Genomic DNA, 144,179 nt, shown 5'->3' with positions numbered 1-144,179 from the left:
TTATAAGCAAAAACTGATGATTATAGCTCAGTGCTATCAAAACGCTAAGCAGTCTTTCGACAGCGGTAGGCCAATAAGTTTGTCTCGTCAGCAGCGTTTAAAAATAAGTATCTGTCTCATTCTAACAAACATGAAGATTAAAAGGTTAAATGCCAAAGCTAATGAATCTAGCGCCATCAAGAACGTAGCGTTATTCAAACTCTCAGCGCACTTTCAGATATATGCAGGTGCTACAAGAATAGGTGATGGTGGCCAAGGTATTAACTTCAAGACTAGCAATATTCAGGATGGCAGTTAGATCTTTCATTAATTAAAAGTATTATTGCAGCAAAATACATAGTTTCTTAGCAGTAAGTATTTAATCTCATGAATATTATTCTTCCTTACTTATGAAATACTATTGAAATATTAATTTTATAAAAGATATCATTAAAACCCACCAACCTGCATTGGAGCAGGGTCTGTACTCTATCATCCTGTATCATATATAATATAAAATAACTGGACCGACTCTAATACTGTATATTAAGCTTCTCTATAACTCATATCACAAGTTACATTGTCATGTGTTATATCGCTAGGTCCTTTGATACAAAACATATAGGTCAAACATAACTTCTTATCACTTAGAACACGAGGACTTTTGGAACAAGCTGTTTGTATAAAGCAAACTCTGCTACATATATTGACTGTATACAATAATGCTAGGCCTCCATATATGACAAATAAATAACCAAGAGGATATTAGAGATATACTTATGCAACATCAGGTACCATCATAGTACCAACAACTTTTAACAATTCCAGTAATAACATTTCCTTTTAATAACACCAGTAAATACGACTCTTGTTGCGCCACAACAATATTTCGTTAAGTATATCGTTCATTCCCTATTTTTAACGTCCAATCACCATACTTTACCTAATCTCTTTTTCTCAATTAATTAATTCAAATCCGTGTTAACTTTTCTCTCCCGCCAATCGATCTTGTCAAACACGCGTCACCGCCATAGATCATATACTATTCTTTGACAGTAAAGGAAAGTATTCTATTTTCAAAACACGAAAAATACTATCAATGAGTATACAAACTATAGTTTGTTGATATATATAAAATATAATCATCAGGTTTATCATAGATAAAGTGCTGTAATTCCCTATTTCCTAACATAGGCAACAAATTTTTTCCTCTTGTAAAAAATTATACAAAGTAGCATTTGAAATTAGTATTATCTCATCCTAACTTACAAGAGGATCAAGAGTGCATCGCTATCTATTACTCTTTTAACAAAGGTAGACTACTAAGTTTTGTGACGTCAACCTAGTCTATACTCACCTTATCCTAATAACTACAGCGCCAGCCTGCAGCGCTATCGGAACGCTCAGCAAACTCTTTCAATAGTGGTAGGCCACCAAGTTTTGTCTCGTCAACTGAATGTATACAAAGCAGCGTTTGAAATTAGTATCTGTCTTGAGTCACAATAGGGCTCATTGTGTGCATACAAAAGAAAATTCTACCCTACTATAACGCAATTTCTACCAGTCTCGTTCGCGACAACGGCATTTACTCATCTTTGTAGTTCGTGCGTCCTATTGTAACAGGTTCCTTTTACTAAATACGAATCGTTTTAGACGGATTTGCGTTCTTAGTACAGACGTGTTGGAATTTATTTATATTTCGTGGGTAGTTGAAAATATAATTTCTACTACGAGTACTTTTGATCTGAAAAATCTATTATTTATTTTTTAGTTATCACTAAGGTATATAAGTATATGAAATTTTAGAAAGTTATCTTACTTATATCGATTCAAATAAATTAATTTAAAGTATCCGTCTGTGATTTCGAAATACTCTTACCAAGCTCAAATTACGATTATTTGAATTAAACCAAAAAAAACTTTTTAACCTTTGTCTTTCTGTCTCGACTTATCTTCGAGACGGGTAAAACAATTACATAATTGGCATATTCAGAGGAACCAAGCAAATTATACGGAGAGTTACATTGTTACCTTTTGTTCCGGTTGTTTATGATTAAAAATATCAAAGGGGTTTAAAATAGTGATGGGAAATTTTATAAAAGTGTTTACACTTTTATAAAATTTAGAATAATAAATAAATAAAATTTAGTAAGATAAATCATTTATTTTAATTCAATTTGAAATACAAATACCTCTTACTATTTTGCAAACCGTACCGTGTAGTATAGGGGATTGAAAGTTGTAATTCGTTACGAAATTATAAGCAGTTGAAGTAAAAAAATTTAGAAATGATTATGACGACTAAGATAAGGAGGTAGGTATCTTTGCATCGTTGGAGTCCATGTAGGACTGAAGTATATCGAAAATACACTCGTATTTATATCAAAATTCCCACCGGCACAATGGCATGAACATTGGCTGTGAATCAAGTATAATTATTTCTTCAAAACGATTTATTAAATGAATAATTATTAATAGCAAATTTGTAAAAATCCTGATCAATTAAATAAAATATCTGGACAATATGAATTTATTTTAATCAAAAGGTTAAATTTATACCTACTTTATAAAATTACTGTACCTAACAGAAGTTTGTATGTCTGTTTTAAAACAAATTTCAAATTTTACCTACAAATCACGACACTCAAAACATAGATACATTATAAGGATATAAAAGTATAGTCATATTAGTTTAATATATTTAAGTTTGTGGTTTAATCCGTTAATAACTATGCAGACGTAAAAATGAAAGCGCGCTTTTTAGAAAGGTGTATGATAAATTAAACTTAGAATCCCTTAGCGATTTTCTATACCAAGTTTAGTGTGGCAACTTTTCAGACCGATTTGAAAATACCTTGAATCGGATAGACTAAAAGGACCGACCGACCGGACTAAAAGGACATCCCATTTTAAGGCCAACGCGCTCAGCGTGTCAAGTAAGACTTAGCTCTCCAAAGTTTTATGTTCTTTTCTATTTTTGTCGTGTTGTCACAGGACTGGATATAAAAGTATAGTCATGGTCCTGGGAACAATCGCTTTTCACTAGGATTAAAAGAAATCAGCACCATCTCTTACAAATTGCATGAACTACCACGGACCTCGGTAGAACGATCGTCGGATGTAGGTACATCATTTAATTAAATTACTCAACATAACCTTGTCAGAACGACTATTTACGAGTATAAGTTAGCCCTTGACTGCAATGTCACCTGGTGGTAAGTAATACCCATAATCGGTTTCTACGCGAAAACGGAACATTAAATCGCTTAGTGGCACGTCTTGGTCGGTCACGGCCAAAGCCACCAGACCAGAGAATTCAAAAATTAAAAATTACTTAGTACTTAAATTTACGGCGGCTTACCGTACCAGTAAGATTGTACCGTATAAGTGAGCGCCAGGGAGATCGTCAAATATAATTTCGTATAACAGCCCACAGCTGGTCTAAAGGCCTCTTCCAACGGGAGTGTTTGTCCATAACCACGCAAGGCAGAAAGCACGCTACTGCCTTATATCGCCTCGTACCGCACTTGCAGTGAGTGGAGGAGTGATAGCAATTGTATTCTGAACCGCCATTGACACACGGCAAATGTGTACGGGATAGCTTGTAGAATTCGGTTAAATGCTCTTGTCACGTCTGCTGTACAAAGTTACTTTATGCGCCCACTTGGTTAGTTTTTAGGGTTTAGCTCCATTAAGTTGGTGCAATTTTGTTAGTTCAATGGACGGTAGAAGAAGATGTGCCTGTTATCAGCAACTACGTGTTTTAGACCGGAACACAGCAATGCTGCCAATGAACGTGGCGGTAGTACTTCCCCGTACGAGCTGTGCCTTAAAAATTCTCTACTATTAGCCAATATAAAAATTCTATGCATAAGAAAATTTTGCTTAAATACACATACATAGGTAACGAACTAAAATAACGATTAAAATTTTCTCATGAACTGCGTAACACTAAAAATAAACTTCACATAATCAACAGGCAAAAATACCTAGTCAAATTACAACAGATAATGGAATTCCTGATACGGGAAAAGTCTTTGTAGGAAATTGATGTTAAAACTCTCATAATACATCACTTTTGAAACTTTACTTTGAAGAATGTTTCGCTTTAAAAGTTAACTTTCCAGATATCCGCTTTGTGTCTGGTTAATATTGAATTCCTTTTCCTTTAATTCAAATTAATTGTACACATTTTTTTGTGTTCTAAATAAAAGCATTCTCGTATAGACATAGCCTGTGCCAGTTTTATTTATATTACACTCGATTCGTCTAGGGAAATCAATATGTTTTGAAACGTAACTAATAATGAAATATTGGTTTTGCCAATAGGCACACTTTTCTAACTTTAGGATGGATGAGTCAATGTGATGGATTTATAGAAATATCAGTCCCAAATGCCTACTGAGCGAACGCGTCATAAAATATAACTGACCGAGTGAAAGTCCTATTAGCACATTAGTCAAATCACATGGGAAAATCTGGAAACTGGGAAAATCTTATCTGAAATCCAATCCAGTTAATAATAAAAATAGCTATTGCTCGTGTTTTCCCCCCTCCCTTCCCTAGATCCCTTTATTTTCCCGGGATTATATTATGTATCCTATGACTCTCTCCAGGATTCAAACTACTTACACACTACTACTTATACACTTTTAAATTGAGAAGCTGTACGATGCTTTCTTGGTTTAAGAAATATAAAGATACAAGACATATTTAAGAAATGTTGATAAACCACGACAATCTTAGTTTAATATATTTAAGTTTGTGGTTTAATCCGTTAATAACTATGCAGACGTAATTAAGTTTAAAATGAAAGCGCGCTTTTTAGAAAGGTGTATGATAAATTAAACTTAGAATCCCTTAGCGATTTTCTATACCAAGTTTAGTGTGGCAACTTTTCAGACCGATTTGAAAATACCTTGAATTGGATAGACTAAAAGGACCGACCGACCGGACTAAAAGGACATCCCATTTTAAGGCCAACGCGCTCAGCGTGTCAAGTAAGACTTAGCTCTCCAAAGTTTTATGTTCTTTTCTATTTTTGTCGTGTTGTCGCAGGACTGAGCAAAAGCCTTTCTCTGTCTTTTTGACTCCCGGTTTGGTACTCCACGATTCCAGGGACATATAAAATGAATGTAACACATCGCGCTACCAACGTTTTGGCCTAACAGATCGACACTAAAGTTTAGGACCCTAAAAGATAAAAGCTCACACCTTCTATATTATATACTCGTATATAAAAGAGAAAGTGTGTGGGTATGTTAGGTATAGGCTCCGAAACGGCTGGACCGATTTCAATAAAACTTTCAGGGAATCTCCGGATTGACCTGACAAGTAATCCTGTAAAGTTTGGTGACGATCGGAGCACTCCTATTTTTGAACTGTCAAAAACAGCTTTTATTTACTATGATGATATTCTATTGTTGGGTGTACATGGGTGTTGATAATGATCTTCACCCGCTCGAGAAGAAAATAGAAGAGAATGAATACGGAGAGAAATAAATGATTTAATATATTATGAGACTTAAATTAAAAATTTAATTATGTAAGTTTATTGGTTCAATAAAATAAAGCAAAATCTAGCCCGGCGAAGCGGGCTGGGTACGCTAGTTTTTTATAAATGCTTACTCGATTCGAGATGAGAAGCGCACGTTCCTTTTTATACTATTAGCAAATTTATAGTCCACTACAATCAGTTTACTGAAATAGCTCGAGTACCTAATAAAATTTAAGAAGCAATTACTGCGTCTCTAATGTTGCAGTGTTGAAACATTGAGGGCAACTTCATACTAACGTAATAACAAGTTATGTATCAACAAACCTCGTGATAGAAGAGTCCTTTATTTTTATCGCCAATAAAACATTTGATTAGTCTAGAATTTAATTATCTTACTTGGTGTCATTTTAAAAATGAAGGTGCGTAGACCAATTACGCAGGAACTACTGAGATATCTTTATATCTGTGTGTATTTTGATTTGAGCCCTAATCCGATGAACTTGGACCCTTTTGGAAAAATATATATAGACTTCAAATGTATGTCTAAACTAGCTGACTTCGTCTGCACCGAATCGGTTATTAGAGGTTTTAATATGTTAAAAAAACCTACCAGGTCCAGTTTTGTTTCCAAACTATGTTATTCGCGGCCGCCAATAACATTTAGCTTGCTTTTTGCGTTTCTATACCCGTCGCAACTTCTAAGCGATAGGTGCAATTTGAATAATTTAAAAAGGAATTTGCAGGAATATAATCAAACTTAATAGTTATAAAACTATTTATTTGGATAAGGATTAATATCATGATAGGAATGTCAACATATTACAATTATACCAGTGTTTTGAAAGAAAAATTATAAAACAGTAGTTATTGTGACTAAATAATAATAACAGTTTGACATAAAGCCTAGCGGATTTTTTTGTAGATAATCACGTTTACTTTAAACATGTAGTTTTATTAGTTTATTTTTGCGGCGTACGCCAGTAAAACTAAGTTTTTCAGCCAGTTTACAGAAAACCATAGTAAAATATACACTAAAACCATCAATCCATACTTAGATCCATCCATCCATACATCAATCCTCACAAACTTTCGCATTTTTAATATCAGTACACATGCATTCGATCGTTGTACCATATGCCTTGCGACTTGCTAGTGTCTGTGAAGAGTTATGTCCTTTATCTCCGACAATATTTATCAGATCTTCGTTAAAATTAGACAATACGTGCTTGTAAGTATACCCTTTCAAATAAAAAAATAATTATTAAAATCGGTTCAAGTTTAACGGAGGTATGAAGTGAAATTATAAAACTTTTATCCCATTTCCCGGAGGAAACTTTTTATTTATCGGGATAAAAGTAGCCTATATGTTGACCCGGAATATCAGCTAACACTATACCAAATTGTATTTAAATCCGTTCAGTAGTTTTCACGTGATGCCCCGACAGACAGTCAGACAGACAAAAATTAAACAAAAATTAGTTTTGGAGTCGGTATCAAAATTTTCAAAATATATTAAATGTACAGAAATCTTCCAGTTACAGTTTTATTATAAGTAGTAGCATTCTTCTCGTTTTCCAAGATTGACTATTACCAAAATATCATTTAATTTCCAGACAGTCATTCCCATTCACAAAATAAATGATTAAGAGATATATATAGACTTAAAATGTATCTCTAAATATCATTTTCAGTCTAAGATCTTAGTTGCATTCTTCTCGTTTTCCCAGATTGACTATTACCAAAATATCAATTAGTTTCCAGACAGCCATTCGCATTCACAAAATAAATGCTTCGGAGAAAATGCATAATTACTAAGTAAGTAAAAAAGTTTTAGCAAATGTACAGACAACGTTTCCTGAAGATTCTTCGGCATCTAAGTAAAACGTGCTTAGAGAGTGTATTTTTGAAGATCTGTATAGTGTCGTGTAAAATAATTTAAGAAATTTTAAATTGCACCGTGAAAATTTGCTTAATTTTCCCGGGGTATAGAAAATTAAGATTATATATTTTTTTTACTAGGACGGTCTAAGCAGATAATGAACATGGTAATAAGGGGAGAACCATGGCTTGTACTCAAACAACGCAATCCTTTTAGGGCATACAATACATCCCATGAAGTGCCGCCCTGAGTATATTAATCTGATCTGCATTTATTCAATATACTACGGTGGAATACCACAAAGGAATGCCAGCGTTTGTACAACATTCATCAATATAAAACTTACTGTGTACAGCTGTTTTACATTGCGGATACGGAACTGCTAAGAAAACGCGCTAGGATAATGGTAACTGGTTGGTTTTCGTCGGCAAATAGAAAAATAGTGGGCATCCTCTTGTTTACTTTGTCCGTTCCCTAGATTGAATTTAAAGCTTGGATTTAAAAGTTGCGGCGTAAAAATTTAAGACCGTGAAAGCTAATGCAAATTCAAGATTCTACTGAAACTCTTTTGTTCCTTGTTGAAAATGTATTGTAGGAGGATAGCTAGTGGAGGTTTTTTTTATTTGCGAAACAAATAACGAAATAATGATATTGATATATTTATTTATTTTACATGTAACCTCATGAGTCTTTTGCGATCACGTCGAGTTTGCACAGGCGTGTTTTGCGATTCTGTGAGCAAAACACACTTAATTAACAGTATTAAATGCCGAAAGATTTTTTTTTCAATGGTAAACCATCGCCCATCAACAAAACAAAATTTCCCAGGTCATGCATGGGACACATCTTGCCAAGTGATGCCTTATGTCCATCAATGTAGGGCTTAGGTGTTTTTTTTATTTTTTTAATGTGTTCCTTCCTATTTTCCTCCGACATGACGGTCGGAGACTTTTCTAGGTCGGTACTTACACCCTATTTCACTCAGTTATTGTATTTGTTCTGTTTTTTGTATTCTCATTAACATTGAGGTGCAGATTTGTCATTTGGTGTACAGTCTTATCTATCACGCTGATTATACGTACCTATATACTACTTTTACATGACATCAATTTATTTATACCTACATATTAGTCTTACTTATTTTATAGAGCTTACCTACAAGCTAATAATATTTAACCATTATATTTTTTTCTTCTTTTACAGTTATAATTTTTTTTTCTTTTTTTTTATAATTTATTATTCTGTTTATTTTTTTTTTCAGGTGTTAAGCCTCATGTGCATGTAATAACACCGGCAACCTAAACCTCCAGACCGGAACACAGCATCGCGACAATGCTGCTTAGCGGCAGAAATAAGCATGGTGGTAGAACTACTTAAAAATATACTACTACTACTACTACTGCTACTACTTAAATATAATATTAAAGTTTATATGCAGGACTGTTGTAGAAAAGCTAGCACTCATATAAGTAAAAATACTGAAAATCCACTACTAAATAATAACACAGTATATCGTCTAGGTAAGATTATAAACTCTCGGTGTATTTCTAACTCACGGTTAAATATTCTTTATCTTCTCCTGACACTATAAAATGTGGTGCAAGTGTTATAAGTTTACAATGTTGTATTGCGACTGCAAATTCATTTTTCACAAACCTCGGTTATCGCGCCGATTTAGGGGCAATAAGCTTGTGAACGTGCATCCCGATGATTTATAGCTCGCATCTTGGCTCAGCATGAAGTATGTTGTGCATACAGTACTTAAGCTGAGACTGAAAAGTTGAGATTATCTATATTCCTTTTTTTCTGACAATCGCAGACAATTCAGAACACCCTACTTATGTATGGGGCATACGATTACATAATATATAATTAAAGCTTTGCGGCTCCTATCGGAGTGGTGGGCTATAAACCGGTTAGTTTGTCCGCATTATTCTAAAGAAATAAGATATTTTTATATCAATTACTTAATACTCACTCTTTCCTCTATTTGGACGGCCGATTGGCGCAGTGGGCAGCGACCCTGCTTTCTGAGTCCAAGGCCGTCGGTTCGATTCCCACAACTGGACAATATTTGTGTGATGAACATGAATGTTTTTCAGTGTCTGGGTGTTTATCTATATTTTATAAGTATTTATGTATACTATTCATAAAAAATATTCATCAGTTATCTTAGTACCCATAACACAAGCTTTGCTTACTTTGGGACTAGATGGCTATCTGTGTATTGTCGTAGTATGTTTTATTATTATTTTATTATGAATAATGTTGTTTTAATAAATTTAAAAAAAAAACCAACTTCAACATACGCCCAGTAACTAAAAAGCAAAAAATACTTATTTCTACCGGCGATCTAATGAAATTTTAGAACACAAACGCTACTATTGTGACCTAAATATGATAGTTATATATATTTCCTCGCAGACTTATCTGTAGGTAATAATGATTACTTTAATCATGTAAGTAGCAGGTACATATTTTTTATGTATCACCAATAATTTTTTAGCGCACGCCAAATAATGAACTTTATAGACAAAAATTTGCTACTTTGGGTTACATTATTGTTGATTTCTTAATAACAGCTTGACCGATTTCAATAAAATTTAAATGGAACCACCTGGAAAGTATGCCCTTAAAAATAAAAAAATATTTTTTAAATCGGTTCAGGCATCTTCGAGTAACATACACAAAAAAAAAATATTCCGAATATAGAAAACCTCCTCCTTTTTGAAGTCGGTTAATGAATAATAAAAGTAGCTTTCTGAGAATTTAAGCTCTCTTTATGCGCCTAAATTAAATACATATTTGATAAATACAACCAATAAGATAAAGTTGTAACTTATCTTTAAAGACTATGCTCCGCAATAAACTCTGCGTTTACCACTCGTAACAGAAACGTATAAATTTTAACGTTTCTAGATATCGTTTCCACAAAGCGTATTTTATGAGCTCCAAGAATTGCAACAATCGAAGGAAGTGGGGAACTATAGAATTTATTGCAACGTATCTCGTATGTACTTTATGTACCATAAAATGGATATTTGTTTGGAAATTTCACATAAAATATTTATGTGATTTTTATTTAGCTGTGTAATTATTGTTGAGAAGAAGACTGTCTAGTCTCTATAATTAAATAATACACAACGTCGTTTGTAAGAATGTCTAACATTATTTATATTCTAGACACCATAAAATTAGTAATTTCTTTGCAGAAAGTTGCATACAATTTTACAATAAACTACTGCATGACGTCTTGGAGATGTCACTTAAAAATTTTAAAGTGTTCCATGAAACGTTTAGCTTATAGAAAAGTCCTATCAATTCCTATAACACTATAAAGGATAACGTAAACGATAAAAAAGCTTGGGTAGGAATTATTCTTATATAATTTTAAATGACAATGTTAGATGGTGATTACAAAAAAATACAGGCTAAGTTTGTTGTGGGCTTAACTTTGACTTATGACGAGAAGAATGTTAAGGTTACACCAAGCGTTGAGGTCAATTGAAACACAGCATTTAGATGCTTTACTGTAACTGTACCCATCTAATTTATTATATACACACCTCTATGAAGTTTCTACAGAATACAATCTTGGTCTGAGTTTAAGTACTAAAATTTCAAGTGATTTTATAGGTAACATAAATAAGGTTTATTGTGGTATCTCACAATAAACCTTTGCAATATTTACATTAGGTGATTGCAATTACGAGCATATTGCGCAATTAACCCTCGGCCCATAGTAAAATTTTATATTGAAATCGTTCGATAAAAATTTTCAATATAAAATTTTCAATAATACGACAGCGTCATATTAACATTTCTGCAATAAGATATCTGTCACGTCGTTATACCGTCTCCCACCTGTTACTTTCATTAAAATTCAGATAAGTATTGTAAGTAGCTCGTACTTGTGTATATAAGCGATAGCGTAAGCGCCAGCGACTATCTTCGCTGGCGCTGACTTTTGCCTAAAAAACTAAATGACTATATACCTTTGTTGACGTTGGGGCAATGGTAAGTGCTAAATGACCTTATAAGTAAGAGGCCCCAGGTCTAAAGCAGATGGAAGGAGTTTTGTAATTTTTACTTTCACCACCCTACCGAAAAAGACGAACCGTCAAACAATTAAGCGCCAAACAACTTAATATGGGTACAGGTTCAATACATCTGCCATACCCCTAACAGGTTAGCCCGCATTACATTGAGTTGGTCATCATTTACCAAATGAAATTGCAGTCAACTTGTAGTGATATAAAAATAGATATGTTTTGATAACAAAACCTATTCTACCTTAAATTACCAGCCCACGTATTGCTTTGGTACCGTGTTGTGATATCTGATTAGAATACAATTATTGTCATCACCCTACCTCTTCCTGCAGGTGACGTTCGAGGGGACTGAGGGAATATAACAGAGCACAGACAGCAGCGTCCATTGAGCTACTACTACCACCTGCTGTGATAACCAACGTGGTGATTATAAGCAAGCCCTCCCGTTGGGAGAGGCCTTTAGTCCTTTAGTGGACTGTTGAAGGATATTAAAGAAGAACGAAAAAGTATTGCTCTATTCGGTGCAAGCGTGGTGATTTACCGCTGTCGCTTCATTACTAAAGCATACCTGCAAGCGTTATCTGTATGAGAAATGAGGGTAGTCACTAATGAAATATGAAACAGGTGGGTAGGTGAGATGGTTCGTATAATTCATCTAATTAAGCGCATGGGCTGCGCCGCGATGATAAACGACCCGTGTAAAAGATGTCCAAAATACGTGCCTTTATTTAATTTTCATTCGTTAAAAATGTGTGGGGAATTTATACACGCGCCTCCTGAAAATACGTGAGGCTTTTTAGTTCCGACGCCGCGCCGACTTCCAAAATGATACATTGAATTGTTCTTAAATTAAATGTAACTTTTAAGATTTCTTACCGGAATGTATGTCCATATTTTATTTGCGCTAATATATTATTACTATGATTGAAATTCAAAAAAGGCATCTTTTTTCTTAACAATAAGATGCTTTATTTACTTGCGGCCCGGCTGAGGTTTCGATCATTTTATTACCAAAAAATTAAGAATACATTGAAAAAGTGGCTATCGAGCAACGTATTTTATTCAGTTGATGAATTTCTGCAATTAAGGCCTAGATTATTTAAGTTATGTCAAGTAAATTGACCAAATTTTGTATATTGGGGTTGCCTGACTTTTTATTTTGCTAAGAACTTATTATCACATATTCATTCAAATGAATACATTTTATTTCCAATACATTCATTGCGACATACGTAAATTAGTTACATTGTTCACAATATGGTTAAAATAGCTAGAACCAAGCGACTTGAAACAAGTTATTAAAAAAGTGAGATTACTTATTGGTTAAAAAAATATTTAGGTAAAAACTGATACTCAGGAGAATTTGACTCCACCTCGTGGATTACCCCCACAAATAATTTTTTGCCTTGAAATTATGTAAAGTTTACTAATTTAATCAATAATTGTTTGGCTTTATATAAACTGCAGTAGGTATATTGCAGTTTAAATAAAGTACAGGACTTTGTATATTAAAATTCACCTCTAAAGCAATTCAAATTTTAGTAAATGACGTTTTCTTAATTAAAATGCAAATACAATAAAAAGTGAGTTTCGTAATGGCAAAGAAGCAACTGGCTCCGCTTTAATTTTAACACAAGACAGAATAAAGATGGTAAAAAATTTAAATAGTGCAAATAAAAAAATAAACAGCTCTGATTTTTGCTGGTTTCTTTTCACTAGAATCTGCATATCGAACCAATGATAGAGTCATTAGAGACTGACTTAACTTTATAAAAATGCCTTAGATGTAGGCCTATTTGAAATAAATAGTATTTAATATTTTCTATATTTAGTTTGGAGTATTGATAATGTAAACTTCTAAATATGTATTATCTCTTTTTTTTTTCTAATCTCGATGCACATATGGGAAGACACTGACCCCCAAGACACGTGATATCCTAGCTTGGGAATCCAGGGTAATTTAAAAAAAAAACATTGTACTTTTAAGCAAATAAATACTATTATTATTATTAACCGTGTGTCATGTTTTGAACAGATTGTAAATAATGAAAATACATGCTTCAATTTCTTTTAAACGATTTATCTTTGGGGAAAGTGAAAAAAAACTTTCAATCCGGAAAATATTCATATTTCAGTGATGACATCGTTGGAAACTCAAATGGATAATTCATTCTTCGGATATATTTTATCGCTATTTTATATAACAATAAAAACAATCACATAACTTTATTTATTTTTATTTATTTTTTATTTATTTATTCAATAAAAAGGTTGTAGTACTTGAATAATGCTGAAAAATATCTTACATGGGTTACCTAAATTAATTTTCGTCTTTTAAGAGTACAAATTTTCAGCTTCGCATCTACGTTTTTACAAGCATTTATTTTGCCGCCAAGTTATTTAGCGTTCCCGCAGAACAGATTAGACTAGAGGTATGGGTTAAATGTAAGTGCATAATAGGTTAGCCCGCTACCATCTCAAACTGTATTATTTTTTACCGTTGGGTGAGATTTCAGACAGAATAGTAGACTATAGCTCTGTTGTATTTTAATCGAAGTCGAAGCTTCGAATAATTATCATAGGTAAGGAATGCATTGTGGCTTTGTGTACCAAATAATATTCTCATCATAATCGGGGTTCGGCACCGTTGCTAGATTAATGAGTAAACGACCTTTGTCGATGCGAACTTTCAAAGAGCTTGTAATGCATATTTAAATAAAGCAAATTCTGGATTAGAATTCAATATCGTATCATTTACAGCTCAGCTTATACACATTTTTATCTAGTTACTTTTATTAAAGAAGTTCAAAAACGATGGAGGTTTTAAAATGGGTTCGTTTGTAAACATTGATTAATCTTGGTCCATAATAACGTGACCATATCTATTTGTCACAGCTCATGTTATAGAGCTAATTTCTCATGCTATCAATAAAATTGGGATCGGTTATAAATTATTAATAAAACAATACTCAGTTCTGTGGCCAAAAATGCAAATAACGGATTCATCTTCTCATACCGACAATATATCAGACGCATAGACAAATTTTGATAAACAAATTTGACTGACAGATAACAAATCTCATTTTAGAACCCGCTCAATTCTTAGTTACCTAAAAAATACAATTTAAGTATCGGTTGATTATATTGCTTATGTTATGATATTATAAAAAGAAAGCGTGTTCATATTAGAAATGACTGAAATGTAAAATAATTTAATTAAAAATCATCACTTTTACAGTATAATTAATTATTCTGTCTAGCGATGAGATGAAACTGAAGCGCTGAGCTTTAAAACTAACAAATATATGCACAGTTATCGTACAGTTACAGTTTTATAATAAGTACCTATCTATTGATGAGGTTTGTTCGTTTAGAACTCCATTTTTCCTCTAAATTGACGTCGTAGACATCAATTATTAACAAAATAAGATACATATTGAGTATTGTCATTTTATTTGAGATTATGTTCTTACCCCTGTCGTATCGTGTGAAAAGGGTCCACGGGTATTTGGTACCTTATTTACTGAATAGACCAAGTTAACGTTCCGTGTAAATGGATATAGAAAATATATATTTTTTGTATATCGAATTATTTCAAAGCTAGCCACACATCCATACCTACTTAAGTACAGATATTATAAATGCGATTAGAAGTCTGTTTTATATGTGTTTTATGTGGATCTTTATTTGCTTTAAAAGTCAGTTTCTACACAGTATGTCAGTGTACCAGACCGGTGTGCTAATCTCCGTATCGTGAGAGTTTTGCGTAGTTTGAAGACGTTGTAACTGATCAATGGATGACGTAGTCGTGCTTAAAAATTACCTATAGAAGCACAGCCTATCTTGAAAGTACAGAATGTTCGAATCCTGAAGCCGGACATAGGATATAAAAAAGTCCTATCCTATATCTAAGTCTTCAGGAAAAAAAACGGTTTAAGCATAATTTAAATAAAAACGGTAACTTACGGTATGGATTAGTGACCCGTGCGAACCGGCTTTCCCGAACTCTTTCCTGGACTCATAAAAGATGATCATTATCAACTAATTATAGGCCCACTACGAAGTACGGGCGTAGTACGTCCGTACGTAGTCCACCACTCTAGCCAATTGCGTATTGGTACATTTAATATGACTTTGATAATATTATGAAGAATTCTTAGGCATGCAGGTTTCCTATCGATATTATTCTTCACTAAAAGTAAGTGTTGATTGCTTGGAAAGCACGTAACTCTTAAAATAAAGGTGCAGAGGATATAACTCGGTACCCCAAAAGGGAGGCCGAAGCTTTTACCACTAGTCTATCACAGTTATAGAACTGGATTTGTACATTTTAATTTTTAAATCGCTGTTTAAAATTATAATGTAAAGAGTTACTTATATTCAGTCTGCATTGTTTGAGTTTTTTACATTCACTTGTGTGAACTCAAACAATGCGGACGGATAAACGTCTTTCACGCATAAAGAATGAACTTTTGACGATCTCCCAGACGCAGCGGTGAACGATGCAGTTTTAAATGGAAGGTACCGGGTTCGACAATCTATGATTTTAGAATTTAATCTGGTCTGGTCTGGTGTGAGACTTTGACCACCCTCCAAAAAAGACATGTCCCTGAGTTAAATATGACTGTCATAAACCTAACAGGTTAGCCCAATACTATCTTAGATTGCATCATAACTTACCAACAGGTGAGATGCAATCTCACCTGTCAAGGATTGTGAAAAAAAAAAGAACCAAACCCGTAGACTTACTACAACTAAATAGATTGAATCAAGTGCTTACCATATGAAATACAAACAAAGGACATCTTACCCCTAAAAATCCTATAAAAGAAATATAAATATAATATTATATTTGATATGACAATTCCTGACACGCAAAGTTATAGGATTGTTGATCTTACCTCTGTCGTGCCGCGTGAAGAGGGTCGTCACTTATTAGGGGCAATATTTACTGAAGTGGACAGCTTACCGTACGTAACGTCCAGCCTAGATATACTTTTACAAAACTAATTACGTTTAAAAGGAGACGTAAAAGTCCATAAGACCAGTTTACATATTATTATTAGAAAGCATGTCTGCTTAAACTTCTTTGAAGGTTAAAAGCATATAAGCAACTATAATTTAATGGATATTATAGAGTAGACCGAATTAATACAAAAATTATTGAATTTTACTGAATTAATTTGTTTTTTTAGAGTTTAAAATTGAAGTTTTAGCCATGGATAAGCATAACGCAGAAGCGGAACTACCGGCATAAAAACCGTTGACTTTACCTGTGACATGTGTCACAAATTCCATAAAAAAGACTTATCGCTTCATAAAGCGATAAGGACGCCCAATTGTATAAGCTGTTCTGTTTTGCTTTTCTGTTTTATATCCTTTTTGTTGTGTACAATAAAAGTATCTATATTCATTTATTTATTTATTGATTTGTTCGACTAAGAAATTCAACAAACTTCTTGTACTTAGATTTTTGATACGAATATAATTATTATATAGATTATTATAAGACAACCCTGATTCGATTTAAAATGAAAAACAATAATTAAAATAAGCTCCTTTCATAGAAACGACAGTCACTATTCAATGAAACAATCAGAATATAGTAATCAAAAATATTTCACTTATAAAAAAGGTAGCACTTTATCATTTCATTGTAATATTGATGAATGACATTACGATGATTATTTGGGTATTTTATGAAATATTTCACCCCGGTTCGTGCGATATGCCTTTCTGACGGGTGATTTGTTAGTCAAATACCGAAGATGGGTCCGCTTCATCTGAAATAGGCTTGAATTATTACGTATTTAGTTCATCGCACACAGCTGCATGAATTGGATAGAGACAGAATTGGACAGCATCTTTTTTCGGAAGTCCATAATCCGAAAGATGAAATTCGTGTCAACCAGAGAAATCTGTGCTGTATAAATTCAATGTTATTTATTTTTAACAATACCATGCGGAATTTTCAAATATGCTATGAGATGTTGACCTTACGACATAAATCAATTATTGCAAATTACGTTATAAATTCAAGTACTGCGTAGTGTTAAATACAAAATGTAACAAGTACGAAATTAAAAAAATAAATTCTTTCGAACATTGCTCGATTATTCTCATTTGTAAACGGCGGCTACTTTGACTTAAAAAACAAAGTATTATCTTCACATTTGAAAATTCTCAGAAATGCAGGTTGCATAACAATAGTGTTCTTCATTGTTAAAACAAGTAATATTTAGTTGCTGAAAACGCTTATAAATTCAAAAATTTAGAAGTGAACAAACGAGGTGGTAGAATGTATTTAAACGAATTAGATTCCAAGAAAAAAATATGGTTTTAAAAAATACTTAGAGTTATTACTCACTCAGTGGCGTGCATAGAGGGCATGCACAGGGTATGCTTGATATAAAATGATAAAAATCTCCAGTATGAGTTACAAAAAACTTAGGGTAGGCTTTTTATAACTCTTACAATGCCTATCCTTAAGTTTTTATGTGCATACCCTCTATGCTCTATGTCCCACTTGTAGCTGTGTGAGATTAACTAAATACGAAATAATTCAAGCCTATTTCAGATAAAACAAGCCCTGTCTTCGGTATTCTACTAACAAACTGCCCGTCAGAAAGGCATGACGAATTTTCCATATGCCTACTTTCTGTAATATTACTGACTTGTTAATAAAACCAAAATGTTGATGTTTCGTCTATTCATTGCCTTTGATTGATTACTAAAGGTGAATTGTTGAACTGAGTCTCATATGAGAAAATGACAAGCGAGCTTCACAATAGCGTTCTCTTGGGTTAGATTCTCCGGTCGTGACATTAGTCTATATTTTTAGGCAGGCCAAATATTATAATTATTATGAAATTATTAACAGGAAGAGCCAATAACCAACAATTTTTGAGCTATCTGGTACTGAACTCAGAACCTCGTTATCCAAAGTCAGATAACTTCCCACTAGACCAACGAGGCTGCAAAAATATAATATAAATATTAATTTTTATTGTAGGCTCTGAATACATGTTATTTATTTTTATTAATTTCCTATGTAAATTGAAGAAAGTTTTGCGTCAAATCCGTTTTCCGAACACGTACAGCGTTCGATTCCTCTCAAAGACGAAGGAGCGCCGATAACGCTTCATGAATAAAAAAATATATATTATGTTTTTCACTATGAACCTCATTTTCACACCTTTTATATAAAACGAGGGCCAAGAGAGTTTATATCTTGATGGATTGATTACTTCGACCCTCTCAACAAACACGGTTATTTATATTCTCTCCTCATTATTTATAATAAATAGCTAAGACGTAGTCATATTTAAACTTACAACTTAATTAAAATATAATTAAATCGTGCCCGCGTGGAATGTTGTAGAAAATGATGGCTGCATTTTTACGATCCGTAACGTGTCTGATCTTTAGAGCAAAAAATGTAACTAGATGAGATAACCAACCACCAATGTATTATCTCTAAGTAAATCTATTGACCACTTACGACTCACTCCTCTGCCCCAGTGCTGCACCGGCAAACGAAAAAAATTTACCGCTGTGTAAGAAAACTTATGAACTAGGTAAAACGGTAATAATGTTATTTTATTTTACATTAATTTAATTTGCCTGAAAAAAGATAGGTCGAGCTGTATTGAAAATTCAATTATTAAATACATATTTTTTGATAATACTTCAAGTTGTCTAGCCTTGACCCTTTAATATAGCCTTGTGAAATTTCAACGACTTAATAACCTTAATTTCCAACTTTACCTAAATATATATTGCTTGTATATCAAAATTACCCACTTCAGCAAAGACAGGATTATAACCAAACATTAATCATTCGCTTACTTTATATTTTTTCATTTGTCACTCATTTTCCCTCTACCCTAAAAGACTGACATCCTGAGAAATGAAGATCCATTTAGGTCGAGGAAAACTTTCAATACTTTGTAATAATACAAAATTATTCTTTGTTTCAGATGAAAACCATAGTAAAGAGATAATGTCGTCACCAAACAAAGTTGGCGAATAATAGCCGAAAATGGATATTAACCATGTAGTATTGGATAGAGAGGCAATCAACCGATTCGAACAGTACACATTAGCGAAGCCATCTCTCAATGGGGGAATCCCTTTGGATAAATGCCAAGATGCTGATTCGATGGCATCTAATAGCAAAAAGAGAATACAAACAACGCGACAGAAAGTTGTATGCTGCTTTTGTTTCAAAACAACTAAGTACAGGCGAAAACAATTCATTATCGGCTGTCTGACGAATAGCATTATATTTTCTATATTACTAGCGTATACATTTCTCGGTTCTGTTATATTTCTTGCGATAGAAGGCGGTGCGGAAGTGCCCGCACGACCTAGAATATTACCGGATAAACAAAAGATAACTCACAAAGAAGACGGCAGTAAAGACACGAACAAAAAGGACATAGAAGACGAGTACGATAATGGAAACTTAACACTTTCAGCAAACTATTTCTGGGATGCGAGAAGTAAAGCAGTAGAAAATATCTGGGAAATAACAGTATCATTAAACATTTTGTACAGGGAAAATTGGACCCGGTTAGCTGCGCAGGAAATTCTAAAGTTTCAAAATGAGTTGATGCAGAGGGTCACAACAGAAATGGCATCGCAGTATGGTGTTAGTTACAGAGAAATGGCTCTCGGCGAATTCGCCGGGAATGACATTAGTAACCACTACGAGGAACATGACTGGAATTTGGCACTGGCATTCTTTTACTCGTTAACCGTTCTAACGACAATTGGTAAGTGTTATCGCACATAATATCCTTGTACTTTTGTTTGTTGATAGTAAATTGTTAAACACAAGTAAAAAACGCCGATGGTTAGTTTTAGACATATTTCTTTTCATATCGATTACGAGGGAAATAGGTAGGCAAGGTGTGATAAATTAAATAAAAATAACAATAGAAAATCTACAACATTTTTGCTAATGTTATTTATGTAGAGTTTTACCGGTATACTTCCTATAATTGTAGGACGTTAGGGCAGTCGTTATTTCAGTATAAAAACAATAGCATGTCAAAAACTTTCTATTTCAGTATTCAAACGCTTTCTGTATTTCCGAAACGGATCTTTCGGAAAAATAGATTTTGGGAATTTCCGGACTTTAATTCCAGTCAAACTTCCTTTAATTTTATAGGCTTTGGCTGGAAGCGAAATAACTGCTGGCAGAATACTTACTTGTTAGTGATAACTTTTTTTAGGTTCTCAATTAATTTTCTTTAAATGTGTTCATATTTTAATCAATTTACGTTTTTAATTTGATGATTTCACTTCAAAACTTCTTTTTACAGAATATATCATGCAATGCTTTCTCTTTTGAGTCGTTCATAAAAAGTCGTTGGCATTGTCATAAAAACCGTTTTAAACTGTATTTTTGAATTTGTTATTATAGCAGCAACTGAAATACATGTGTGTTCATGAGATACGGCTCGGTTACAGATGGGCAGAGAGACACAGACACACAGACACAGACAGACAGACAGACGGAGGGACCGGCGGATACCGGAGCCTTAGTAATAGGGTCCCGTTTCACCCTTAGGGTACGAACCCCTTATAAAAAGCTATGAGCTTTTCGAACCAATTCCATTCGTTTGAATGCTTAAAATTTATATGAAATTATATACGTTCATTGAAATACTCATGAAAAATTGCTTACAAAAAAAAACTATATAATATTACCTCACGATATAAGGTTACAAGTCATAAAGATATTTTATTTACACTACAAATGTAAGTGTTTTACATAACTTTGAGGTATCTCCATATTATATCATTGCAACAATGTTCTTGAAAGAGAAATGTTTGTTTAAATATGATAAATGTGGTCGCAGCTAAGCTAGGAGTTTGTGCTAGAAATAAGCAACATATTAATCCTGCAAGTGATATTCTCGTAAGTAAGATTAACACATGAACTTTAAGAGTCTTACAAATAAACGTGGTATAATGCGCAACGTCGGATTTAGTGTTTTATCCCTCTCTGACATTTGAAAGGTGCTTTTATTTAAAGTGGGACAGAACACTGCATTTCTACTTACCACGTTTATTTGCAGGGCCCCAAGGGATCAGTCTGCTTATTGATTTTTTTTTTTAAACTATAAAAATTGGTGATGCAGTCTAAGATGGTAGCTAAAAAGTGTATAGCAGTTACATTAAAAACCTGACCGGTCACGCGACATCGTACCGGAACGCTAATTTTAATCGTTCAGCCACGGCTGAAGCTTCTTCCCAGACCTGACCAGAGAAAAAGTTTCCCGTGGCAAAAACTCCGTGTATTTAATATAATGAAGTATATACATAGTTTTTTTTTTTTTTTATTTACAGGTTATGGCAATATTGCACCAAGAACCATATTGGGAAAAGGTGTTACCATCGCGTATGCTCTTGTTGGAATCCCGCTTACTCTCGTTTATCTGTCAAGTGTTGGATCTCTGCTATCAAAAATGGCGAGAAGTGTCTTCAGCAGAGCATTGTGTTGCTGTCTTTGCTCAAATTGTGGGTACTGCTGCTACGATGAACGAAGAATGGCTGAAAAAGAAAGAAGAATGAAATTGAAACGGCAACAAGAAGAAACCCTTAACAGTCAGGACACAAGTAAAACCCCTACAGAAGAATGCTATGTTCTAAAAACAGATAGTCAAAGAGATTCGTCACTATCAGAGAGGCCAACAACCAGTACAGTAAAAGATGATGTAATTAGCTGGCCAGACACAGATTCCAAATTGTCAATGCATGGTCTGAGTATACTAGCTCCTGTATTTCTATGTTTAGCCGCAATTTTCATTTATATATCATTTGGAGCTATCGTACTCTACAATTTAGATAATATGAGTATTGTAGATGGTTTTTATTTTTGTTTCATGGCATTAAGTACGATTGGATTTGGTAATATTATTCCTGGAATGAGCTACACCACAATCAACGGTGTCAGGTATTACACTATTAATTCAACCGTTTTGTGGTTTTGTTCCGCGTATACTTTAATGGGATTAGCTTTGACTGCAATGTGTTTTGGTGTGATACATGATGAAATAATTTATAGGATAAAGCATCAGCAGAAAGAGTGGTCTCAAAAAAGTAATACTGTCAACGATGAGGTTAACATTAGTGAAGCATTTTACATGAGTTCTTGACAAATGTATAATAAAGGTAAATCCGAAAATTTGTATAGCATAATGGAGGATAGTTCTACAGTTATAGAACGTAATAGAATTGATATTGATAATAGGGAAGTAGTTTTAAGTGTAGATGAGATGTCACTGGCGATAGAATCAACTTCGGATTTTCCACCACCACCGCTAGAAGAAGAAATCATAGCCATTGTAACTAAAAAAGAACCAAAAGGATCTTTAGTAGATATGGTTGCATATAATGCCCTTCCAGAAATGCTTGAGCATGTAAATACGTAACTTGGTAATTTTATGTGTACATATTCATTTTTTGCAAAACAGTTTTGTATTTTATATTAATTTACTGGCTGTGACTCCATTATTAACACTAAAAAGCGAATTAATTTTAGTTAATGTTGGAAAATCGTGTTGTACAAGCAAAAATTAAATAAATTTATTAATAGGTTTATTCTATTTCCATTACATTGAAATTGGTAACAATCTTTGTTAAAAAGATGAAATTATTTACTGAGTACATCTTAAAGGAACATAAATACCTGAAAAAATACCTAATGTCGCATTTCTGCTTGAAAATTGTCGTAAAAGTTTTCCAACGTTAACTATTTTCATTGCTGCACACACGATGTCTAATTTATTAACTAACCACTATCAACAATGTACATATTTGTATATATTATATTTAATGTAAATTCTAGACTAACATTAGTATGATGTGTGACATCTTTTACCTAAGTTTAGTCACGTCTACTTGTCAACTGTTAAATATCAAAGATATAGATGTAACAATTTTCATGTGAATAGTACCTTTGTAAAAATATCAATTTATTAAAAAAAATGATTGAATTACTTGGCTATATTTTATTTTGTGTTCATAATCCATTTAATTACAAGCGCTACTTTGCGGAATTAAATGATAAGTTATAATAATAAAACTCATGAATAATTGTAAAGAGATGTTAACTTACAGTTATTCATTACAAATGCTGCTCCTGCGTAGTGTGGAGTATAGAGATTGAAGAAATTATAACTATCACGATACAGATTCTCCCGGTTATCGCGGAGTATAGCAAATTATTATAATAATAAAAATCAATTAAGTATTTTATGTTTGTTTATCAATTATATCAAATTCAATGCTTGGAATCTGAAATAATTTAACAAATTAAAAAAAACATTGAGTTTCAATCATCCTAAATTTAATTGTAGTTTTGTCGGAGATGGATGTTACTAAGATTGATTATTGCCTATTGAATATAATAATAATCTTGGAATTGAAATATATAAATATATATATTATATATATATATATACTAGCGGTAGACGTCGTCATATCTAGAGAAGTAGCGCCACCTACCGGGTCCAATTTTGTTTTTAAACTAGGAACCTATCGAAATATACACACAAAATTTCATTAAAATCGGTCCAACTGTTTAGGGGGAGTTTGGTGACAAAGTACTGAAGAATTGCATATTTTAGTATTTTTCTTACCGTTAAAAGAAACCTCAATTTTAACGAATTTTCAAAAACCTATTTTAACCAAATCGATCCAGCCGTTCTCGAGAGTTTAGGTGACGAGATGCAATTCATATATATATATATGCCATGAGATGGGTACGTATTATAAATAAACTAAATATGGCTAGTAAACGTACTCGCTATCAAGAAAGGGTTGAATAATCCAAGGAAAGTGAGTAGATAAATAGTGACGTATAATGCTGCGTTGCATTCATTTTCTGTTGATTCATCCCGTTTATTACTTTGGGCTGACAAGATAAGGAAAAAATAATTTTATCATTCATTCCACTGGTACATGTAACACTTAATATTAATGTATATACTAATGTATTAATGAAGTGGACTTCACTAAGGATTTTTTGGATATCTATGCCATCGGTCTTCTGGTTATCTTGTTCGATTATAAATTGCTATGTCTTGAATTTGATTTCCGGGTCAAGTCAAACTTTTATAGACTAGGTCTCTAGGTCTATCATCCCGGATATTGCATGCATTGCAATTGCATGTCTCAAATTCAGAATTCAAAAAATCTTTATTCAAGTAAGCCTTTCACAGGCACTTATGAGTGATCATACATATATATTTGCATAATTGTAAGAGGATGGTGATAACTTCGTTTCCAACTTAAACCTAAAACTACGAGGGTTCCAAACGCGCCCTGGTCTGAGAAGAGCCCACAAACAAACTTAGCCGGGTATTTTTTTCTGTTATCACCATCTTACAGTAAATTAATATTAAGAGAGCACTATAAATCATTCTGACTATTCCGATGAAATGTCATAATCTGTCAGTCAGACCACCTACTTGAAAGCAGCATGGAGAGTCTAAAACCTAAATCGGTTTCTGATATGAGAAAGAAGTGTGGAACATTACCTAATGGGCTGATGAAGACGATGATGATATCGTAAGTACTTCGTGAAATCTAAAACCAAGTTGTATTGAATTCTTGAAACGTTTCGTATTAAAATCAATTGCGTATAACGTATTGACTGTTCAAATGAATGGTTCTTACATCAAAAAAATTCTTAATATTATATAAAATAAATGGCCCTAGAATGTCCTACTTTCCATATAAACACCGCTTTTATTCCTCAATGACCGCTTATTATTTCAACCCTCAACATTTTACGAGATCAAAATGGCCAAAAAGGCAGTAAAATTCAATATAATAACAGCATAAATTTTTCATAAAGAAAGGAGTTTTTTATGTTACCGTAAAAATGTGAAATTGATTATCAAATCGTAATAGTCTCAGGAACTGCTATAATAATATGAATATGGAAAATATGAATATGGAAAATATGAAGATGACAGAAAAAACTAAGATAACCTTTTATTATAACAGAAATGATTTTCAGATTTAATGTCTAATATTTTTTTTTCTATCATCAATTTAGCGAAAACTTTGTAATAAACGAAGTCGCGGATCGATTTGGTGGTGAAACCAAAATTTTCTCTTCGTAATGGATATTCCAGCAAGAAATTCTGAGTGCCTGCCTCGAGTCAGGGAAATTGGCTTTGTCTACCCTTATTCATCGGAGGGCGCGTTTAGCCTTCTTTTGAAGTTAATTATTTAACATAATATGTAAATGTTAATGTAATTTAACATATGTAAACCTTTCAACCCGCCGACCTGTATTAGAAGAACATGGTGGCTCTAAACCCTATATGCCTCTCTTCTATTAGAGGCTATGCGCAGCAGCGAGACATTAACTTACTGAAGAATCATAATGATAATTATAGCAACAATACTTCAGCTTCATATCCCTATCCCTATCCCTACTAATATTATAAATGTCAATGTAAGTTTGTTTGTTACGCTTTCACGCAAAAACTACTTAACCCATCCTCAAGAAACTTTGTACACATAATCTTGGAAGTGTTAGAAGTACTATAGGATACTTTCTATCCCGACATTAAGCTCGGTTCCTTTGGGAGAGGAGATGAAAGTGTTTGACGATTTTACACCATAACTTCGACAAATTATAGCCGATTTAAATAATTATTTTTGTACTGTAGAGGTTGTAATATGTGTTTAATTTAGCCCAATCTTTGTGTAGATCTGAGGAATGTTGTTGGAGATAGAGGACAGAACTCCTCTGCGGACAGCAGCAAACCCCTCATTTAAGGCTTAGCGATACTGAATACTTTAAATTTTTTTAGAACTATAACTAAATCGAATGCATGTGGCATTCGATTTATTACAAAAACCAAAATCAAACGTAGACGAAGTCGCGGGCAAAAGCTAGTATGATATAAACGAAGAAAATTATATGGCCGATTGACGCAGTGGGCAGTGACCCTGATTATTGAGTCCAAAGCCATGGGTTCGATTCCCACAGCTGGAAAATGTTTGTCCGTGATAAACATGATCGTTTTTCCGTGTCCGGGTGTTTGTATGTATTTTATAAGTACTTATGTATATTATTCATAAAAATATTATCTTAGTACCCATAACACAAGCTGCGTTTATTTTGCGGCTAGATGAAGATGTGCGTATTGTCATAGTATATTTACTTGTTTGTTAACTAAACCAACCGTAAAAAAATCCTTAATCCTGCAGAAACTGAACAGAGAAAACAATAACCTGTTCTCTTAGTTCTGAAATAATGTCACAAAGTTAATCATACGTCGATCCTTTTGTAGTTGAGTGAGCGTGAAGGTCTATCAAGACATATCGAGGTCAGGGCCCCGTCAACTTTCCGTCAGGGACGAAGAAAATATCGAGCTATCAGACAATTTTTATATTACTTAGTGTTACAGTGATTTTGTAAAGTGGTCATATAATTAAACTTATGATAACAACAAATTGACAAATATTTTTTATTAAATTTATTAGTGTTCATACAAATGTGCTAATAATTATTATTCAAATGTATTGAATAGTTTCAAGAAATAGTAAAAAAAAAAAAAAAAAATAATCAAATTATAATTAAAAATTAAAATGTAATATTAAATTATCAGATATGAAACAAAAAAAAAAAAAAAAAAGAAATAATTACAATTATATTCGATAATTTATTATATTATGTAAAGTGACGTTGGGTATTTTAAAATGAATACGGGAGCATTAGTGATACATTTCAGTCTTATTTCAGACTCAAACGGCGCAATGATACCTCCTGGTGTCTTAGTCGCTATCATCAGGTATTATTTTTCACATGTCCTATCACCCATAGAAAATAGATCAATACTCAAACCTCTGATTCTTTATGACATTAATACCTCCAAAGTTCGTTTGCATTTTTAAACTTGCGTCATGTCAAACGTGACTTGGCTCAATGTATTTAATATATAATTTAGTTCAATACTACAATATTTACCTCAATATAAACGTCTTATTACATTTTAGATATTTTAGTAGCCATTTACCACCTACCCTACTGACAAAGACGTGCAGCTGATTTAGCGTTCCGGTACGATGTCGTGTTAAAATCGATTAGAGGTAATCCCCTTTAGAGGTAGTTTTTCTATTCATATTAAATGGCAAGAATGCTCAAACAGTATTCTGTCAGAATTTGCCATCCAGCCAATTGGACTGTAGCTCCTCGGTAAGACAATCAGGACCAAGTCTTTAGTAGTAAGGTAATTTGAGGGATTTGAGTATAACATAATGCCTATACATTGTCAATTCAATAGCCTACTATTCAATGCCACATCACAATAATTTGAAGCTGAATTGTGCATAGTTAATCACACCATTGTATCAGCAAACCTAATTAATCCGCACTCTGGGAATTGCATAAACAAAAAAGCTCCAGGGAAATTATCCTAACGTTTGCGTTCTACTTATCTGAAATATACTAATAATCTCGTTTCTTCACTGCCCTAATTTCATGTATATGTAACGTATAGTGTTTCTACACATAGACTCCTCGAGGACATTAAGGGACTTGAGCGAAACATTAAAATTTTGTATATCACGTTCTAAGTTCAAAAATTATTAGATAAATAGATATGCTTCCTCCTTAATCTCTTGTTCTCCTCGCATTGTGTTGTTTTTAAGTATAAATCCAATATATAGTTGGTTGGTAGGTATATATTATTTTACATTTTCTCCAGAGGTTGATTCTAGAGTAGGTACTTGATGAGTGATTTAATTATCTGGTAAATAGGTATTACATTAGTACGAACTTATGGCTGAAGGGAATTCTTTGCGGCCAAACTATCTCTCAGTCTCAAATTTTTGTTAAGTTTGACCATTTAAAAATTCGTAGAAAGTAAAACTTTAAAAAAAAAGCTAAAGCTTTATAAAGATATTAGCATTGAGACGTGTTCATAAGGCACAAGACCGATAGCCGTGAAAATTATTCTTAGGAGATATTTCAGTACTGTCGACGATACAACGATGCTAGCTTATTTTTAAAAGGAGTTAGTAATACATGATATATGAACGTACAATTTAGTAACCAGAAGGCGTAAGTTGTGGGAGGCAAAAAGGCAACCAATAAATAACGCTATCTTATCCGAAGTGCCCAAAGAACCTTCATAAATTGATAACGGTTTCAGCTGAAGTTTCTAATCAAACTTTACAGACTTGAATATCCAACATTTTGTTAATGGATATTCGAAGTAATATGAAATTGGCCACGTGTCTTATGTTTGAAACGCAACTGTGTTTGGTTTACTAATTTTGTTTAGAGTCCTTACTACCTATAAGTATTGTAAAATTGCACGTTTACAGATCACAAAATCTAACTTCGCTGAAAGTTGGTCAACGGAAACGTTTCCGCATGCAAAATGTTACCATTAAATCAAAACTTATAAAAGTGAAAGAATATCTTATAAAAGTGTCATTCGTGACTCATTTAAGTCCAGTGAAATTATATATCACAAACTGTATGGATTAATAAACTCACCCAAACAGCTGGTACAGTTTTTACTAATATTGTAAATGAAATAGGTGTTCGTTTGAAGTAAGGCTTCAGGCCCTAATTGAGAGACTATTAGTTCTAATCTATTTACTTTTTGGCTAAGAGTTAGTTTAGAGGACGGAGAGTAGCATAGGCTACTTTTTATCTCAGGAAAACAAACGGTTTCCGCGGGATTTGTAAAAAAGCGCAATAAGCGCGTACGATGAACGCGGGCAACAACTATTATATAATAATTAAAAGAAGCAGAAAGTAGCGAGTAAGATAATAAATCAATGTTGTGTAACGTCTTAAAGTGGCAGTAGGGGAGGCCGGGGCTGAAAGTTCCGATTTTCAAATAACATGTAATTTTATGATAAAAAAATAAGATTTCAATTTTTAATATTTGATTTTATTAAAAAGTCTTAATCGGTCTCTGTAATAGTGAAGTCATTTCTGCTAGTTTCTCAATATATTTTTTTGTACAGGCATATTTTTGCATAATTTTGGAAAGGAACAATTAACCCCACTTTGGGGCGAGTTGTTCCATGTGTGGGGCAAATTGTTCCACTTGGATAATTTAAATAAAGTAAACGGATAATATAAGGTTTCTTTGAAATAAAACAATAATTTCTATACTTACGTTTATTACGTTGTTATGAAATAGTATAAACTTTAAAAAAACAATAAAAAAAAATTACTAGGTACATCTAGATTAACATTTTGAAATGTTGACACTTCCATAACTGAACTTAAAAAAAGATAACAGAATATAACTGGCAATCTTCAGATAAATATTTCTTTTAATTCCACTGTAGTAGAGATTCATCAAGTTAAAAACCTTACAAACATAACTGCACTTATTTTAACTACATAACAAAATAGGTAAACTTCTTGCAAACGCTTCAATAATAAATTTAATGGAAAGTGAGATCAAAACTTACAATTATAATAACAAAACAAATAACGTCAAATTATTTATCACCTTGAGGTTATCAAATTATTTTTATTAAGTGAAATAAAATTACAATGAAGACGTAAGAAGTCATCAGTCTTGTTTTAATCAGTCGTAATCAACTTTGGTAACTTTTATTCTTATTCATCGTTAAATTCTTCATCTGACTCACAGTTGGGACACACATAAGTAATGTTATCAGTTTCATTTATACATTTAACATGTGCCCAATTTTTACACAAGCTACATTCTATCCACTTTTCTCTTGGTAGTGAATTTGAATATGAATCACAACAAATTATGCAGTACCATTCCAGAACCTCATCATCTCTATCACTCTCGCTTTCTTGTAATACTCTTCGTTTAGCTTTTTTTGAGCTTTTCCCTTGCCTTTACCTTTTTCTTTATTATTGTTGTTTTCTTTCCCCTTGTTTCTAATTGCTTCGTCTTTCCTTGATTTCTTCTTTACCTGTTCTTCAGCTAATGCATTTTTTCTGGCGTGTCGGTCAAAACAGCTGTCTTTCTAATACGGCGTTTTGTAGCCATCTGAAATCTTGGGGATGCCTTTGGTAAAGGCTTTACAATTTCAGGATTAAACACAGCTGAAGCATTCATCTTTACTGGTGTAAATTGAAGTTCTTGGGCACTATTAATGGTTAAATCGATTTAATGTCATGTGGCAAATTTCCAGTTACCTTTTTACTTTTCTTCCATCTTGTATGACAGCATTGGCAGCTTGACGTAATAACGTTTCGGATATTTTCCCTCTCTCAGTTTTCCGTTTGTAGGTACGTACCATCCTAAAAAAATGAAAAATATACTGTAAAAATGTATAGAAAATTTAAAGATCGATTGGGGTAAGTTGTTCCGGGGAACAACCAGCCCCTTTGGGAGGGAACTTGTAGCCCCAAATTATATTTTTGGATAAAAACTGTCATGCTAGCAAATTAACAAATTCAATTGAAAAAACATTCAAGCTATAAAATACCTGACAAATGCCACTCTAAAATTGGAAAGATGCACATAAATCGGTCAATAATAAAGAAAAATAGACCAAAAAGTTTAATTACGAAAAAATTTACTCACGTGGTGTTCTAATAGCACAGTGCACACAGCCACTCTTTCGCCGCCGTCGAAGCAACTAAGATGGCCGCCAAAGTGGCGCGCCGCCTGATGCTTCAACGACGCACTTCACGTGTATTGCTATCTCTTTTCTTTACAAACTTATTACTGTCGGAACAACGTGCCCCGGGAACTTCCAGCCCCGGCCTCCCCTACCTTTCAGACGTCAGAAGGGCTAAACACTGTGACAACTTCACACTGCTCCAACGCTACACACTTTTTAACGACGAAAAACGACGGCGTGTTAATATGAGGATAAGACTATGTGTGTGTGTGTGTGTGTCTGTGACATCATATAACCCGAACGGATAAACCGATTTTTATGTTCTGACCTATTTTTCTATGTTTGATGAAGATCGGTCCAAGGTGGCCGCCGCCACAAAATGGCGGATTAAATATTTTTTCACAACTCCCTCGATAAGGGTATCAAACGAAAGGACTTGACTAGTAGAATACTGTACACTATGATTTTTTTTAATGCAAGATGGCCGCCCACCACAAAATCAGGAAATATATATTTTTTTGGACAACTCCCTCAACAATGTTAAAACACTATATTAAAAGTTTGGGGTTTTCAAAAGTTTAATTTATATATTTTTTTTTATTGAATAACTAAGCAGGGTTATATTACTATTAATAAGTGGTTGGAGAAGTGAAATGCAAAGTAAGAGGGCTTTTTTGGAAGTCCTATAACTTGAAAGTTAGAAACACCAAAATCGTTCAAACAGTTTGGCTTTCTTAATATGAGTGTGGAATAGGAGAATTATTATTTAGAAATATTACTTGGACAAAGTCGTGGGCAACCACTAATAGGAATACTCTTAAGCGATGTAATTATATGAATCGCAAATTAATTGACCCCAGCTCTGTCTTGCAATAAATCTCTTCTGAGAGTAATAGGAACATCAATTTCATTGCCTCCGTTTTAATAAAAGCCGTCGGCTACGATTTATCATGGTGGATAGGATGGTGCAATGATTTTTCTTGGTAAGTACACTTATTCCGTTTTATCTTCACAACAAAATATTATAAGCAAAGAGTGATTATTATACGATTTGTTCTATGATTGTCTTGCTTTCTCAAGGCTATAGAGTAAAGATGGATTCACGCGGCGCGGCTAATTCAAACGCATATAACTTGTGTTATTTGTGTTATTATAAATCTCTATGGATTGTTATATTATATCATGCACTGAACCGTGCCTTATCCCACGGTACGTAATACCACGTACGATGACTGTTTGAGCTAGCCCTTGTAATGCCCAAGGCCCTAATAAAGATGTACCGAATGATAACATATATAATTTGTTGAGAGTTTTTATATGTACGAAGTTTTTTGAAAATTATGTCCTAAGTATGTTATTACTGCCATAGCGTAGGGGTTTTTTTTTTTGAAAAATATTGAAATTTTTTGGTTTATGTAATTTGTTTTTATAATTTTGTCAATAATTATTGGTATGGCTTTTCTGGGAGGCTTTGGCCGTGACTAACCTGTAGTGGAATTAAAAATAAATTTAAAAAAATAATTAAAATTAAATTAATTATTTGAATTTTTAATTAATTATAGTTATTTTAATATTGTAGCAGAAATAAATTTTAAATTGGATTTATATTATATTAAAGGAGATTCCAACTCGACCTTTAAAAAGAGAAGATCTTCGAACAGTAGACTAGCATCCACACCCCGAGACCTTTATCTCTTACGTTACTCGTATTTCTTTTATAGAGAATGAGGAGATAGTTGCTAGACATTCGACCAACTTGTGGCGCACATGATTAACTAAACTAGGTATCGTAACTTTTTTCGGTTGTGATATCATTGGCACGAAGAGGAGCGGAGGTTTGGAATATCCTACCAAATAAAACCCTCGGTTGTCCTATTCATTATGTGACTTGCCTTCAGCAAAAAATACAAATACATGACGCAGTTTCGACCTTCTATTAAGGCTATAAATTCTGCCCTAGAAGTAGTGCACAATTAACCTTACGCTTGGGTCAAAAATATTTTTTTTCCTTATTTGTCTTGAGTTGGTTGACGTCAACTCAACTAGATTCTCGCGTGAATATAAATCTTGAATTATAAATAAATACTTAATTTAATCGGAACTAACTGCAATTTAGACTCGATGACAGGACATCTCGCCATTTTTTGACGGCCGCTTGGCGCAGATGGCGGCGACCCTGCTTTATGCGCCCAAGGCCGTGGGTTCGATTGCCACAACTGGAAAAATGTTTGTGTGATGAACATGAATGTTTTTCAGTGTCTGGGTATTTATCTGTATAAAATAAGTATTTATGTGTATAATATTCATAAAAATATTCATCTGCTATCTTTGTACTCACAACACAAGCTACGCATACTTTGGGGCTAGATGCCGACGTGTGTATGGTCGTAGTAGGTATATTAGTATTATTTTCGTTTTGATTCTTGATTTCAATACAAAAACATATATTTTTGGCCGGTTGTTTCTCAAATTAGCGCGGATATACAAAATAACATCATCATCAAATACCGGGTCACTACAGAACATAGGTCTCTTGCCTCAATGAGAAGGGGATAAGGCTGTATTCCACCATGCTGGCCTAGTGCGGCTTGGTGGACTCCACACACTTTTAAGAACATTATGTAGAACTCTCCGACATGCAGGTTTTGTCGCGATTTGTTCCATCACCGATGAAGCAAGTGATTTACATGGCAACTTAGAAAAGTTGGAGGTGCGTGCTGGGATTCGAACTTGGCCCCCCGAAAGTAAGGTCGAGCTCCTACCCAACGCGCTATCACCGCAAACATACTGGTTGCCAAACCCCTAACAGGCTAGCCCGCTATTTTCGACTGCATTATTACTTACCACCATAGGAAATTGCAGCGAAAGGCTAACTTGTATAAAAAAAAAGTAGTACCATCAAGATAAAAGAAATACTAATTCAGTATTCTTTTATTCTTTCTGCCCGATAAACATACGTGTGAAATATTTAGGGACAGAAAAAGCCTTCCGAACTCTCAAATTGTATCAACAAGTACAACCAATAGCGCCAGCGAAACGGCCGCAATAATAAACAACAACAGAAAAAAACTTTCAATAAAGGAGGATCGTGGAACATAAAAACATCCGAATCCCGCCTATAAGCTGACGTACCAACGTTTCTTATAATAGAATACAAAGGACACCTACAATAATACATATTGGATATGTCAGCAGGTTCCCTTGATATTGGCACTCAGTCCAAGTGATGAGACTTTTTTAGAATGAAGCATAAGAATGAAGCACTATTTAATCTTAATAAAATTATAATAGTAGGGTTAGCAAACAATTTAAATATTTCATGAATTTTATTGCTTAATTGGGTTGTAGCTACCAACTAGTAAAAGTCCGTCGATTCATTATTCTAAATTAGAAATGTTTTTGGTATTATAAAATAAATAATACTTTTTTGACTCGTGTGCTTTAGTCCATCAACCTTAGGATATAACCGACTAAAAAAATGGATAAGCTCAGAATCATGATTATCAAAGACAATCGTGAACATTTATAGAGTTTTAGTGTTTTTTCTTTATTCTATCGCAAGTTCTTGACTACTGTCACACCTAAGTTGCCCAAAAACATTAGTTTTTTTCAAACACTTCACGTTAGCACTTGTATGCAATATCACCTGGTGCTAAGTGATGATGCAATCTAAGATATTGGTAACTATTATGATAAGGTAACTTGATATGGAAATTATTCATTTTACGCGACAACTACAATTTCCCAAGTTGCCCGTGCCTGGAAGCGAACCCGGGACTTCCTTATTTTAAACCCCACTGATGCGCCAGAGAGCCAGGGTAAAAATCGGCGTTGTTCCTTTATTTTATTTATTTTGAATTTGATTTGTATTTTTATATTTAATCTTTTAAACATGCTGACATAACCACTAGAGTAGGTTTACATTTATTTTTGTTTAGCTCGTATGTAATAGTTTTGATTTATTTTTTGTAAACTGTTGGTGATTTTATTAAATAAATAAATAACGTCCTAAAGACAAAAGTATGCAATGCAATGTACTGCAAAATGATCCGTCCCCGACTGCGCAAACCATTATACTTCAATATGGTTACTTAGCATAATGTACATCACTAACGACTATAAACTAAATTCTTTGTAAAAGCATTTCTCAGCTGTGCCTGACATGTTCTCCTCGAACCTCCACAAACTGTCTTCAAGAAGCCAAGTTTTATTAAATAACAAAGTTTCGTGTTTCAAGTCTGCAAGCTCATAATATATAGGTAATATTGTTAGCAACTTTGTATCAAAATGTTTAATGTTATTAATATATATTTTGGAGGTCTTCGAGCGGGTTGGATTTCCAGTTAGTTTCATTAATGGAAATGATTTATTATGAATTGACTCGGGTCAGCGGTTGCTTAGCATTTTTCAGAGAGTACTCAGAAATTATCAGACCTTTAACGAAAACTTCTAAATTCTCGGAAACTTGAGATCAGTTTACTATGATGACACGATAAGAAGACAATTTCTTATGGATCACTGACATGGTGAGTCCATTACGTCCAAAAAAAAAACAATATGAGCAAAAATCGTAACGTCTCGCGTTCTGTGCCGTTGCGTTAAAATCATCAACATACTCGTAAATATAACAGAATGATTCTCACCACTATTACCAATATTCTTAAAATCATAAACGTAACTGTAGCAGTATGTTTGATTTTCACTTTTATTATGAATGTTTGCTGCGTAAAAATCATAAACGTAAATGTAGCAGTATGATTCTCACAACTAGATATGAAAAATGCCAAAGTTTGTTATAACGCAAAAAGCAATAAGCATTATGTCAGGGAGGAAATATAAATAAATAAATATATTACCACAATACCCACATCGCCATCCAGCCCCAAAGTAAGCGCAGCTTATGTTATGGCTATTAAGATGACTGATGAATATTTTTTATGAATACAATTTTACATAAATACTTATCATGTACAGATAAACGTTTTCCAGTCGTGGGATTGAACCCACGGTGGTGCACAGCTATTCTTTGAAAAAAACATATAATTGTTATGGTCACTGTTAATAAAACATGACATAAATAAAAAAAAAACCACAAAGTTTGTCACTGCATTAATATTCACAGGGTATCCAGCCATGTAATTGTAGCTTTCAACTATCTTTTCAATAAACGTCCACAATTTGGTTGCGGTAACACAATTTATTCCCAAAATTGCCACTCTATTAATATGCGGCGCTCGGCGCATTTAATTTTCATTTCTTACTTGATGCCGAGACAAGCAACTTACAAAGTGTGAAATTAATAAAGGAGTAACTGATAACTTAGACGGAGCTTCTGCCAGCGAAAGCAACTTGTCTTTTTTTTTAAAGAAAGAGGACGAGAAAATTATAGACAATATTCCTCTCGTAGTGCGCATATTTTCGCCTGTCAATTTATACACCTTTATAAAAATTAAAACCCCTTAAACAAATTTAATAAACGCGATAAAGTAAAGTGTTCAACAAGAAATTTGCAAATTAAACCAATAATAAACTTTTATTTTAGGCCATAACCAATTTTTGATGTCAGGAACACTGATTTTGAATATAAAGAGGGTAAAATTTTTGACGTTAACTTTACAATGAAAATTAAATGCTTGTTGTTAGGGTTCCACAGCCGAATTGTAGAGTTTCGAACAAAGGTTGTATATTATTTTTTTGTAATATAGAACCCAAGCAGCATGATGACGTTCATCACTATGAGAAAAGAAACCAGTGTTCAGCAGGAGCATAAGATAATGATTTAATAGCAATGGGTGGCTCTGACGATTAGTGTTTCAGCATATATAACTACAACCAGAGAAATAATCGCATAGTGCCGCCGTGTGTCTAAAGAGCTGAGACGTTGGTGCTATGCCTCATGTGGCTGTAATTACCCCGGCAACCACGCACTCCGAACCGGAATACAGCAATGTTGCCTGGTAGCAGAAACAATGAGTATATGAGTATATCATCACGCTTAGAGTTTATCACCAATAAAAAAGGTTTTAAAATCGGGGTTTTTTTCCTTTTCAGAGTTTCCGCTGCTAGCGCTGCGTAAACGGTTAAAGTTTCTATAAAACCATGTGTGAAAAGGTTTTTAATATCCTCAGACCGATTATGATTTATGGCCGAGTCTGCAGTACTACAATGGGCAACATTTGTTTCTAACGACGATCTAGTTAAATTTTAGAACACAAAAGCTGATATTGCGACTTAACTATGATATTTGGACATATTCCCTCGCGGACTTCTTGTAGGTAATGAGTGCTTTAATCATATAATACATAAATTTACGTATCATCAATAGATTTCTCAGCACACGTCATGCTATTAATTATATAGGCAACATTTTTCTACTTTGGGTTATATTATTGCATTTTTTTAAGGATCGACTATTTTATTCAAAATAAATTATAGACTATGTTACTTTGTAATGATTTAGCTTTCTTTTGGCGAGGAAACGGTTAAAATCGATCCAATACTTTCTAAGCCGATTCGTTACAAACACACAAACTAACAAACATACAAAAAAATCTTTTGTATTTATAGTATAAGTAAAGATTACCTTATAATATTATTAGTAATACAATTTAATAAGACAGCAAAATATCTACGGAACTCATGATAATAATCAGTTTCTTACTTAACGAGTTTTTGTATTCTTTGAAATGGTGTAAAGTATAATAAAAGTCAGTCTGAAGAGAGTGGAGTACAGTTGAGTTTTGTTATAAGTTTATCTTCACCTTATTTTAAAATAGGGGAGAAAAGAATCACCAATCGGTGAAAATGTTTCGTGTTTTTATCTTACCTTATAATTAATATCTACATTAGTAAACATAAAACTTAAGTTAGGAGAGACTGTGCCCGTAGTTTAACTTATCAAGTTAGTAAATGTAACTTTTGCAGTAAGTTTATGTGTAAAATTCATGATATGAGTAACTAAAAATTTGACGTTTTTCCTCCATATGAAAAGATGGATGCGTGGATTTGCTAGGTTAGTTGACATCTGTTTACAACATTGGGTATTTTAAGTTTTTTCCGGTATCAAAAGGAGCCTATGTTACTCTCCGTCCTTTCAACTAACTCTATGCCAAAAATCTAGTTGATTGGTGGCTTAGGTAGGGCGTGAAGGGTAAACAAATAAACACATTTTCGTATATATATTTTTAGGATGTCTAACGTGTAAAAAATTAAAAAATTCAAAATTCCTTCATTTCAAGTAGGCCTAATAATAAGCACTTTTGAAACGTCAAGTATGTCTGTTTGTAGTGACTCTGCCACCGGTTCGGAAGGCAGATTCTACCGAGAAGAAGCAAGAAACTCAGCAGTTGCTATTTTCTGTAGTGATTTATCTTATATGTAGATATGTACGCGAAATAAACCCACATTAGTAGCAATCTACGGTCTTGAACGGCACAAGTAAACTTATCAATCCATACTAATATTATAAAGCGGAAATATTTTTGTGTTTGTTTGTTTGGACCTAATATGCTCCGAAAGTACTGGAACGATTTTAACCATAGCTTTGCCAAAAAAAAAATTAGGCTATCACGAAGTATGTGTTACTTTTTATGGCTATGATTTATTTAAAAAAATATATTAATAAATAAGTTATGTTATTGCATAACATAACTTATTTATTATTTAATTGCATGTTAGACGAATCGATGATGCTTGCCGCGTTTTTGGGTCTTTTACTTGGTCAAAAGGGTGATTAGCAAATTGTGCATCTATCTCACTTCGTCAAAAGCGTAGTGAGGTAGCAATCTATCTGCCTATATTTCCTGACAAAGTCCATGGTGCAATAGTAAGCGTTGTGGTTTTAAATTGGAGGTTCCGGGTTCGATTCCCGGCGGGGGAAATTTGAGAATTAAGATTTCTTAATTTTCACTGGTCAGGCGGAAGGCTCTGGCAGGAAGGATAGCTACAGTGGCCACTTGTATAGATAAAATATAGCTGCCACTAAGGAGTACCTAAAAGATTAGCCCGCTACCATCTTAGACTGCATTATCACTTATTACCAGGTAAGATTTCAGTCAGGAGCTAAGTTGTGGGGATTATTAATAATCGGTTTCCAGTTTGAAATATTTTTGAAATATTATTTGTACTAGCTGACCCGTGCAACTTCGTCTGCACCAAATCGGTTATTACCGGAAAACACAAATAAAATGACATTTTCTAAAAATGAATCCTAGCTAGATCGTTGATACTAAATTTCATGAAAATCCTTGGAGCCGATTCCGAGGATCAAATTATATATATACAAGAATTGCTCGTTTAAAGATATAAGAATTTGATAAATTAGACGTTGTCATCACAATACAGTTACTACACATCACAGGTATCACATACTACGATAATATGACGTCATATCAAATATGGTGGATGTGACATAAAACGCTACGAAATAGTAAAAAAGCCGAACTAAGTAATTTTATTTCAATTCTTCCTCAATGCACGGGCGCAGTTTTTTAAACTTCCTTAGGTTGGGATTCCACTAAGTTAGCGAACCTTTTAGAATCCCGGTTGTCTGCGAAAATAATCACTATCCTACATAATGATTATTTTCGCAGACTGACTGAACCTTCTACACCGAATTCTTACTTCGTACGTTATCGGTATTCGTACGTTTACAAAATGGCGTTATGTAACGCTGGTTCACATAATCGACATACAAGATGTCGCCGTGTCTGTGTGACATTGACAAAACAACCTAATGACCTAAAACCTTATGAATACGAACATAAAACAAAGAAAACAATTTCTTTTCTTTTTGGTTTAAAAAAATTCAAAATTCCAAGTACTACTTGAGGAGGAGGAGTCCACCAACCCGCACTCAAAGTCTGATTAACGTCGAACCCCCCGATGTCGACGAGCTCTGCTCATGGCGAGCTAATGCGATAGCCCCCTCTCCTCGGTGACGCCGTAGCAACCCCTCAGGTGGTGTCAACTGTCCATCAAAACAAAAAACAACCCGCACTGGGCTTCATTGTGAGAGGAGACCCGTGCCCTGTTGATGGACACCGGGCGGCACGTGCAGGACCTTTCCTTGCATGTTCTGCGAGGTGCTGCAAAAAATTCTAAATTCAAATTTCATTTATACCAAGTATGCCTACTTTATAAGCACTTCGGAAACGTCAAGTCAGTCTGTTTTTAGTGACTCTACCACATGTTGATGGACACCGGGCGGCAGGTGCAGGACCTTTCCTTGCATGTTCTCCGACGTGCTGCAAACAATTCTAAATTCAAATTTCACTTATACCAAGTATGCCTACTTTATAAGCACTTCGGAAACGTCAAGTCAGTTTGTTTTTAGTGACTCTACCACAGGTTCGGAACGCATATTCCGCGGAGAAGAGCTCTATTCCAACATCATTTTATAGTTTAACAATCTTTAGAATCTGTTTTGTGAGAGATGAGAGCGAAGTGGCTTGCTTCCAAGCAGCCTTTCCGTTAAACAAGTTGTTGTGTTGCTGTGTTTAGTCGATGGTTTTCCACTAATCATCAGGTGTGCCATATGCTTGGTCAATTAAAACTATAAAAAAAAGTAAAGTAATATGCAAATATTGCACGCTACGTAGTTGATAGTGGATTTCCAGCTTAATATAAATGACTGTATTATTATCCTTGCCAGCACTCAGTTATATGTTATGTGTAATTGGAGACCTTAGTTTAAGTCTAGTTTTACCGTCAACCGGTCACCTTGCAGGTAATGTAACCTAGTCTGTAAGTTACCTATATTAATTAAATTAAACAAAACTGTACAAACAAACAAACATCTCAGTAAAATATTATTTGAAGTGTTTCTTAGTTTTTTAATCAAAGATACTTTTAACTATAATAATTTGTGGGGTAAATGTATCATAACTATTTTTATACAAAACCGACACTTATGCCCGTTTTTACTAAACTACTAGGCAATGCTTAAGTAAGCAACCCCTTATCTTCATCTACTTCTCTCTCTCTCTATGGTCGTTCCTTCATTACTGAAGATCGTGGTCCTGGTGAGATCTCAACTTCGCGTTGGTAAACTGTCTCCATCGACTTCTGTTGGAGGCTATTTTTGCGATTTGATAGAAGCGGTCTGAATTTGATTTTTTCAGCTGGTCTGCCCATCTTGTTGGGGACCGGCCTCTAGGTCTTTTGCCTTCGGTGTTGCCCGTAACTATAATTTTTTCCAGGCTATCATTCCCCCGCCGCATTATGTGCCCGAAATAGGAAAGCAAACGTTGGTAACTACTTAGTGGCTTATAAATTTCCAAATTACTCCTGCCAAGAATCGAATCCGGGTCCCCCAACTTAAAACCACAGCGCTCACCGCTGCTCCAGGGAGAGAATTTGCAGATAATAACATCGAAGTTTCCCATCTACATTGTAATAACAAATAACACTTATTTTTAATCCGCTTGGTTTCAGTATTGTATAACAACAATTAAAATAATAACCTGTCAAAGGTGATACCTCTTTAACAACAATAATAATTGTTAACTTGCTTGTTTCGAAGAACTTGTAACGAAGTTAATTGCTGTGACATTATAATATAAGAGGTAATGTTATATTCGTTTTCTTTGTATTCAAATAGATAAAACACGCGGCCATTACGAATCCTTCTTAGACAACTGACGCCTTTGAGAAGAAGACATCGGATACCGAGAGGAACAAGTAAGTTAACGTAAAACATTAATAAGTTGATGATCAGCTTATTAATGTTTGGCACAGGTCGTATAAGAGAGAAAGGTTTATAGCAAAAACCCACAAGTCAGCTCTAATGCGGGTTTGTGGGTTTCAACGGTTATTCACATTTAGCCGTCAACTTGGGTTGATATAACCGAGATAGGGCTAAGCGTGTTCTTTAGAACCAATAGGTTAATATAGATAGATTCAATGACTTCTTAGCTCTCATGGTGGACAATACAAATTCCAGGCTAATACTGCGGATTACTTATAAGAAAACCAAATCCTTACAATGTTTGGCACGAGCCGGGAATCGAACTCAGGTCCTTATTATCTCATTATCCTACGAACGAAGGAGTGTTTATGCAAATTCACATATATACAAGAGCTCAACTAAAATGGCAGTTTTTTTTATACGCGTGGCCTAAAATTCCTGAATGCAGAAGCGTTATTGTCGGTACCAATAAATGCTTGGGTGTGAATTATTGCTCTAACACGGTTACTTCTTTAAAAAAACCGGCTAAGTATGTTTTTGGGCTTGGGCAGAGCGCAGGTCTTCCAAAATGCATGCAATTTATATAAATAAATAAATAAATCAATATACTACGATAATACACACATCGCCATCTCCATCTAGCCCCAAAGTAATCGTAGCTTGTGCTATCGGTACTAAGATGACTGATGAATATTTATATGAATAATATACATAAATACTTAGAATGTACAATATACATACAAACGCCCAGGCACTGAAAAACATTCATGCTTATGGGAATCGAACCCACGGCTTTGGATTTAGAAATCAGGCCGTCATAAATGTATATGTATAAAGACTGAAGATCTTTTAAAATGCATCGTGCAGTTTTCAACCAATTTTGGCATATCATAGCGAAATACGCTTATTATTCATTGCACGAGTATTATATTGGTGTACCCATTTTTTGTAGAAACTGTTTTCCTCAATTTGCCTGCAAAGAATTCTGGTATATTAGATGGTCGAGAATGTTATCTATCCATATCTATCTGTTGTAAATAAACCGCTAAACTAAATAGGCAGGTCTTAAAAAAGTGTTTGCTGTTTTTAGACCTGCCTTTGTAGACTTCCGCTCTTAATACACCAATATCCTATTCTCTCTGATATATTAAAAAAATAGAATCGTAATGGATAAACTAAACTAAACTAAATTGATAAAACTAAAAGGACCTAAAGGAATTGTGTTCTTTGCGGAAAAGGATGGCACCATTTTAAGATCTGTAAATTTAGTTAAACTTTGTGTGTACAAAAAAGGCACCACTGTTTAGCTTTGGATTTGTGTTCAACCTGATTAATAAGAGGTGTGAATATTATGATTACTTATGATTTAGGCCCATGGTATGGTATGGTATGGTATGGAATTCTACCTCCTTTTAGGTATAATTCATAACCTCTTACTTCTTACTCAGAGCATTTAAATTTGTGCAATTAAATATCAGTTTTAACGGTGAAGGACAACAGCCTAAGAAAACCTAAACGCCTAGAGCTCTCTAGAAGTCTAAAAATCCGCTTTAGGCTATTGTGGTGGACTACGGCCTAGACCCTTCTCATTCTGACAGGAGATCCCTGTAGTGAACCGATAATACATTGATAATGATTATAAAATTATTTGGTCTAATCATTCATAGAATATGGATACCTTACAATATCATCCACTGTTGCTAATAACTGAAGATGACATAAAAAAGGCGCGACAATTTTATAACGTCGAAGATGAAACTAGGATAAAGGACAGTCTTAAAGCAATTGAGTCGTGGTGCAAGAAACAAGATCATCTAGTAGAAGCGTATCAATACTTACGTAAGTATAATTAAATCTGATTGTAATAATATTATGGCAGCGTGGAGGATCTAAGTACTTTTGATAAAACAAGAGCTGAACTTCACAGCTTACCGAGTTCTGAATTTTAACCCAGTCAAGCAGACTAACTGAAGACGTAGAGTGTATAGACGACCTTTATTTTTCTAATTATATCCATCTTACTACAGATATTAAAATTATATTTATCGGTAAAGATAAAAGATTTGAATTCAAACATCTGATCACTATTTGTGCTAAGTGGACAAAAGTGGACAGTTCAAATATGAAGAGTAGACAAAATAACGTCACAAATGCCTATCAATATCGTCGAGAATGTTCGAGAGCCTTTAAGTCAAATATAAGATTCGCTATTTATAACCTTTTACATAAAACGGTATAAATAGCGAAACTATTGTACTTGAAAAACTTAAAATCAAACTTAGGACAGAAAGCCAAACAATAAAAATAATAATTTATCAAAGGCCTTGATACGTATATCCGTATGGTAACCGAAATATGCTAATAAAATTTTCCTTTTCCTACAAAGAAATATTGATTTTGGGCAGAAATACTAATATTCGAGTTGTTTTTATTTTACATTTTTAGATCCGAACATGTTGGAACGTATGTTTTTATTGGCACGAGGATCAGTTGAAATGACAAAAATAAAATTTGATAAACTCTTCACTATGAGGGGAATGATGCCGGACATATGTTTAAATAAGTCATTGCAAGAGTTTGATGAACTATCTGAATGCCTGTATGTATTTCTTTAAAATGTAAATAAGAAACTTTTATTGGACAGAAATACTAAATAATGATCTACAGTCATAAATGCTAACAAGTAGACAAACAAAGCAGATGAATAAACATGTTTAATACTTTGTAAAATGTTACTGTTAATAATAGATTTATTTTGAGGCTGACCACTGTGATGTTTGTTAGTTTATGTTTGCCGTTTTTAATAAATAATGTTATGAGTTTTTAATGCAGTTTAATATTTTTGGGTGTTGTTTGCCAAAGTTTATACAATTTCAAATCTTTAAGTTATCTAAATTGCTTGTAATTTTAAAGGCGATGAAAAGGATAAGAGCTTTCCTAACAATCATAAACTAATCATGCAAATAGACCCAGAAATTGGAAAAAAAATTGTGTAGGACAAAAATCTGAATCTAATTTCCTCGTTTTCAATAGTCAGTTAAACCTTAACATAAAACAGATAGTATAAGGGTTTTAATCAGAATCTTGATTAAGTTTAACCAAACTATTAGTATTTATAAAAAAGGGCTGTAAATAAAACCGCGTATAAATCTAAAATAAATTCTGTATCATTGCCCTGTTTTTCAGACGTTACGTTCCATTACCAAAACTAAATCCTGGCGATCAATCACGAGTGATGGTGACACAAGTGATAAGTGGAAAATGGGAGAAGTTCAATTTGTTATCCTATATGAGATATTGTTTTCTGGTAAGTTTTCTGAATAACAAATACATAATAGGATGCAGTTAAAGAGAAATACAACGTTGTAAATAACACAGTTCGTACCACAATACGTATGTGTACGTACAAACAAAGAATATGTCTTATATATATTTGTATGAAAAATAATAAAAGTGATTTAATGATCAAACTAGAAACTGTGTTAGATTCAAATGAAAAATTTAAATCAACACATTCTTTAAATCTATCAAACTTCTGTGTATCGTTTATTTTATATTGGATTCATTTTATATTTTGTCGTTTGATTAAAGTTTAGAGCCTTAATTTTAAATATTTTGATTATATTATGTATTGGATATTACGGGTCATAAGGGAAGGGATAATGCTAAATATCTACCATTGCCCTAAAACTGTAACGAGTGATACTCTCCGTCCTTTCCACTAAAACCCTAACTAAAAAACTAATAGCGTGAATAAAGAAGTGAATGAAGGACAAAGCAACAAACACACTTTCGCAATAACAATACGTATAATAAATTAAGTAAGAATTTCCGAAACAAGAAATATCGTTTAAGCGTAAACATTACCTAGATCTTTATAAAACAACCATAGATATTTAGTTTACGTTTATTGAAGTAGAATTAATTAGTACAGCTGAGCTTTTGTGGGTAATTTTTGATACCACCTTCTCTAGCTTCTAACAAACGTTAACTTCGATCATGATGTTGAACTTCCTCGAAACTTCCATTAGTGTAACTTTCAAAATCAATTACTTTTTCAGGTCCTTTCAACATACATGATATTGAAGAAAGTAAAGTAAGATTGATTTTCGGTTTTTTGTTCTAGATCGGGGAATACAGACTACACTACGATTACAGTTTAAGTGACAGATATATCATAGACCTTAAAGATATAAATATCAGTATTTTAGCCAAATTAAACCCAATTATTTTGAAAAGGGGCGAAATCTTATGCACGGTAAGTATCTCGCTTAACAAAGAAAATTGGAATAATATTTCAGTTAATGTTTAATTGGTTGAGAAACCAAATAATAATAAGAGAAATATTATGTTTTACGAAAACGCAGCGCGGTTAAAACAGGTCGCGAATGCTTTTCCTTTTGGCTTGGTATACAAATATTATTATTTCAGAGTAAAATTATATTGTCACTCAAATTAAATACTTCTAGGATACTACTGGATGAGAAAGCTTTCTAATGGTTAAATGATTATTAAAATCGCAGTTTCAAAGATTACAAACAAACAACTCCTTCTACTTTTAAATATTAGAACTATAGATATATAACTATATATAGTTTAGTGTGTAGGTAGGCATCAGTATCTACGCTAGTGCATGAGGAAATTTCTGTAAACTAGTCGTAATCTGGAAATAAATAAATAAATATTTATTATTACAGGAAGGTTTTGGTACAAAAATTAAAGGCATTCACATACTAAACGCCCCATCGTTTGTTGACAAATTTGTGTCACTAATCAAGCAAGGTTTAAAAGAAAAGGTTGCCAACCGACTTCACGTGCACAACACGTATGAGGATCTTCATAAAGAAATATCCAAAGAAATTCTTCCCAAGGAATACGGTGGCGAAAGTCTTACTTGTGAAAAATTGGCAGGTATGTATTTATTGCTTTATTTTGTTGTAAACGAAGGTTCAAAATAGAGGACTAAGATACAGAAAGGTTTAGGTTTTTTTAATTTTGTAACTGTTACTTCTCATTATTTTAGGAGATAGTTAATCGATCTAATTATATTTTTTTAATAATTATTTATATAAAATTTTATAACATATTAACAAAATACCATATGTATATGGTATAATCGGCCAAGTGTTTACGGCAAATCAGAATACAGTTATCACCAACCTCCACTTCCCGCGCGTGTCGTTCGACTAAGGGAATATAACTGAGGATAGGTAGCAGCATCGTCCTTGCTATCACTACCATGTACTGCGCTCACCGACCCTTCGTCTAGCTTGTTGATTATTGCCAAATTCTCTCGTTGGGAGCGGCTTTTAGTCCAATATAAGCCAAGTTTTCGTATAAAAAGGGCAATGGTAAGAAAAGTAAAGGCTTTCATAATCATCATTGTTTACTAAGTTACCTTAACAGCTTGGAGAACCGACGGACGTTGGGGTCCCAAGGTTCTGGAAAAGCGACCCTGCGTTTATAAACGTAGTGTTGGTCGGTCAAATACGAGCAGTGGCGTGCACAGGGCTTTTGACCAGGGCATGCATAAAGAAGGTAGATGCCATGAAATAGAAACATCCTTCGCATTTATGAGTTATACGCAAATTTTAGGGTAGGCAATGTTTTTGTGCATGTGTGAAGTGCACGCCACTCCCTACGAGGTGGACAGACGACATCCAACGATGATGGTAATGATGCACATAAAATTACTTTATACACATTAAGAAATCCGAAAATCTAAATTTATAGGGATCCGTTACCAAAGTTTGTTTATGAAGCTTGTTCAACTTAATTGCAACTTATTGAAAACATTTTGTATTAATAAAATAAAAATAAGTAGTGTCAAGTGGGACAGATCTCGTCCGGGTAAGTTATAACTGCGGCCAAGAATAGTTGTTGCAGAACTGTGTTTAAGTCTGAAGGGCGATTGTCCCCGTTGTAAATATAGGACATAAAGCTAAAAAAATACGCATCAGATTTATGGACACAGGCCGGCACTTTGCAAGACGCGTTTTTTGCATGCCTTGCGAAATGCTGCTTGGTTTATACGTGATGGTTTTCCTCGTAGCCCAAGGTGGCCAACTTGTCTTAGTCCGACAGTTATTAATAACACACACAACAGACGGTCGGACAAAGTGGCATGATGAAGGTTATATTTTTACAGCTTATTATGGAATCATAGTACAACCAAGCAACTAATAACTTGAAACACTGGATAGAAGCAAACGTTACTTTGCGGAAATCGATAATATATTATGAAAATGAAGCTTAATTTGCTATACTACGCGAGCAGCAGGAAAATCTGTATGGTGTAATTTATAATTTCTTCAATCTGTATACTCCACACGAAACAGGTCCCCGGAAATGTATCCTCTTCGCACGATTCGCTCCGAAACCGGGGCACCCTCAGAAGATTCAACATCTTTACAATAAATAATTGTTAAGACACTTAAAAATATTATTACTTGAAACACCACAGAAACAAAGATAATTAGTTCAGTGTAAGTTGAAATTTCCGAGAATCTTCATAGAACTTTGGTGTTTTATTTTTTATAAACATAAATTGTTTTTGTATGGCTTCAAAAAAATTATCATATTTGGTTTTTATTGATATCCGTTTTCCAAAAAATCTGGTGTTTCCATTTTTTATACAACTGTGAAAATAGTCTACGTAAATGGACTAAGATTAGTTATGAGAAACAAGGCCTCCTTGGTTTACAATATCAATAAATTTTGACTACATAAAACGTAATTTATGTGATCATATCAACCATTATCTTATTTATAAGTGATTGGGAAGAGTTCTTATCTCCAATTTCGGTAGTAATGTTAAAAAAAAACTATGGATGTTAAGCTAACTTCCACAGTTTTTTTTTTAACATTAGTTCGTTAAGTAATCTAAAAATTTTATTGTTTGAGCTGGGAGCTAGGAGCTAGTTACTACCATCGCTTGAAGTCACTGATACTGTTGTTTCAGATTAATAATCAAAACTTTAACCCGCGTAACAAACATCCATTCATACGTTATCATTAATAATATTAGTTTAAATAATATGGACTACAATAAAATAATATCAGCGTACAATAAATACTGTTTAAAGGGAGCTTAATAAGACTACTTATTAGCCTGTTTAAAAATATTGGGCAAATTACAAACCAAGCGAAATTGCTTGAAGTATTTGATTGCTTGAAGATTGCGAATTGGGAGATACCAATTGATTTAACAAAAATGGACACACGTCAATGATATTTTCAACATCATCCTCATCATCAGCCCATTACTGGCACGATACAGAGCACGGGTCTCCTGTCACAATGAAAAGAGTTTAGGCCGTATACTACAAAGCTGGCCATGTGCGAATTGGTAGACCACAAGCCGTTGAGAACATTATGGAGAACTCTCAGTCTTGCAAGTTTCCTCACGATGTTTTCCTTCGCCGTTTAAAGCAGGAGATATTTAATTTTTTTTTAATTGTTAGTGGTGCGTGCCGGGGCTCGAACTCGGTCTCCACGATAGGAAATTCGAATCCTTACCCACTAAGCTAGGCTAGACTACACCGCTTCGATATTAAGATATTTTCATAATTTGGCAATATTATAATATTAAGTTCATAATCCCCATAGTCTTCAGGTGTAGGATTATTCATTATTAACGACGTATTTAAAGGTACCTATTTATAGATTGCCGATTACAACAAATTTACTTTTAATTCGTTTTTTACCAGTAAATTATTAATGATGAGCCGAATGCGCGGAAGCTCTAAGAAAATTTTGAAAATATTAAACAGTAAATGGGAAAATCCCTTTATGGAGCACTGGGTTGGTACACACTCACACACCAAGTGCTCAAGAGGGTTCTTAACTTAGAAGATTCCTAATTATTTATTATTTATAGGTTTGGCCAATTTTAGTTTATAATATAGTAAAGTATTATCATATATAATTAGTATTATTATCTTGGTTTAATTTTCAGAACGTTGGAAAGATACTCTGAAAACGAAAGAGGCAGAAAAAATAATTTACGACAGCAACAAACTCATAACCGACGAAACGAAACGAACAACAGCAAAATTCAATGAGGAATACTTAGGAATGCCTGGATCTTTTAGGAGTTTGACTGTCGATTGATTTTTTATTACAAATAAATTTTAATTTATCACTATGCCCGCATAACAGGCTAAATATATTGTTGTAAAAATAACATAAGCGTATTTTAAATTAAATAAATATTGCTTTCAATAACTACGAATAAAAGAAATTGTTTTTACGTAGTTTGTAGTAAATAAGAAATACGTAGTTTGTTTATAATAATAAAAAAAAAATATATTTAATTTGAGTATAATTCAAAATGTTCGTAATAACATCATTTTAATGCCACTGAATATTTACATTAAAAAAAACATTATCACGTATCTATTTTATTTTTTAATATTTACCTTCTAACACTGCTGTTGCCCCCGATTTTGGCCGCATACAATTTAGATTTTTAAGATTTACACATACAAACTTTTATCCACTGTATTGCATCTGGGATGTTTTCTAGAAAGTTATCTGTCTTTTTTTTCAGATTTTAATGTCTCTATCTTAAAAACATGTCTCTACCTAAAACAATTATTGCTTTCAATAGGAACCTACAGCCAGATTCTAAAGATACAATAAATATAATTAAATATTGTTACCAGGCATGGACCCAGGCCTCACTTCCGAGGGTATGGCGGTCTTGGAATTCGACAAACTTCAAGTGTTTCGCTGCCAGCTTTTCTTTCCTCTGTGTACAGTACACACACTCTTTTTCAAAAAATTATATCCAATTCTTTGGGTTCCATAGAAGTGTCATACTTGGCAGAGGCAAGAAATAGTTGGTCTGCTCTTAGTCCCAGTATTTTGCCGGTTTCTTTTTCTTCACAGAGACAGTGGGACGACATTATTTGCAAAAAAACTTTTGACACACTTTTAGACCAAATGCCATCTAAAAGAGACCGTGCTCGTCTTCTCGCTCTCTCTGCTAAAGAGTCCGGCTACTGGCTACATGCTCTCCCTTCAGCTAACCTGGGCACTATGTTAGACCACACCACTCTATCGGTGGTGATTGGTCTTAGGCTTGGCGCCTCTATAATTCAGCCTCATCGATGCCACTGCGGTGACAGCGTTGACACCTACGGTCACCATGGACTCTCCTGTTCAAGAAGCGCTGGTCGCTTCTCTCGCCATAGCACCATCAACGACATCATCCGACGTTCTCTAGCTACCGCTCACGTACCAGCTGTATTAGAACCTATTGGTTTGGCGCGGAGCGGTGGAAGCGGAGGCAAGAGCCCTTTTCAAAGAATTATCGAAAAGGGTTATCGAGTCTACCGGTGATCCTAGAGCGGGCAGTTACCTTGGCCAACGAATTAGTTTGGCCATCCAAAGGGGCAATGCTGCCAGCATCTTAGGAACTGTGCCTCGCTGCGGTGGTTTCGAGGACGTTTTAGATTTTATTTAGTTTTTAAATAGTTTATTTTAGGTTATAGTTATGTATTAATAAAAATTATATTTTAGAGTTACCTATTGTACCTTTTCTAATTTATTTTAATTGTTTATTTTTTTTAATGCTTTTTTTTTAATTTGGTGTACAATAAAGTGTATTTGATTGATTGATATACTACGGCAATATACACATCGCCATCTAGCCCCAAAGTAGATGGCGATTTTTTGGGTATTTAGTTACTCATGAATATTTTTATGAATATAATACTCATAAATACTTATAATATTCAGATAAACACCCAGACTGAAAAACATTCATGTTCATCACACAAATATTTTTTCAGTTGTGGGAATCGAGCCTTAGATTTTGATTCTGAACCGTTTTTTGTATGTACTATCAAATGCATACCGTTTTTTGTATGTATTTGATAGTAAATACAAAAAACGGTAAAAGTTAAAAGTATTGGTGAGTGTTTTTTTTTAAATATTCAGGAACAGTCTTACGTATTCTAAGAAAAAAGTTGTCCTAAAAATTGTTTTATGTGCAGCTAAAGTTCTGTATTAAATTAAAACATTTAATAAAAAATCTATTACATAAGATGTGGTTTCAAAATCAAAACTCCCATTTAAAATATTTGTTACAAAGCCCTTTCTAAATTGATGCCTAATCCCTAAAAGTTAACTACCCTATAAGTAATATATCCGTTAGGTAAATTGCCTATCTTCTAACAAATAAACAGACGGACGGACTGCCAAATGCAATCGCTCGCTTGTTTAAGTAAAAAATTACTTAGTGAGAAAAATCTTGTTTACTAGCGCCTAGAGTATCGCAGACAGAGACGAGAGCGTGACGTTTCCTTATCATAACCAGACATCAGTATCCGTTAAACCTTGCATCCGACTGGTAATGGAGTCGTTACCAAAAGACTCTCTAATTGAGTTCAATCCAGAAACACTTCAGGATTTAAGGAAACAGTATGATTTGGACAAACCCGGGAGGATCGAAGAAGCTATCCATATATTGGAGGAATGGGTAAAGAAGCAGAATCACTTCGTGGTTAAAAGTTTCCGTAAGTTTTTTTATTTATTTTATCAAGGTTTTACAGAATCTAAGAACAAAAGTGTAAAAAATTATTATTTTTTAACTATAGTTCAGTATTAGAACATTTAGTATAAAATATATTATAATATGTGGTTTGTTTTGAATTAAAATAGATAGAGATATTCTGTCTTTTTTTTTGCCATTTGAAGTTAATGCAAAATACTTACGTTGGTTTTAGGCAACAGAAAATAGCTTTCCAAATCGTGTGTAAAAGTTTTTTTTCTCACTTTTTGACGACTGACAGATACTTAAATAAATAAATATACTACGACAATACACACATCGCTATATAGCCCCAAAGTAAGCATAGCTTGTATTATGGTTACTAAGATGACTGATGAATAATTTTAATATACATAAATAATTATAAAATACAAATAAACATCCAGACACTGAAAAACATTCATGTTCATCACAGAAACATTTTCCAGTTGAACTCACGGCCTTGGACTCAGAAAGCAGGGTCGCTGCCCACTGCGCCAATCGACCGAAACTTATATTATAAATGTATTCTTTTCCGTCTATTCGTCACAGCACTTGATAAAAATAGCTTGCAACCTGGACTTGCGCTTATGATACGGAAGAGTGAAGGACTAGGGTTTAGTTTTCGTGGGATTAGAAAATATCCTTTGTTACATATCAAGCTAAACTAATCTTAGTTAAATGCATAGCGGTAACTTGCAAACTTTTAATACTTTTCATCCCAGGAACACTAGAAGATCCTTTAAGTTATTTTTAAAAACCGGGTCCTTCTACACTAGTATACTAATCTATTTATTGTTTGGTATTAATAGCACTTTTAATCCAACATCATTCTTAATCTATGTATGTCTTGCTGCTGGGCATTCGTCCACTCTCTTATGAGAGAAAAGGGTTTTAAACTTCCGTCCATGCTGCTCAAATGCTCGGCTAAGAATTAGATCAAAGTCAAAGTCAAAGTCAAATATTTCTTTATTCAAATAGGCTATGTGCCTGACACTTTTGATGCGTACATTACATGTAAAATATGACATAGGAGTGAGTTGATGGCGATAAATAAATTCGTAAAAAACTTAAGCTACGAGGGTTCCAAACGCGCCCTGGTCTAAGAAGAAGCCCACAACAAACTTAGCCGGTTGTTATTTTTTTTTTTTTATCACCACCTCACATTGTCAATTAAAAACTATTAAATTAGATCAGAAAATGTAAGTTACAGTTATAATACCTAAGTTGCCTGGTATGTCTGTTCATTTAAGTAAAGTAAGGGCAACGTCATAGTACACTCTATAGATCTTAGTACCTAATCATACCCAAGATTAATAGATTAACCTTCAGGTTATTATAAATAATTATTAAATTAATCATTATAATGGGATTTTCCACGTAGTTTTTTATTTGAAAAAGAATATAACCTATAACTTTATAGTCTGTAGTTACATTTCCTCGTGGTCTTGTAGCTGGCATCGACTGTGAATCAAGATGTCCTGTATTTGATTACCGGCGGACGGGTATTCAATTCTTAATGGTGATAACAAAAAAAAACACCCGGCTAAGTTTGTTGTGGGCTTCTTCTTAGACCAGGACGCGTTTGGAACCCTCGTAGCTTTAGTTTTAAGTTTACGAATGTGGTTATCGCCATCATTTCACTACCGTGTAATTCTTATGTACGCATCAAAAGTGCCACCTATCGGCCTTCTTGAATAAATATATTTTTGACTTTTTTTTTTTACTTCAATGCCAGCACTGAGAAATCCACGTGGGTAAACAATACTATTTAATTCGTTCGGGTGTTGACGATAACGATGGGTTTTCGCCTTAATTAGACCTGATCAGTTAACCTACTTCTAAACAAAAGGGTTTACCTTTCACAAGTCCAACTGATTTAAAAGGTGTCTAGTTACTTCGTTGATATTTTCGAGATATGGTAACCTTGAGCTGCTGCATAGCATCGCGTAGCCTGCGGAATACCAAATTCCTCAACCTACAGCATGTGGGTTTTTTCTTATTGGAATGGTCCCAATGAATTACGTGATGATGAAGATAACCAATTTGGTCTCATGTAGGAGCAAAAATAGGAGTTATCTAGGGTCATATCTTTTGAAGTTATACTTCTTTAGCGGCGTTAGGAAAAATCAATCATTTTTTTTAATAAATAAATATACTACGACAATACACACATCGCCATCTACTTACAAAGTAAGCGTAGCTTGTTTTACAGGTACTAAGATAACTGATTAATAATATACATAAATACTTATAATATATAGATTATAGATAAACACCCAGCACAGATATGTTCACATTTTCCAGTTGTGGAAATCAAACCCACGGCCTTGCATTCAGAAAGCAGGGTCGCTGCACAATGAACCAATCGGCAGTCAAAATTATACGATGGAACGAAATGCGCGCACACATGGTTACAAGATTTTAGCAGGATGAAGGTAGTCGCGAAACCGAGTGAGAGAGTAATACATCGTCCGACACAAAAAACCGACACCCTGAAGTTAGCTATAGTCGATATTTTAGTTTTTCAAAAAAAGGTTTAACAGTTTACACTTTCAATTGTCAAAGACCGAGAGCTCAGTGTTTTAATTCATTCAATTGTACAAACATCTCAAATTGTAATGTTCAGTGAAACTAATGAATTATAATTATAACTTTCAATGTATTTAATACATTTTTAACATGTTACGCCAAAGAAGTATAACTTCGAACTCGTGTACTTACATAAGTACACACACGTTATTTTTGTGTGTCGGGGTACACTTATATTTTTGGTTCATAGTTTCCTTACAAGACTTTTAATTTAGAGTTTTGAAAACCCTGACGACATTTGTAAACATTACGAACAAAAATGTATTGAAAAATTATGATGTGTTTGCTAAATTCGTTTTGCATGGTAATCGGTGGCCGTGACTAAAGTATTTCGTTCGGTCTCTTCGTGTACTCCTTATGAGTCGATTTAAGAGTACGATTTTGTAAGTGACTTTGGCTCACGTAGGTACTAAAATTATTTAGGAACATAGCAAACTAGCTGTTGCACGCGGCTTCGTCCGCGTTTGATTTTGTTTTTTGATGTGGCATTCAATTTAGTTGTAGTTCTAAAAAAAAGAATTCATTATCGCAAAGTCTTAAATGAGGGGTTCGCTGAGGAGTTCTGTCCTCTATCTCCAACCACATTCATCAGATCTTCACAAAGTTTGGGCAAAATTAAACACATATTATAACCTCTATAGTACAAAAATAATTATTTAAATCGGTTATAATTGGTCGGAGTTATGGTGTAAAATCGTCAAACACTTTCATCCCCTCTCCCAAAGGAACCGAGCTTAATGTCGGGATAAAAAATATCCTATAACACTTCCAAGAATATGTTTACAAAGTTTCATGAAGATCGGTTAAGTAGTTTTTGCGTGAAAGCGTAACAAACAAACTTACACTTGACATTTATAATATTAGTAGGGATAGGGATAGTAAACAGAAATGGGATTACAAATTAAGTATGTAAGGTAAATACTAATTATACTTAAGGTAATTATTACTGCTTTGCTAGTCGATTCGTTAGCAAGTTTGACGATAGATCGGTAAGTCCTGTATTCAATTCCCAACTCGCAAACAATTGCTAGGCTATTGAGTTTTTCTTATAAGTATTTTTCAGTACCAGCCTGGAGATAATTGACGTTTGTCTAACCCCATGCCTCGAAGATTAGTGGCCTTTGCGTCCCGGTAATTAGGTACACAAAACATAATATATTAAACGTTAAAGCCCGCCAATCCACATTCCTGTCTACTATGACAGAGAGGGCCTGTGCGGTGCCTCCTCGCGGTAAGCAGAGGTTGATAAAAGTAATAATTACGTAAATGGGTTCGAAATTTAAAATAAACGAAGTACTGACCTAATTACTCTTATTGTTATTTCAGCACGGGATTATTTAGAGAGGTCCATCATTATAAGCAAAGGGTCCGTGGAACGGGCTAAGAAAAAGTTGGATAAAATATGCACTTTCAGAACAATATTTCCTGATTTCTTTGAAATATTTGATGTGAAAAAATCCCCGCTGTTGGATGATCTGTAAGAACAATCTATATCTTAATCTTATTTATATTCCTTCTTTGTTTGTCAACTATTTGCTCTAAACGGCTGGATTAACTTTCTCTATATTTCACTGGGATCTCTGGATAGTTTAAAAATACATTAAATAGGTGGCACTGCTATCGGTATGTCACCAACTAAAATATGATATTTAATATGGCGCTGCTTTTACGGACGATGCCTGCCGAGTACACTAGTATAGTATAAAAGTCGCTCTGGTTCGCAAAAACTTGATATATAAATATATACATATATATTTAAAGTTTTTGCCATCGATAATATAGTTAGGATTATTATATACACTCAAGAAAAACCAAGAAAATAAAAAGTAAGTAGGTACCAAAAGTTGCAGCCGCAAAATTGGTAAAATCAAAATCGGTAATTTTGTATGAGAATTGCTACTTTGGATTACTTTCAATAGATGGCGTTCTTTAGGTGGAACCCATACTTAAGTAAGAGTGGGGCTCAAAATTAGGCGCGTATGTGTCCACGCTACATGCTACACGCCACGTACACGTCGCGTATTTTCAGTAGCTTTATTTGGATTCACTAACAATCTGCTGCGTTGCCTGACGAATATTACGAAAAATTCAATAAATAAATAAATATACTACGCCAATACACACATCGCCATCTAGTCCCAAAGTAAGCGTAGCTTTTGTTATGGGTACTTAGATAACTGATGAATAATTTCATGGTCATCACACAAACATTGTCCAGTTGTGGGAATCGCATCCACGACCTTGGATTCAGAAAGCAAGACCGCTGCACACTGCGCCAATCGGCCGAAAAATTGGTAGAGACAAATTCAAAATCATTTGTGGGCTGACTGCCATGCAGTTAAAGCAGTATTTATGTTGTAATTGTAGTTAAATATGATATAAGTACTTACCTGAATATCACATAAATATTATAATATTCTAATTTAGAGAGTTTTTTTTTGCTAGGTATATAAAAAGAAAGTTACAAAAACACACAACAATAATTGTGTAACTTTTTTGATAATTTCAGATATGGAGTTTTTCTACCTAAACTTACGAAGGATCATTACAGAGTTTTTTTCTTAATAAACAGGGCAAAGACATTTCAGACGGGATTTCTTGATTTTTATCGTTATTTCTTTATGGTAATGATATTTATGATTTTATGTCAAACTATATTTTCCTCCATACATAAAATAAATCAGTTACTAAAATAATTTTGTATTTCACCATTATCACATTAACTGATCAACTTGCATTATTAGGCGCCGATTACACCTGTAAGCTAGCCGTTATATCTGTGAGTTATACTTACGGACTTATGAAAGATTTTAATGAGAATATTTTGTCAAAGACACCGGGAAATGGTCATGTAAATTGGTTCGTAAGCACTTACGTAAACTTCTTACGTAATTTCCGTCTCAATTACTCGTACATAATTTTGTCTTACGATAAGTTGCGTTTAGGAATTTTATGTCACTCATGTAAATCTAACATAGTCCATAAGTAAAACTCTCAGATGTATCATATGTAGCCTAAGCCTCTCCTGAATTCAGTTCGAAAATTCACTGTCCTATGCCGCTTACTACTAGTGAACAATATAAATTAATATTTCAGCAATGTGACTACATTCAAGCTTATGACTACTGCAACGGAATAATCATGGTGTTAGATTATACAGAAGCAAATGTTATGGAGACCGTCAAATGGTTCAATTTGACTCATCTTCGGGAATCTATCACGATTATTAGGGTAATTATATTTATCTGTATTATTTTATTGGACTTTACACCGTCTTAAAACCGCTGATAAGTAGAATTTTCCGGTACTATTCTAAATAAAAACGCTAACATGGGTATTTTATTTCAAAGTATGAATCAGTGCGCTTTACAATACAATACTATTGTACTTAAAATAGTATCAATACTTTGTAATATAGAGATAACAGTCTTCCAAATGACAAATGTGATTGTGATGTCACAGAATAAAATGTCGGTTAATTATGTTTTGATGTATTGCTTTCCATATCACATAATATTACTTTATTCGTACAAATTGTTTATTAAAATCTGAGCACTTTGTACGTAGACATTTTGGATTACAGATACTTATATTAGCAAACAAAACTCCGTAATTAAATTACCTACTCTCCTGATCAGAGCCCTGGCCAGGTTTCAAACACGTTATCACTTAAAGTATTGAAGAGTAAAATACTAAATGATATTATTTCAGGAAGGATACGGTATGCGGATCAAAGGCATACATTTCGTGACAGGATCAAAGGCGATTGACGCAATTGTCACGATTTTCAAACAAGTGCTAAGCGATAAGATTGTTGGACGTATATATGTCCACAAAACTGTAGAAGAAATTGGAGAATTTTTAGACAAAGATATTATTCCAGTGGAATATGGTGGTAACGGTAAACCTTTGCTTGAATTGCAAAGTAAGTACAGTATCTATACCTACTAAATAGTTTATAGGCATCGATATAAATACAGAAGTCGTTGTTTAGGAGCAATTGGTTATACCGTAGTGGTTAGAGCTCGCGCCTTCGGAGGGCCTTTGATTCTAGGCCATACCTGTAACCTCTCTGAGTTATGTGAGTTTTTAATTTAAGCAATTTATATATAAAATTTATATTTATATTTATATATAAAAATTATATATATAGCTTGCTTGCGTAAACGAAAACGTCGTGAGAGTTCACTATCATGGTGAACGAAATCATGATATTTGGTTCCAAAGGCTAGATAATTTATCTTGTCCGAAATTATTATATTACGCATGCCACCCCCATGTACCCCAAAGATGGTGTTACAGACAGACATTCCATTTCTAAATTAATATAGGACTGTTTGTAGCACTTAACATGAATATATGCATCTTCTTTCATACCTCTTTTCATTCTATCTTCGATATTTGTTAAATATCGCACATAGAAAGAAAAGCATAATACCTACCTTGACGTATTATATATTTCGGGCATTAGTAAAGTATGTGATAGTTCAATTAAATATCTAGATAGCTTTGTCTGCGTTCAATAAGCGTGATGTCGCGTGGGAGTTAGTAGCGTGTTAGATACGTGCCATACCATACATTATTCCTTTATTTTTCCAGAAACAAACCTAGAGATATTAACTTCAAAAAGTGTTATAGCACATATAAGTGAAATGAGGAAAGCACGCACCAACGAAACTTTAAGAAAAATGCAAGATAATCACGAAAATCAATATTCGGGACTGCCAGGATCATTTAGAGCACTGGCCGTTGATTAAATTAGAATTAAGTTATTTAAGACTTGATGCGGTTGAGGTTATTAACAATATTGCAAGGCGCATGGAATAAAATCTAGATACAACTACTAATAAAAACAATAAAAGTATTATTCACAATACTTAGGAATACCTACCTTACCTACCCTTTGCTTAATTAGGAATACCTACTCGTCATCTTAACAAGCCTGTTTTTTTTGACACTACAAGTTAACTCCTTAATGCAATCTCACCAGGTGGTAAGTAAGAGGATCCAATAAGCATACGACAGTCAAGGTCACTTGACATATTAAAAAATGCTGTTAAAGCCCATTATCTTGAGCAATAAAGACGACAGTGTTTAACTCTTACTCATATTTAAGTATGTTTTAGTATAAGTATCTAATATACTTTATTATTTTTTATATTTATTATTATTAGTATTTTATGTGTGTAATCTTGATAAGTATTAGTGTGTAATTGTTCGTAAGTATGTATATAATAATAATACACCCCACCAATCGGTTTCCCTTGGTTTTCCTAATCCTAAGGTTGCCTGGAAGAGATCGCTACTAAGCGAAGGCCGCCCTTTGTATTCTTCTTTTTATGTTTATTTTTGTTGTGTCCATTGTTCTTTTTTACTATTTGTGGTGTAAAAATAAAGTGTATAAATAAATAAAAATAAATGATCTAAGATGGCAGCGGGTATAACCTGTTAGGGAGTATGGCAATTATATTCAACCTATAAACCTCGGTTTCTACGCGACATCGCATCGAAACGCTAAATCGCTTGGCAACACGTCTTGTCGGTAGGGTGATAACTACCCACTGCTGAAGCCTCCCAACTCCCAAACCAGACCGGACCAGAGAAATTTCAGAAGGCATAAATTTACAAATTGCCACTGCCTGGAATCGATACCAGGACCCCCGACTTTAAACCGCAGCGGTCACCGCTTCGCTTAGGAGGTCGTCAAAGGGGAAGGGGTCATCTTACTTAAAATTCTTAATTTACAACAAGTAGTTAATTCTCAGTCGTGGCATCTGCTTTTATTTTAATAATTATGTAAACTTATATCCTAATATTACTATCAAGTACTCTCTTATTTTGAATTGCTATCATAAATATCAGCTATAAACTTCTCCGATAACAATAAAACGGTACGAAATGGAAACCTGATTGTATCGTAAAACTTTACACATCCTTGCCAACTTTTCTTGATGACATAGAATTTCGTCGTATGTTTATGATTGAAAGGTCCTTAGTCATCACAGCTTTTCCGGTACGGTTCTCTTACCTCAATCGGTAATGAAAATAATATGGCGAATACAGTATTCTATTTCTTCTTTCTTTTTACGTCTTAATAAACATATACAAACCCAAAATTAGGCCAAAGTGTTCCACTACAAGATAGCCCTTGACTGCAATCTCAGCTAGTTATAAGTGATGATGCAGTCTAAGATGGAAGCAGGCTAACCTAGAAGGGGTACGGCTGTTATATTAAACCCATACGCCAGAAGTTTTTACGCGACATCGTACCGGCACTAAATCGCGTGACGGCACGTCTTTCATGATAGGGTGGTAACTAGACACGGCCGACGACTCCCTCTAGACCAGACCAGAGGACATTTAAATTTTCGAAATGCCTCAGCTGGGATTGAACACGGGACTTTGCTCTAAAGCACTCCTGTAATAGAGCAGGCTTATGCCCATGCGCCTTTAACACCACAGTAATAAAAGTATTGGGTAAGTATTGGAATCAGCACAAATTTTGCATTGGCATCTGAAGGTTTAGAAGCTTTGTTCTTGAGCGATACCACAACTCTCAACAATTTGTGGTTTCCTGTTAAACTATAACGGAATGCCATTTAATATAGAATGTTTGATTGATAATGATGGTGAGTATTATGATGAATTTCTTACTATAATTATCATATCAACCCATTACCGGCCCTCTACAGGGCACAGATCTTCTCCCACAATGAGAAGGGTTTAGGCCGTAGTCCACCACGCTGGCCCAGTGCAGATTGGTGGACTAATATAAGCTTAACCAAAAATTATATTATTTAATTAATGGAATTACGTTTGTGGCAGCTAGAGAATGAATCACAACAACAGAAAACAAGTCTTGAGTCTAACGTAATGCACATATTTTTTCATCTGAATTAGTAATCATACGATATAGCTGTATATACAACGTGTAACCGAATAACGAAATAATGTTAAAGGATGACTTAGTATATTTCACAAGGACTAACCCTTAAAAAATATTAAATCAATGAAGCATATAAATATATATAATATATATAGCAAAACTATAGTTGAGTTTATGCTATATATAAATATATATAGCAAAAACTCAAGTGGCTTCCTATTCGTCGTCGCCGGGATATGCATGTACTTTCACTTCTGTACTGTGTGTTATTTCATCTAAAAACTCCCTCGTATTTAAAAGAGAAGTTCACTTTTCTTGGTGAGCAATCTGATTTAAGATCGTGCCGTGCGCTGACGCTGTGTATGCCTTATCATAGGACAAAATTTTATAAGCGTTCGTTTAGCGTACGAGCTGTGGAATTGTGGAATGCGCTTCCATTGAGCATACGACGATCCAATTCACTGGCGATATTTAAAAGAGCAGTTAAGGCCTTTTATATTGTTAACGACTTTTAATAGTATGTATATACTTACTCATTTATTGTGTGTTAAAGTATTTAATTATGTAAGTGTTGGTATTATATATATTAGTTTATTTTTATATTTATTTATTTATTATATTATTTACTTTTTATCTATTTGTGTACACTAGTTTATGTATTAGCATGTAGTTATTCGCATGTATGTATTTTAATATTTGTACCACCAGCAGTCTATTCTCCTCTTCTTTTTTTTCCTAATTCTAAGGTTGCCTGGCAGAGATCGCTATTAAGCGATAAGGCCGCCTTTTGTATTACTACTTCTTTCGATGTTTCTGTTTTTGTTATATTTTAAATATGTTAATGTTGTGGTATACAAATAAAGAGTTTAATAATAATAATAATAATATATTTTTTCCATTTAAACGAAGTTTTTACTTATGACAACCCTATTGCAGATAATAGTACAACACGCGCATAGTATCTAGTCTCCGTGATACCTAATAAAGTGACAGGAGTCACATGATTTTAATTTGCATGTGATGTTAAGGTTGTATCTGAATCATTGAGTAAAATGGTAAAGTTTACTCATAAATTATTAGCGTTTCTGTTTCACAGATAAGTTTCAGAGAGAGGAAATAATGTACCTCTAAAGTATTATTTGAGTTTTCATTTACTCGTTGTATCTATCTATATATTTAAAAGAGAAAGTGTGTGGGTATGTTCCGTATTGGCTACGAACGGCTGAACCGATATCACTGAAACTTTCAGGGAATCTCCGGATTGACCTGGCGAGTAATCCTGTAAAGTTTGGTAACGATCGAAGCACTCCTATTTTTGAACTGTCAAACTGTCTAATACAGCTTTTATTTACTATGATGATATTCTATGGTTGGGTGTACATGGGTGTACGCTACGCTAGTAATATATATATAAGCTTGATTATTATCATCAGCAATAGAAATGCGGGGCAAGGAATGGATCCTTATTCGCCTCAGTAGTAAGAGAGCTACATAACCTATACACTGACACGACGATGTCTACTCGATGTTGGCATTTACCTCGAGATTAAAGGCGATCAACTACTCTTTATATTTTGCTCATAGGGAGTCCTCGTGGAATTTAGGGCTTAGATCCTCCTTGCTGTTCTCTTATAAAGCGGCGGGCATTTAGCAATTATTATAATCACTTGTTATCATGCTCTCTGTTGTATGAGAACCAGTGATTGTTAGCAAATTCTTGACTAAGTTATAAGAATTTCTTCACTCAATTCGTTCCAACTATATATATAGTACCTAGGCCCTTGTGATCCCTTAAAAATTACTTAAAATATTCCGAAAATCGATAAGTTACTATCAATCATAGACTACCTGTGAGTACGATAGATAATTTTCTTCGTCGTAAGTAATACAGAATGACGTTAAATAAAATGCTGAAACTTAATTTAAGAGTAAATTAATCTCATGAATTTTAATTTATTTTTATAAGCATCACAAAGTCAGAGCATTAAAATTACGCGCGCACTGTTAAAGAAAATAAACACCAACATTTGTTTGCTTGTAAATTGAGCGCGAATCTTCGCTGCTCGCAATAAAAGTCACTTAAACGAAATTCTTGTTCTAAATTAAGGTGAAAGGCTCCACACAGGCAAGATTGAAGAGGGTTTCATTGCGAGATGTGGCTGAGGGACCATTAATTAATTCCACATTCCAGAGAAATAGATACAAGGTTTCTGGATGTGACTACAGCATAAAGTAAGTACACTTTGGAACTGTATGAGTTCTTCTCATAGAATGCGCCACGCGAAAAAGGGCTGCGACGGTGATAATCCCACTGATCGGGGTCAATTTAAATGAATTTAATTAATATGACATTTTTGCCTATTGTTGAATTTAAATTGCGTAAAATTAAAAGAACTGCAAATGTGCGCGATCATATCATGTTGGTAATGCGAATCCGACAAAAAATCACTCAATGCTAAAAAATGTTTACACTTTAAAAATGTATGTAAAGAAAAGACATAAAATAACAAACACAATCTTTTTATTGCCTCTTCATCAATAGACTGTAATAAACCACTCGTTTTTTATAAATTTTTAATAGTATTGTTTTTATTAGATATAATATAATAAAGCATTATTAAGAATTAAAAAAAAAAATATGATAGAAAAATAATAATAATAATCTTTATGGACAGGTATAAACCCAGTTATTAAAATGCAAAGAGATAAATTTAAATTTCAATACCAATAAAATGATAATAATAAATAAAAATAAAAATATTGCAAATGCATGTCCGTCATAATAATTACTCGTTTTTATAGCAAACATTATACTTTATGGGTTGTTTAATATTTAGCCATCCCAATTACCTTGCACTGAAAGCCAGTGCTTGAAAATCAAACAGTCTAGACCCTTTTCCCACGTGCTTAGGATCGTTCGGATGTATTGTGATAGGATGTTGCGATGCTCGATGTCATGATCGCAAAGGAATCCGGTGCTCTGGCCCTAGCGAACATGTCCGACGCATTGCAGTATCTTGGCAGCTTCGTCAAGATACGATAACACCAACAACAAGACCAGAAAACTATCGTAACTGTATTCTTTGCTGTAGTATAATGCTCACAGATCCTTTTTTGTTTACGAAGTCTTCTAATTGAGGGGCTGAGAAGAACGTAATTGTCCGCGTAGCTAAAGTTGTTCATGGAAGTGGACCCTATATGACAACCGATCTTGGTGCTTCTCAGTTCCTCAATCAGTCATTAACGTATAGGCTAAAGAGGTCAGGAGAGGTCAATCCTCCCTGACGAACACAACATTCTTGCTTATATTCACTAGAAGTCCGTCGTCTCATTTTACACTGCTGCTTTGGTTACCATACCAATATTACAACAGATTAATCGTTTTGAAACGGACTTGAGAGGCGTGTAATTTCTTCCAAAGTAAATTATATACGAGTAATTTAGAAGATACCAAACTGTGCACATTCAGCTTAATGTTAATCTTTAAGCTCAGATTTATTAACCTTTCTAGTATTTTTCCTAACACTGTGCCTAGCAAAATCGTCTGCAGTTTTTATGGCTGGAAACGTCACCTAATTTTAGGGTTTTGGAACTACCAAGGTTTCCATAAGCTGTTTTGGTAAATAGACAAAGTTTATACGAGTACAGCAGTAGTATAGTATAGTATAGTATTGTACAGGGTGGCCAAAACTCTGAATATTGATTCCCCAGCGTACGTCATGTGATCAAGACCATTGAATTCAGGAGACTTTCCCTTACTCATCTGACCTGATCTGACCTGTAACACAATTGCCACAGCAGCAAAACAGCAGATTTACATTTTACTACTAGTGCTAAGCTCGCACACTCTCAATCTTAGAACCGATTTTGAGTATGGAAACCTAATGACGTCTAAGTAAAATGGACCTAATGTTACTCGTTTTAAAGTTTAGATTTATACAATAGTGATTTTAACTTTACAAACGTTCTGCCAAGACCTTGCTGAAGGTTCAATGAGGGATCAAGGAACAAATAATTTGAGCCAAAACCAAGGTTTATAGGTTCTATTTTACTCTTATATTACAGGTTTTCGGTACTACAGAAGATCACTATACTAACTTAGAAATTTTATGCTTATTATACAAATTCAGCGTCGTTCATGTGACCTTAATTAATAAAATTAAATATGACCCAATAAATTATTGAAAACAAGCAATTAAACTGATACATATTTGACACGTGTATGAGATTAGACTTGTCTATTGTTTTTGTTTTATTTAGAACACTCTCTAGCTGCCGCAAGCGTAAGTCCACCCACAATTACTATAAAGTTTCATTTTTAACCCCGACGTAAAAATTACGGGTTGTTATAAGTTTGGCGTGTATGTGTGTGTGTGTGTGCATGTGTCATTGTCTGTTTGTTGCATCGTAACGAACTGACAAACCAATTTTACTTTTGTTTTTTTTTTGTTAGTTATGTTTGATTGATTGAGTAAACAAATGGCGGTTTAAATATTTTTTCACACTCCCTCAGTGCAGGAATCAAATGAAAGGGCTCGAGGTGTACAATACTATAAACTATGATACATTTCAATTCCAAGACTCCCTCAATAATAAATAAATAAAAATAAAAAAAAGACTCCCTCAATATGGGTATCAAATGAAAGGTAGAAATATATACACGACTAGCTGACCCGGAAAACTGCGTCTGCACCAAATCGTTTTAATATCTTTAAAAAACCTAGAAACTTATTCCAGCGCTACCTATCAGGTCCAGTTTTATTTTCTTGTCGGTATTCTATACCCGTCGCAACTTCTAAGCGATAGGTTCAATTTGAATAATTTAAAAATGAATTTTCAGATATATAATTAAACTTAATATTTATATTATTTTATTTCTTTACAATTCATAATATTAGTAAGATGGTCCACATGCATTCGATCGTTGTCCGACAATATTTATCAGATCACCATTTAAATTAGACAATATATTGCATGCACTTTCAAATAAAAAAATAAATATTAAAATCAGTCCAAATTTAACGGAGCTATGAAGTAAAACTGATAAAAATTTCCATCCCGCTTCCCGGAGGAAACTTATTGCTTATCGGGATAAAAAGTATCCTATATGTTGACCCGGAATATCAGCTACCACTATGCCAAATTTTATTTAAATCCGTTCAGTTTTTCCCACGTGATGCCCGGCCAGTCAGACAGACAAACACAAAAATTAAATAGAAAATCTGATTTGGACTCAGTATCGATTATAAAGCATCCCCCGGTTAAAATTTTTAAAATATATGAAATGTACAGAAATCTTCTCATTACAGTTTTATTATAAGTATAGATATTAAAAGTCGGGGGGTTTTTTAAGTCCTAAATTTAATAAGTTTCAACTTAGTTTTAATTTAATTCAGTCATCTTCGTGCATACACCCTTGGTTAAAATGTTATTGCTTTATAGTAAGATTTTCATAACTAGACGTCCTATTTCTCAAAAAGGAGAACACGGCTCGCATAGAGATTGGCGGGCTCGGGTACTGAAATTCTTGGTAAAAGATATTCTTAAGTGTTGAATGACCTTAAAAAAGAAATTTATATTTTTTTGTATAGAGACAAGGGAAAGGTCAAACCTAGGTTTATATTTCTTAGTATAGAGCGTACAACGACAAGGGAAAGGTCAACCTTTGATTCATATTTCTTCGAAATTTAGCTGTTCGAATCTCTAAAGTTCAAGATCAGTCGTTGTAGGCTAGTTATGATCAACACCTTTATTATTTATTGCTGTTTTAGTTAAGTAACACTGCTTGCAATTGTTCTACTATTACTACTACTGCGTATATATTAGGTACATTTTTGAGAAACTTTTGTCTCTTTTCTTCCTGCCCTTATCCCATGCTCGGTACAACATGACTTTTTTTTAACTTGAAGACATGTTGTTGTGGGCTCAGCTTATTATTTTATGACCGGCTACTCGCCTGACGTTAATTCTCTCTGGGATTTTTTTTGTGGAATGACAGCCATATTTCGGTTTAGAGGCGTAAAGGTGTAATCAAATTGTGTCATGTATCAAGTAATACAATAGTGGTAAACAACGATTTGTTCATTGTTATACTATTGCCCACCTTGTATTTTATAGCTTCTTTAGACTATTCCAAATAATTCAGTCTTTTAGTATCACATATCAGTGGTATTTTAGAAACAACGTTGTATTTATTTTTAAATTTTGTCCACAGAACTACGTCAATTAACATCGGATTGTGTTTCTTATTTTTGCTGTTTCTTACATTCCGATTTTTTTTTGCGAAGTGTTATTCTTTTTATAGGCAATGGTTTTCTACTGGCCATTAGGCGGGTTATCTGTTAGGTCCGTCAATTATTACTATAGGAAAAAAATATGTATACACGTGTGTGCTATATGTCCTTTTGGCAGCCTTGGGGAAGACTAGTACCTAGTCAAGTTAGTGCAAACCGTAGGGCACTGCTATTATTATCATATTAAGCCGCGATGCTCTATCTATAATTTCTTTACATCCATGATTTCATCTGTTGGCGGGACAAAACACAAATTTCATTTAATTATTAACAAATCACCTAGGCTTATTAGGGCGACACCAACACGGCCCGTATTAGATTGTTAATAAATTGAGAGGTGCTTGTTATAGCAATTAATTGGACCTAAGCAGTCAACCTTAGGCTATTAAGAGAGTGACATCCCCCAAATCGATTTCAGTACGCGACGTTGCAAGTTGCAAATATTAATACTTATATACTAATACTTCCCAGGCTTTAAAGGTACATTATGTACTATCTCTGAGACTTATCTGTAAACCAAAAACCTAATAGTTTTTGAGTAAACCACTGCTATAGTTTATACTTACTGAAAGAAGTCCGATGCAGCCCTAACATCACATGCAAAATTAAAAATCATGTCCCTGTATGTGCGCGTCGCATAGTATGCGCGTGTCGTCTTTTTATCTTTAATAGGGTTGTCAAACGTAAACACTTAGAATGTTTTATATTCGTTTGTATGGTAAAATTAATATACTTTTTTGATTTATATTATAATATTTTTATCTGTATTTTATAAGTATTTATGTATATTATTCATAAATTTATTCAATAGTCATCTTAGTACCCATAGCACAAGCTACGCTTACTTTGGGGCTAGATGGCGATGTGTGCATTGTCGTAGTAGATTTATTTATTATTTTATTTATTTATAAATTTCGTAGCACTCAGTAGGTACCTTAATGCCTCATGGTTGGGCAAAGGCCTCTTTTCTAGAGAGAGATTTAAAGTCTACACGTTACATACGGTTGCAATGAGATACTATAATAATATATTATCCTATAAAAAGTAAGAGTGATTCCACTCCTTAGCATTTTCACGGGGTTCTATGTTTAAATTCCGGGTCGGGACATTAATAATTCGGTATTGGATATTTCTGTTAAAAGATCTAAATTACTAGCCTAAAGTTAGGAATTTGGTGATATGTGTTGGTTGCAGTTAGTTCCGGTAGTCATTACCGCATATAATAATCGTAATGCATATAATAAACTCTGGCCTTTCCTGGGGGCTTTGGTCGTGGCTGGTTACGACCCTACCATCCGCGTAAGAAGAAAGCCTGTCTGCTGGTATTGAAATATTTTTCCAAGTTTCCAAGCGAAACTATCTGGACGGTAACTCTTTCACTAAACGCCTTAATGTTCTCACGGAGCAATTTCGTAGTTCTTGCGTTTGCCCTCACAATCGGTAATTCAGTGGATTATAAGTAAAAAACGACAGACAAAAATCTACTTTTTCATTTTGATTGTGTGAGTGAATTTCTAAAGAATATTTTTGAAAAACTTTCCGATGAAAATGTTTTAATTATGTGTATTTTACCATACAAATTCAGCAATAAAGATATTTCACTTTTATACACTACGTTAATACAACTTAACCACATCATGCTAGGGCTAAATTTATTAAGTAAGTGAGTAATAATGAGAATTCTCTTTCCGCGTAGAAATAAAAAGTATAAAAACACTCTCTTAAATATTGTAATATAGTTTTATAAAAATATTTAACTTAATCCTTAATTGATTACTTTGCGAGTTTTGCGAAACCATACGGAAGCTGATTTCTTATAAATAAACAGGTATTTATTTTATGAAAGACTCAAGTGACGTGGTGCAAGTGACCCTTTTTCTAGTTATTACATTAAATATCATTAATTTTATATTACTGTTACAATAAAATTTTTAAAGTTCCTTATAACACGCTCCCATGCATTAAATTTGAAGGTTAACTTCAATAGCCTCTTAAATAATGGAAAACAAAAAAAACTATCCACGCACAAGAGTTACGGTAGTGGATTCTTAAAGATATGCGTAAATTTGGTATAAATTCTGTACAAAATAATAGCAAGTATTACCTGGAAGGTACGCATAGAATTTTTTGAAATTGTATATAGCGAACTTTATTACCATTTACATCGACTGCTACTCACATATTTTAAGACAATATGAATATAGTTTAAATTTAAATGTTTGTTAAAATGCGTTTGTTTGTTATGCCTAGCAGTTAGTCTTTAATTTTTTTGAATAAAACAATTTTCTTTTTAACGCTTTAATATTCTTTAAAAATAGAGCAAATGACAAACGGACTCACGAATAAAAGTTCGAATTCATCCGAATAAACTGAGCGGCCTCGCTCCGTTCGGTTAATTAATCTTTATTGTCAACTAACCTAAAATATTACACTTGACACGAATGTTTCTAGTCATTGAACTAATCAAAGGCCTTCAACCTTGTATCTTACAACTTTTAGGGCTCATCTGGCCAGCCAAGACTCTATCTTCGGCGTTCTGTCTTACGATACGTTACCCACGCTTCGGTGAGCACATTTGCACATGAGTAGTCTTAATTTTTTTTTACTATAATATGGACATTGAAAACTTTTATAGCTCCAACCAGTTTTGATAGGCGTTCTACTTTGTAGGAGTAAAATAACTTGATTAATCTCAGTGAAGCCGCGCTGTTCATTGCCGTGTAAACCTTACGTAGAAGCGGTTATGGAATCGTTACCAAAGGACTCGATATTTGAATTTAATGCCGACACGCTCATATATTTGAGGAAACAATATGATTTGGACAAACCGGGAAGAATCGAGGAAGCTATCGATATATTGGAGGAGTGGATTAAAAAGCAGAACCATTTTGTGGTTAAAGATTTTCGTAAGTGAATCTATTTTATATTATGACAGTGTAACTTTTTCTTGAATGAATTGGTAGGTAAAACTTTTTTGTTTTTATCTGTTTTATATATTGGCGTCTGCGATTCCGATATAACCTCATCATGATCAAATGCTTGATTAGGTTTAGATGTAATTTAGTGTCAAGGTAATTTAGGTTTCGAAAGTAAGTATAATACCTTTTTCCCTGGAAAATTTACCGATTTTTGTGTTGATCTAAAATTGCATCTTTTGTTATTTAAGCACTAAGATTACTAACTAAAGAGTAAGAGTATTTTTCCTGGTTAAAACAGATAACTTGCTTTAACGGTGAAAAATAATCTTAATTGTTCAAAATGCACTTTTGAACAAAATTTGTAGAGAATTTTGTATTTGGCAATATTGATAATAAATACAAATAGAAAAAACCCATAGGATATGAAATATTTACAAAAAACGATTTTTGTGACTTTGAAATTTAATAGTTGCGTACACAGTTACATATGTAGGTTTTGAGACAACTTTTAGGGTGTCAATATACAAGTATTTACAGACTTACAGCTGGGTATTTCGAGATTCTTACCTAATTTAAGCTTAAATGACTGGACTAATTACTCCGTAACGTAGTCGACGCAGTACGCGGGAAGCTAAGGTCGTCTCGAATAGGCTATCAGCCTATCACCTCTAAAATATTTAAACCCCTTCATACTTACTTTCTTTATTAAAAAGGTTAGGAAAAAACATAGTATCTTAGTGACGTGTGCATATTAAAGAATATATTAAAAGTCGGCGCTATTAAAAATTTTGCACCTTGACCTTCGTTACTTACTTGTTAGAACTATAACTATTATCTGTTTTAAATGTAAATATTTGTTCAGCTTCTAATTAAGTAATAAAAAATCGCCGATTTTATAAATTCTTAAGTACTTAATAAAAATTACTACTAGGGTATAAAAATACGGGATACTAAAACACATAATAGGTAGAACTATTTGCTGTCTAAATTTTCACCAAAAGGCTAAATCGTTAGTTGATACTTTGTTAAGGCCGTGAGGGTCAGCATGTGCACGGACTAGTTTTAGTCGTAGCTAGTGATGTCAATAAAATTATTCTTGTCAGATGTTCATGACCTGAGCTTAATAAATTTAATTATTATTTATTAATTTAACTTTTTATTGTCTACCACAACATTAACATATACAAAAACATAAAGAAAGAAGTAGAATACAAGAGGCGGCCTTATCGCTTAATAGCTAGGAAATCTTTTAATTACGAAAAAATATATCATACATTTTTATACATTTTTAAAATACATACATGCAAATAACTACATACTAATACATAAACTAGTTAGTGTACATAAATAGATTAAAAGTACATAATTAATGGTATGTAATAGGTCATCCTCCCTAATACTTTAAATAACAGGTTACTCTGGTTGCTATGTGAAATTTAATAAATAAAACTTTATTTAATCACCAAAAAACCTCATTTATTACAATAACTAGATGTCCCCTGCGGCTTCGTCCGCGTTAATTAGGGGACGCGGCGTCAGTCGCAGTTTGTCAATCGTACTGGATGTGCCATGTATCGTACATGAAGTGCTCTGATATTTCAACATATTTAAACAAAGGACTGAGGGTTGGGCAAATAATATATCTGTTCTTGCTCTTGGAAGTGTAATCACGCACTATTTGAAATCTTGAATCACGTACTTTAACATTACCATTCGCAAATGCCCGTCTCGAGGACCTACCTACTCCCGTATCGCCTTATTTAAAATACTTTGAATTCTCTATAACAAATGACTGCATCAATAATGTGTGGCTTAACAGCAGCACTACATATTAGACGTGAGCGCTATAAGCAACGTTAACTAAAGTCAGTAAATGGCAGGGCGCTCATCTTCGGAAGTTTAAATGATAATTTGGTATCTATCAGTCTCTGCTCCTATCACTAACAAAGAATAGTAATCGTTAAAAAAAGAATCGAAATCGCAATCTTTGGTTGAGTCGTATGCTAAAAGTAAAAAGGAAAATTTCTAATTATTATTTTAGTCCTAACATACTAGTCCTAATAAATGTGGCAGCACTTTACATATTCGGTATCGTTAATTGAACCTTTTGCTCCATCTCCAATCATGTTCATCAGATCTATACGAAATTTTGGCAAAACTAATCCGTTAGTATAACCTATCCAGAGCAAAAAAAAATCGTTTCAATCAGTTAACATTTGTTAGAGTTATGGTGTAAAATCAATCAGTTTCATCTTCTCTCCAAAAAGAGCTGAGCTGAATTTCTGGATAAAAAGTATCCTATGTCCTGCCTCGTAGTATGAACTCAAATTGGCATTCATTTAGTAGTTTCAAGCAACAACAAACAAACAGACTGACAGACATTACAGACAACGAGTTTCGGGTTGAAAAAATTAGAGTTTTGGGTTCAGTTTAATTATTTCTAAATATCTGTAATAAACTTGTTACAGTTTTATTTTTACTTACTTTTATTTGTTACAAGTTTATAGACGAAACTGGGGAAATAAAAATCTTAAGCATTACTCATCTAAATCCTCCGAATCAGTTTGTTTATAAAAGTAAACCTATATACACTGTGGGTGTACATCACAAGACGAGTCTCAGAGGAATCCGATGCTGCTTTTCGGCAGGAGTTGGTGGCCTGGATTGGCTTAATAAAGCGAGTTGACTATAAGCAAACTTACTATAATGTACTGACATGTGCAAATATCATAGTTAATATGTTACTCCCTCTTAGGGAAGAGGAAAAAGCTGCAGCAAAGCGCGTTGGCGGGTTTTGAAGATTATTATTAAAAACATCCGGGATCGCTTACGTTGCTCAGCTGTGGGTCATTCATTACAAGGCTCCGAATGAGTTTTTACGATTGTTTATTACAATTTTCTCACACCGCTGATTATAATGCCCTGCGGATGTTTGACTTCATATATACATTTTTTAATTTTAATTATATTATTATGTTTTGCTTTTGCTACTTAACCTCAGACATCAAGGTAAACGAGTTGCTTGTACTCGATGATATATTAGCTAATTAACTAATAGTATTAAATTAAGTGCCTTGTTGGTCTAGCAATTTGCATGTTCAACTACGGATCACGAGGTGTTAGGTTCGTATCTTGGGTCGGGCCAATTGTAAGGTATTGTGTTTTTATGTTAAAACGTTTCCTCAGTACCAGCCCGGAGTTGGGATGTTGGCATTGTTAAACCCCGTGCCCCCGCAATTGTCACTAACTTGTGACAATAGACGTTAAAGCTCACCAACCCGCAACGAAGCAGCGTGGTGGAAAGCTTGTGCCCAGCGGTGGGACGTTAATAGCCTGCGAATGATGATGATGTCGATGATGATTACAATAACTGCCTCTTAGCATTATGGTGTTTAACTACGGATCCTGGTTTTTCTGTCAAAGATTTTCTGTACCAGCTTGGAGTTCAAAATCCTGATTATTATCACTATTATGTGATACTATAATTTTTAAGCGGTTATAGCTGAATGATTAGGACTTCGACTTCAGATTCGTAGGGCCGAGTACGAATCCCAGCATAAACCTCTATCTTGTCAAGTTATGTGAGTTTTAAGTAAATACAAAATCACTCGCTTCGACGGTGATGGAAAACATCGTGAGAAAACCTGAACGCCTGAGATTTCGCCATAATGTTCTCAAAGGCGCCCACCAATCCGCACTGGGCCAGCATGGTGTAATACGGCCTAAACCCTCCTCATTGTGGGAGAGCCGTGAACCGTGGGCCGGTAATGGGTTGATATGATGATGATAATCGTTAAGCCCACCAACCCGCATTGGGTAGTAGGTTTATGCCCTGAAACCCTCGCTATTTGAGAAAAGGCACTAGAGAAGGCCTAGTAGTGGCACGTTAATGGGCTTTTAATGATGATGATGATTCTAAGCGTTTTGGTATACTTCAAAATCGATTCCTCTGCCGATTTAGTTGTTAAATTACAAAGAGAAGAAAAGAAGAGAAGACTCTTCTTTTCTTCTCTTTGTAATTTTGTTTTCTAATAAAATAATTGTGGCTTGCTTCATTTACGAGTCTGCCATATTGAATTTAGAATTTTGCCACTAGCCAAACTACGCAAACTAATTGTAGATACTATAGGCTGAAGATAATATTAAACTTGCTAAGCCCGAGTGGTTAAACTGGTTAGAAAAATCTAGAACCAAATTGCCATATCAAATAAATAAACCTCCTATAAAATACCAGATACCAATATATAAAATAACAATATCCTAAACCTATAAAGCCAAGTCTTCAAAATAATAACATCTGCTTATTTCATGAGGTGGTAGATGCTTATGGTGTAAGAGGTAAAGATGTCAGATAACGACATTGGCCTATTTTTTTAATTTTTCTTGGTTTTTGAAGATCCTGCTGTCAAATTTACAATTAGAACAATTTGATACCGAAGTAGAAAGAGTTTTTCTTTTCAACTAATACTAAGTTTAATTTCATAAAATTTAGTTCTTAAATCGTGATATAAATTTTTTTTTTTTTTTACTTATTTCAGCACGGGAATATTTAGAGAGATCAATCATCATAAGCAAAGGTTCCGTAGAACGAGCTAAGATGAAAATTGATAAATTATGCACGTTTAGGACGATCATGCCTCATTTTTTTGAAGAGTTTGATGTGAAAAATACCAGGATGCTGGATGATATGTAAGTAATATGAGAATTGAGTTTATTACGTGGCCAGAAAATAGTACGGTTAACTAAGGTGTAAGAATGAACAAGAGCAAGACGAGATTCATGTGTAATAAATACTTCTCTTCCTCTACACTAAGTTATCTTTAGAAACTCTGCACTCGAGATTGTAGACGAAAAATAAGAATCAAAAACAAGTTATGCAGAGAACAAGTTCGAGCAAGAGGTTAGGTGCCTTAACTAACTCGGATGGGCAGCGTTCGAGAAGACCCACAATCTCGTAACAAAATATGCGATAGTATATGATGGGTTACCTTACAAGGCATAGAAGATGGAAAATTTAAAATGTATAAGTATCCTAAGAAACTAGTTCTTAGGATGCCTTGTAAGGTAACCCATCATATACTATCGCATATTTTGGATATTTTCTTTGGACAGCAGATCAGAATACAGATGTTACTACACTTTCTCTTCCCGCGGGTATCATAGTACTGGCAAATGGCTGATAGTTCAAAACATTTTTCTTAATATTTTCAATTTAACAATTAATATTTTCAATTTTCGTATTAACAATGTTATTTTAATTATCACTTTTAGAACTTTACTTTGCAAGTAGGTTAAGCGTTCGCATCTCATTGGCGCTATCTTTTTTTCTTTATATTGTTTTTTTTTGACGGGATACAAGCCAAAGGAGCAACCAACAAAGAATAAACAAAGCCACGGTGGCTTTGTATATATTCAAGTTAATAGGAATATCTTAATTATTGTTGTAACTATGTATAATATAATTATAATTTATGTTAAATAATTATTGTCTAAATTTTAATTGTAAATCTTATTTAAATAGGATTTTTTACGATTTAACGTTTCAAATTATCATCCGTAAATAACAAATCAAACAAAATCCTTCATAAAACGACTTAAGTAATATAATTTTATATACCTAAATAATTTCATAATACACGTTAAATAACGCTAACAGTAATGCCAGATGACTAAGGGAAAATAACGGAGAACGGGCAGGTTATGGGAAAACTCTCCCGTCTTGAGAGGCCTTTAGTCCAGCAGTGGACTTTTATAAGCGATAATGATTATATTATGCCTACTACCAAGGAACACATTTTTTTAATTTTTATTTTAGGTATGGATATTTTCTTCCCAAGCTCACTAAAGATCATTACAGAGTGTATTTATTTAAATCTAAGGCCAAATCGCTAAAATCGGGACTTCTGGATTACTACCGTTATTTCTTTATGGTAAGTTTGTGTTTAGTTTCAAAATCTCGACGATAATTTTCTTGGTTTAAAGAATGGTGATGTCAAAATTATAGGGAAATAATCCGCCATTTTGAAGCTGCGACCATCTTGTACCGACTTTCATCAAACATAGTTAAGAACACTCCCGACGAATTCACCTTTCAAACAAAAAATCAAAATCAGTTCATCCGTTCGGGAAATAGAATGCATCTGAGAGAAACACACGGTCACTGACGATTTACGTCAGGGGTTAAAAATTAAAGTCAGTTATTATCCAAATATTTGATATTTAGTCCGAAGAGTGGCTAAGTGCCTCTTGGTCTAGCGGTTCAACTGCGGATAATTAGAAGAAGCCCAGAAGTTCGAATCCTGGATCGGGTCAAACTGTTTCATTCAGTTTTGTTTCTTTCGGGCTCTGGTACATATACACTTAAGAGCCCAATGTTTTTTACCCCTGAAAAAAAATGTTTTTACCCCTCGCTTGTACAACGCGTTAAGATATTGGAATTTTAACGATGCCATGTGTTTTTTTATAATACGAATAAAGGACCAAGTAGTCGTCGCAAGTGATGGTTAGTGGAAAACCATCGCCTATAAACAGAGCTACACTATGCATGGCATGCAACGAATACGGCCTCCAAAGAACCGCCTTGTATCCATCAACCAAAGGTATAAGAGTTAAACTTTAAGTGCATGTGATTACACCAGCGACTTTATTATTTTTTTTATATCGATATATTTATTTTTATTATACTTTCCCGTACGAGATCGGTCACAAAAAGTTCTATTGCTACCAAAATTTAACTTTAATCGTTGAGATATTGAAGTCACTTAGAATGTTGATAGCTCCAAAATGTTTACCTTATTTTTACAGCAATGCGAATATATCCAGGCCAATGACTATTGCAACGGTTTGGTGGGAATTGTAGATTATTCAGAAGCAAACCTGATGGAAATTATAAAATGGTTCAACGCATCCGATTTAAGAGAGGCGTTAGCAATTATAAAGGCACGTATCTGAGTCTAATATAGGATTATACTCTCGAGCATCAATCGGTAAAAGTCGTTGCTAGGAATAAAAACTAGCAAATTAATATTATTGCGTTATTTATTGGGTGTGTAGCTTTCATCTGGGAATCTCTGGAATATATTAGAAGTTATAAGAGTTAACGAATAACAAAAGCTCATTCTTGAAAAAAGTCGAGACAGACAGGATCTGAGTCTCCGAACGAAAGAAAAGTTGCGCTCGCAGATATTATAAAGAAGGTACCCAGTTAGTCTCCAATAAGGATTATTTTAGGTTTTTATTCGAAGTTCCTATTCAATGTCTTCTATTTTTTCACTAAGTCCAAATTCATTTGAATACATTCAAAAATATGTTGTGTGATTTATGGAAGAAAAGAAGATTTACATACGTCACCCCCACCATGCTACAAAGAAAGAATTGTAGCTGACCGAAAACGTAATTTTTTTATTGCCATTCCGTGTACCTACAGATTTATTCATCGCGGGTAATACCGCGAGGCGCAGTTATGTTTCAAAGCTAACTGTTACAGTGTAATTTAGTTTTGTACAAATAACGCGGAAACCATGGGTTTTCTAACCTACATTTATTATAAACTAGAGGAGCCGTCGTCGTCATGCCCGATAAAACAGACACACCTACCGGGTGTTATTTATTTTCCAACCATCCAGGTCCCCACTCACAAAATAAAAACATAAAATTTCATCAAAATCGGTCCAGCAGGAATTGGATGTTAAACACACCTACAGAAGAATTATGCATATTGCTGTAGTTTTTAGTTTTTTCCCACCTTTTAAACCTACCCTGGACTTACACGTATCTTTCAAGATCTAAATTAGTGAAATCGGTCCAGCCGTTCTGAAGTTTTAATAAGACTAACCAATGGCATTTCATTTATATATATATAGATTTCAGTCAATTTGGTGAACATGAAGTGGTTTACATGAAGTAGTAACAAACATACACATTTACATACAAGCTTTGGTCTATTTAATATTAGTGTAATTACGCATTTTCAGGAAGGATACGGGATGAGGTTAAAAGGTATTCACTTCATATCAGGTTCAAAAGCAATAGATGCAATAGTTGCGGTATTCAAACAAGTACTAAGTTCTAAGGTCGCTGAAAGACTGCACGTGCACAAAAGTATGGACGAAGTTTTTGAATTTGTAGACAAAGACATTATTCCAGTGGAATATGGTGGCAATGAGAAACCCCTGATTGAATTACATAGTAAGTATAGGTAACCTCATAAAAGTTCATGAACAGATCGCTTGTGCGTTGACGGTGCTGGGTGCAAGAATCGTTGAAATCGCACTTCAGATAGAACGCAATGCCAATCATCAATTAAATAACTATTACTAGATTGCTGCGTATGAAATGATCCACTGAATAAATGGCAGGCGGGTGCGATAGAATATAAATAACAATTTAACTGAATACAAAAAGCGATCCCTGATCTGTTGATAGTTTTTCATATATCGGTTCTAAACAGGGTTATAGGTAGGTAATATCACGTATCAACCCATTACCGGCCCAATACAGGGCACGGTTCTGCTCCCACAGTGAGGAGGGCTTAAGGCCGTAGTCCACTACGCTGGCCTGGTGCGGATTGGTGGGCTTCAAACACTTTTGAGAACATCATTGAGAACTCTGAAGCATGCAGATTTCCACACGATGTTTTCCTTCACCGTTGAAGCAATTTATATTTTTAATTACTTAAAACCCACATAACTTAGAAAAGTTAGAGGTGTGTGCGGAGGTGGGATACAAACTGGGTCCCCCGAAAGGCCGCTTCAATTCTTTACGTAGTTTAATCGTGTTGAATTTTTGTAGCACGAATGATTAAAAAATAAGTTAGCATATATCTATGCGCTGAAAGCTAAACTGCAGAAATAAGGAGTTTGCAGTATACTATCTGCGAATAGCATTTTATCTGTTTTGGCTTTACTAACAAGTCAACGTGAATTGGACTCACAATACGACTAGGCCTTGATAGCCTTTGGTTTGGAATGTACCTTATATGTGTGTGCCTGAAAATGAAATAGTTAACCCAGTGAACTTGGTGCCACCTAAAGAGCGCCATCTATTGAAAGTAATCCGAAGTGGCAATTTAGCAATTTAGTTTTTTTTGTTATTATTCTGCTTTTCCTCTGGGATTGGGGACCTAAAAGGCTTTTATTTCCAGAACCGTAGACGCACTAGTTTTTTTTTTAGATAAAAAGATAGTAGGATTTTATTGCCTTTATTAATATTTATAAAAACTAATTGATCGAATTTAAAATAAAACAGTCAAATCATAATTAGCTTAACTTTGTGGAAGACATCATATTATCTTAATAAATAAAAGCCTTTATTAACAATCTCAATTCAACTTATTTCTACAAAGTAAAAACTGCTTTAGTAAAAAGTTACGTTTCATAATAGACACCGGTTATTTGATTGTTTCGCTCTCCAGCAAGCGATCTCCACAAATATTCTATCCCTTGCTTTCCTCTTCCAAATTCTTCTTGCCACTTTTTTAATATCTTAATCATTATCATTTATTTTCCAAAAAAAAGGGGAACAGGTAGGTAGCGGAAGCTTAACTATAAAATAAGCTATAGGCCGTGATTACTAAACTGAGTTTAAACTCGTGTGATAGTAAGTTCAAAGGAGACATGGTAGTAGCATCGCCAAAAAAAATATTTCTATATTGGGAAGTTATATAATTTTGACGGCCGATTGGCGCAGTTTGCAGCAACCCTGCTTTCTGAGCCAAGGGCCGTGGGTTCGATTCCCACAAATGGAAAATGTTTGTGTGATGAGCATGAATGTTGTTCAGTGTCTGGGTGTTTATATGTATATTCTAAGTATTTACGTATATTATTCATAAAAATATTCATCAGGCGTCTTAGTACCCATAACACAAGCTACGCTTACTTTGGGGCTAGATGGCAGCGTAATTCCAAATGAAGAAACCAAATTGGCGATTCGTTATGATTAATAAATGATATGATTTTTATTTTTCAGAAAAAAACTTAGAAGTGCTATCTTCTGATGGTTTCACAGCATATCTAAGAGAAATGAGAAAAGCTCGTACAAACGAAAGTTCCAGACTATCAGTTGCTCAAGCTGATCAATATTTGGGAATATCAGGATCATTTAGAACACTAAGCGTTGATTAAAATAAAATTATGAAATCTATGTTTGGACTGGGAAATCCTTCTTTACATAAATATAATTCTAAGAAGGTTGAGGTACCTTAAATGATTGGATTCGCTGTAGGAGCACCACTTCATGGGGTATCCACTAATACACGTTTAGGGAATAAATTGTATGTTATATTATTTTTATGAAAAATGGAATGGGATTTTAAGGACACTTTAAAGTTACCGTTAAACTGAAAATTACGTTAATAAAGGAATGCAATAGATTATAGTTGTTGTAGAATGATAAAACTTTACTTAAATTGTATTAACCTACCTATTAACGTATGATTACGGCATGAAAGCAAAGTATCGAGTCATTTTTTTTTGGTGTGGGTGCTTCTAAATATTCAAATTCAACTTCCTTTATTCATGTAGGCCTATCACAGGCACTTATGAAGCGTTACATTATTGTGAGGGGATGGTGACTTAAACCTAAAGCTACGAGGGTTCCCAACGCGCCCTGGTCTAAGAAGAGCCCACAATAACCTTAGCCGGGTATTTTTTTTTGCTATCACCATTCCACAGTAAATTAATATTAAGCTATAAAGTTAGAGCAATTCACACTAAACCTTTTGTCGCTTAAGTAAAAACTAAGACGAAGCTAATGACCAGCAGTTTCATTTGAAAAGGTTTAAAATAGTAAAATCATGTTTATTTTTAAAGCAAAAATACTCTCATTTTCCTAATTTGTTTCTTGTTTCCTTTGCTTTTTTTTATAGTATTAATTGATAGACTAAGCAGATGCTCCAGCTCAGTGGCGTGTACTTCATACATGCACAAAAGCTCTGCATACCCTAACATTTTCATAAAACTGTCAATGGAGGAGGATTTTGCCACTTTATGCCATTTTACTTGTTTATGCATATCCTGGTCCAAATTTCTGTGCACGCCACTGCTCCAACTCATGGTAAGCGTAAAACCTCTGTCTATAAACAGAGCAACACTACGCAGGGCATGCAAACGGGGACATTGGTGATATGTCCAAAAGCAGCGAACGAAAAAAACATAGTAGTCGCCATTTCTAACAAATAGACATTCGAAATGGGTACCAAACAGTCTATATGCGTACGCACTAAAAACCGAATCGCCAAAAACATGTTTAGTTCAACTGTATTTCATGCAGCACGGGATAAGCCGTGATTGTTGGCATTTGTTTTTGTTCGCTGGCAACAACACATTTCAGACCAGAACACAGCTATCATACTTGGCGACAAGTTAACATGGCGGTAGTACTGTGTCGGACGAGCTGTGTTACAAAAAGCTCTGCTACCTCGATATTGTTGATGGCGCCCCTTGGAAGGTAAACCCCTCGTATGCCGTCACAGCAAACGGCATTGCGGTCTCTTATGCCTTCAAGCCTACTGCCCCGCATATTTACCTACTTTTTTGTTATTATAGTGATAATAATAATAAGTATACAGATAATACATAATACAGTAAATAATAATACAGTTAATACTTCTTTGTTAATATACAGTTGTGAAAGTTATAAACAGAGTAATAGAAAAAATAATATATTTTTGTAAACGAAACTGTTTTTTGTTTTCATTTATATTTACTCAATACATGTTTTATTAAATATTTCTCTACAATTATCTAAGGTAACTATTTTAAGGTTTTTAACGTAAAAGACGACGTAAACGTAATTCAAGAATATTTCTCTTATGAATAAATTAAAAAGAAATATCCGCTATCCAAATGGTCACCCACTGAATAGCTAAGCAATTCCTAAAAAAGTAAGTTTGTGTTACTAAATTGCAATTCTGTATATATAGGTGGTTGATTGCAACTTGAGGATTGAATGAATGAATGAATGAATGAATGAATGAATGAATGAATGAATATACTTTTATTGCACACGACAAAAAGTACATAGAACAAAAAGAAAAGTATAACAACACAACGTATACAATTTTGCAATTGATAAGGTACATGAAACAGTTTTACAGTTTCATCATCATCATCATCATCAGCCATTGTGCGTCCTCTGCTGGACACAGGCCTCTTTCAAGCAGCGCCAACTTTTTCTATTTCCGGCTATCCGGATCCCGTCGATGCCTGCCACTTTTCGGAGGACGTCGCTCCATCTAGTTACAGTATCGGGTACATTATTTTAAAATGACCCTATGGTATCCTCTATGCGGTTTATTGATTGATTCTGAGGACGGTAAGTAATTAAGCTACTTTCTTAGACATATACAAAATATTGACCCTATACGACTTAATATCAAAGAATGTAGCGCCCTCTGAGTAACTCTGAGCCTTCTTATGAGGCCCATAGTTAGCGTAGCGTTTCAGGTCCGTAAGTCATCACTGGCAACACGCACTGTTCAGTGTTACTTAAATGTATTCAGTATATCGGGATACACCCACATTAACTATCTTAGTTCGCCGTAGTTGCAAATTTTTTCGCCTCTTATGCTACATTTTTTAATTTAATTTAAATTAGATTGTAGTTTAAAACCTTAAACCTAAAACTTATAGTGGAAAAAAAAAAATTTATTCCACTACAAGTTAGCCCTTGATGATGCAGTCTATGATGGTAGGGGCTAACCAGTTGGGGAGTATGGTACTCATACCCCTAATCGGTTTTTACGCGACATCGCACCGGAACATTAATAATTTGGAAAATAATTACAGTTACTAATAGTTATCACGGAATAGATCAAAAAATAAAAAACACGCTTTTATAAATCAATAAAAAAAGGAGTAGAAAATAAATAATAGTTTTAAAAAACTGAAAAACACTTTATATAGAAACCAAACTAAATAAAGAAATAAAATAAAATAAATATACTACGACAATATTACACATCGCCATCTAGCCCGAAAGTAAGCGTAGCTTGTGTTATGGTTACTAAGATACCTATAGACACATAAATACTTATAATATACGGATAAACACTCAGCACTGAAAAACAATCATGTTTATCACACAAACATTTTCTAGCCAATTAACGTCTCTCATAGGAGAGACAGTTTCAGAGCAAAAACCTACCACACGGCTCCAATGTGGATTAGTGGGATTTAACTACTATTACGACAAGTAAGTGAACCGGCAGGGTGATTACGTATCACGCGACAGGTTTACGACAGGCGTAAATCTTGCAATCACTTCTGTCAAACGTCACTTTTCCATACAATGAATAAAATAAACAAAAGTGACGTTTGACAGCAGTGATTGCAAGATTTACGCCTGTCGCAAACCTGTTGCGAGATACGTAATAACCCTGCCGGACTGTCGGCATCACTTGCTCTCTGAGTTACGGACATTGACACCGCCTGTTTTGTAACTCGTTGCTGGCACTGAAAATTCTTTAGTAGAATATCAAGGATCAAGGATCTTTTGATCCGTAGTTCCAACGACGCAATCCAACACCTAATTTAATTCCTTAATAATAACAAAGCCATAATATATACCCTAATACCAACTTTAAAAATGGCTAAGTTATTTTAAAATGGAGAGGTAAAACAGAATTATTGCTCTTTAGATTATTATCTTTTGATCGTATCTTGGTATAGTGTAGTAAATAATTATACTTAATTCATGTTTCTTATCATGAATCTTAATTTTAATTGTGACTTTTGTTACTTTATTTTTAAATTAATAAATTGTGTTTTTAAATGATTGATAGGTCGTCATTAAAGATATTATTAACTGGCAACCCCGAAAAAAAAATACAATTCGTGGTTTCAACCCAAACTAGAATTAAATCCTAGCTGTTAATCCTAAGTCAAGTTTCAAGTTGTTTTGTCATTAGCAATATCCTTGCTTGAGAATTTTATGAATCCCGAACATGCCAAATACCTAAAAAGGGAAATATAGACGTTATACCATAACTATATCGATATACAATAAACAGGTGTAGAGTTTTTTTTTAAATTAAATACCTTATTTTTGTTTATTATTGACGTGAAATATCTATTGGCGCATCTTGGCTGTAAAATAAACCGCTATGCGTCACGAAAAATGGCCTAACGTCCCTTGTGTTGGAGCGCGCGTTTACCGAACCCACAACATAACTTGGCAACACCGCGTTTTTGATGTAAATGTGATCATCGTATGGCACCATCACCTGGCCGCTGCACTTTGGGTTGGTTCCCGATGTATGAACTCCTCAACGGCTAACAGCACAGACACAAAATTTTGTGTCATCATAATCATCTACAGCCTATCTTTGTCACATTGCTGGATACAGTTCCATATTCTCATGAGAGAGGGAATTAGTTAAATGATCTGGCGAAAAAATCCTTAGCGGCTTGTAGTACGATCACGAAATTTTCTTCTTTTGATTTATGGCTTTTCGTGCCAACACAGCACAATGCACTTTGCCAGTGTCAAGTAGCTGCTAGGAAATTTCATGCGTGCATTCAATTGTGACAGTTAATTTTAAGTATCGTGACATGGCTGCCGCACCCAGGGTTGTCTCCTGAATAGAAACTACTCAATGCAACGGATAAAAGCAAAGACATGTAATTAGGCTTCATCGAGGTTTCCTCACTATACTTTCCTTAATACATAAAACAATTTTTATTTTACTTTAAAACGGTACCATAGATTCATCAATTAGTAAAAGCTTTACTGGTTTCAATACTTAAAAATTCACATATTGCATACATCGCGTTACTTCTATAAGTAGTCACTCGACGCATTTGTACAGTCGCACAGTAATAAAAACGATATCTTGATTGAAGCAATGTATTATTTTCCATTAATACCTTTAACTTGCCCTTAAGTCGTTGGTATTCAACCCCTTCTCTAGATCCAAAGATTTACTAGAGAATTCTGCATTTCCTATAGATTTGGAAGTCTCAAAATGAGCAAGGTTCAGCATTGTGGATATGGACTGCACAATATCAACTGAGTTAAGTTAAATATATATTTAAATAAAAAAATTTTCATTAATCCTTTTTTTTTATTTAAATATATATATACTAGCGGACCCCAGCGCCATCTGTCGGGCTAATTTGTGAATCTAAACCATCCAGGGTGCCACCCAAAAGTATACCAAAAATTCATTCAAATCGGCCCAGCCACCTAGAGGAGTTCAGTGACATACACACGCACACAAGAAATATATATATAAGATAGAAACTATAAATTATAGATCTTTCTACTTACTCCCTCACTAAGTTGAATGGTAAAAAAAACGTTCATTTATTCACGTCGACTTCGCATGCAGAGCAATTATAGCTCTCAATTAATATATACAAAGAATTAAATGAATATACTATTTATACAATACACAATAATGTATTTATTTTATATGCACCGCTTACCTCATACCTATGCATTTTTCTTTTTACACCTTTGGTTGCATGGAAGAGATAAATGTGTAGCGATGAAGCCATTAAATTGTACCCGCTTGCTCTAATTATGTTTATGTCTCTGTAACTTGGTTGTATAAGTGTATTCATTCAAATCGCCATCTATCCCTAAAGTAAGCGTAGCTTGTGTTATGGGTACTAACTGAAAAATTTATTTATGAATACTACACATAAATACTTAGATATAAATTACTAGCCAATTACCAATATACGGCACGGGACAACTCGTAGAACGAAAATGGTTTCGGCCGTATTCCACCAAACTGGATGAGTGTGGATCGGTATAATGGAAGTCGTTGGGGTCGGTAAACTTATACGCCCACGACATCAGAACGTTAACTCTTAGGCAGGCACGATGTTTTTATTCACCATTGAAGCAAGTAATATTTTAAAACCCCCCATAGCTCCGTAAGGGGGACAGTAACAGTAACAGGGATCTACCTCAAAAGGGTTTCTACGTAGTTAGGTAAACCTACTATTATTACTTATAAAAACGATAGCGTTATTGCGTTGCCAAGCCGCCAACCACCAAAAAAAGGTTATAAAATAAGAAATAAAAAAAAAACCAGTGCTTCGCTGCCAGTTTTTCTTTCCTGTATGTACTCACTCTTTATAATCAGTTCTTTGGGTTTTATAGAGGTGTCATACTTGGCAGAGGCAAGAAATAGTGGGTCTGCTCTTTAGTCCTAATATTTTGCCGGTTTATTTTGCTTCACAGGGACAGTGGGACGATATTATATGTAGAAAACCTCTGACACACTTTTAGACCGAATGCCATCAAAAAGAGACCGTGCTCGTCTCCTCGCTGTCTCAAAAAATTCAATTCAAAATTCATATATTTCAAGTAGGCCTAATATAAGCACTTTTGAAACATCAATTATGTATGTTTGTAGTGACTCTACTGGCAGATTCTACCGAGATCAAACCGGCAAGAAACTCAGCAGTTGCCCTTTTCCAACATCGTTTTACAATTTAACAATCTTTGTTCTATCTTGTGTGAGATGAAAGCGAAGCGGCTTCTTTCCAGGCAACCTCGTCATTAAGAAATTCATCAGTAGTATAGTAACAGACAGTCTCTGCTAAAGCATCCGACTTCTGGCTACATTCTCTCCTTTCTTACACTAATACTTCTAAGATAATACTTGTCAGGGGATATAATTGGGGGATGTAATATTTATTTCCTACCCGTGCTAGCCCTACTGACAAGTGATATAATTAACATGTTCACCAGCTAAAGCACAAGAACATGGAATAGGAGAAGTTTACGTCCGATCATTATTACACTTATATTATTTCCACACGTGCGCCAGTGCTCCGAGAGTTCATAAAGCTATCCCCGGGGATAAGATACATTTGTATCTTATCCCCGGGGAGATAATTGTCTCCTGCCCATGCTAGCCGTGCAGGTGAGTTCGCAGTCAAAGGCTAACTATTATGTGAATTAAATTATAACTAAAAAATGTGTTCAGATTCTTAATATAACTAACTATCCAAGTGCACTTGAAGGTTATGCTGGTACGTCATAAAATGTTTTGTGGTAGTTATCATATAAATGTATCTAGAGGTTTATTAATACTCATCAAGTTTGCATTTCTGAGACACTAGCTGTTCCCGCGACTGCGTCCGCGTTTGTAATTTACGTCCTTGCACAAAATTAAACTTACATGGAAAAGCAAAATTTTGTAATAGGAAATATTAACGACTAAGACCTGTAGGTATCTTTGCATCGTCTGAGTCCCATACCGTATACAGAATTATACCAATGAATCAATTTTAATTATTTCTTGAAAACTTTTTATTTAAATAAGAATTATCAGCACTTCTGTTAAAATGCTAATCAATTTAATAAAATATGTGGTACTTTTTTTAATTTATAGTTATCAAAAGTTCAATTTAAAACTCACTTTATAAAATTACTGTAACGTTATACACTAAAAGTTATTCAAAGAGGCCTAAGTATGGCACTTTTGATGCGCATATACCGGTATATTAACTAATACTGATGGACGGTTACAATAAAACTTTAATAATTCATACAAGCTTGTCTATAGTCAACTTGATCCATAATTCCATAACATGCTTTTTAAAGCTTAAAAAAAATAAAAAGAACTTTATTTGTTATTTTCAAAACAGTTTTTATTTTTAACCGCATGTGTTCCTAGTGTGTACACAGCCTATCCTGAAATTATGAGACAGATCGTCGTTGAGGTTTACCTTGATAGCTTTATTACTTTATTATGTAGTTATATTATTTATTGGATACGAAATATATTTCATTTAAAGCTGCGTGCCAGTGTGTGATAGACGTCTAACTGCAGCAGATATGGCATCAATTAATGTGGATCAGATATTAGAGTATAACTCGGACACGTTGCCGTTTCTAAGAAAACAATATAATTTGTACAAACCAGACCGGTTGGAGGAAGCCATCGCAATTTTACAGGATTGGCTCAGCAAACAAGCCCATATCGTTAGAAAAAATTATTGTGAGTCTTGCTTTTTTAACCTTGATTATTTGTTTACGGTTACTACAATGGAAACTTTTTAGAAAATAAAGTTTTGTTTTTGACTATAATTACATTTGTATTTAGACGTTTTTGTAATTTTTTGCAATCACTACAATGGAATTTTTTTAGAGAATAATATTTTGATTATGACTTTATTTACATTGTATTTCTTCCAGTACCACTAATATTTTTTGATATTCTATTTTGGAAAAGAGAAGTAGTCTTTCGTGATTGTGCCATATAGACGTCACGCAACTGAAATACTAAAGTGTGCGTGTGCGTGTTCAACGGAAAAATCTAATAATAATTTTTGGCCTGCGTTTTTGAAGTGCATACCATCCTTTTTCATTCCATCTCAAAAGCAGTACTATTCTACTCGTGTATTACTTTATTTTTTGTGATATAAAACGATAATATTCCGCAATCTATTGAAGTACAAATTTTTATTATTATTAAATTATTTATTGCTCACACCAAAACCAAATACACAATAGATAAAATAAAAATAATAATAATAAACTAGTTTAGGTGTGCATAGGCAGTCTTATCGTTAAAGAGATCTCTCCCAGACAACCTTTGGCGAAAGTAGTTGTTTTAAGGAACGGGTTGATGTGGCAATAAAAATTTATACCTAAATAAAATTATTGCAAACTTATCTACATGTTATAAATTCTAATACTACACAAATAATTATTATATATGATACATAGTGTTCATACCTACACATAATAATAATAAACTACATACTGTGACGACTTTTAAAAAGAGTCAAGGATTTTGCTTGACGTATGTCAGCAGGTAGGGAATTCCAGAGTCTGACACAATGAACTGTAAAAGAACTTCAATTTTAATATTGCGTGTTTGAAATTTGCTGTCGGTGCAGGAACGTAGCGTGTTATTGTTAACTGCGACGAAAAAGGTAGAACGGTCACGTTGCATATTTGATTGCGTTATATACTTCTTTACCATAACAAATAGGTTTAATAATAAACTAATTCATTTATTTCATACTAACAGGAAAAAATAAGAAATGAGAGAAACTGAGCCAGGTCTCTGTCATACATTTTTATTTTATCTTAAAAAAATGATACAAATGTAACAATTTTACTCAATAATAAAGTAGATTTTTCTTTCTTGCTTTCTTTATAAAATAATACGTGTACCATGATAATACTTTCTTCTGTTTGACGGGTCGATATACGGTGTTAGAAGATTTATAACTTCGCCTTTATTTCGACCTATGCGATCTAAGTACCTACTAGTTATTAGTGTAAGAGGCATAGATCACTAATATGCTAGATTTGCAGCCTAATGCTTCAAGAATTATTTATCATAAAGTATCCGTGAAAAATAAGATCTCATCCAGAATATGGAAATCTACTAGCTACTTATATATATAGATAACATACATAGTAACTAACTACAAAATAGTAGTAAATAAAGTACCTACATACGAATAACAGTCTAAGAGATAACTATAAATATAGAAAAAGTGCTCATCTTGGGTATTAAAAATATTATAAGTACATTTTTTCGCGAGGCCTACGTTATCCCAAACGGATGTGGACTTTGTCCTAGTTTGATAGAGTCAATATTATTATCAAAGAGCCAGTGGCGTGCACTGGGTTATATACCAGGGTATGCATACAGCAGACAAATTGCATAAAATGTCAACAATCCTCCTCCTATACGAACTATATATAAATTATAGGGTAGGCAGTGCTTTTGTGCATATAAGAAGTGCACGCCACTGCAAAGAGCTTATAAAAATTATTATTTATAGTCATACTTTGATGCTATTTATAATTATTATCTAGTAACAATTTTGAGTTTTAAATCTGTTATTTATATTATAGACCATAAAGATGTCTTAATCAAATTAAAATGTAATTATAATCTGAAATTGATTGCTTACATAAACATGTCGAGAGACTGGAGCATTTTGAATTGTCATGACTTTTATAGTTGTTAAATATAGATACCTACACTTTTATTACAATAATAATGATAATATACCGTACTCCCACACGATAACAGTAGAAGTTATTTATATCCTCAGTCTATTGATATCCCACAATCTCTCTCTCCAAGGAGAAGCCTTCGCTTCGCATAGACCTTCCAAGCTTCAAACGATTACTATATATATATTTCTTTTTAATAAATAAGTATACTACGACAATACACACATCGCCATCTAGCCCCAAATTAAGCGTAGCTTGTGTTATGGGTACTAAGATGAATAATATACATCAATACTTTGAATATACATATAAACACCCAGGCACTGAAAAACATTCATGGTCATCACACAAACATTTTCCAGTTGTGGGAATCGAACCTACGGACTTGGTCTCAGAAAGCAGGGTCGCTGCAAACTGCGCCAATCGGCCGTCAAAAATTAAATACGTTACTCTTAAAAACTACACTACACAACATAAATATCTTTAAAACTGCACTTTAATTGAATGCAACACATCTCTCAAATGAACTGTCCCTTCATGATGCTCTAAAAGCAAAAACAAACACGGTCGAAGTCGCAGGCAAAAGCTCGTATTGTATAAGAATAAATGTTTTGCCGCCCCATTTCTCCCAAGGTTGTCGTACGTGGCGACTCAGGGAATATAATGGAGAACGGGTAGCAGCGCCCTCTGCGTTATTTTCTACTGCGATCACCAACATTCCCGTTTATTCCGTTTATCGGACAACACTCCTGTTCGGAGAGGTCTTTAGTGTTTTGGCTATTGATGTTTGGGTGCGAAAAGTTTAGGTTTGAAAAAAAATGTTTTGGTATCAGTACCCATTCATTGAAATAGTTAAAGGATATTTTTTTATGATTTTAAAGCAAACCTGCGTGAATTCCAATTCAACTTATTATGTATCTATGCCTATTGCCTATTAATCCATCATTATTATCAGTGCCGGATTAACCACGTAGAAATAGTATATTTTAATACCAATCATCTCTGCCTGACTGACTGACTGACTGACTGACTTACTGACTAACTGACACGCACACGCACACGCCCATGCACACAGACGTCGCCTGTAGTAATTTACTACACTATTAATTGCTCACAAAACCTATAGATAGCAAATACGTATTGTATTTAAGATACGTAATTAAGATACGTTTATACGTAATTAAGATACGTTTATACGTATTTAAGATTGAATTGTATTTTTACTACTTTATACTTAAGAACCCATAGCAGATCAAGAGCTTAAAGAATTTGCAACTGGCCCCGCGCTTGCTTAATCAGACACTGATTATTAGGGCTCATGTCTAGGGGAAAACTTGAAAGTCAAAAAGTTAAAATATTTTTTATTATTTCTAGCTAAAGACTATCTGGAGAGGACTATAATTCTCAGCAAAGGTTCCGTTGAAAGAGCGAAGATGAAATTAGACAAAATTGCGACATATCGTACTTTGTTACCACATTTTTTTGAACCTATACCTAATGCTGCAAAACTGCCTGTATTAGATTTGATGTAAGTATGTATCTGTTTCCATTCGGCAAGCGTACATTGGCTATCGCTCCAGTAGCTGGACATACTCAAAGCGAATAGCGTGGAGTCTAGAAATAAGACCGTGGTATGTGTTACTTTCTACATAAAAAATATAGCTGTGTTTGTGAGAAGTCTATTCGACACCCTGAGCCATTTATGGTTGCAGTTTTTTATACATACCCGAGAACGCCGTTTCATAGCACGTCCTTCACGACCTCGACGAACGGACTCTAAGGTTCAACCTCCACAGGATCTTTCCCGATAATGACGAGGTTCCAATTTTCGGAAGTCGCTATATACATATTGCCATAGTTTTTACTGAAAGAAATCAGATACAGCCCTAACATCACATGCAAAAATTAAATCAAGTGACTCTGTCATTTAATTAGGTACGCGTCGCGTTTCGGTCTTTTATCTTATATAGGGTTGTCAATGCGTGAACACTTGGAATGTTTTAAATTACTTAGTTTGTTTGAAAAAATAAATATGCTTGTTTTGATTTAATATTTTTACAAGGTGTTTCCTTATGAAACATACCTATGCACCCTTCAACAGTATATCTTAATTCCGTTATACGTTGTATATTGTTACAGTAATTTTATAAAGTGGGTAAATATTAAAACTTTTGATAACTATTAATTCTTATTGGCCAGATATATTATTAAATTGATTAGTTATTTTTAATAATATTATTTAATGAATAAATAGGTTTCAAGAAACAACTAAAATTATATTTTATTAACAATCAATGTTCATGAGATTGAGTTGGTGGGTATTTCGATATAAATACGACTGCATATACACGACATACTGCATTACTACATGGACTCGAACGATAAGTTACCTCCTGTTGTCTTAGTCCTTATCAATATGCACATGCAACCAGTATATAATATATATGTTTGTAGATGGTAGTGACTCTTCAACCGGTCCGAACGTGGGCTCACTCGATGGGCTCGACTTCCCCGTCATTCCAAACGTCATCTTAGCTGAGGTTCGGCCTCACATAGGGCACAACTAGGCCGACGATCTAATTTCTTTTTCGAACCCAATATTCACATTCCTAGTAAAGATTTTCAAAGCTTCAAGTGCAATTATTTACATCTCACGCTCTGATCCGACAAACGGTGAATTTTGTACCTACCTAAAATAGCATTGATAGGCCCACGGGCACTGCGATGACAAAATAGTAATGAAAGCGTCTGCGAAACCAACAAACGAAAGTGCCATAGCGCTGCGTCACACCGCAATGACCCCAACCACGTTTCAATGGTTACAAGTCATGCGTGCGTGCGCCGCTACATTGGTCAACGCGTGGCATACGTTCATATGGTAAACTTCGTAGGTCGGAATTTGGCCTTTATATTCTCACCATGAAACCAAAAGGTACATAATGTTAAGTCAGTCAGTCTGGTAAGGCATTTAAAAACCAATTATTAATAATTATAGTCGTACCTTTTAATTTAGCCTGTACCTTGTGCAGCGCCCAAAATACCTATCCCTGGAGGAACAGTCAACCAAAAACCACCCAGTGGCCGGTTTGTACGTCAACATTCCCACCGTCCCGGAATAGATGAGAGAAAAAGAGAGAGAGCATTCAGAGTCCGACCGTTTAAGACTCCTAGGAGAGTCTATTTACTCAAACATACGAGTATGTGGACAATGTTTATATTAATTTGATTTTTTTTACGGCCGTTTGGCGCAGTGGGTAGTGATCCTGTTTTCCGAGTCCAAGGCCGTGGGTTCGGATCCCACAACTGGAAAATGTTCGTGTGATGAACATGAACGTTATTCAGTGTCTGGGTGTTGTTTATCTGAATATAAAATTTCTTTCTTTATCTGTATATTATAAGTATTTATGTATATTATTCATAAAATCATTCATCAGTTCTTAGTATCCATAACACAAGCTTCGCTTACTTTGGGGCTAGATGGTGATGTGTATTGTCCTAATATATTCCTATTTATATTAATTTATAATTTTCAGACCTATTGGATTTTTACCAAAAATGACTAAAGACCATTACAGAGTGTTTTGGGTAAAAAATAACGCGAATAAATACGATTCATCAGATATTTCAGAATTCTACAGAATATTAGTTATGGTGAGTTCATTATTTGTTTTTAATCATTTAATGAAGTAAACATGAGGCGTGATGACATGTCGTTCAAATTTGTTATGTTGTCCCTTGTGAATTTACTTTACAGAACTATTAAGGTTACCTATACAAAACTTATATGCCTTATTATTCCTCAGATATAGATTAGAAAAATGCGCCTAATTAAAAATAAATTTATGCGCACAGCCGCAAGCAAACTGGTATGTTGTGTAACGATAACCGTCGTAGAGGACAACGTTGCGCACACACCTAAACTCTATAAACTAGCCTAAATATTATTCTAACAACTTTCTGAAACTATTTTGACAACGCTGTTCATTCTTCATCGTACATTACCGATGCCATAACATATCTACGCAAGACACCATACATGACCTGGATAATCTGACTACGACCAATATACTACCTACAGCGAAAATAGGACTAGGGTAGCATAAATACAAACATCGTTGAAGGCGCTGTGACTTTGCCAGTGAAAACACGGTCCAGGATTCCTTACGTCGTCGCTCAGAAGTTGACTCCATTCTCGGCACAGTAGCGACTACTTATAGTCAACGGCATAAAGAAATACCTTCTCAATGTGGGAGGAGAAGCGTGCACTGGAGTAATGGGTTGATACGACGAAGATGAATATCCCCGTTATTCCCAATATCCCGTTTCAACCCTTAGTGTTAATTTGAGAAAAAAAGTTTATTTAAATATTTTACTTTACTTTCAAGAGACTATACTATGTTACCTGCTACAGTTAATTAAGCTATTTTAGGTAGGTACATAACGCTGTGACAAGCTAGAATCTATAGTAAAACTATACTGCAACCAGCAATTTCGGTAAAACAGGTTTTAAAACCGAATTTCTCTAATATAACATTTAAGGCTTTTCATTGTTGCCGGTTCCACTTTTTGATTTTGTATACCAAACGGTGACTAGCGACGAAGTATTGACAACGATTTTTTTTATTTTTGGAAACAAGAATAACGAAATGTAAAAAAAATATTTTAATAGAAAATCATGCAACTGCTTACCTATATATTAAAGACGTGAGTCAAAGTCAATTGGTATAAAGGGTACCGAGCAAACACGACGATGGAGCTCGAGTACACCCTGGTGGTTCCTCTGCTAGAGGTAGTTCGGTGGTTAGTCCGGGTGACCGGATAAAATAAGCGAACCGAAAAAGGGCCTTACCTTTTTTCGGTTTTCTTATTTCACTGCTTCGGTAATAAAATACGAGTAGGTGTAAGCAGTTTATATATATCATGATTATTATCAACCTTGTACCGGCCCACTACAGAGCACTGACGGATGTCCTCTCAAGGCCGGAGTCGGAGTCTCTCACTATGCTGGTAATGTGTGGATTTTCAGATTGCATACGTATTTGGAAACATAATGGAGAAGTCTCAGGTGTGCAGTTTTTCTAACCATGTTTTCCATTAAAGCAAGTTATAATTTTACAATCGGATATAAACCAAAAAGTTGGAGGTGTGGATCAAACTCGATTCCCTGAAATGGAAGCTGAAGTCGTGACCTATTTATCGTCTATCACCGTTTTTAGACTTATTAATAACATTCCACAACAAATCGGTTCCCTATCATTTTTCATATAATTTATTTCTGATTTTCAGCTTTGCGAGTACCTACAAAGCCACGACTACTGCAACGGTATTCTAACGGTGTTCGATTACAGAGGTACAAACATTTTCGAAATGGTGAAATGCTTAAATGTCACCGAAATGCATCAAATTCTCAAAATCATTATGGTTAGTATGAATTTAATAGCACTTCCTATATAATAATTTGGTTGGGTAATGTCCAACCCTTGAGCTCGGGACTTTCTCTAAAGGGAGAGAGGGAAAAAGAGCAAAGACCCAAGGCGCTGCTTCAGAAGTTGTGGAGTATCTTTTGTTTTCCAACTTCGGGGAAAATCCTCATGGATTCCTACTTGTCACCTGGCGGCTGGGCGACGAGAGCGCGTTTGCAGACGTCCGCAACTAAGCCATCGCGGCGACGCCTCCAAGGCAGACCCTCTTCTGAGACATATTACAGAACCCTTCAAATATCACAGAGTTCGGTTTCCAACCCGAGACCATATCTCCAACAGGTGACCAATTCAACGCATCCAACATCCGAGGAGGTCCATACTCATAAAGATCGGTTGAGCGCCAGAGCCCCTAGTGTAAATTATCAAGTTAACTCCAACTATCGAGTAATGGAATTCTGTAAAATTTACTTTACTCGAAAGTTAATGATATGTTAGATAACTTCAAACCTCACACTAAGGCACTAAGGTTACTAGACGATGCCAAAAGTGTAACTTCGCTTATCTGTCTAAGCAGCTGTGGTAACATCGAGCTAAGATTGAGTGATTAAGACCGAACTTAATAATCTGCTCTTAGCTCTCTATTTTAGCTTATTAATAAAGGCCGAAGAGGCCATATTTTTGGGAAGATGTCAAAATGCTACAAGTAAAGAAAGTAATTTGTATAAATTCCCTCCCATCCACTGCTTCGTTGGTCCAGTGGTTAGCATATTTAGGGGCAACTGAGGGGCATGACTTCTTGGGTAAGAATTGTTAAGTTGTGTAATATTAAAAGGCTGTTGCGTAAATCACAAATATGCAGATTGGGAGCCATAAACAAATTATTATGAAAGGTGTAACAGAATTTGGAAATAGTGTTAAAGGGTGTATAAGTATATTTCATAAGAAATCACCCCGTAAAAATATTAAATCAAAAGAAACATAATAATTTTTCCATACTAATTCGAAAAACTAATTCAAAACATTCTAAGCGTTTACTTATGACAACCCTATTGATAATAAAAGAACGACACGTGCATAGTACCTAACCTACGCGACGCGAACCTAATAAAGTGGCAGGAGTCACATTCAAGTTTTCTGTTTAACAGATAAGTCTTAGAGACAGTACATAATGTAGTCTAAAGCCTATGAAATATTATTTGGGTTTTCATTGACACGTTGTAAACTAAGTCATAAAATCTTGGAGACAATTAGTTTTGGGATTTGAGTAATTAAAAGATAGTCAATTTCTGAAGAAACCCCTTCTTGATAGTCAGTTGTTTCCAAAATTGTAATTTAGGGTTACACTTATTTACTGATAAGCTTCGTTAATCTGCAATTATAAGATTAACCATTATTATTTGGGTACCACTTTGTGAACCTTTAAAAGGTTTGTAGGTTACTTGTTTGTAGGTTACTTGTTAATTGCTCAAGTTATTCTACTTCAGTAGTGTACCTCAAACCTAAAATAGGTACATAATTAAATATTCAGACCTTGGAAAATCTATAAATAACTTGCTTTGCGGTTATGCAATCAACGGTAATTGGCTTTATAAAGTGTATAATTAATGGATAGTGAGAAATGTGTTCATTAATTAATATCTGATCAACAATCCATGAGAGAACTCTATTTATGTGAAAACTGCATCTCTAAGCGATATCTAAGAGTGCTAAGGTTAATGTGTATTCTGACCGTCTCTCTGTTAACCCATTTCTCCATCAGTCGTTTGTTCGTCTGCCCATCTATCAGAGCCCAGTATTTTGCAAGAACAAGGTAAGTAATAACCCCACTTTCCAAGTACATGTGTCCAAACAAAACTACAATTATTTTAAGTTTATCATAATAATTGATGTTTTAGGGTGCTTTCTGTATTCAATGTTTTTTAGAGATCGGTATATTTGTGCTCTAGGGTCTATCTTAGAACTTTTTGTATAATTTTAGTCATATCATAACCGCATCAACGCCGATTCTACTCTAACGGTAAATTCAGCGTCAACGTGCACTCAAAGTTCAAGGCAAACTATTCATTGTACATTTTTAACCGACTAACAAAAAGCAGAGGTTTTCAATTCGGTTGTATTTTTAATATTGAATACTTCCCACGTAGTTTCATTTTCATCAAGTGAAGATCTGTTGAAGCAATCGGATTGCGATTCGATTATAGTATATGGTTTTTGAGGAATTTAATTCTAATCGCAATAAAGCTGCTGATGGTGATATGCCGGGAGAACTCCTCACCGTGAACACCCCAGGTCCGAGTGAAGAAATACTTTGCAAAAGTTTATGAGCGGTTATCATTTGGCTATTAAAACCTTGTATCACCTGGTTTAATACGTCGTTTTTTTCAGGACGGTTTCGGTATGAGAATAAAAGGCATTCACTTTATATCAACATCTAAAGCAATAGAAACATTTATTACGTTGTTTAAACAAGTATTGAGTGCAAAAGTTGCTGAACGAATTCAAGTGCATCAAAACATTGACAGTTTATACGATTACATTCCCAAAGAAATTATGCCCAGAGATTATGGTGGCCAGGAGAAAACGGTTTCCGAACTCAGTCGTAAGTTGATATCTTCCCTGTTAAGTAGGATAGCAATAAATTAAACACAGGGTTATATGGAAAGTGCTACTAGGATTCAACTTAAATAAAATAACACTAATCCTATATTTATAAAACTTGCTATTTTTTTAGCGTAACACATAATTTCACTTTACTTAATACTTAAGAAATAAGTAACCCAATGAAATAAATTGACAATCTTAATAAATTAAATCGGATAATATCACATTGATATGATTGAAAGTGTGTGCGAACTTTTGTTTTAATATAATCTTGCAGCTTAATGTTTTTCGGTTGCCAAACTTTTGAATATGAAAACAGTGAAATCCAATCGGCAAACAGCCCTTTAACCCTCGGTTTGATAGAGTGCGAGCTTTGTCACTCTAGTAATCTTTATGAATCCATTATCTGCCCCCGACAGGACATAGGTCTCCTCTAAGAATGAGAGAGTTTAAGGCCGTAAGTAGTCCACTACGCTGGCCAAAGTTCGGATTGATAGACTTCACCCGACTTTGAGAACATTATGGATAGCTCGACTCAAGGCGTGCAGATTTCAGTTAAAGCAATTGAAAGATATGTAATTGCATAAATTACATATAACTTTGAAAAGTTAGAGATACGGGCCGGGGATCAAACTTAGTCGCCCCATTTAAAGAAAGTGCACTCTAGTAAACCGAGCTTTGGTTATTTTTCTATGGAGCCTAACTTACTAACTATATGCCAATTTTTATTTATTTCCAAGCGCATGCATAAAATCTGTATTCATCAATACTTAGCTTTGATAAAATTCAGTTGGTTTATTAGTTGTATGTTGCATGATACAATATCGTCAGTTATCGAGATAGAAGCTACCACTTGAGTTCTTAAAGTGAATAAACGTAAAACTAAATTAACCTTTCTTACGAATTAGATCAGAAACATTGCAAGTAAGCAACTTTATCCAGGCTGGTATAAAATCCTTTACTTATATTTGTAGTGTTAAAATAATATGATAAAAATATTTTCATCCAAAGTTACGAGTATATAATATAAGTTTAAAAATGCAAAAATGTATATTCGTTTGTTTATGTATTTGTTCTTTATTTAAGCTCGGTTTTGTTGAAATTTAGCAAATGTAGCTTGAATACTGAGATGGATATATTTTTATCCCCGAAGGGCAACCGGGAAACATCTAAGGCTCCGTCCACGACTGTACGTCTAATCTGATCTGTATGGGGAAAACAAACAATGGGGAAAAGGAAAAAATCTATTAATATGTAGATATAATATGGTTGTTGAATTTACAGGTGACATGTCAGCAGTATTGAGTACCGAAAACAACTTAAAATATTTCAAAGAGATGCAATGCGCTTGCACCAATGAGAACTACAGGCGCGAGGACAAATTCAATGACCAGTATATGGGGACGCCTGGTTCGTTTCGAAAACTAGCTGTTGATTAAAAAAAAACCAAGATTATTATAATATTAAATATTATTATATTATTTTTATTTAGCAATTCTGCTTTGCAAAGACAACATGTTAAGCATGCTCCGGTGTCAGAGCTTCATTTGCGATGTGATTGTAAAGATTGCAGGAATTATAAATTGCGCCTTGCAGATTTGCCCGATTTTCTAGGATTATAAAAAATGTTATCAAATTATAATCAAATCTTAGTGTCTTGCATAAATATTTGCGGTGCCCCGAAAACTAAGGTGCTGCGAAATCAGAGAAACTTTTTATCTTGTGTCGAACACAAAACTATTTTGAATATTATGTTTTTTTATTAATAATAAATTAACCACTACGTGTGCAGATGTAGACATTTTGATGTCCAGTTGTGCTTCCATCCGATATAGAAAGATTGGCAGTGAAACGTACCGAACACTTTTTGATGAGCAACTACTCCCCGAATTGTACCGATTGACAACCCAACAGGCGCAGTGGTGGCCGCTTTGGTCTGATGAATAGGAGGTCCCGATCCGCGGCAGTGGCAATTGGAATTTATGATTTCAGAAATTTTCTCTGGTCTGGTCTGGTGGGAGGTTAAGATCACCCTATCGACAAAGATCATGTGTGTTTAATACTGTATCATAATTTATAACTTACATACTAGATTCAGATTACACTTTAGATTATGGTCGAAGACTAACTCGGAGTGAAAGAGGAAGGAATTACATTTTAAGCGTAATATTTTAAATTCTATTTGGAAATTGAAACTTTGTATTTATTTTGCAACCGATAAACACTAATTAAAAACTTATTGGTTTTAAATTACTTAGTGGTAGTTTTTTACTGTGATGGTTCCAAAATATATTCTTCCCAATTATTAGATATTATTGAAAAAAAATGTTATTATAGATATTTTAAAGAAAGTTTTGTTAATAAAGCGTTTAAATTATTAACTGCGTTTTTTTTCACTCAAACACTAATTTAGTCTTACGTGCTAGCTTGATTTCTATGAAAATTAACTACCTGCAAATGTTTTAGACGGTCATGATATTATATGATGTGAAATTTCAAAAATTTCAAACTGCTGAAACGATTTTGATAAGATTTACAGGCAGTTGAGGATAAGGAGAATGTAGGCTACCCTTCATTTTTTACATCCACCACTTAAAAAGGGAAATAGTGTTTGAAATTAAGTTTCCTTAAAGAATGTACTAAAAAACGGTTTTCTACAATCTACCTGGATGGGCGAGGAATTTTATGACCGAAAAATCTACCTATTAACTACTTTTAAGACGACCCTGGAATCGAAACCAGGACTTGACAAATCATAGTCGAGCACACTAACAATAAGACGAACCGAATCGAGTCATGGAAATATAAGTCTCAGTTAAATTATTTTTTTCTTGCTTTTTTTGCTTGCGTAAAGATATTTTACACAATAATTACCTACATGATGCGTAATATGCATATTTTACCTACCTACTTCTTATTTTATTGTTATATTGGGGCCAGTATTCATTTAGTTCATCGCCATCAGCAATATTACGCGATTTTATTTTTGTCTATACTAATTTTGTATATCTACTTATATGTATACTTCTAAGTTCTAATTCTGTACAAAAATTGGTTTAGCAATCGATACTGAACACAAAACCGTATTTTTTTTCATTCGTGTTTGCCTGTCTCTCTGTATCGCGGTCGCGCATCACGCTTATGCACTAATTCAAATGAAACTTTGCACGACTTGTTACCACGACTTGTTACTACGTGGTAAGACAAATTATACTTTTTATCCCGAAATCCAGCTCAGTTCCTTTGGATTGGCTGAAAGTGTTAGACGATTTAACACCATAAATCCGTCAAATAAAATTCCTTATCCGCTGGGATTATGACACAAGGTTTTTGTTAGGACTTAACCGCACACTAAGAAAGGATGTTTTGAAATTCCACCCCTATACGGGTTAAATAGGGGCTTAAAGTTTGTATGAATTCTGTAATTTTTCAAGTTATATTAAAGAAACAAGGTTCTTTGGGTCCTGAATGAATGAATGAATACACTTTTATTGTACACCAAAGAAAAAAAGTAGTTACAGAGATATAGACACGTAGCAAGAGACAATTCGGTGGCCTTATCGCTACATAGCGATTTCTTCCAGGCAACCAATGGCGTAAAAGGAAAAAAACATAGAAAAGAGGTGGGCTGTGCAATCAATAAGATTTAAAATTATTCAAATATATAATTACACCACAGTTTTTGGAAATTCTACCCGCAATGTGGTAAAATGAGAAATGAAATACGACTGAAAAATCAAGGCGCAAAGTGCTGTTCCCAGAGACCGGAATTTTGAAGATTGTATTAAGAGTGAAATTGGGGTTTGATACGTATAATATAACTGTAACTGGGTAACGTTGATTGTTAAGTTTGTCTGTCTGTTTGTTAACCTAGGTACAGTACAATGGGTACAGTTACGGGATGGTTATTATTATTTACCTTTATAATAATAAAACAAAGATAAAGATAATTAAGAGGTTAGATAAAGAAATTTTACCGTGGTGCCTAAGCCGCTCTCCAGAAACCAAACTATAGGCAAAGCTAAACTTAAAAACCATGATTCAACCCATTACGGGGCTAAAAGAGCGCACGGGTCTCTTCCCAGAAAGAGAATGGCTTAAAGCAAAGTAAAAGTCAAATGTTTCTTCAATCAAATAGGCCCATGGATTGCACTTTGCACGCGTAACTACATTACATTAAAATTTAAACATATGTATCATGTACTCCTTCAAGTCGTAACAAAGCAAACAATGGACTTATTTACCGCTTGTAACACTTTGGGGCGCAATCAATTTGTTTATAAAAGCATTTATTTATAAGAAGTAGCTCTGACCCGTAATTTCAATAGCATAACAATGCAATTGCATACATACGGTCATGGCCACCTTAAACTTAACCTGGTAGTGCAATGAGGAAGTGACCCTGATCAAGTAATCCCAAAATGGTCTGAAGTACAATACCGGTCAGTTTAAAATAAGCTTTATGATAACATTCATGTTAATGGTACTTGTCGAGAAGAATTGGACAAAGCTTCAGTAAATAGATAAATTAAATACTTAGTCAGATGCTATATTAGCTTGCCATAATGTCTAGAACGCCTATTACCTGCAGTTTTTGAAAACGCCTGTATGCTTAAAACGCCTGTTGTATTTTTAAGAGCAAAGTGGCTTAAACAAACTTTAACTCTTTCCAGTATACTCTGATTTTAGCACACATTATAATTGTAGCGCACATTTACTGCTTGTCACAGATTACTAGTATACTACACTAATTTAAGCAATTAAATATCACATGCTTTAAAGGTGACTTGAACTGGCGGCCATTGCTTCAGAATTACCTAAATGTTATCAAGAATCAGGGCAAAGAAGATTATCTGTCTATTATTTAGGGCAGTATTGATCACAAAACCGCATATTATTACCACCACTAGGTGAAATTCTCGATGTATCTACTTATATCATTCAAGTTTGGCAAATTCGCAAGCCATGGACCACAGGGTAGTAGGAACAAGAGTGAAAATATTTACGTAAAAGACTTGGTACTAACTGCTTCAAAATTCACTTCACCTACGTTCTGAGTTTTTTTTATTTATTTTTATTCCACTACAAGTACGAGTAAGTCCTTGACTGCAATCTCACCTGGTGGTAAGTTATTATGCAGTTTTAGATGGTAGCGGGCTAACCTGTTAGGGAGTATCGGAGTCATACCCCTAATCGGCTCCTAAGCGACATCTCACAGGAATACTAAATCGTTTAGCGGCACGTGTCCATCCTACCGACACTTTGTCGGTAGGATGGACACGTGGTAACTAGCCACGGCCAAAGCCTCCCACCAGACCAGACCTGAGAAAATTCGGAAATAATAAATTCCCAAATTGCCTCTGACGGGAATCGAACCAGGGACCCCTACTTTAATTCACAGGGGTCACCGTTGCGCCAGGGAGGTCTTTTCATAGTATTACTGCGTGTACTTCAAAGTTAGACCGGCAAAGATATTTTAATAACCATTGAGCCTTTTGTTAAAGCACTCCGCTGTTAATAGAAGGAATGTTGCGGCACTTTTATTAAAGGTTCACTGTCCATCGTCAAAGGGGAAACACGAAGGAATTTTAAAGGTTTAACAAAATTACCAACATGGTAAAAGCCCATTTACAAAAGACTACTTTTTAATCGTTTTATGTAGGTAGATGTTCGCAAATTTAATAAATACTTTACAACTACCTACTGCTCTGAAAACAGTTTTAGTTATGCCATTCGCTTATAGAGATAACTAAATAGCTGTTCGCCGCGGTTTCATCTGCCTTACCTAAATAAGATTCGTAACAATTTTAATCAGTTTTGCAGTTTCACTTTAGTTACTCTTAAATAGTTTTGGAAAAAGTCCGCGACAGCATATATGTGAAAGCAAGTAGGTATAGTCCAATTAGTAAACAATTATTAATTGCTTATAATATTTAAATTGCATGTAATATTTACAATACACATTTTAGAGTATTAATAGTATTTAATCCTAATCAAAATAAATACCTTTATCGCAACTTATATTTAAAAACAAACTTTATCTTTTGCACTAGGAAGTGCAAGTCATTAGAAAATATAGTTTGAAAGTTAACGACAATCTATCTAAAATGTGTCAGGTAGGTACTGTGGCGCAGAAAATTAGCAAGGCAGGTTCGGCGTACGACGGTTCAGAAACACTTATTACCCAGAAAAAATTAGAAATTCAACGCAAATGAAGTCGCGGGCATCCGTTAGTATCGCGCACCTATACTCATAGACATAAACTTTTCAATGGATTTATTATAAAGTCAAAGTCAAAAATATCTATATTCAAATAGGGTCCCTAGGTGGCACTTTTGATGCGTACATTACATGAGAAGTACACGGTTGTGAGATGATGTCGATAAACATAATTGTAAGCTACATGGGTTCCAAAGGCGCCCTGGTCTAAAAAGAAACTCACAACAAACTTAGCCGGGTGGATTTTTTAGTTTTCACCATCTCACATTGTCATTTGAAATATTAGAAGAGCATGTCATTTGAAATATTACCTGGTTAGAGCAATAATTCACACCCAAGCTTTTTATCAATTACGTATTCCTTTATACTAAAAGACGTTTCTATAAGCTTACGAAAGGAAACTTATTTTAATCTACTATCCATCCGATCAACAACTGTAGATGGCAAAGGGTTTATTTACATAAGAGTATCTTAATAATAAAATACCTTGTTTTGTAACTAGCTGTTCCCCTCAGTTTCATATTGACCACGCAGATACTTACTTAAAGACGTAAACGCCTCCCGTACGTCCCGTAATTTATGTTGTCATTATCTCCTTACTATCATTATCATATTAACCTATTACCGTTCCACTACAGGTCTCGGATCTTCTGCCTCAACTACAAGGGTAGGCCGTAGTCCACAATGCTGGCACATTGCGGATAGTTAGACTTCACACGCCTATGAGAACATTATGGAGAACTCTCAGGCATGCGGGTTTCCTCACGATGTTTTCCTTCACCGTTGAAGAAGGTCATATTTTAAGGGTAGGCCGTAGTCCACTGCGCTGGCACATTGCGGATAGTTGTACTTCACACTCCTATGAGAACATTATGGAGAAATCTCAGGCATGCAGGTTTCCTGACGACGTTTTCTTTCTCCGTTGAAGCAAGTCACATTTTAATTGCTTAAATGGAATCAAACTCGGTAACCCCGAACGGGAGGTCGAAGCTCTAACCACTCGGCTATCTATTATAGATTTGGTGAGTAGTTTTTGAGTTTATCCATCACATACCAACATCCAAAAAATCTAAATATATAATCAACAGTTTTTTTTAAATAGGTTTCTAGCCACGGCCGAAGCCTTTCACCAAACCAGATCAGATAAAATTTCGATATTTTAAATTGCTAAATGAACTCTGGGGGGTCATATCCTCCGCCTATCACACAACAGTACAATTCCACGGTCCCTTGAGATATTTTAAGAGCTGCTCTCAAAATACTATGTAGAAGTACAGTGAACAGGTTAATGAACTTAGACGCAGTTCCTTCCCGGAAAGGTGTTTTAAAGGTTTATTTATTTCGCCAGTAATTAAATACATAACCTTGAAATGATTTTTGTTAAAATTTTACAAATTAAACCGCAAAAAGTTTCGAAATGATTGTAAAACTTCCTGGTTCGTTATGAAGTGCCTATATTTATATTTGACCACTCTTAATACATTTACGTAGAAAACGTATGTAAGGCCGAGTTACAGATTTATTTCATTCAATATATTAAGGTCGGCTTGCCTGGCGCAGTGAATTCTCATAAGGTCCCAGGTTCGTCGATTCTTATCCGTAAATTTGGCATCCTGACTTTTATCTGCTTTCAGCTCTGCATCAACGTTGCTTGAAAAAAACCTAAAATCTCTAAGCATACGCAGTTACTGGCATCCGCTAGTGGATCATAAATTTTGTACCGGAAACACCGGCATACGAATGAGACAAGAAGAAAAAAACGTGTGCGAAATCACTTCTGCGCAGTAGATAAACATCATAGAATAGAATAGAATAGAAAAACTTTATTGCAACACAGCAAAAAAAAAATTACACAATTACAAATTACACAGCATAATTATACTTTTATTATACAATAATTAATATTATATTAAGGTATTACAATGTAATGTCAAAAAAAAAATTTATTTTTACATACCTTTTGTCAGCATTGGGGAACGGAAATTAGTTATGGCTCTTAGACAGGTTTTTCCACAACCTACTTGTATGTTGTAACTAGATGTGCCCTGCGGCTTCGCCCGCGTAATTTTGGGAGGCAGCGTACTGCTACACAGTCTACACCTATAGTTATATATAAGATTTTTAAATTTTTTCAAACATTTTTTTTTCTTACGTAGTTTTTTTTCTTCAATAAAAGTATACTATATTATTTCTAAAACCTCCAAGAATATGTGTAAAAAGTTTCATGAATACCGGTTCAGTAGTTTTCGCGTGAAAGCGTAACAAACAAACTTACATTCGCATTTATAATATTAGTAGGGTATTCACCACAAAACTAAGAACGTACAGAACCCTCACTCAGCCATTATTGCTCTTACAGTGCACACGCACAGTGTCCGAAAACAGTGAAAACGTCCCACGCAAATCTCACTTGCTAGCTCACAATTTTTTTTTATTTACCCTATTTTTTGGTACACGTTTAGAACATTAGAAGTAAAATAATTAATGTCGACTGCTTCATTGAGTGACTTACCGCCTGTTCGAGAAAAACTACTAAAGATGAGTAGTTTTTGATGCTTCAATATTAGTTGTGTACGTTTACGGTTTCTGTATGTTCTTAATTCCACGCTATTTACCTAACTTTTATTCATTAAAATCTTGCGATCATTGTATCTATATCATATTTAGGTCAAAACTCGAAAACTTTGGTTTCTTACCTAATGGCATGGTTAGGTAAAAGCTTGAGTGTCCTCAAAAAGTCTCTTATGTAATGAAAATGTGTTATGTAATGAAAAGTTATCATAATAACACAGTGAAAAGTTTAGTCTCTCCGAACATATATTTCGGCTAGAACAATAGCTTTAGATATTTATTGATTTGTCTATGTGATATGTATTATTCGTATGCTGCACACATACACACACACAACCACACACACACACACACGCACACGTACAGACACACACAGCATGTTAACTCAATGTTTTATTATGTTAATAAAGCTGATTTTCAGTATTCTTAAAGTAATTTAAAATTACCCTGTTCCGCATATATAATATGTATTTTCTTATGGAAGAGCGGAGTCTTATGAAACATGTGTAGCCCTATCCTTGGAACTAATCATAATTTTGAAAATAAACTATTTTGATTTTTTTTTAAACAAAATATTTGTGAATAGATTGCTAAGTTTTGTTTTCGAAATAATCAGCTTTAATGATTTTGTTATTTATATAGGTAAATAAACTAATAAAAACTCATAGAATTAATATGTCACCTACTACCGCGCTGACTTTCTATAGGTACGTATATAAGGTTTTTTCTTTCCTGACTGATAGACATCCTATAGGTAGACCAATTGGCAGAACGTATTTTGAGATTTTGAGAGAATGTCCTATGAGTACTCTAGAGGTGTGCCTACTTAGCGAAGTTTTTTTTAAGGTATTGGTTTAATATACTTAACTGCCATATACCCCTTTTTTTTTTGTTGACGGGGGAAATCATCTTAAAAGATACCCTTTTATCTGAGGGAGAATTTGGGTTATGTCGCATTTCTATCCACTAAAACCTCTTCGGTAGACAGCCTCAGTGCATATTGGGAAGCTCCGGGATCTCCTAGGAACGCACCGGTGCCACCCTTGCACAACACTTGACTTCATTTAGGTACATCGCTGTGAGGTAAGGTCTCACAGGTTGCTTTTTTTTAGCATTTAGCAAGCGGCTGTCTTCCCGAGAACACAAGTAGAGGTGATGACGTGACTGCTAGTCCCCGTCGGACCGTTCGCGACCCTGATGTGACTATGAGGTTAACCCATTATCTTGGACTGCATCATGACTTAAGACTAGATGAAATTGTAATTGCCACTGCAAGCTAGACGCTGGGGTCTAGCTTTTAGTGGAATATAAAAACAAAAATTAATAATTCATATTTTATCCAAACAACGGTCGTTTAAAACTTAACAGAGATTTTCCTTAAAATCAAGATAATAGTTATTTGCGTCACGGCTGCTACGCCTGTGATTATATTCGCGTGCCTGAAGCTAATACTCCATATATAATAAGGATATTAAATTATGTTAACCTTTGCCTTTTATTATTATAAATGTCTAGATATGCCAGCAGCTTCGTCAGCGATTGTTTTCGCCTTTTAAAGCCCCATAGTTTGGCATATATAAGCATTCTATATCCGTCTTAAGGACGCAAGCTATCAATGCAAAATTTCGTCCAGATCGGTTTAACTGTTGAGCCAGTGTTAGGTAAAAACAAACAGAAAAACGAACAGACTTTCACAGACACACCTTCATTTACTTACTTACTTACTTTTTGTCTAATTTAGGATGATAATTTTGGCAGGTACACGCCAGTCAAGTTTCGTATTTATTCCAGTAAAATATATTTTATTATTTTTTATTCCACTGCAAGTTAGCCCATGACTGCGATCTGACCTGGTGGTTAGTATTGATGCAGTCTAAGATAGTAGCGGGATAACCTGTTAGGGAGTATGGTAGTCATAACCCTAGTAGGTTTCTACGCGACATCGCACCGGAACACTAAATCGCTTAGCGGCACTCGCTAGTCGGTAGGGTGGTTACTAGCCACGACCAAAGCCTCCCACCAGAGAAAATACAGATAATATTGATAATTACAGATAATTTTATAGTTTATTGATTGGTACCACAACAATCGAATCGGTGGTAAAATAAAATAAATCGACCATTCATATAACACAATAATTATCTAACTTGCAATTATTTATCACACAATTATTTGCTAACATAAACTGTTACATAAATAACAAATTTGTATTTGTTTTGTATCATAAATTATAATATAATTCTGACCATACAGTATTGCCTTTTTATCGGATTGTGTGTAGCTGATTAACCCTAGTGATTTTAACAGCGTAACGCGGGCTTATTAGCGTGCCCCGGGATGAGGTTCTGCCAGGAAGAGTTGGAACTCCAGGGCTCGAAGACGCGAAGGGATCTTTCGTACGAGGGCGCCTCATGTGAGGCTGAACCTCGGCTCAGGCGACGATTGGAGTGAAAGGGTTACGGTGATTAATACGCACGCCTCCGAGGCCGTGGTGTGAGCCCACGTCCGGATGACGTCAGAAGTCAGGGACTCGGGGTCGCTGTGCAGAGGTTGATTGTGTGTTCTGATAAGGAGCAATGCCAGTAGTAATCTAATCGTCAGGGTCGTGAAGGACGTGTTTAGGCCTCTTTTCTGAATCAATAACCTACGGTGTAACTCGAACAGGGTCGGAAAATCGTAAAAATCCTACAAAATCAGAAAGGTTTTTTTATGTAGTCGTATTTAAAGATAGGAAGGAAATGTTTTAGAGGAAGTAAAACGTAAAGGAATTGTTCACTTCCGGATAAGGTTTGGAAATAAAAAATATTAAGGAAGTATTTCCCTTACTGCATACTTTTTGAACAGCACAATTTTGAGCTGTGAATAATGTCACATCTGTTATTTACGTGTTACGGGGATAAGAATTGCCAGTTGACTCTATTAAGTCATCTTACCTCCTGTTTTTGTTCGAAATTCTTCAGTAGGTACCTGAACACCAAAGTCTTCTAACAGTGGGTTTTGCTCTAATTACTCTTCCCTCTTAAGAAGGCTCGGAGTAACTCGGAGGGTAATGGAGAGAGCTATACTTGGCTAATAGTAGAGCTCTCCTCATTCTTGATAAAATGATTGTGAAGAGATTCTGCGCAATCAAATAAAAAATGAAGAGATTACTTCGAATAACCAGAATTATCGACATAGCTCAATGAGTTGCGAAGCTAAAATAACAATGACATACTGCATAGCTCGGAGAAACAATTGACATTGGGGTCGCACCGGAAACATTGTGTTGGTTTACCCCCTTACGGGGTGGACAGACGATATAAAACACGTCGCAAGGAGTCCCTGGATATAAGCCACACAAAAAAGTTGATATCCCTAAAAAAACCTGTGTCCAGCAATGGATGCAGACTCAAATCTCCTCCACCCCTAGTTCGAGATATGATCGCTCGCAATCGAATAGTCGTTTTCGAAATACTTGAAGCTCAGAATAAAATGGATTTTATTTATATCGTAATAAAGCTCACATATGCCTACAATTCTGTTAGGGTTTTTGGCACAAAAACCCTAACAGAATTGTAGGCATATGTGAGCTTATAATACGGGATTTGCGACTCTATAGTTTGATATGCGATATCGACCCCGATTGCGAGCAAGCAAATCTTACCCGCTGCGCCTCCTCTCCACTTTGGTAGTAGAAACCTTCAGTTATGCTCGCGCTTTATATATTCTAGTGGTTGAAATAAATGAATATACGCGTACAAAAACAGCTGAAATAAGCACCGCAAATATATACTAAGCTTGTGCCACCTGCTCATTTAATTTTTTTACCCGTTTTAATGAACATTTTATTTTTTACACTCAGACTTTTATAATTACGGAATTGTTGTTATTCTTATAATTATTACGATAACGATTGTTATTTTACTTTATTACCTACCATTATAAATAAAATATATGTTGCAACACATACTGAAAAAAACTTAGTTTATAAGTGGTGTGGCTAATAACAGAGAGTTATAAAACGAATGAAAACTGACTTGAAAAGCGACACGATAGAGTTAATGATGGGACTATGAGTTTAAACAAATAGGTATCTAATATAGAATGAGAAGCCGTGATAGCGCAGTGGGTAGGAGCTCGACTTCACTATCGGGGTGCTGAGTTCGAATCCCAGACGCACCTCTAACTTTTCTTAGTTATGTGCGTTTTAAGTAATTAAAAATATCACTGGCTTCGACGGTGAAGGAAAACATCGTGAGGAAACCTGCATGCCTGAGAGTTCTACATAATGTTCTCAAAGGTATGTGGAGTTTACCAATCCGCACTGGGCCAGCGTGGTGTACTACGGTCTTAACCCCTTCTCATTGTGGGAGGAGACCCGTGCCCTGTAGTGGGCCGGTAATGGGTTGATATGATGATGATGAATAATATTTTAGGAATAAAACGGTTCGATTTTTTGAATATTAATTATTGGAGAAAAGTTAAATATGTAGCCACTACTTACTACCCATTTTAATATTTAAAAAAATTAGAATAATTCTGCATTTAATTTAGCTAGAATTAAATATCGGCTGCAAAATTCAAAGCCCTGGCTGACTGATATATCAACGCATAGCTTAAACCACTGGGTGTGGGAACTTCAAAATTATACTGTGGATTCCTTTAAAATGTACACAAAGTTAACAAAGTTTTTAAATGCGGTAAATTTTGTAAGAAAGTCAGTCATTTTTATTTCCATGCAACTTGGTATTTGGGCTTTTGACTAGAAATAAAGATATTGGAATTCCATAGTTTGTTTGAAAATTCCACCCCTAAAGGGGCAAAAAAGAGCATTAGGTAAACTCTGCATGAAAGTCCTTTATTTTTCATTTTTCATGTTTTGTCCACGAAACTCGGTTTTTTTGCTTAAAAGGTATGGAAAAAAAGGAGGTGTATCGAAGTTTAAAAAAAATCCACCTGCAACGGGGAAAAGTCTTTGATTTTTCAAGTCATATTGCTGAAAATTGGTACTTAGATTGACAATAATTAAATTGGTAAAATACATGTTTCGGGTTAAAATAATTTCAATCCAATTTTGTTTTTATTTAATACCTGGTTCCTGGATTGTGGCGCTTTTTATCGGACCCGATGGTGTTGCTGTTTGCAGGGCGCTTTGTTGTCATCGTCATCACGTTAACCAAATGACGTCCACTGATAGACATAGAGAGAGAGTTTCAGAATCCAAGGTCCTTGTGTTCAGCGGTTTCCAGCAACTCGCTTGATATCGTCTGTCCACCTCGTTGCGGGTCGACCAACGCTGCGTTTACTGGTGCGGATCGCAATTCCAGCTCCTTGGGATCCCAACGTCTATCGGTTCTCCGAGCTACGTGCCCCGCCCACACTGTATAGTCCACATTAAAGCCAAAACAGTATTTTTTTACATTTTTGTTTGTTCTGTCAGTCTGTATCTTGGCCGCCCACCACGCGGAAATTACTAAATTAATTTATTCATATTAAGAGGTATGACATAGCGCACTTTTCATCCCAAAATGCAGCAACTGGAACTGTTAGTTATTTGTAAACATTTTTATTTTTTGCATATTATCTCGCCATTTGAACCTTTCCTGGACTTTTACGAATATTTTTAGACCTAAATTAGCCCAGTCGGTCCAGCTGTTCTCGAGTTTTAGTGAGACTAGCGATCTACATTTTTATACCTATATACAGATACGAAAGTGTGTCTGTCTGTTTGTTTCTTTGTTGGTTTGTTTTTTGTTTGTTACTGTTAAGCCGGTCTCAGAAAAATTTTACACTAATTTAGCTTGGTAGTAGGTAAAAATTGCTTTTGTTACCCATACTTGGCTTGACCCCTTAAGTTCTCCGGGAGACGACCATAGGATACATTTAATAGCGGGAAAATAAAAGATTCCCATGGAATTTTGTAATCTATATTTTTTGTGTATCTTCCAATACACAATTTAAAATATATGTAAAGCTACGCCTAAATTGCATGCTTTTTACAGAAAACGTATTTAAGTATCTTTATTTGAGTCAACTAAGTATAGGATGTTCTTTTAACTAATTTACTATTCGTTGTGAAAAGCTTGGTTATTTATTAATGCTCTGACTAGTTGCTTTGTAAATATTTAAGTAAAAATAAATAAATAAATAAATATACTACGACAAGACACACATCGCCATCTAGCCCCAAAGTAAGCTAAGCTGCGCTTGTGTTATGGGTACTAAGATAGCTGATGAATATTTTTATGAATATTTTACACATAAATACTTATAATATACAGATAAACACCCAGACACTGAAAACATTTATGTTCATCACACAAACATTTTTTTTTCTAGTTGTGGGAATCGAACTTACGGCCTTGGACGGAGAAAGCAGGGTCGCTGCACACTGCGCCAACCGGCTGTAAGTGACGGTGTAAGATGTCGATAACAGAAAGAACATCCAGCCAAAAAAATCCTCATGAAACTTTGTACACATATTCTTGGAAGTGCTAGTAATATAGGATACTTTTTATTCCGACATTAAGCTCGGTTCCTTTGGGAGAGGGGATGAGTGTTTGACGATTTTACACAATAACTCCGACAAATTATAACCGATTTAAATAATTATTTTTGTACTATAGAGGATAGTACAAACATAATTATTTAAATCGGTGTTATAATATGTGTTTAATTTTGCCGAAACTGTGATTGGAGATAGAGGACAGAACCTCAGTGGTATTTAAATACTGAATACTTTAATTTTTTTTAGATCAACAACTAAATTTAATCAAAAAACAAAATCAAACGCAGACGAAGTCGCGGGCAACAGCTAGTTATTTAATAATAAAACATTTTACAATACCACAATCATAATCACCACGGGCAGACGGGTTGGTGATCGCATTAGATGGCACTGTAATAGTACATAAGGGCAGCTGCCCGTTCCCCATTAAATGTTCTTTAAAAAAAATCGATTAGCTTTAGCTACCTTATCTTCTTCTTTAGGTGCCTCTCCAACTAGTGAAGGTTGGCCGTCAGTTTTCGATAATTTTCCTTTTCTCTCGCGAGGCTAAACAGCTTGGCGGCACTCGCGATCCCAGTCCACTCCCTAATATTGCGCAACCAAGACTTCCTCTTGCGACCGATGCGTCTCTTTCCAGCAACTTTGCCCATCATTATCAGTTGCAGTAGCCTGTATCTATCATGCCGAAGCAAATGCCCTAGATAAGCAACTTTTTTCTTTTTGACGGTCTTCCAAAGTTCGCGCTGACAACCAACTCGTCGCAAGACTTCCTCATTGGTAACCTTTTGAGTCCAACTGATTTCCAGCATGCATCGATAGGCCCACATCTCGAATGCTTCTTGACGTTTTCTGAGATCCTCTTTGATGGTTTAATTTCTGTTTCACTGTCCCATTTTTCAGTCAGCCAAGTGCCTAGATATTTATACCTCTTTAGACACTACCAAGACCTTTGTTATCTTGATGTTTATAGTTAGACCAGCCTCTTTGCTACACTTACTGACACGATCAACAATCCTCTGTAGCTCCGTGGACGCATATAAAACTGTGTCGTCAGCTTACCGTAAATTGTTAATAATACGACCATTAATCTTAACACCACAGTTTAAGTCTTCCTTATATTTCCATTTATTTCTTTTTCACACTATCTTAGAGATTCCATTTAGTGCAAACTGAAGTTTGCTAATTAGGTTTGCTTATGAGTTTTTGAGAAACCTATTTATTTATTTATTTGTTTTTATAACACTTAATTGCACGTAAACATACATATAGGAAAAGAAACATAAATGAAACAGTAAACAATGTAGATATGCAAAGGCGGCTTTATTGCTGCAACCTACGTAGCTATTTATTTCTTTCGATACAAACGTGCGGTGTGCTTACACGGTTATAACTGCATTTTATGCGCCGTTACATAATCGGTGTGAATAAGCCTGCAACAAAAAAAAACTGTTGTACAATGCCGTGTGAAGTAGTCTATATGTACAAAGCTTCACCAGTGTACAAATAGTACCGCTGGTATCATTTTTTTTCGATAAGTCGAGAAAGCAGAAAAATATATCAAGAAATATTATTATACCCAACAGCCCGCATTGAAGCAGTGTAGTGGGTTTAACCGTTTATGCTCTAAAACCCTCTTTCCTGTAAGAGTGCAGGCTTGGGCCCAGCTGTGGGACGTTAATAGGCGGATGGTGTATGTAATTTAATTAAAAAATATATATAACCAAAACAAACAATCATGTTGTATTAAATTTGGTCTCAATTTAAGGACATAAATCTTATTCTCTTAAATATACTCCTTTTCATGGAATAAAATTGTTCAGATTGAGTTATAATTATAATTAAAATGATAAAATTACCTATAAATCAAAAAGTGTTATTAACTCTTATGCTTGACCACGCCTTGTACTTACAGATAAAGTTAATAGAAACAGTTGAATGACTGTAATCAAACTAATACAGGTTGTAACTTTCTAAACTCAAGTAGAATCTCGCGTAACGTTGAATCACGAAAGATGATTATTATTTAATAGACGTCATTTCGAAAACAGGACAACCAACTTGATTGCAAACTGACAGTAACATATTTACTTCTCAAAATTTTTGTCAGTATGATTTGAAAAATCACAGATCCTAACTAATATTATAAATGTGAAAGTGTGTTTGTATGTTCGTTTGTCTTTCCTTTTCGCCCTAACTAACAATCTAATTTTAGCATAGAGTTAGTTAAAAGGAGGAGAGTAACGAAGGCTACGGGATTCAAACGGTATTTGCAAAACAAACGCAGACTAAGAGAGCAGTACACAGCTAGAATACATATTATATCGTAAAATACAGAGGTCAACAACACACGTAACCTTTTATTAAGACAGGTGCGTGTAGTAAATTTGACGTCCGCTCTGTGGCTAAATATTAGCTAGGTAAACACCATGGGGCAGGGGAGGACAGCTGCAAAAAAGTGTATGATGGCCGAGATACAGATGGACAGAAAGAAAGATAAAAATGAAAAAAAATACAGTTTTGGCTTCTTTACCGATGCTGAAGCCGCGGACGATCTGACTTAAAAAATCTCATTTGCCCCTTCCTAGACTGGATTCGCCCATTGTAAATACCTAGCTTTTATTAAGTCTTCATTCCTCAGTCCCTGCCCCGTCTTGTGTGCAGGAAATAAGGTGTATACCTCTTTGTTTTCGATTAAATTGAACTTGGAATAATAACCTTGAGACAAGATATGTATGTGAAAAAAATTCTAGCCAGTGAACAAAAATGTAACAAGTGCGGACGTTTTGACGCTGCACATCCGTATGAAGGTTAAAAGTATATGAATAAAGTTTTTCCCATATAACTTCTAACGCGTGTACATAAGTACATACACGTTTTTTTTTACTCAATATCTTCTGAACTGATCTATCTCATCGTCATTTATCCGCAGTCTAACAGCTGTAAACAAGCCTTGTCTCTATTGGAGAGACCACCACGCTACTCCAACGTTCTGGCGTTGGCAGGCTTTAAAGACTATTATGAACTGTAAATATCTCTACTTCCCTACTAATATTATAAATGTCAATGTAAGTTTGTTTGTTACGCTTTCACGCAAAAACTACTTAACCGATCCTCATGAAACTTTGTACACATATTCTTGAAAGTATTAGAAATAATATAGGATACTTTTTAGATCTACAACAAAATTTAATGGCACATCAAAAAACAAAATCAAACGCAGACGAAGTCGCGGGCAACAGCTAGTACTAAATAAATATAATACGACGGTACTCCCATCGCCATAGGCCCATATTAAGCGTAGCTTGTGCTATGGGTATTAAGATGATTGATGAATATTTTTATGAATAATATACATAAATAATTATAATATACAGATAAACACCCAGACACTGAAAATGATTCATGTTCAACACACAAACATTTTTCAGTTGGGGATTGAACCCATGGCCTTGGACTCAGAAAGCAGGGTCGCTGCCCACTGAGCCATTATAATAATCATCATTATTTTTAATCTATCACCTCTCAGAAGGATAAGAGTATAGGCCGTCCACCACTGTGTTTATGTGCGGATTGTTTGACTTAACACGCCTGTTAGAACATTATCGAGAACTCTGAGGTGCAGGTTTCTCACACTGTTTACCTTCACCGTTGATACAAATGATATTTAATTGCTTAAAACGCACATAGCTCCGAAAAGTTAAAGGTGGTTCAGAAGCCTTACCCATTCGGCTATTATCACAATTTATTGCTAATAAACTATGATAACGAGACAAACGCAATGGTTTAGCATGTTCTCCAAGCCACGGTAGTTGACCATGCAAATTTTCTATCTCCGGGGTGGTACTGAGAATTATTAAACGACCTCCGCAGCGACCTCAAGTAGGAGGTCCCGGGTTCGATTCCCGGCAGGGGAAAATTTGAGAATTTATAACTTCTGAATTTGCTCTGGTCTGGTCTGGTGAGAGGCTTCGTCCGAGACTAGTTACCACCCTGCCGTCAAAGATGTGCTTCTACGCGATTAAGCAATCCGGAACGTCATCGCGTGGAAACCTATTAGGGGTAGGGGTTAAATATAACTGCCATACCCCTAACAGGATAGCCAGTTACCATCTTAGACTGCATCATCTGTTACCAGCTGGTGAAATTGCAGTGCAATAAAAATAAATTTAGTTGAGTCCACACTACAAGGGCAACCGATGGTGTTATTGGATTTTGGGAGCAGCTTTATATGGATGTTATCAATTATTGATAGAAAAACTTATAGGTACCTAAAAGCTAAAGTCCCAACAGGGAACTGAACTCGTGATCCGCAGTCAAACACCCTAACGGTTAGGGTGTCGGTGGTCATAGTAAGGGCTTAACCACAAAACCAATGAGGTAACTCTATCTGCTCTTTAAATAAATCACAATTTTATGACCTCTTCTTCCGGTTTCGAGAACCCGCTCATTATCGTATTTACAACTACATCATTCCGTGAAAGTAAATCTGTGCAAGGGCACATAATATTTATCAATAAAAAAAGCGAGATAAGAACAACAACGCGATCAAAGTTAAATGTTTCTGGAGCCAAACGCAAGGATATATAAAAAAAAATAAGCCGCCAAACTAGTTAATATATTCATAACACCACTTTAAATTTCTCGATTTAACGAGGTGGGTGCAAGTGTAAACTTTATTCAGTTCAGTCAACGCGATCGAGTCGTATGGTTTTGTAAGCAACATGGATTTCGTACCAAAAGACATGATTCTCGAGCGGAGGGCAGATACGATGCAGTATGTCCGCAAAGTGTTCGACCTGGATCAACCGGGGGCTATGAAGGATGCTGTTAACATTCTTACAGAATGGGTGCAGAAACAGTCACATTTCAATAAGAAGGATTTCAGTAAGTTTTTTAAATATGGTTTTTATTTACTTATACTTGCATGTTTTGTAAATTTACTAACACTTAGGTAGTTCAAAGTTACGTAGAGTTTAATATAAATCATCAATCGTTTGTCACTTTTTCACGTAAAAACGGATATCGAATTTGAATGGAACACGTGCGTGCATAGACCATTTTTGTCAGAATTTACATAGATATTTAGACGTTATCCTATGATAAATTAGGAGACTTTTTACCTAAAAATAGTAGTTCTGCGAACATCAGCAATACCAAATTAAAAATGTATCGTTAAATTCGTATAGGTTTAAAATTAAAACTAGGTGTGTCTTACGGTTTCGCCTACGTTAACTATGAGTCCTAACGTGATGTTATGTAAAGCATATAAACTGCCCCAGTAACGAGAAAGAATTTCATGTAGCTGAAACTGATATTTCTTGAGTTAAGCTTGTTCAAAAATTCTTTTCTTTTATTTTCATAAGTATATAATATTAAACATTGCGTGAAATAACATTTTCTGGTGTCATATTATGTTTGGTTTATCAGTATATTATTTAATATCAGCTCTTTTTGATTTATTTAATACTCATAATATTTCTTTTTCTTCTCATGATAAGAGATTTCGTTATCAAGCCGTTCAATTTAAATTAAAAATGCCACAATGTATCACGATTCTGATATGGTTAACTTGTGAAGCAGTAAAATTTAACGAGTTTCTGAGGTCAGATATCATGCAGTTTATGTATTCTTAAACGTCTGGCCTCTTCATTAGAGATCAGAAACGACCAAGAGTAATTATAGGTATTTACTTCCATTTATCTATAACAATCTTGTTGGCGTCAGCGTCAGCTGTAATTTTTATAATCTTCAGTACTTATTTTTCCAGCAATTAATATACATAACTATATAATTTAGTTTGTTAGGTTCTTAAGCCGTCTGCATACATCAACAAATTTTTGCAATGTTTATTTAAGTTATCATCGTCGTCATCATCATCCCATCAGTCCCACTACAAGGCGCAGGTCTCCTTTCAAAATGAGAAGGGCTATGGCCGGAGTTCACCACGCTTGCCATGTGCGGTTTGTAAGACTTCACACACGTTTACGCAATTATGAAGAACAATCAGACCTGCAGAATTTCTCACGATGCTTATTTTAGACAGTTTAAAGCAAGTTATATTTAATTGCTTGGTAACAGCAATGTTTAATACTACAGTACCATTTAATTTCAATATTAATATTATAATATTAAATAATTGATGTTATTTAGAATAAACATTTACTATCTAGTAGCCTAGGCTAGGACATCCCAGCACGCTCCTCTGACTTATCTAAATTATTGACGTTTTAAGAGATTAAAATATCACTTGCTTAACAGTGAAGGCAAACATCGTGTGGGAGGTGAAATAAGTCTGTTTATTATTTTTATCTTAAACACAAATATTGGGTAAAAGCAGGCGTTACTTTGCGGAAATTCATAATTTATTATGAAAATTAAGCTTAATTTGCTATATTCCACGAAAAGCAGGAGAATCCGTATGTTGTTATTTATAATTTCTTCAATCATACACACCAAGAATAACTCCGACAATGTACCCGCTCACGGCACGTGGCACGTTTCGCTCCAAAACTGGAGCATCCTTAGGGATGTTTTGAATTATTGTTAACAATTATTCATTGTAAAGTCAACATCATACAGATTCTAGTGCTTTTCCTAGTCTGGTAAATTAAACTTAATCTTCATAATTAAACACAAAGGGTTCGTTATTTTTTCGGTTATAGGTGTTAGTAGGACTTTTTTCGAGTCACCGTTCTTTGGTATTTTGTAAAGATTGTGCTCTTCAATAAATTTGTATTCTAATGATCTATTAACATTTATTCATCTACTTAAATTTCATGGGATTGACGGAAATGGCAATAATTTCCTTATTTCTATTTTATACGACTCTGGCTTATGCTGATCATTTACCTTGTATTCAATACCCTTGGTGCAAGATTTGCATATTCGAAATCGTAAGGTCGTTTTAGAGTCTCACGATGCCAAGTGTGAAGTTTTGGAGCTACATTTATACCAGATTATATGTTATATATAGATATGCTACCGAGGAGTGCTATCTAATGACAATACTATTTCCCTGCATTATAACTTGATGGCGCTCCTTCGATATATATAAATTGTAGAAAATGCGATCAAATTAGTAAAGGTGGATAGAAAAATTCACACTAGGCACTCAGGATTTTTCCTAACCTTAACGTCGTTAATTCATCACACATTTTAAAATTGGAAACCTAGAAACACCATTTTTAATTATAAATCTTACCAAAGGGAGGAGGTTTATTTAAAAAAAAAAACTAAAAAAATATAAAATAAAAAAATATAAATAAAAAAAAAAAAAAAAAAAAAAACTAACTAACTCAAACTAAACAACTCGAGCGATATACTCTTTCCATCATCATCATTCTCAGCCTATTTCCGCGTTTTGCTCTCTCTTATCTCATATTCTATCTCTTCTCACATGTCAGTAGAAGTGACCGGGACCGGTTCAACATGATCTTTAATGCACAAGAGTGCAGTGAATACTACGAATATTTCCAATTTCATATCACCGCGCGAATACCTACCATGTTTTTTTAGTAATATTAAACAAAATCGAATCTAGGACCTCGCGATCCGTAGTTGAGCATGGTAAATAGTAGACCAACGAAGTTTTTATATTTACCTATTCGAAGGCAACTATACGATCGCGAGCAATGAAGTCTCTTGCTAAGGGAAGTACCGTGTTCAATTTGCATATGGCAACGGACGCTTTGGTTGTTGATATTCAAGTTTGGAATACCTAAAAAGCCTGATAAACTGCTTACTACTATTTGTTATTGTATAAATTATGTTTTATGTAAAGCGTCTTAAGGCGAACTCGTTTAAGGTGCTGCGCAAACATATACGCATGGAACATTTGTTTGCTGCGGATGATGATGAATATGACGTTAATTGATAAATTGTAACTATTGGGTATATATCAAGAGATACTAAACATCTACACTTACCTACTCATATCAAACAGTTTTATGTTTTAAGCAATTGATTAAATGTAATTTAAAATTAATTGCTTCAAATAATAGGGGTAAGAGTAAAATCTTCAGTTATCAGATTTTTGGTGGTACAGTGTTAAAACGAAAGAACTGAAAAGGTTTTACTCACTAAGTACGAAAAGTACCTAGGACTATTAAACGTTTTTTCTGTCTGTTATTATTTTACTGACGTACGAGTACATAGCAAAAGAGTGGTAGCTTTGTTTTTGTTTTTAAAAGGAAGATATTTTTTTTGTATAACCGAGATTTATATGGCGTTGTTGCCTGTGAATGAAAACATAATTAACCAGCGGTCCCCTGCGACTTTGTCCACGTTTAGACTGTCTTTACACTGTCCAAGTCAACTTTAAGACATAGGTATCGTGCACAATATAAATGAGTCCATATCTGTTTCCTTCTCAAACACAGATTCGACTAGGTCGGGTTTTTTTGAAATAATGCTAGGAACTTTTCTTATAAAAACGCCTCATCGTTTCTTAAACAAATTTTCTCATTAACTATTTATAAACTCTCATTTCAATTTTGGTTTTAATGAATACAATCGTTATTACTGCTTTATAGTTTTTTTACCTATTTAGTAATATAATATTAGGTAAAATATTGTAGACAGTTAACGTTTTCTGTTACATAACAATAGATTAGTATTCTGGTAAAATATTTCCGCTTTAGTCACCCAATACAATTTTATATGCCTACTTTTAACAAACTTCAAGAAAATAATGTGATTTCTGTGAATATCTGAGGTTTCTTGGCTGATTATGCCTACTTCATTTGGTAGCACGGAAATTTCGTAACTCATGGTCACTTTGTTTGAGTAGTATTCCAGTTACCCTATTTTAATATAGATAGGAATAATGATCGTTTCTTTGAATAAATTGTTATTATTGTTGTTAGCAGGGGAGTTAAATAACAAATCAAAGAATTAATATTCCAATGGATTTGCACTCAAAGCTAATACTTAAAAACTATTATTATTTTAAAGCGATCAAAGTAAAAAAGTTGTTATTAATATTTTGAAGTGGTTTGATTTGGTTGCCTCTTATTTCAACGATCCTTAGGCTATGCATAAAAGACATAAAAATTCATCTACCTCAATAGGAGTCCTAAAGGCTAAATTTTGGGTCTCTTTTTATTTTTGGTGTACATTAATGATCAACCACAGAATGGCAGTAATACTGTTGACATTGTACTATTTGCAGACATATACCATTTGATTTACTAAATACCTTGCATTTATATGCAACAAAAGTAAGCTGTGTGGATTTTTTTTATACTAAATTTAAAGGAAATTTATAAAAGGTAATTAGTAATTCCTAGAAAAATTTAGAGTTCTGGATTTTGCTGGGCTTCGCTTTCATATTTAACAAGATCGAAGTTGTTAAAGAAACTGCAAAGTTCATTGACCGTAGTTCCATCGTGGTAGAATCACTAAAAACGACTGACTTGAATATTCAAAAGAGATTATTACCTTTCTTGAAATAAAATAATTTTGTCATGTTTTGATAACTCTAGCGAACGTCTAGAATGCAACACAAAGTATCTACAAAGCTTTGTAGATACTTTTTGTTGACATCTATTTATTTAGAAGGTCACTTCCAATATTATGGAATATTTGTTAGCTTACTGGAAGAAGCTTTTACAGTACTGGTTAGCTCTTTAGGGGGAACTTAAATTTATTTTTCAATATCAAAGCAATATAAATATGCCTAAACAAACATAGCAGCTTTAATTTAAGAAGAACAAACAGTTGACACAAATGAAAATTACATGGCTTTTTTGTCAAAGGGAGTAAGATTTATTTGGTAACGTTTCGCAAAAGGTAATTTAGAAGTTTGAATTGAGAAAAATAAGAAATAGCAAGTAGACTGCGGTGCGCAACTTTGCCGCGAATATTTTTCTTAGCTTGTATTTTTAGTATTTTTCATAAATAGGTGTTTGCTTTTAATTCGAAAATATTTTTGTACTCTTACAAGGTAGAATATTTTTTTACATTATTTTGGTTTGTCTCTGTGCTTATCTTGTATGCCACTAAAGTAACAAAATGGTTTCTTCATATATCATCTTAGTCAAAGATGCATCACATAATAAGAATAGCAAAATCCGTGTTGATGCTTTACTGAAAAAGTTTTTCTTATATAATAGCACTTCTGATAGTGGATTTTATTGCTCTTTATATTTGCGCGGATCTCCTAGAATTTTTAAAGGATTAATTTTTGACATAACTCAAACTGATTGGTATCATTTGCCCGATCCGATCACCGTATCCAACGCGCATGATTACATAGTTATGTTGTAGAATTTGGCACACTCTTTGTGTTTCTATCGTCTGTTTATTTGGGAGTGATATGCAAAGTTTAAGCTGACACCTCTTTCCCTGTTCTCTGATCTTAATTTGCGTCGCACGAACAAATTTTATCCCCACCACCTGGCTGGTAGTCTCCAAATGTCCGTTATCGTAGATCTTTTCTCCCACGCACAGATAAATTGTGGGACGAACTTCCATCCGCAATGTTTCCACTTGATTTCAATATGGGATTATTTAAGGTACTTATATATATATTTATAGTAAGATAAACAAGAGGCTGGCAACAGACGACAGGCGGCGGTGTTTACGTAATATCAGGTGACCCTCACGCTCGCTGTTTTATTATTAAAAAATATGTTTAAAGTTGGATAGCGCGTATTCATGATACGCGGTTTTAATAGAGCTCCGATCATCAAAAGAAAGCTAACGACACATGTTTGTCCAAATTGACCTGCTCTTGGTCAATTTGGACAAACATGTAAGGAAGACGTACTGTGATGAAACTACCGTAGTTTAAAAGCACATCGTCAGATTTAAATTGTTACTGACACTAGCTTGTGCATACAGCTAAACGGGAACTCCACGTGGGGAAAACCGAGACCAAAAGTCAGTTATAAAACAGGTATATAATGATTGTTAACAAATAACACAACAGGTAAACCTAGTCATTATTTAAAGAGACACAACATGATTAATTGATTTTTCCTAATTATTATTTTATTACAATAAAACCAGTCTTTATTTGCGCAAAAGCAGGTAATACTTGTAAATAGAAGATTGATCAAGTGTTTGATCACGTCTCATAAAAAAGGGATCCATAATCGTGACAATAAAGCAAACTTCTTAATGTTTATTATTTCACTATTGATTTCAACCTGTAATTGTGTTATTTTAAAAGCAAGCCAGTACAAGCACTAACTCCCTGACAGATAAGTGTAAGATAACTATAGATAAGTGTGAGGTACCAGGTTCAATCCTCAGCGGGGCCAATTTGGCAATTTGAGATTTCTAAATTTTACTCGTATTATCGGATGAGGTTTAGTGGCTATACTGTACTGTGTGCTGACTAAGACGTGCCGCCAAGCAATTTAACGTTCCGGTACGATGTCGTGTTGAAACCTTTTGAGTTAGTAAGAGTTTAATATAACTGCGATACATTAAAAGGTTAGCCCGCTACTCATCACTCAACACCAGGTGATATAGCAGACAGGAACTTCAAGTGAAATTAAAAAAAACCCAACTTGGTCGCCCTTATTAGCGTAGCTTGCCGCATTATAGACATACCAGTATTCCAAGCTGAAATCTTACTATTATTAAAATCAAATCAGGCTCATGTTATTTACTGAGAATGAAGCTATTTCAAACCAGGTTTCAAGTTTATCCATTCCATACAAATATACAAAAAAAAATCTTTTCTATTTATAATATAAGTAAATAAATATGCATTATTCCAGATAGGTGTCCAAAAGTGTTAAAGTGCTAGTACCCATATTTTCTTTACGTATATACGAGTATGTTGGGGTTATTAGTGAAATATAAAAATTGCAATCCTTTAGATAAATAACACAAGGTCATGACTTCATATTATTCCTAAAGTATTGAACCCTGTAGCCACTGCTACCCAACATTTAACTATGACAATTATCTCTCCAATATATATAATCTTGATAAAGAATAGGTATACGAAAATTTGTAAGGACTTCATTTTAAATATCGAAGGTAGGCAGGCTTCTGTGAAAAATAAAGGTCTTCAATCAACAGAATCCCATCAAATGTTCCTTTTTGAAGAGCGGGAATCATTTCACTAGGCAAACTTTACCAGTAAACGTTTATTTTTGCAAGTAAATTGGCTGGGAATTTATTTTAAAATATACAATGCACAAAATTGCTTTCTTACTATAATCGTCGACACTTCGCGCTCCTCAGGTGCTGTATTAAGTACCGGATCACTTTAGGCGTCGCAAAGAAAATGTCTCGTTAAAATTCATGAGGCGCAATTGTTGAGCCTGACTTGAGTGATATTAGATTCTTTATTGAAGCCCTTGGGTAGCGTTTACCCTATCTTACCCTTTGCGGTTGTTAAATACTGCCTTTATATTTTATAAAGTTTATTGGCTTTTTATCTGCCATGTCAGTACTTCGAGAACATTAAATATTATTAAAATAGGCAACATAAAATAAGCGATTCGTTTCAAGGAAATAGTATACAATTGTGCGATAAAAAGTACAAAGTTTTTCGTTAAATGTAAGCTTATAGAAGAGTCCTACTAAGTATAAAGGATTATTTATGTAAACTAAAAAATTTTAAGAAAATAACACATGGCTACGTCTGTTACAGCGTGGCAGGAAGCGTTTGGAACCGTTCGTAGCTTTAGTTTTAAGTTCACGAATGTATAGTTATCGGCATCATAAAACTACCTCGTACACATTTTTATGAAACACATCAGTAGTACAATATATTTTTATTTTAGTTATTTTAATTAATTCAATAAAGTAATATTTTAGTTGCACTTTTTTTTCTTAAAAAAACTAAGATTGAATAACTAGACAATAGGCATGATGCCAATAACAAAAACTCTAAAATATTGTATTTATCTATTTATATTCTAAAAAAGATTGGTATTAATTAATAAAACTGCAAAATTGAGCGATCCGCCAGGACAGGTGAAACGTCGAATTCAGAATTATGACTTCATGTCTATTTAAATATAATTTTGTAAAGCTTGAGCATCGAAACTCCCTGCGTTGCTGAGTTTTTTTTTGTATCAATACCAGGAATCTTTGGCTATGGAACAAAGATTTACTAAAGCTCTATATCAACGAAACCTTTAATTTCTTCAAAAATAAGATATTTTTTGGTGATAGTAGATACTTCCGTACATAATGGGGCAGTTTTTCAAAAATAGTCATCATGCCTAATGTAGATTCGTTTTCAAGTATCAAAACACCGAAACGTCAAAGTAAATACCGGTCAAGTGTATGTTGGACCACGTGGAGTCTAGCGTTCTGTCGTTGCCCACCACAATAAATACTATGTTCTGAATCTATACAACGGTTAAAAAGAAAACCGAAATAATACTTCACAGGCTTTGGAGGTACATTATGTACTGTCTCTGAGACTTATTTGTGAAGTCTAAAACCTAATAGTTTTTTAGTAAACCACTACCATAGTTTATACTGAAAGAAATCAGATAAAGCCCTAACATCTCATGCAAAATTAAAATGATGACTCCTGTCATTTTATTGGGTACGCGTCACGTAGCGTAGGTACTATGCGGATACACGTTGTATATAAAATTCATAAAATCTTACCTATCCTGGGAACGAGTACTTCAAATATCTCTTTAAATAATTGAATCAGGTCACTATTACTGAAACCTTATAGAAGTAGTAGTATGTTATAGTAATCAATAAAGTCATCTCAAATGAACAACTTTTTTGAATTTCGTCGGAGCAGCGTTTGCTACCATTATTGTATGTATTGATGTAAACATGAAAAGATAAACACAGGTATTTTATTACAGTTAGTAACCCGTAAAATGTTATATTATGCTTTAATAAGTTAAATCTGTAATTATTTCGGTTTTTTTATACGCATGTCGTCGCTACGCTCGGGTGAAACGTGGATGAATTAAGTTCTGCAAGAAATCACTTAATTGCGTCTAGAAATTATCTGACCTTGGAAATTCCTAAGTCTAATTAGATGCAGTGCAGAAGTAGATAATATAGTTAGTGTGGTAAAAAACCTATTTGGCATTTTTTACAGTGTATGAAAAAGCGACAGACGTTAATTTGGATCTAGCATTTTTTTTGGATTTATTCGTTATATTATGAAAATTAAGCTGGATTGCATGTATGGATAGCATGGATTTCCGCAAAGTAACGTCTGATCCTATCCAATATAAACGTATAAACGTTGGTCTCAAATAAGTTGAGTCAAAAAATTGCATAATTGCTACAAAATTGCTTCTAGAAATTACCTGAAGTAGTGAATTCCATGTAGTTATAACGTTTTTAATAGATTATAGTCTAGAACTTGTCGGTAGGTACCTCATTTTAATTTTGTGTGTTGTGAGGAAAAATACAAGCCCTATTTGTTTCATTTACTCATCGTGCATTTTAATCTTAAAATGCTGCCAGGAATTTTTACCCTGAGCCCTTTGTTTTAAAACATTGTACAAATATTTACGTTAGGGCAGGTGTAAAGCCTATGCTTGAAAAGTTTATTAAAATGACCTTTATTTTCAATCTTTACCTACTTATAGTATATAATTGATATAAATTGAGTATGGAGGGTAGAGGTAAGGAGAGTCATCTTATATGGGAGAAAAGTTGAAAAAGTGTCCAGTTGTTGCGCTAAATAACAGTTCAAAAATCCTCCACAATGGCGCTGGTGGATGCACAGGGTATGGTTTGAATGTAGCAATCGTAGATGAATTGAAGTATGCCGAGTTAAAAAATTTAATGTCATTATCGACTAAAGTAGTTAATTATTGAGAATTTCAACAACTTACGTTGTACAAAATATTGTGGTAAATATAACCTTACTTCCTTGTATCTCCATACTTCCTTGTTTATTTTTCAAGCCTACTCTAACAATATTTATATTTGGCGCTTCTTTTAAGAGTTACCCTGATGCAAATGTGGCGCCATCCTAATTTAATACATTTTGACGACACTTTTTCATATACACAGATGACTCTCCTTACCTCTACCCTCCATAAAATTGAGGAAGTATTTTGGCTTTATAATTAATATTTTAGTAATTAAAATCTCGCAACGGCACTATTAATGTTGATGGAACTTTTTGTTTAGAATGGCAGCTATGCAGTTTTAGTTTTAATTACAGCAGAAAAAGTATTAACTACGCGGCAAGGCGACTAACAATTAATATAAATTTACTCTATTAATTAACTTACTTAAAATTAAATTATAATAATATAAAATTAAACTTATTAACGATACTCGGTCGATTGGTACACCAGCTCCCTAACCGTACTAGGTTAGGGAGCTGGTGTACTACTAGTATTCAATTTGTCACAGATAGTGAGAAAAAAAGTATCGCATCGCGATTCAAAGTTAGCCGTAGGAATCTGCTGCTCTGATGTAACTTGAAAACGTTATAAGGCCAACTGCCGTACTATAGCTATCCCGCGGCTATGCCTGCGCCACAAGCCTGTAATAATGATCTTTTATTTTTTTTAACTAAATATTGAACTAACAGAGCTAATAAAGAATGCTAGATTATGTTCCATGTCAGACCATTGATCATCAAAACTCAATTACTCTTATTTTGCATTTCAACTGACTCGTAATAATGTATACCACCTGCAATATGTTTCTACTGCTCAGAACCCACAGTATGCTGTTCATGTGAATAAGTGTGAGGGACATACCTCGTAAATTTTTAAGTGCAATAAAATCCACGGCACGACGACGGCACAGAGGTGAAGCGGTGCGGTGAAAGTGGGAGGTCCAATCCCCAAAGGGGCAAAAACCGATTAGGGGCTTATAATCGCCATACAACTTTAGGTTTGCCCGCTACTATCTCAGACTGCCTCATCACTTATCATCAGGTGAGATTGCAGTCAAAAGCTGACTCATAAAAAAAATCAAATACTTCAAAAATAAACGGATTAATCGAGTTGTCTGTATTAAAAAGAAGCAGTCGTTACTTTCCACGATAGGTATATTATGAACATGGAGTATAGCAAATTAAGCTTAATTTGCTAAACTCCGCGAAAAGCAGGAGAATTGGTACGGTTCATTTGCTAAGCAACAATTCATGGTAAAGTCAACATCTCCTGAGGATATCCCGATATCGGAGCGAAACGTGCGTGAGGGTACATCCGAAGATCTGTTTGGCCTGGAGTATAAAAATTTAAGAAATTTTTAATTTACACCGTACATATTATCCTGCTTATCGCGGAGCGGATTATTATATTGTATATTGTTTTGTTCTCTGTTTAAATTACGAATATGTTGTAACTGGTATTAGTTACTATAATTAAAATTACCTATAAGATAAAACATAAACCTCATTAATAACCGTTTTAATAATTCCATAACACCAGAATCATAAATATAAATAAATTAATAGTCAAACTTTATTGACTCTTGTAAGAACTATATTTAGTTTATCTAATGTAACAATTTATTATATTTTCTATTCCAAAGGAATAAAAAAGGCAAATCAGAATAACAAGGCCACTTTATTGTATAATTATGTGTAGGTATGCTAGTTGTGCTGGTTTTTCTATTGCCTGTCGTATTAAATCTTCATTATAATTTAGATAAAAAATTTTGGTTTTAATTCTAGAACTCTATGTGTTTGTAGGAAGCTTTTATTTGGAGACGACAATACTGGGATGCAAGGGGTCAGTGGAGCGTGCCAAAACGCAAATGGACAAAATCTGCACGATGAGAACGGTGCTGCCGCAATTTTTTGGGGCTTTCAACCCAAAAACTGATTTTGAGCATCTGTACGATGTTGCGTAAGTATTAAAAATCCCTTAAATAGTTTTCATAAAAATCAGAACCAGGACTTCAGCAATTCGATACAAGTAAGTTCTCCTTAGTTATCAGAGTTATTAGTGTACGAAATAAAATTGTTGGAAAATCCAAAAGTGCACGCCTCATAATCTCATTCATTAAAATTAAATTGAGATTATTTGTAAATTTGTAAAAGTATTTATTAAATAATAATTAAAGTACATCTAATTATACCGTGAAAAGTAATAGGCTTCTGTTCCTCAAAATACTCAAGCCTATAAAAAAAAAAAAACTCGGTAACTGAAGTTTATGTAAGACACACGGACGTCCAAGACAGAACTTTTTTAAACAATTTTTTAATTAGTTTAAATAATAAAAAGAGATTGAAAAATATCATGAGTGTTAAAAATAGTATTTTTCTCAACATTTGTCTATTTATATTCCCTTATAAAGGCAATAAAGAATAAAAAAGTGGAATTTTAAGCAGGAGAATCACTCGGTGTGCGTAAACTGACAGTAATACCCACCTTACTTTATCGGTGAAGGACAACATTGTGAGGAAACCTGCATGCTTGAAAGCTCTCCATAATGTTCTCCATGTTGTTCAATATTTGTGTAACTGATGAAGAAATAGATTCTCCATCTTAATCCGACTAAACAGTCGAACAGATAACATAATTAGTAATCATAGATAAACTATACCTACAAAGTTTATGCTCATCAATGTTGTCGTCTCATTAAGTACTACACTTTTACTATGGGGTAATGCTGCTGATATTAGCACTATTTTCGTTCTGCAGAAGAGGGCTGTTCGTGCGATCTATAAAATGGGTCCGAGAGAGTCATTGAAAGATAAATTTAAAGATGTTAAAATAATGACACTCTATAGCCAATACATATTTGAAAATTTAATGTATGTTCACAAAAATATATCAAAATTTAAAAGAAAATGTGACTGCAATCATTTGAACGTTAGAAGCAAAAATAAACTTGCAGTGCAGTACACTAGACTACACAAAATAAGCAATTCATTTAAAGGAAATTGTATACAATTTTACAATAAATTACCGGTTGATATCTTGGGGATGTCACTAAAGAAGTTCAAAGTTTGTATTAAGCGAAAGCTTATAGAAAAGTCCTATTATAGTATAAAGGATTACGTAAACGATAAAAAAGCTTGGGTGTAAACAATTGCTCTAACCAGGTTGCTTCTTAAATATTTTCTAATGACAATGTGAGATGGTGATAACAAAAAGAACACCCGGCTTAGGTTGTTTGTGGGTTTCTTCTTAGACCAGGGCGCGATTGGAACCCTCGTAGCTTTAGTTTTAAGTTTACGATTGTAGTTATCGCCATCACTACTCACTGCTATGTACACATTTTGTATATAATAACGCATCAAAAGTGCCATCTATGTGCCTATTTGAATAAAGAAATATTTGACTTTGACTTTGACTTTAAGTGGCAATAAGTAATCAATCTAGAAATCTGCGAACAAATTATGTAAGACTCATTTGACTTACTATTCATTATTACTGTAGTGTTGCCCAAATGCAAGAACAAGACGAGACTTAGCCAGTCTTGGTCTTGGTCTTGCGCCAATACACCTGGTCTTGGTCTTGGTCTTGGTCTTGCGCTCCCAGTCTTGGTCTTGGTCTTGGTCTTGCAGCAAGAGTCTTGCAAGTCTTGCAATTACCTATTAGTCTATTACTATTTATTAAAGTTTACTTTAAATCTTAGAAAAACGTATTAGAATTGGAACATTGTGAGCTTGAATTAACATAGCCATAGTAAAGATCAAGCAGATTAATAAATAACTGAAGATTTGATAAGAAATTCGAAAAATCAACTGACCTATATGTCGTTTTCCATGGAAGTAACTGTTTCTTAATAAACATTTATGATTTATAAGCTTACATTTGCTAAAAAAATGTAAAAAAACAAATTAATTACAATAACTTGACTGTATTTTAAAGAACAATACTTATCTGTCTAGAAAGAGATTGAACCCTCAACTTATAAGAAATTTAATAAAAGAGTTTTACGATTTATCATTTATTTGAATAAAAAATAAAATACAACACAAATCAACAGCTTTATCATTAGGTTATGATACTTTATATCAATTCTTTTGACCAAGAATTAATACAAAGTAACCATCTGGCTGACTCATCACTTAACCTATTTCTATGTTTTCTAATTACTAATGATGCTTTAGAAAATAACCTCTCAGCAGGTACTGAAGTTGCAGGTATTGAGAGAAAATCACGGGCCATTTTCGATAAAATCGGATAATCTGTCTCATGCGTCCTCCGCCAATCTAAAATGTCTTCCGAGCTGGCAGTTCTTGGTTTTCTCAGGTACTCCTCCAACTCGTCTATCACTAAGCCTTGAAGACAAGATCCAGATGACGTCGAGGGACATTCATAGAGTTTATCAAAGTCTATTACGTCTTCATCTTCATCACATACTTTATTGTCTTTTTCTGGTAATTCCAGAGATTTGTTCAGTGAGTGTAGACTTTTATATTCTTCATAAAGTTCATTGAACTTGCGCAGACTTTCTGTTTTAAGTTGCTTCCCCCACATTGTCAGGTCAAAAGTCTGAGCCTTATGCCTTGGGTCTAAAATTAAAGAAGTACAATAAATCCAGTTGCTCTTCTTGTAATGTTTAAGCATTTTGTCTCGAGCTGCTTGGAAAGCTAGAATGAGCCTTTCATCCACTTCAGATCGATTAGGTTTCTCATCTAACTGTTTTACCATGGATTCAATTTTATCTAGCAAGAGATTAAATGATACAATGACTAGCGGTAACGTAACATATTTGTCTCCACCAAGTTTTGTACTAAAAAGTTTAAAGTTTATTAGAAATTTATGTAATTTTTCGAGTACCTGCCATTCATTAGCTGTGATTTGAAAATCATTCAATTCGGTGACAGAACTGCACAATATGTCAATGCCCGCTCTCACTTTTAAACCAAATCCAATCATATCATGTGTGGAATTCCATCTCGTTGGACAGTCAAGAATGGCATTTAGATTTGATGGCACGCCAGCTGCTTCACAAGCAGACTGAAACTTCTTCTTCACTATCTCACTTCTTTTTATTTTACTGGAAATACTGCGTAACTTTGTTACAGATGTACGCGAGTCAGCAATATTTGGTGCAGATTCTTCATCTTCCTCATCCTCAGTTTCGTCTGCATAGTCTTCGTACTGCTGATCTTGCGCGTTAGTGTCAGACTCACAGTGTAATGCTAAGGTCTTTAATAAATCTTGTACACCAAGGTTTAAAATGTGAGCAAAGCACCGGAAATGTTGATTGTCTGAATCAAAGTGTGGCGGCAGCTGTTTGCCCAGTTCATACATAAATTTGGTATTTGCAGTTGCGTTGTCGACCGTGATACCTTGTATTTTATCAATTATGCCATATTCCAATAAACATTCATGGAAAATCGTTGCAATATCTTCCCCAGTATGTCGACCGCGTGATGGTATAAAATCAAGAACTACAGATCGATACTTCCATTCGTTGTCTATATAATGAATAGTAACCCCGTAGTAACTCCTACCAGCAATTGACGTCCACCCATCAATGGTAAACGACATTTTAGATGATAATGGTTGAAGTCGTTCCTTGAGATTCAATTGGAGCTCTTCAAATCGCTCTTTGACTTTCCTTCTAAGTGTAGACCTTTTAGGAAACACCATATTAGGGCAAATACGTCGAAAATATACTTGTGTAGCTTCGTCATCGAAAAATGAGAAGGGAAGATATTTTTTCACCACCCAATCAACTGTAGCTGTCGTGATGTTGTCACTGCTGTTTTCCGACTGAAACAAAACAATAAATCTTGTGTTATTATTTAAAACATACTAGGTTTGAGCGTATAAGAGGAGGAGGTTTGTTGTTGTTAAATCGAGAAAATCGTTAAATTGATATTTGTTATATTAAGGTTGCACTGTACTGTAATTTACCAAAATAAAGTACTTAGTTGTTACTGGCCGATTAAATGAAAATATGGGTGTTTATAAAAAATATTTAAGACGATAATTACATATTTAATATGTCGCACCCCTAGATGAAAACACCACTAACTCAAAAATACTTACGTAAGTTAATGGCGTTTTTGAAAGTATCGCATGAATAGCTACGCGGAGTTAAAATTCTTTTAACTGTTAAAAAAATATTCTTACCTGTCCACTTCTTCCAGCGGTTACTAAAAAGCTTGTGATATCTCCACTTAATTTTGGTTTAACAGGAAGAAATATTTCTGATTCCTTTTTGTGGAAAGACATTAGATGTTTCCTTAAGCCTGAAGTGTTTCTGTTTTTCATTTTTATTTCAATCTTTTTATGTTGGCACAATTTACACAAGGCAGTTTGGGATGCATGAATTATTTCGAAAAACTCCTCAAATTTGCTTTTGGGTCTTTTAGATCTGTGACTCAAACTCTCGTTACTCGGACTAGAATAATTTGAATCTTCGTCACTCATATTAAATTGTACACGTGATACGTTTTTAGAAAACAACGAGAATTATTAAAAACAATTATTAAGTTAGAATCGAAGCACAGCTCAATTGGAAATGACTGGAATTAAAATAATTCCTTCATTTATAGTACGTTTCCTTGCTTTTTACCGCGCCGCCTCGCCACGTGCCGGCTCTATGAAAAGGATGCCGCCGCAAATCGAACGATGCCGCGTGCGGCGTACAAACACACACTAAATATTACCTACTTGTACAGACGCGACCCGTGAATAAAATATATGTAAAGAATTAGTGCCAATCACTATTCTTTACATATAAGTGAATGTTTTGACGTGCATCTATACTAATATTATAAAGCTGAAGAGTTCGTTTGTATGTTTGATGACAGAAGTTTTAAAATAAATAAATAAATCCTGAACGTCACTATACCTCCAAAGTTACTATTCCTCGTGGACGAAGTCGCGGGCACAGCTAGTAAATACTTACTCTCATCATCTCTCTCAGAGATATTCGAACACTTTTTTGCTATTTTTTCTTGTAAAAACTTAAGAAATATAATGACTAAATGTACAATAATAGTACCTAAGTAATTAGTTTAAAACCATATAAGTAATCAATATTATAATTACTTACTAGAATGAATTATTATGACATCTACTACCTATCCTCACCATTTTATCCTAATCATAATACTACTTGCGTGATCAGTATAATGTATTCATTTTCATTCTAAGCACTCTGAAACTTATTTATTCTTTGGAACACCTGTAGGTACTCTTAAAATTCGAAATTATTTTGCATGAATAGTGTCAAATGTTATGATTTCGGCGCGGCGGCAACGATTGTTTTAGATTTCAAAAGAAGCCGCCGGCGCGTGTATCATAACCATGTACTTCCGAAAAGCGGCAAATTTCTTTGAGAAGTAAGTACAAAACCTTTGATGCCGCATTATCAAAGTGCCGATGGTTAAAACATAACTATGCATGCACTCAGTTTGATTTTAATAGATATTTTTTTATTCGCTATGTTTATGGTATTAGTCGTAATGCGCATAGGTCCAGTTTTTCATATTCTTTGATATAGTTTTTTGCGTCTCATAGAATTCCTAAGCGTACCTACCTACCTATACACCGAACTGTTACACCTAACTACTCCGTGAAATAGCGCTAAGTCCTAGCTGCAAGACGCAAGAGTCTTGCAGGCTATGTCTTGTTCTTGCTCAAGTCTTGCACGGTCAGTCTTGGTCTTGGTCTTGCTAAAAATACGCGGTCTTGTTCTTGGTCTTGGTCTTGCAAAAACGCAAGAACAAGACCAAGACTGCAAGACCAAGACTGAATTTGGGCAACACTAATTATTAGTGAAAGAAAAGTCTCAAACTTGTCGTGAACTACTGTAGATCACGGATGAACTACGCAGTATTTGCTCTTTTCGCGTTTATTTTGTATATTTAATCACCCCGATAATTATAACAAAAAAAAAAAGTTGGTTGTCTGTAATGTCGGTTTACAGACGATAATTTTGTATGGTAGAATAGAGATAGATGGGTCACAAGCCGAACGCTTAGGCCGATTGTGCCTCTTTATCGTTTGTTTCGCGCTCTCGCTAGCACGCTCGACTCAGGAACGTGACAATGAGTCATGCTTTTTCGTGCGTGTAACTGGCGTTCATCCATTTGTAAGACGTTATCACGTCAAAAATAATATACCTGCTACCCTGCTAGGCTACACTTAATACAATTTGTAAATTGTTTATAGGAAATTGAAAAAAAATCATTAATCTACAGTATGACTAGTTACTATTAATAGTTATGTTCTTTTAACCTCATTCAGCAGCACTCAGTCCCAAAACTCACAGGTCACACTTTACAGCATTGTGTAAGAAGGCTTGTTATATTATAACCTTGAGTTTTAAATTTTTCAGGAACTCATTAATGTTGCCTAAATTGACCGAAGAACACCACCGAGTATTTGTTTGCAAATTTTATGATGTCGAATGGGACGCTTCACAAGGAATACACTTTTTCAGGCATAACATTACCGTAAGTCACTCTTCGTATTTTTTTACAATCACTAGAACAAAATTAAGAATATACAGAAACCGTATACACGATTAATATTGAAGTATCAAAACCACTCCACTTTAGAATGGTTTCTCTTGTAAAAACGGTTAGTCACTTCATACCATTTAGCAGATGGCAGTAACTGTAATGTTCGATGTGTTTACCATAAAATGTGAAAATGAGAAAAAGTTTGTGAGCTAGCAACATTCTGTGGGTGAGAAGAGAAACAGAAGGGCGAATGAGAGGAGAAGGGACGCGAGGCGTTTTCACTGTTTTTGGGCACAGTAACTGCACACAAAAATGGCTGAAAGAGGAATCTGTATGTTCTTAATTCAATGACCACTAGGGTATATTTAGAAATTATAATCACAAAGTTGAAATGAACCTTTGTAGGATTATTTCTGTAGGCACCGTCATTACGTTATTATGTCTTGGAGGATTTTATCCTTTACAAATAATATTCAGCCTTGATTACAAATTTAGAAATTAATGATTAAATTTTTGTTTTTTTTTTATTGTAAATAAATGTAACCATTACTTTTGGTGCAAATCAACAAGATATGTTAAACTAATACAAACGTGGGCACATAGTTGCATTCCAATGCCTGCCTATTTGACACTGTATCTAACTCATATCTTTAGTTAAAAATCGTCCCTCATTGTCTCTGATGCGAGAGAGGTTTTATTTATAATGTTTCCTGAATTCATTTCTAGCTAGCAGAATACGCCAAAGTGCACGACTATTTAAGTGGATTCATCGTGATCATCGACTTCACGGAGGCAAATTTGATGGACTACGTTATGAAATTGAACCTTGTTCAATTGAGACAAGCCATGACAATCTACATCGTGAGTAAAACCTTTTCATTACCATTACCATCATCATAGTCATCTACTTGAAAAAAGTGATGATAGATGAATTTTCCATAACGTTCTCAAACGTGTGTGAAGTCTACCAATCTGCACTTGGCCAGCTTGGTGGACTATGGGTTCTTTTACAGTCAAGGTGGTTATACTCTGGAATGGATTGCCAAGAGACATTAGACAGTCTAAATCATTAAGCATCTTCAAAAGTCGTTTAAAAGAATATTTTTTATCTACGGAGTCATAAGCTTATATATTTGCTCTGTATATATTTGTATATATATATTATATATATATGCATATATATTTATATTGTATGTTTTTATTTCTATATTATTTGTATTTGTATTGGCTATTTGTGTATTATTGTTGATGTAGTTTATGTTTTGACATATTTTTAAAATTGCACTTTCCCGTTTCCATAATCATTTTCTTCTTTCATTAAGGGTTGTCTGCAGGAGATCGCTTAAAGCGATAAGACCGCCTTTGCGCATTTTTATTCTTCTACTAGTAGTTTCTTAGTATTTATGTTTTCAATATATGTTATCTTTATCCCTTAATTGTGTACAATAAAGAATTTATCTATCTATCTATCTATGGCCTGAGACCCGACACTGAGAGAAGAGACCTTATTTTGAGAGGAGACCTGTGTCCTGTTGTGGGCTGACTATAGATCCTGAAGAGGATGAATCTTGTCAACTAATGGATACCCTGCTACTTTGAGGTCGCCTTTCATTTTTCGTGAGTTGGGGGTCTACCAACGCTGAATTTGCCAGTGCGGGGGCGCCATTTAAGTATGACTGGCGTCGATCGGTTCTCCGAGCTATGTGACCCATCTATTGTCACTTCAGCTTCGCGATTCGCTGAGCTATGACTCAATATATACTCCATGGCTCTCTCTCTATCGCTCGTCTCTGAGGCTTCTTGTGAGGCCTATACTGAGCGACTACGTTTTGGTGGCCTAAGTCAGCACTGGCTACATAAAAAGATGTTACAAAGTTTTCCGTATGCTACACACCCAAGAGGGATTCAGCGGTCCACCTCTTCCCTAAAAATCAAACTACATAACTAGGTCGTACGTATCTTAGGCTTCGTTGTCTGTTTCTGTAAATGGACTAAAATGGTAGTCTAAAGTAAGTAGTCTATATAGTAGTATATAGCATTCTAATCAGATTTTCCCACTAAGAGCATATTAATTAAAGCAAGATAATAAATGCCTAAAGCAGAGTATACAGCCTACTCCGCTGCTCCAATAATATATGGGTTAGCTTAGAGTACCTATTTCGAATGATATTTACTAAAACTTTGCACATGCCTTTGCAAGAGTTCAATTTTTTTTATTTTAAGTGAACAAATATTGTAACAAAGTTAGAATTTTCACTAAGCACGATCGTAATGTTTAAAATGACGTATACTTTGTAATCCTTTTTTCAGAAGATAGGCCTTGAAAAAACAGTAATATCTTTAACTTTTATTTTAAAATTACAGGAGGGCTACGGAATGAGAATACAGGCAATTCACCTAATATCACAATCAAAATTTGTGGATACATTAGTTACAATATTAAAACAAGTACTAAGCGCTAAAGTGGCAAGCCGGATCAATATCCATAAGAGCCACGAAGAGCTACATAAATACATATCAAAAGACATACTGCCTAAAGATTTTGGTGGGGAAGAACGTTCGTTGAAAAAACTTCAAGGTTTGTAAATCTTATTTCCCTTATTAATATGATGTGTATCATATATTTTATTAAACGTTCGTACATGTATTTATATCCTAAATTGACTGGCCAAACCTTAATAGACATAATAATTGATAATTACTAGCAGATTAAGGAATTTATGTATTCATGCGAATAAAATAATTTTTAATACTTTATGTCTATTCTAAAACAATAAGTAGAAAACAAACCCCATTCTCTTTTTCTTTAATTTTGTTTTCTTGATGGATAACATTAAAGATAGCAGGACCACATTTTTATCTGACTTTGATCACATCTTCACTTCACCTCCGGGGGGGCGAGCTCGAATCCCAGCCTCTATTTTTTCTAAGTCATGTGCATTTTAAGCAATTAAAATATCACTTGCTTCAACGACGAAGAAAAACATCTTGTGAAAACTTGCATACCTGAGAGTTCTCCATAAAGTTCTCAAAGGCGTGTGAAGTCGATCTATCTGTACTGGGCCATCGTGGTGGACTACGGCCACTTCTTATTGTGGGAGGAGACCGCGCCCTATAGTGGGCCGTGGGCCGGTAATGGGTTGATATGATGATGATGACCCTTATTTGTTTCCAGAGGATTGGGTTGAGGTGCTGTCATCACAGGAACACTTGGATTACTTGCGAGAAATGGATTCAGCCACAACCAATGAAGCCTTCCGGCAGAAAGACAAATTTTCAGAGCAGTATGCCGGAATGCCTGGCACATTTAGACTTTTGAGCGTGGATTAGGACTTTTTTGTGGATTTATTTTTTATTTATCGATGTTTTAACATAATATTATATATACTATAGGGCATCTTGGATATAATGTTAGATTAATAGTAGGTTAAAACTAAAAGCAAACAAAGTATAACTACTATTTAATTGGAAGGGCTATCTAGTGTTGATAATCGTGTGCTGTCGTCAATATTGCGTCTTTAACTCAAAAATCTCTACGGTGAATTCACTCTTTTATATCTCTATACAACTTGTAAATTTAAACCTAAATATTACATAACACGCTTTAGAGGTACATTATGTACTGTCTCTGAGACTTATCTGTGAAACCGATACGCTAAATTAAATAAATTAAAAAAAAAAATTAAGTCGAAATTCACAATTTGTGTAAATTTGGGTTTGATTTATTTTTTACCGAGCCGTGCCCACCCCAATAGCATTAAGATCAGACACATACGCCGCGTGACAGTAAAGTATGCGTAAAATGCCTACTAGTGTGTGTCAGTTTTTAGTATAAAGACGCAAGATGATGATAAAAGAGCACACTGTTATAAACAATTAACACCATATAAACAGATTCTTGATTTGACTGTTTAAGAATTTTAATGCTACAAATGGTTTAAAGAAATAAATTCCTATCTTTAAATTCTTAATATGCATCCATGCTCTCTTATTAACGTAGTATTTTATCCCAATCATGAGAACGTGTACGGGCAATGTATTATGTACCTATTATAAATTTTCCATTGCGGTAGCAGTTAGCAGTTTAACAATTTAATAGGACAATCTGTTATTCAGATATTCTTTTTAACCTTCTTACTATAATGCTTTATCATTTACTGAACTGAATATCAATAGAACAACATTATTAAGGTAAAACCTTTAAATTAGCAGTTTGCTTATGTGAGCGTTAACTAGGTTGATTGACCACGCTTGTTCGTTCTCGTAGTAAGTCTCGGCGAGGAAAGAGACGGGCCAGCCGGCGTGACTTTTTTACCGTGCAAAAAAACAGTGAGAGATTTTTCATAAAGCATTTCAAAATAATTGTATTTTATGAAACGAAACTGTTTTAATCCACATAAATGTTTTCAAAATGCGATTTCAAGAGACAGATCTCTTTTTCGAATAATAATGTTTCATACATGTACTTAAATATTAATGTACTTTTATAATTAATTATATTATTAATGTATAAATAATAAGTTAGTATAAGGTGATTTGATAAAAATTTCATAAATGCTTCTGAATACGATCGAGTTTTATTGCACTGAACACACAATTATCTATTATTATTTGTCATCGTGGGGTATAGGACTCATCTTCCATAAATGAAGAGATATAAATTAAAATTATATTTATATCTACAATAGAATATTCAATTCAATTCAAATTCAATTCAAAATTTCTTTATTCATGTAGGCCTATCACAGGCACTTATGAAGCGTTCATACATATTTGTTTACATAATCGTAAGGGGATGGTGATAACTTCGTTCGCCAACTTAAATCTAAAGCTACGAGGGTTCCAAACGCGCCCTGGTCTAAGAAGATCCCACAACAAACTTAGCTGGGTATTTTTTTTTGTTATCACCATCTTCCAGTAAATTTATATTAAGCTATGAAGCTAGAGCAAATCACACCCAAGCTTTTTTATCGTTTAAATAATCCTTAATATTATAATAGGATTTTTCTGTAAGCTTACGTTTTATATAAACTTTCAACTTATTGAGAGACATCTCAAAGAATAAATACAGGATTATCCGTGACCGAATATTTAAAATTCATTTATTTCAAAGTTTGTTTGTTTTGGTGACTCTACCACCGCGCCGATTCAGCATTTGCTCTTTTTCACCAATTTAACAAACCTTTTTCTATCTCTGTTGAGATGAAGGCGGAGCGGGCGTATTCTAAGCCAACTCGTTAAAATTGATATTTAATTTGTATAGTAACCTTAATACTTTGTTCAAACTTATGCTGAGGTACACTCCAAAAGGTTTCAACCTAGACCAAAAGCAGAGACCTTGAATTGCAAAAAAAACGTTTTTGTTATCAGCGTAAAACCAAGTTAACTTAGATTCTTGATAAGACATAACCGAAATCATATAGAATAACAGCTTTTCACCTCTTTAAGTTTTTGTGGCAAAATAGGTACTTAATCACTTTAGGATTACTTACAGGCAAAGCTTTTTTTAACATAATCATCAGCATTATATAAACCCATTACTGACCCATTACAGGGTACGGGACTCCTTCCACAATAGGAAGAGTTTAAGGTAGTCCACTTCGCTAGCCTAGTGCGGATTGGTGAACGAATATGTAGTGCTAATTTTCTCTTACATACTCATATATATATTTGACGGCCGATTGGCGGAGTTTGCAGCGACCCTGCTTTCTTAGTCCAAGGCCGTGGGTTCGATTCCCACAACTGGAAAATGTTTGTGTGATGAGCATGAATGTTTTTCAGTGTCTGGGTGTTTATATGTATATTATAAGTATTTATGTATTATATTCATAAAAATATTCAACAGCTATCTAGCTTGTGTTATGGGTACTACCCATAACACAAGCTACGCTTACTTTGGGGCTAGGTGGCTGTTGTGATTCAAACTCGGCACTTGATCAGAACTGCTTTATTGTTTTTAATTATAGGCATACCCACATAAAAATTAATAATACAACATACATAACCACAACATCTCTTCCATAAAATTTTAAAAGCATATAGGTATAGATTCAATACTGGTAGACTGATTATGTATACATGTACAAATATACATAAGCCAATCACCTCATGCACTTAGTATATATTAACAATTAATTCATTGTAAGAACATACCTAATTATAATTATATTAAGAGTAACAATCATTTATATTTTTTGAGATTAATGCGAGCCTTGACAGCCGCCGGTCTGATTGATATATCTATATCATTATTATTATGAGTTTCTACCCTTTGTGCATTGTCATGCAAGGTTTCTACGACAGTAGTAGCAGAAGCACAAATCTCATCCGGCGCATTTTGTTCATCACTTTCCGCGCTACTCCACTTTTCTTCCTCTTGGAACATTGCGGTGCCCTCCGCTGAAGGAATACGAAGTAAGTGACGTCTATTTCGTCTATATCGCCTCCCTGACATGTCTGTAACGAAGTACGAGCGCGGCTGAGGCGCTGCACTTTGTACTTTAGCGTGCTTGCGTCTGCCTTCATCTACCATAACTACATTCTCTCCCGGCTTTAGCTCAGGCAACGCTCGCGAGTGTTGATCATAATATGATTTACTCTTAGCCTGCTTACGTAACATGCAATCGTAATCTAACTTGTTATCGCGGTGTGGTCTGAGCATCTGCTCGTATGCTGGAAGTCTGGTACTCAACCTACGCCCC

The 144,179-nt window shown here is 34.4% G+C and overlaps 6 protein-coding genes and 1 long non-coding RNA gene across 8 annotated transcripts; 6 read left to right on the top strand and 1 right to left on the bottom strand.

The window, feature by feature from the left end:
- The first annotated feature begins 19,394 nt into the window (after positions 1–19,394).
- On the top strand, positions 19,395–22,944 carry LOC120628309 (TWiK family of potassium channels protein 12-like). Its single transcript, XM_039896620.1, has 2 exons — positions 19,395–20,184; positions 21,767–22,944. The coding sequence occupies exons 1-2, from the start codon at positions 19,449–19,451 to the stop codon at positions 22,573–22,575; spliced, it is 1,545 nt and encodes a 514-aa protein (XP_039752554.1). The 5' UTR covers positions 19,395–19,448; the 3' UTR covers positions 22,576–22,944.
- A 7,675-nt stretch (positions 22,945–30,619) lies between these two features.
- LOC120628311 lies at positions 30,620–31,153 on the bottom strand. The gene is made up of 2 exons (XR_005658957.1): positions 30,979–31,153; positions 30,620–30,692 (listed from the first exon to the last, which is right to left on the bottom strand). It is a non-coding gene; the product is annotated as an uncharacterized LOC120628311 (long non-coding RNA).
- A 9,536-nt stretch (positions 31,154–40,689) lies between these two features.
- Positions 40,690–49,923, top strand: LOC120628310 (alpha-tocopherol transfer protein-like). Its single transcript, XM_039896621.1, has 8 exons — positions 40,690–40,745; positions 41,619–41,698; positions 43,373–43,544; positions 44,151–44,304; positions 44,892–45,012; positions 45,832–45,963; positions 46,403–46,616; positions 49,663–49,923. Exons 3-8 carry the CDS (start codon positions 43,376–43,378, stop codon positions 49,815–49,817), a joined length of 945 nt encoding a protein of 314 aa, XP_039752555.1. The 5' UTR covers positions 40,690–40,745; positions 41,619–41,698; positions 43,373–43,375; the 3' UTR covers positions 49,818–49,923.
- A 1,928-nt stretch (positions 49,924–51,851) lies between these two features.
- On the top strand, positions 51,852–59,829 carry LOC120628123 (retinaldehyde-binding protein 1-like). The gene is made up of 6 exons (XM_039896347.1): positions 51,852–52,228; positions 56,161–56,311; positions 57,344–57,458; positions 57,931–58,065; positions 58,546–58,759; positions 59,434–59,829. Exons 1-6 carry the CDS (start codon positions 52,066–52,068, stop codon positions 59,589–59,591), a joined length of 936 nt encoding a protein of 311 aa, XP_039752281.1. The 5' UTR covers positions 51,852–52,065; the 3' UTR covers positions 59,592–59,829.
- Positions 59,830–65,953: 6,124 nt separating this feature from the next.
- On the top strand, positions 65,954–81,738 carry LOC120628017. 2 transcript variants are annotated; one of them, XM_039896199.1, is made up of 8 exons: positions 65,954–66,003; positions 70,513–70,578; positions 70,684–70,919; positions 75,470–75,620; positions 76,747–76,861; positions 77,736–77,870; positions 78,905–79,118; positions 80,898–81,738. In XM_039896199.1, exons 3-8 carry the CDS (start codon positions 70,757–70,759, stop codon positions 81,050–81,052), a joined length of 933 nt encoding a protein of 310 aa, XP_039752133.1. In that variant the 5' UTR covers positions 65,954–66,003; positions 70,513–70,578; positions 70,684–70,756; the 3' UTR covers positions 81,053–81,738. The 2 variants fall into 2 exon arrangements, with proteins under 2 accessions (XP_039752133.1, XP_039752135.1); XM_039896201.1 differs by lacking the exon at positions 70,513–70,578 and having other exon boundaries at positions 65,962–66,003.
- A 6,948-nt stretch (positions 81,739–88,686) lies between these two features.
- Positions 88,687–101,154, top strand: LOC120628019 (alpha-tocopherol transfer protein-like). Its single transcript, XM_039896202.1, has 6 exons — positions 88,687–88,890; positions 92,247–92,400; positions 94,406–94,523; positions 96,159–96,293; positions 98,681–98,894; positions 100,181–101,154. Exons 1-6 carry the CDS (start codon positions 88,728–88,730, stop codon positions 100,333–100,335), a joined length of 939 nt encoding a protein of 312 aa, XP_039752136.1. The 5' UTR covers positions 88,687–88,727; the 3' UTR covers positions 100,336–101,154.
- A 17,690-nt stretch (positions 101,155–118,844) lies between these two features.
- Positions 118,845–141,926, top strand: LOC120628455. The gene is made up of 6 exons (XM_039896834.1): positions 118,845–119,057; positions 130,786–130,942; positions 137,352–137,469; positions 138,205–138,339; positions 139,843–140,056; positions 140,654–141,926. The coding sequence occupies exons 1-6, from the start codon at positions 118,895–118,897 to the stop codon at positions 140,806–140,808; spliced, it is 942 nt and encodes a 313-aa protein (XP_039752768.1). The 5' UTR covers positions 118,845–118,894; the 3' UTR covers positions 140,809–141,926.
- Positions 141,927–144,179: the final 2,253 nt, after the last annotated feature.

Source organism: Pararge aegeria, chromosome 12 (assembly GCF_905163445.1).
Source record: "Pararge aegeria chromosome 12, ilParAegt1.1, whole genome shotgun sequence".
Taxonomy (NCBI): domain Eukaryota; kingdom Metazoa; phylum Arthropoda; class Insecta; order Lepidoptera; family Nymphalidae; genus Pararge; species Pararge aegeria.
This window is presented reverse-complemented; position numbering and strand designations above follow the sequence as displayed.

Bases quoted from the DNA above. Each gene is read 5' to 3' on its own strand.
- LOC120628455 (XM_039896834.1), top strand. From the start codon at position 118,895: ATGGATTTCGTACCAAAAGACATGATTCTCGAGCGGAGGGCAGATACG. The intron at 130,943-137,351 runs GTAAGTATTAAA...TAAATTTTTCAG, and splicing joins GAGCATCTGTACGATGTTGC to GAACTCATTAATGTTGCCTA. The intron at 140,057-140,653 runs GTTTGTAAATCT...ATTTGTTTCCAG, and splicing joins TTCGTTGAAAAAACTTCAAG to AGGATTGGGTTGAGGTGCTG.
- LOC120628017 (XM_039896199.1), top strand. From the start codon at position 70,757: ATGGAATCGTTACCAAAGGACTCGATATTTGAATTTAATGCCGACACG. The intron at 75,621-76,746 runs GTAAGTAATATG...TTTTTATTTTAG, and splicing joins ACCAGGATGCTGGATGATAT to GTATGGATATTTTCTTCCCA. The intron at 76,862-77,735 runs GTAAGTTTGTGT...TTATTTTTACAG, and splicing joins ACTACCGTTATTTCTTTATG to CAATGCGAATATATCCAGGC.
- LOC120628310 (XM_039896621.1), top strand. From the start codon at position 43,376: ATGGATACCTTACAATATCATCCACTGTTGCTAATAACTGAAGATGAC. The intron at 45,013-45,831 runs GTAAGTTTTCTG...TTTTTGTTCTAG, and splicing joins ATATGAGATATTGTTTTCTG to ATCGGGGAATACAGACTACA. The intron at 45,964-46,402 runs GTAAGTATCTCG...TTATTATTACAG, and splicing joins GGGGCGAAATCTTATGCACG to GAAGGTTTTGGTACAAAAAT.
- LOC120628019 (XM_039896202.1), top strand. From the start codon at position 88,728: ATGGCATCAATTAATGTGGATCAGATATTAGAGTATAACTCGGACACG. The intron at 92,401-94,405 runs GTAAGTATGTAT...TATAATTTTCAG, and splicing joins CTGCCTGTATTAGATTTGAT to ACCTATTGGATTTTTACCAA. The intron at 94,524-96,158 runs GTGAGTTCATTA...TCTGATTTTCAG, and splicing joins TCTACAGAATATTAGTTATG to CTTTGCGAGTACCTACAAAG.
- LOC120628309 (XM_039896620.1), top strand. From the start codon at position 19,449: ATGGATATTAACCATGTAGTATTGGATAGAGAGGCAATCAACCGATTC. The intron at 20,185-21,766 runs GTAAGTGTTATC...TTTTATTTACAG, and splicing joins AACCGTTCTAACGACAATTG to GTTATGGCAATATTGCACCA.
- LOC120628123 (XM_039896347.1), top strand. From the start codon at position 52,066: ATGGAGTCGTTACCAAAAGACTCTCTAATTGAGTTCAATCCAGAAACA. The intron at 58,066-58,545 runs GTAATTATATTT...ATATTATTTCAG, and splicing joins AATCTATCACGATTATTAGG to GAAGGATACGGTATGCGGAT. The intron at 58,760-59,433 runs GTAAGTACAGTA...TTATTTTTCCAG, and splicing joins ACCTTTGCTTGAATTGCAAA to AAACAAACCTAGAGATATTA.